The 132,816-nt window shown below is 37.2% G+C and overlaps 9 protein-coding genes and 1 long non-coding RNA gene across 16 annotated transcripts; 2 read left to right on the forward strand and 8 right to left on the reverse strand.

Annotated features, from left to right (window-relative positions):
* Positions 1 to 2,481: 2,481 nt before the first annotated feature.
* LOC117337872 lies at positions 2,482 to 7,874 on the reverse strand. The gene is made up of 2 exons (XM_033899007.1): positions 7,339 to 7,874; positions 2,482 to 2,982 (listed from the first exon to the last, which is right to left on the reverse strand). The coding sequence occupies exons 1-2, from the start codon at positions 7,769 to 7,771 to the stop codon at positions 2,582 to 2,584; spliced, it is 834 nt and encodes a 277-aa protein (XP_033754898.1). The 5' UTR covers positions 7,772 to 7,874; the 3' UTR covers positions 2,482 to 2,581.
* A 3,361-nt stretch (positions 7,875 to 11,235) lies between these two features.
* On the forward strand, positions 11,236 to 13,303 carry LOC117337873. Its single transcript, XM_033899009.1, has 2 exons — positions 11,236 to 11,778; positions 12,867 to 13,303. The coding sequence occupies exons 1-2, from the start codon at positions 11,349 to 11,351 to the stop codon at positions 13,265 to 13,267; spliced, it is 831 nt and encodes a 276-aa protein (XP_033754900.1). The 5' UTR covers positions 11,236 to 11,348; the 3' UTR covers positions 13,268 to 13,303.
* Positions 13,304 to 16,706: 3,403 nt separating this feature from the next.
* Positions 16,707 to 25,375, forward strand: LOC117338601 (ATP-dependent DNA helicase PIF1-like). Its single transcript, XM_033899959.1, has 4 exons — positions 16,707 to 17,700; positions 18,336 to 18,441; positions 19,165 to 19,362; positions 25,351 to 25,375. The coding sequence occupies exons 1-4, from the start codon at positions 16,707 to 16,709 to the stop codon at positions 25,373 to 25,375; spliced, it is 1,323 nt and encodes a 440-aa protein (XP_033755850.1).
* Positions 25,376 to 29,388: 4,013 nt separating this feature from the next.
* LOC117338232 (toll-like receptor 1) lies at positions 29,389 to 31,833 on the reverse strand. The gene has a single exon (XM_033899496.1). The coding sequence runs from the start codon at positions 31,601 to 31,603 to the stop codon at positions 29,612 to 29,614; it is 1,992 nt and encodes a 663-aa protein (XP_033755387.1). The 5' UTR covers positions 31,604 to 31,833; the 3' UTR covers positions 29,389 to 29,611.
* A 4,416-nt stretch (positions 31,834 to 36,249) lies between these two features.
* LOC117338602 (keratin-associated protein 16-1-like) lies at positions 36,250 to 36,780 on the reverse strand. Its single transcript, XM_033899960.1, has one exon. It carries the CDS (start codon positions 36,778 to 36,780, stop codon positions 36,250 to 36,252), a length of 531 nt encoding a protein of 176 aa, XP_033755851.1.
* A 13,121-nt stretch (positions 36,781 to 49,901) lies between these two features.
* Positions 49,902 to 61,716, reverse strand: LOC117337935. Of its 4 annotated transcripts, none has more exons than XM_033899086.1 (3): positions 61,444 to 61,716; positions 52,042 to 52,090; positions 49,902 to 50,704 (listed from the first exon to the last, which is right to left on the reverse strand). In XM_033899086.1, exons 2-3 carry the CDS (start codon positions 52,076 to 52,078, stop codon positions 50,241 to 50,243), a joined length of 501 nt encoding a protein of 166 aa, XP_033754977.1. In that variant the 5' UTR covers positions 52,079 to 52,090; positions 61,444 to 61,716; the 3' UTR covers positions 49,902 to 50,240. The 4 variants fall into 4 exon arrangements, with proteins under 4 accessions (XP_033754977.1, XP_033754974.1, XP_033754978.1 ...); XM_033899083.1 differs by lacking the exon at positions 61,444 to 61,716 and adding an exon at positions 57,479 to 58,293; XM_033899087.1 differs by lacking the exons at positions 52,042 to 52,090; positions 61,444 to 61,716 and adding an exon at positions 57,479 to 58,293.
* Positions 61,717 to 62,599: 883 nt separating this feature from the next.
* Positions 62,600 to 65,421, reverse strand: LOC117338194. The gene is made up of 2 exons (XR_004534986.1): positions 65,200 to 65,421; positions 62,600 to 64,685 (listed from the first exon to the last, which is right to left on the reverse strand). It is a non-coding gene; the product is annotated as an uncharacterized LOC117338194 (long non-coding RNA).
* Positions 65,422 to 76,876: 11,455 nt separating this feature from the next.
* On the reverse strand, positions 76,877 to 81,361 carry LOC117337974 (toll-like receptor 2). The gene has a single exon (XM_033899131.1). It carries the CDS (start codon positions 80,511 to 80,513, stop codon positions 79,227 to 79,229), a length of 1,287 nt encoding a protein of 428 aa, XP_033755022.1. The 5' UTR covers positions 80,514 to 81,361; the 3' UTR covers positions 76,877 to 79,226.
* A 15,282-nt stretch (positions 81,362 to 96,643) lies between these two features.
* Positions 96,644 to 109,318, reverse strand: LOC117337530. 4 transcript variants are annotated; one of them, XM_033898554.1, is made up of 9 exons: positions 109,249 to 109,318; positions 107,214 to 107,256; positions 104,829 to 105,869; positions 103,754 to 103,880; positions 102,832 to 102,997; positions 101,583 to 102,441; positions 100,824 to 100,941; positions 98,959 to 99,113; positions 96,644 to 97,215 (listed from the first exon to the last, which is right to left on the reverse strand). In XM_033898554.1, exons 3-9 carry the CDS (start codon positions 105,758 to 105,760, stop codon positions 97,101 to 97,103), a joined length of 2,472 nt encoding a protein of 823 aa, XP_033754445.1. In that variant the 5' UTR covers positions 105,761 to 105,869; positions 107,214 to 107,256; positions 109,249 to 109,318; the 3' UTR covers positions 96,644 to 97,100. The 4 variants fall into 4 exon arrangements, with proteins under 4 accessions (XP_033754445.1, XP_033754444.1, XP_033754443.1 ...); XM_033898553.1 differs by lacking the exon at positions 109,249 to 109,318 and adding an exon at positions 107,579 to 107,782; XM_033898552.1 differs by lacking the exon at positions 109,249 to 109,318 and adding an exon at positions 107,579 to 107,782 and having other exon boundaries at positions 107,169 to 107,256.
* A 10,463-nt stretch (positions 109,319 to 119,781) lies between these two features.
* On the reverse strand, positions 119,782 to 122,886 carry LOC117337531. The gene is made up of 2 exons (XM_033898556.1): positions 122,379 to 122,886; positions 119,782 to 121,146 (listed from the first exon to the last, which is right to left on the reverse strand). Exons 1-2 carry the CDS (start codon positions 122,588 to 122,590, stop codon positions 120,594 to 120,596), a joined length of 765 nt encoding a protein of 254 aa, XP_033754447.1. The 5' UTR covers positions 122,591 to 122,886; the 3' UTR covers positions 119,782 to 120,593.
* Between the last annotated feature and the right edge of the window lie 9,930 nt (positions 122,887 to 132,816).

Here is a 132,816-nt window from a genome sequence, read left to right on the forward strand (position 1 = left end):
GACCATAGAGATACAGGGTGATGAGGACCATAGAGATACAGGGTGATGAGGACCATAGAGATACAGGGTGATGAGGACCACAGAGATACAGGGTGATGAGGACTATAGAGATACAGGGTGACGAGGACCACAGAGATACAGGGTGATGAGGACCATAGAGATACAGGATGATGAGGACCACAGAGATACAGGGTGATGAGGACCACAGAGATACAGGGTGATGAGGACCACAGAGATACAGGGTAATGAGGACCACAGAGATACAGGGTAATGAGGACCACAGAGATACAGGGTGATGAGGACCATAGAGATACAGGGTGATGAGGACCATAGAGATACAGGGTAATGAGGACCACAGAGATACAGGGTGATGAGGACCACAGAGATACAGGGTGATGAGGACCACAGAGATACAGGGTGATGAGGACCACAGAGATACAGGGTGATGAGGACCATAGAGATACAGGGTGATGAGGACCACAGAGATACAGGGTGATGAGGACCATAGGTTTACAGAGATACAGGGTGATGAGGACCACAGAGATACAGGGTGATGAGGACCACAGAGATACAGGGTGATGAGGACCATAGAGATACAGGGTGATGAGGACCATAGAGATACAGGGTGATGAGGACCACAGAGATACAGGGTGATGAGGACCACAGAGATACAGGGTGATGAGGACCACAGAGATACAGGGTGATGAGGACCATAGAGATACAGGGTGATGAGGACCATAGAGATACAGGGTGATGAGGACCATAGAGATACAGGGTGATGAGGACCATAGAGATACAGGGTGATGAGGACCATAGAGATACAGGGTGATGAGGACCATAGGATACAGGGTGATGAGGACCATAGAGATACAGGGTGATGAGGACCATAGAGATACAGGGTGATGAGGACCATAGAGATACAGGGTGATGAGGACCATTGAGATACAGGGTGATGAGGACCACAGAGATACAGGGTGATGAGGACCACAGAGATACAGGGTGATGAGGACCATAGGTTTACAGAGATACAGGGTGATGAGGACCACAGAGATACAGGGTGATGAGGACCATAAAGATACAGGGTGATGAGGACCATAGAGATACAGGGTGATGAGGACCACAGAGATACAGGTTGATGAGGACCATAGGTTTACAGAGATACAGGATGATGAGGACCATGTCGAATTTTTATGGTTGACATGATGATGTTATATATCCTTCTGCAATAGAAAGTCAGAGGTGTTTGATATACATATGTATATTTTTCTACCACAATACGCCGTGTTATTCCACTCTCAAGCCATTGTATAAATGTGCCGACTGTTGGATAAATATGTCATATACCACTCGTTGTGTAACCTCTTTATATGCCGATTGGTTCCAATGTCACCCTACGTAACTCTCATTTGAGCCATTTAACCCAGATTTGACCCAGATTTGACCTAGATTTGACTTTGATTTGACCTAGATTAGATTTGTGGGTTTCGTTGTTGAAGTAACCGACGACTGTTCTGGAGCCCCTGGTCCTTTACTCCTTATACGTTTGAAGAAAATCGTATTTTCAATCAAATTTTGCCCTCGTTTGATTTATTTACAGCTTGAGTTATGGTTTCGTTATCATGTCGGTATTATTATTTTTTTTTTTATCACTGAAACCCTATATTTACTTTGTTTAACATCTAATTAGTTTAAACATATTTTATTGACATATAATAATGACAAAGGGATTAGTCAGCAAGTGTTTCCAACTTATAGACGACTTCTCCCATCTAATGGTGAAACTCGTTAGATATATTAGTGATATGTTATCTTTAATTACCAAGACATACAATATCGATTTGATTTATACACTCAAGAAGATAAAATTCTGAGACAGTCTCTTCCTCATCAATGCCTTGTCTTGATCTGTACTCACTCCATAGCTAACAGGGGATGTTTACCACTATAGCTGTATGAGTAGACCAGTGATATTATGCCCTGCAGGCCAATGTTCATTTACTATAATACCATCCTGCTTCCCCAACCGCCGGTGTTTACATGTCCCAAATGAATGGATTTTGAAAGAGAGGTTGTGGTCAATACAAATATTTCTGTGATAGATATCGACTCGAAAAAATCCTCATTTTGTTAGAAACGCAATTTGATGAAAGCTATGAAAATGTTTCTTTGTTAAGATTTAACTTGGAAAATTAATTTCTTTGTGCGATACGAAGTATGAAAATTTCGATGTAAATAAGCTCTGTTTTAACCATCGCACTTTTCACCTTGGAGTATGAAAATCACTTAATCTTCGAAATTTTTTGACTGGGAGGCGACACATTATTTCTATTTTTTTTTTATATTTCACAAGGTCGAACTACATTTCAGCTAGCTGTTAACTCTCCCATCAGTAATATTGTGGGAAGATACTGAGAATATCAAAGTTTACAACCGCCGGCCGACTGGAGGTTGTACAAAGTATCTCACTTCAATTAACACAGGTTTGTTGAAAAAATATATTCGAACGTGATACATATTAACTATTCATTCCGGTGTTGCTTTTAATTTCAGTTTTGTTAACAGGACAACATAAAGCAATACATCATGGAAGCCGGAACCCTGCGAACATAGTTAGGTTTGGCAGTACATCAGATCCAGGGGAAAGGGCGACGACTCTCACCCAAACCTCATCACCATACGCCAATGTTACCACCGCAGTGGACGACCCCGATATCGTGTATATAGTGTTACCAATTTCTTGTGATCCTACACTTTGACCGTTTTTAGCTAGTTCAGAAATTATATAGTTGGAGCCCTCCAGAAGTATCTGCCAGGAAAACACATAAACACCAGACTGATCACAGGTGAAGACGCCAGTGTTGTTGCTGATTTGAGCTCCAACTTTCGTGACGACCTTGTCGAAGATAATGGTTTGGTGTACACCGGGGTTTATCAGAGGGTCGGTAAGGATAGTATGGAACGCAACCGTGGCTTCAGACGAACCTAGGAAAACAGAAGATATATACACATTATGGTATATCTATCTTGTTTTAACTTTACATTGTATTCATTTTGAATTATATTACAAGATATACATGTACATGTATACACGGAAAACAACATACATATACAAGTTTTAATTACGCAAGATATTAAAACATTTTGATGACAATTAATTATATTTTTCTAAAAAGAATATATATATCATGAAGGTAGATTCTCTAAAAATGTTTATTATTTTCATGCTACAGCTGATAATTGAAAGAAAATACATAGGTGAGTTGGAACCATATAATCTGTGATGAGGTAAAATTGTTTTTAGTTACCTTTATTTCTTTAATCATTAGTTAAAATCAGAATTCTATTTGCTCTTAACTCAAATCTGATATAATTTTTTTTTAAATATCGAGGTTAAGATCTATTTCTAAATATTTACTTTTATATACAATGCATGTACTGTTTTATAGGTTATGGAATAAGGTTATTTAGATTAAAGTTATCGTGTTTCTATATAAATTCTTGTTTTTCAAATCTTCTTCTTTTGTTTTTAAGGCTGATACTTATATATACTTATTTATAGGATTTCAAATGTTTCATTCTGAGTCCCCATTCAATGTACCCCGGTCTGAAACATTATTTGGTGAAGGAAATCCAATGTATATATTATACTATATATATTATGTATCATTGTATACTACAAAAAGTGTGTGTGTGTGTGTGTGTGTGTGTGTGTGTGTGTGTGTGTGTGTGTGGGAGGGGGGGGGGGGGGAGGGGGGGGGGGGGATCGGAAACAGTGCCGTGCCCAAAGTGAGTAGCCACTTTCAACGTCAAAAACGACGTTTTTGCCGTTACATCGTATTTTAATAAAATCAAAGAAATATATTTTCAAGTAATATTGCTATATCATACATCATTTTAATCGTGATCATCGTGTCCATAATCCGGAACGCGGAATACGGTATTTGGTTTTTATTTTAAGCACCGTTGTCGGTGTAAACAATATGGCGCCACACGGTAGTGAAATGTCAGTGCCTGAAGCAGACGATCACAGCAATGCACGAAAGTGGAATTTCTGGACGAAAAATTGCTGAAATATTGAACATATCCCGTTTAACAATTCAGAAGTTTCTCCAACGTTTTCACGAGAGAGGAAGTTTAGGAAACAAGCCCCGAAGTGGTAGGAGCAAAATTACCACCGTCCGAAGTGACACTCGGCTTTCGCGGCTGATAAAACAGAACAGACGTCAAAGTTTTCCGGATTTATTGGCATCATTTAATGAGTTAAACCCCACTGAAGCATCTGAGAGAACTGAGAGAAGACTCAGTGATTTGGATTATAAAAGATGCGCTGTTAGGAAGCGTACTACCATTTCAAAGGTGAACCGTGAACGACGTGTAAAATGGTGTCGAGATCATCGGACATGGACAGTTGAACAAAATCGGAAAAATATCATTTTTACGGATGAAACAAAGATTGTCTTAGGTCAGGATAGAAAAGTATATGTCTGGAGAAAACGCGACGAGAAACCGGAATGCCTTGGTCAGTATAGTGCTCATTCGCCACGATCAAATATCTCGGTCATGTTTTGGGGTTGTATAACTTTTCAAGGAGTGGGGGTATTGACCCCAGTGGAGGGTAATATTAATTCTGAGAAATATATAAATGTGTTAGATACACATTTGTGGCCAGTTGTTGCGAAAATGTTTGGAAATTCTTATTTGATATTACAAGAGGACAACTGTCCCGTCCATATGTCAAGACAGACCTGCCGATGGAAAACGGAACATAGTACTATTGAAACAATTCCTTGGCCAGCAGAGTCCCCAGACATCAACATAATAGACAATCTATGGAGATTACTAAAAATTAAACTAACAAACAGACTGAATGACATTAGGTCGAAGGCAGATCTGGTGAGGGTCGTTTCTGAAATTTGGAAGCAGCTGGACCAGACAAGAATACAGGCATTATATGAATCAATTCCAAAGAGAATACAGGCAGTTATTAAAGCAAAAGGGTGTATTACCAAATATTAACAAGTAAGTTACATTATTTTTGCTATTTTATTGAAAAAAACGTCGAAAATACAAAGCCATCTACTTGACATTGCAAAATGACGTCGCGTAGAAGTGGCTACTCACTTATGGCACTGCACTGTATATTTTGATAAGTAGAACTGGTTTGTCATTCCACAAATAATTGTATAGCAAAGTATTTATTAAGGTATCATCATGATTAGGAAGAGAGATAAACAAATTATTGAACTGAGATATTTCTTTTAAGTATTCTTCTTTTCGATTTAGATATAAGAGACTTTAGCTTAAATTGTTCGACAAGTTTGGCAAGTTTAATGTTTCTATGAAGATCAACATCATATTCATTGCCTCACAAAGAGAATCTTGTACAACCTCAGTTTAAATTGAAATAAGTGGAGAAAGTATCGTCGCTGTATTTTTCTCTACCAATCCAAAGTACCTGAGTCTTGGAGAAGCTAATTTTTAGACTGGAAATGTTAGCAAAATATGTAAGTTTTTTCAGAATTTCATCTTCAGATTTTTTTCATATCTAAAATAACTGTTTTGTCATCTGCAAATTGTTAAAGTGGTATTTTGTTCTTTTTATAGTTTTAATTCTTGAATTCTGTTGTTAATTCTTGAAGTCATAGATAAAAATTCTGCGCAAAACCAATGTTAAAATGAGATAGAATCGCCCTGGCGGCAACAACGTTCAATTTTGAAGAAGTTTGAGAAATGTCCCCCTCCCCCCAATATTCTTATGCCTAAAGATATTTCAAAATCAATTAAAAGTGAAAGTCCTGGTAATCGTTATCTCGAGTATATTGCATAACGTCATTAATTAGTCGAGTGTTTTCTCCTTGGTATCGACCGGGGTGCTATTTTATCTATGTTAGTAAGAAGTTTGATTGGTCGCCATTAGTTACTTTATTACTTTGTTTATAACTTTTCTGAATACGTGTATTTATTCCTAGTTATTGTGTTATTGAAAGGTCTGAAGTATCAAAGCTATAGTTTAGTGATCTTGAAATGAAAGGGCCTGGCAATTTTCAATTTTTTTTTTTTTTTTATATTCAACAATGAGATCATCAGAACCAAGATTTTTAGAGTGTTTGTTTATTCATCTAGAGTATTCATCTAGAGTAATTTGGCCATCTATGCTTACTGATTCATTTGCTGTTCATTTAGATAGATGTTATTCTTATGAAAGTCTTTCAAGGTTTATATTTTAAAGATATTGTTTGTAAGATTTTTTCCCTTTCATTCTTTATATGGCATAATTATGAAATCGTTTTACCTCTTATTTCCATCATTAGTCTTTCTAAAAATTATTGATCGTTAATACCAAATGTTATACCTTTTTAGTGGGTATTTAGCAAATTATTAATGTTGTAAATTGGCACATAATATATTGTTATCATTTATTGTGGATTTTATAAGAGGTGTGTACATGTAGTAAGGAAATAATAGTAAAGAGTTGGTATATTTCCAAAGCCCCTTTTTCCTCTTAAAGTAAGTTTTATTATTGAGTGCGAGTGGTCTGATATATAGCCTGGTTCTATGAGCTGTCTGAGAGTTTTATGTAATCTAGTCGTGCTTGTCTGATATTTTTCTGTGCCATGTGTATCTTTTGGTGTCAGGGTGAAGTTCTCTAAAAGTATCTATTAGTCCATACTCCTTGTTTAATTCTAGGGCTTTTGTAACTGTAGCAATCTAGTGTGAAATTAAAAGTTAGCATGTGTATCTTGATGTTTTTATAACAATTGACATGTTACACCTATGTTAAACAGTATAGAGTATGCTTGTTTAATGTTTCGTTATACAAAATGTATTATTAGTGTTGTTATAGAGTATATTTGTTTGATAAAGTAAAAAAAAAAACTCAGACAAACACTGCGTTCTCTAGGTCATTTTTGTTTTACAATTTTACCCGCCAGTTTTTGGCCCTAATGACCTGTGAAAAGTTGATAGGCCGTTCAAATTTATAATCAAATAACTGTGTATTAGGTTACGTCTCTTGCAGACAAATCTCAAATAGATTTCTATGATACATCAATGTATAGATAATTGTAGAACTACTTTAAAACAAAAAATTCTTTTAATTTCAAAAGGTTGCAGAAAGTGTCCCCAAACAAACAAATACAGTTGATTCATCATAAATACATACTATATATTTATATGCATAGATGCCTATTTTCCAAGAATATTGTTATTCAAATATATATATTAAACTTATGACAAGGATCATATTAAATATTTGTCCAGCTTAACGGAGAAAAAATATGTACCTTGTTGGTTGTACAATTCATCTAATCATGTAAGGGCGTAAAGGATGAAGCGTACCTGATCGAAAGTTTGCAAACGTTGTCGGCAATCCTCTAGCAACTTCGGTTGTTATTAATCCCTTGTCTAGCTTTGCCTTTAACACAGTGTTTTCGGATCGCAGCGATCTTAGGGCATTTGTCAAGTTACGGATGACGTCACCATCCGCTTCACGTAAACGTTTGAGGTCTGTGATGCGTTTGTTAAACTCGTTCATATCTGATGCACGTTCACGTTCCAGTTCTGTCACACGCTGGTTCAGTTCTAGTTTTGCCTTTAGTCGCAAACTTTCTTTATATCGGATGTCATGTTTCAGTTTGATGAACTGATTTGCAAGATTCGCTGTTGTTGGAGACATACCAATTACGGGATTCGACATTTCCTCACCGCTTGCCATTTGGGACCACATCCCAACGATGACAAGAAATAAAAATAACATGATTTTTCGCTGCATGCAAGGACCGATCTATGCTACACAATGCTGTGGTCGTATGTTAACATAGCATGTTGAGTACAGGTATTTCTACACGCCCTTATCAAGAGGTGTGTCCATTGTGTCCGACATTTTCACACCATTGGCGAGCTACAGTCGGGAATATTCGTATTGTCAGCTGTTGGAATTAGAGCTATCTAAGGTTTCTATGTGTTGACACTTCTGACATATTGTAGGTGGGGTTATCATCTCGTCACTATTTCCTGTATCTATACAAGGAAAACCTAAGGAAATCATCTATATTTATGGCATTCATATCTATAGAACCTTCATTTCCCTAACATAAACCACCGAGTCAATAAAAATATTTGTATGAAAAAATCTTCCACAAAAGCAACACACAGCGACAACCTAAACCATAGCATCAACACATAAGGCCGATATCTGCCAAAACATCAAAACATAAGATCAATTATATCATAGTATCAAAACATAAGGCCGATATTTACCATAACATCAACACATAAGGTTAATATATACCATAACATCAACACATAACGCCAATATCTTCCATAACATTAACACATAAGGTCATTATATACCATAACATAAACACATAAGGTCAATATCTACCATAACATTTACACATAAGGCCTATATCTACCATACCATTAACACTTAAGGCCGATATCTACCATAACATTAACATATAAGGCCAATATCTACCATAACATAAACACATAAGGTCAATATCTACCATAACATAAACACATAATGCCGATATCTACCATAACATCAACACATAAGGCCTATATCTACCATAACATTAACACTTAAGGCCGATATCTACCATAACATTAACATATAAGGCCAATATCTACCATAACATGAACACATAAGGCCGATATCTACCATAACATCAACACATAAGGCCGATATCTACTATAACATCAACACATAAGGCCGATATCTACCATAACATCAACACATAAGACCGAAATCTACCACAACATTAACACACAAGGCCGATATCTACCATAACATTAACATATAAGGCCGATATCTACCATAACATCAACACATAAGGCCGATATCTACCATAACATTAACACATAAGGCCGATATCTACTATAACATCAACACATAAGGCCGATATCTACCATAACATCAACACATAAGACCAAAATCTACCACAACATTAACACACAAGGCCGATATCTACCATAACATTAACACATAAGGCCGATATCTACCATAACATCATCACATAAGGCCGATATCTACCATAACATCAACACATAAGGCCGATATCTACTATAACATCAACACATAAGGCCTATATCTACCATAACATCAACACATACGGCCGATATCTACCATAACATCAACACATAAGGCCGATATCTACCATAACATTAACACATACGGCCGATATCTACCATAACATCAACACATAAGGTCAATATCTACCATAACATCAACACATAAGACCGATATATACTATAACGTCATCACATTAGGCCGATATCTAGCATAACATCAACACATAACGCCAATATCTTCCATAACATTAACACATATGGTCAATAGATACCATAACATAAACACATAAGGTCAATAGATACCATAACATCAACACATAAGGCCGATATCTACCATAACATCAACACATAAGACCGATATCTACCATAACATTAACACATAATGCCGATATCTACCCTAACATTAACACATAAGGCCAATATCTACCATAACATCAACACATAAGGTCAATATCTACCATAACATCAACACATAAGGTCAATATCTACCATAACGTCATCACATAAGGCCGATATCTACCATAACGTCAACACATAAGGCCGATATCTACCATAACATTAACACATAAGACCGATATCTACCATAACATCAACACATAAGACCGATATCTACTATAACGTCATCACATTAGGCCGATATCTAGCATAACATCAACACATAAGGTCAATATCTACCATAACATAAACACATAAGGCCGATATCTACCATAACATCAACACATAAAGCCGATATCTACCAAAACATCAACACATTAGACCGATATCTACCATAACATCAACACATAAGGCCGATATCTACCATAACGTCAACACATAAAGCCGATATCTACCATAACATTAACACATAAAGCCGATATCTACCATAACATTAACACATACGGCCGATATCTACCATAACGTCATCACATAACGCCTTTAACTACCATAACATTAACACATAAGGCCGATATCTACCATAACATTAACACATACGGCCGGTATCTACCATAACATTAACACATACGGCCGGTATCTACCATAACATTAACACATACGGCCGGTATCTACCATAACATAAACACATAAGGTCAATATTTACCATAAAGTCAACATATAAAGCGGCGATATCTATCACAACCTTAACACAAAAGGTCAATTTCTACAAAAACGTCGTCACATTAGGCCGATATCAACCATAAAGTCAACACATAAGGCCAATATCTACCCTAAAGTCAACACATAAGGTCAATATATACCATAACATCAACACATAAGGCCGATATATACCATAACATCAACACATAATGCCGATATCTACCATAACATCAACACATAAGGCCGATATCTACCATAACATTAACACATACGGCCGATATCTACCATAACATTAACACATAAGGCCGATATCTACCATAACATTAACACATAAGGCCGATATCTACCATAACATCAACACATAAGGTCAATAACTACCATAACATTAACACATAAGGCCGACATCTACCATAACATTAACACACAAGGCCGATATCTACCATAACGTCATCACATAAGGCCGATATCTACCATAACATTAACACATAAGGCCGATATCTACCATAACATTAACACACAAGGCCGATATCTACCACAACATTAACACATAAGGCCGACATCTACCATAACATTAACACACAAGGCCGATATCTACCATAACGTCATCACTCAAGGCCGATATCTACCATAACATTAACACATAAGGCCGATATCTACTATAATGTCATCACCTAAGGCCGATATCTACCATAACGTCACCGTAAGGACAAATTATACCACAACGTCGACACACTAGGCTAAAATATAAAAATGAAGGGGGACACATTTCTCGTTTCTGATCTTTATTTATATTCCCAAAAGACCACAGGACAATATTTAGTATTGCTAAACTTGACATACGAACAATGAGAACAAAAAAAACACCGACTGATACAAGAAACAAAAAAAATCAATATGTTTCTTTACGCATTATTGTAATACATACGACATCTTCTCATCATTTTCTTATTCTAAACCGTATTATTGAAGTGAAGCTAATATTAGGAATATGCTCTTAAACCAACTACATCGACGTGCATTGCATCCCATCTCGCGATTTCGCACAAGGTATAGTAGGTTAGCACCTGTGTTCATACTCACGACACCGTCTGAACCATCAGTGGGTGTTTATTACAACTGTTCCTTGTTGTTATCAAGGCCAGTCAACAAGGTACTACCGAAAACGTTTGTCGTCATGTGAACACATTCAGTGTAGCACCAGCATGTGGACGAGCAGGGCTTTAACTTTTATAACGATAGGAGTAGTGTTTTCGGTGGCCACTTCTGAAGTGGAACAAGCACCGCTAGATCTCCTCCATACTGTCAACGATTTGGTCACATATGTCCGAGATATGGAAAACAAACTCGATGACGATTTACTCGATATTACACATCGTGTTGAAGAATTGGAGAATTTACGTGAAATGGACGCTCATAATTTTTCCGAAAGTATTTTAAAACTGAAAAACTTACACGAGATCGATGAACAGAGTGTCAGACAGTTAACTAGTGAAATAACGTCAGTTATCGCAGAAAACAAGCATCTCAATGCAGATTTGAATGACTGGAAACACTCTCTTTCGGAAAAGCCAAGATCACCGGATAAACTCCGAATTCCTCCGAGGTCGGTCTCGCACGAGATGACACGCTCGGGTAAGTCTGGATATTACGGATTTACTGTGGTAATACGTTACAGTCAATAGTCTAACAATACATGTCGGCACTCGAGAACGTTTTGTTAAAAAATTAAATGTGGATATTGTAAAACATCGTAAGCTCGCTTACTGCCACGTAGAAATATAAATATTATGAAATATGAAAGGACGGCATACACAATAACTAACAACTTATCTCAGATTTAGCAAACAAGTTTCCATGATAACGAAACAACTTATGACAGATTTAGTTAATAAGTATTTATAATAACATAACATCTTATCTCAGATTTAGTACACAATTGTCCACAATACCATAACAACTTATCTCAGATATAAAAAGCATCTACTATAACATAACGTAATTCAGATTTCTTAAACAGGCAATTACAATGACAAAATACCTTATCACAGATTTGGTAAACAAGGAACCACAATGACAAAATACCTTATCACAGATTTAGTAAATAAGCTATTACCATTACCTAACATCTTATCTCACATTTAATAAGCATCCATTCACAATAACATAACAACTCATCACAGATTTGGTAAACAAGGAACCACAATAACACAACTTATCACAGATTTGGTAAACAAGGAACCACAATAACATAACAACTTATCACAGATTTGGTAAACAAGGAACTACAATAACATAACAACTTATCACAGATTTGGTAAACAAGGAACCACAATAACACAACTTATCACAGATTTGGTAAACAAGGAACTACAATAACATAACAACTTATCACAGATTTGGTAAACAAGGAACTACAATAACATAACAACTTATCACAGATTTGGTAAACAAGGAACCACAATAACATAACTTATCACAGATTTGGTAAACAAGGAACCACAATAACACAACTTATCACAGATTTGGTAAACAAGGAACCACAATAACATAACAACTTATCACAGATTTGGTAAACAAGGAACTATAATAACATAACTGATCTCTCATCTTTTAGTGGAAGCGAAACGTAATTTGGTCCATCAGTCACCTCTTGTTCATTTTATTTCATTGTCAACGTGAGACACATTCTATATAAAGATTTCTAAATCTATATATTTCAGGATCATCTCCAGGTACCATTGCTTTCTACGCAATACTTACGCGACAACTGATGGATCCTGGGGTACACCAAAAAATCATTTTTGACAAGATCGTCACTAATGTGAATGCCCAGATAAGTCCCTATTCCGGTGTGTTCACGTGCATGCAATCCGGAGTTCACGTGTTCTCCTGGCAGACGCTGCTGACGGATACCCACTACGTCGTTACGGAGCTTGTACGGAACGGGGCCAACGTTGGATCGGAAGAAATTGGTAACTCCGGAACTCCTGTATCCGGGTCCTCTACTGCTGTTGTAGACCTGTCGGCGATGGATGAAGTCTGGGTCAGAGTCGCTGCGCATTCCGTTGGCGCGGACATCCAGCCTCATCTTACTACTTTGTCCGGCTTCAGACTTCCTTAACCCGAGCGAATAAAAAGAAATGTGTATCCATCATCAGTGGCCTTGTTTAGTTTGTTATTCGTGAACAACTTACACCGTACACTTGCAAATTTTACCAAACAGGTTGTTGGAGTTAATCATTTGCCGTTTCCTCCAAAATATCCCGAGAGACATTATCAGACGTCTCTATAGTAGGATACCGCAGGCCACAATTCCGTCAATAATCTTTTACTTAAAGAAAATTCCTAACTGAAAAGTATCTATATAAGGAAAGTAAATTTATTGGAAATAAAGTTTGGAAAACATTACATTATGAATAAGTCTAACCTAAGGTTCAATCCAAGTGACGTATCAAAAGAAACTCAACGTTTGCAGAAATAGCACAAGAAACATTAGGGGAGATGGAAGAAAGACCACCTAACTGTTGGATAAAATCTAGGTGATTCCTTATTAATACTCAATAAAATAAAAGTAAATAAATAAATAAACCAATCTACGGAGGAATGAGACCAAAAGGATTTATAAACATACTAACGACATAAACAATAGATGTATTTCGTGAATATACGCCTGGACAATATACATCAGCAATCGAGGTTTGTCCGAGGTTTCCAGAAAAAAAGTGGTCGAAAAACTTCATATGCAGTTGTTTTTTGCCCAGTGTCGGACCAATTTCATCGTTAGATTATGCTTTGTTTTTTGTTTATTTTGCCAACGCAGTGTTAGTCCATAACCGCCCTGGCACTTTTCGAGCTTTGCTCAGGTAATTAACATACCATTTGATAATTCCCGACTGCCTGAGGAAGCACAGGTGGCCCATTGAGACAGCTCACTTGACCTTGTAAGCTTAGGTGTAATGTGTGGGTAAAACCATAAGGTACAAAGGTTAAAGGGAGGAGACATGCATATAGCCGGAAACAAAGAATGAAAGGTTGGACATCCTTGATTGTCGACCACAAGAAAACAATACCTGCAGTCAAAATGGACGAAGAATTGAATGGTGCATCCATGATCTCAGTGGGGCACCCGTGCTTCATCAGGCTGTCGGGATTTATCAAATGGTACGTAGCAAAGCTCGAAAAGTGCCAAGGCGGTCACGGGCCAACACTGCGTTGTCAAAATAAACAAAACGCAAAGCAACATCTGACGATGAAATCGCTCCGACACTGGGCAAAAAACAACTGCATATGGAGTTTTTCAGCGACGCATTTTAGGAAACTGCGGACAAACATTTAGTGCTTATGCGTATTTTGAAGAGGCATATATGGGCCGTCGTAGATTCGTGCAAATATGAAAATAACGGTAAAAAAATACACCAGAATTGGGATAGCTTTGTAATGACAAACATAGTAGCAAGCATTTAAAGTAAATACCCAACTAATTAGCATCAGATAAACATTCCAATCGAAAGTCATTTAAAGAATATGGATACCTTTGTTGGTTGTTAAGACATGTAAGTGCCGTCAATATATAAAGACATTACCAATAGGCAGGGGAGTGTGATATCAAGTAGTATACTGTATCCTAAGGAATGTAACAATTAACCTGAGGCCATAATTACATATGGAAAGATAAATGATTAAATCATTATCGTAACATTTGTATAAAGAAGAATATATATGGGATACGTGTATTAAAAGTATTTACTCTGGCCCCTGTAAGAATCATAATGCTGATGTATTAACATATAGTATCTACTGGGGGTACCATTAAAGTGCGAAACGAAAGCAAAACGAAACGAAACGAAACGAAATCAAACGAAACGAAAAATGAAAACATTGAAAATTTGAAATATAAATAAATAAATAGAAAATATTAGACTTTACAAAGGCATAAGTGTCCCATTCTAATCGGTGTAAAAACAACACGCAGGAATAAATTCATCGCAATAGGAAGAAAGAAGCATGGCGAATGCTAGCCCTAATGTTTGAGGACATTTTTGTACCTGTATCTCTTTGAAAATAAAAATAAAATAAAAACTATTATCGCCTTGTTGCCTTTCAGCGGACGAGAATAGATAGAAAATTGAGTAGAATGGGAACAGTATAGAATGAAAAAAGAAATAGTGGGTGGAAGAGAGTCGCCTGTCTAATTGATGGTGTCATTAATTTTTGAAAGCGACCCCTAGATTCGAATGGGTCCTAACCTAGCACTATTAAGTAGCAGTTATGCTTACCCTAAGAAGGTAGAAGAGAGAAGACCCTACCCTGTGGATTTGGTTTATCAAGGTTTTTGACGTCCATCTAAACACCTAAAAAATAAGAAATATTAAATATTAGCCTAAAATATCCTATCCTCTGGGCCGGCGTTATAACACCAAAAGACCGCCGAGGGATCTTTATCGTGCAAGTTACACATTCTCACGGGACACCATTTCAAGTCCTATCAGACGGACCTGATGTCAGTCGTAAACGGTTCATTTAAGTACTAGTGCTTTATTTTTGTTTCCGGACTTGTAAGACTTCCTTCGATGTCTGATTCAGGATATTGTATATGATCAGTCCATTATGTATAGGCATACAAATCGCGCAGTGTATTGTGTATATCAAACATGTTATTCTACCAAAAGTAATCACAAATACTGGTAAAATATCTTCTTATCAATAAATTTATAGCCATAAACTATATACAGTATTCCTTACCCACCTGCTAATTAAAAATCACTGATAGCTTACTAGATTTACTTTCAGTTAACGTAGTTCAACTTGCTATTGATAGGCGTTATTTCAAATATCCAGATGAAAAGAACAAGTTGGTTTTACGAAAATCTCCGAGCAAAGCTGAAATAAAATAAAATATATTCCTTTTTCAACCATAGGATATCCACTTAACTAATCCAGTCACAGGTGCCTGACTCGTTTTTATAAAATAATAACATATAGAGTACATATAAATGAGAAAGGTTCTGAACTCCCCCAGGCTTGAAATCTGATGTATTTATTTCTAAGTACCTTAGCTTCGGTTGTATTGGGTGGATTTTTTCGAAGTAGGACTTAAATTGAAGAGAAATGGTCAATCTTTAAAATAAGCCATAACATGTTGTCGATTTCTCGATATTAGTTTACGAAATCGGGCGTGAAACTTCAAAATCCCCTCGATTTTGTTTAGTCGGACAAGTTGACGTATCGGGGTCACCACACTTTGACTCTATTGGACATAGCTTTAAATACGAAGTCCACGGGTTAATCAAGAAGTACGCTTCATCAGATCACCGAATGCAACTTTCATATACACTTACTTGGTGAATACAAGCACCCTGTCGACGGCCCCAGGACTTTTTATGCATACTGATAGCAGATTTTCCACCTGAGTAGCCATTTTGTGCCAGCCGAGGTAAGTTTTGAAACAAGCAATCTGATTGGTTAAACACATTTCTATCGATTTTCGTAGTCTCTCTAGATTTATCCGATCGTGAATAGACAAAAATTTGAAACTTTCCGAAAACAACAAAATGTAAACAATGGCGGCACATGTGCATTTGAATCGAAAACAAACAGAGGCTTACAATTTGGTATTAGATGGGCACAGTGTTTACATAGGGGGATTCGCCGGAACAGGGAAAACGTTCCTTTTAACAGGAATCGTTGATAAGTTGAGATCAAAGGGGAAGATTGTGAACCTGACATGCACGACGGGAATCGCTTGTTCAGCCTACCCTAGCTCACTCAACGCTACAACAGTGCACAGATTTTGTGGTATGGAGGATGGCAGGTATGCTACTGATGATTTAGTGTCCATGATTTTGCTAAATCCAAAATACAAACAGACACTTTCAAGAATTAAATGTACTGATGTTCTTATTATCGACGAGATATCGATGCTTAGTGCCAAATTGTTTGGACAGTTAGCTGAAATATGTTCTTTAAGAGATCCTCATCACATATTCGGCGGTATCCAACTGGTACTTTGTGGCGATTTTTACCAACTTCCACCTGTGCCAAACAGTTTGTATGAGGATGATGGTGAATTCTGCTTCCAATGTGACATATTTCAGAAGGTAATTTCGCATACAATTTTTCTGACTGATGTCATCAGACAGTCAGAGGCAAGACTGATTTCCGCAATAGATGAAATTTCCAAGGGATGTCCATCACAGCAAACCTGTGACCTTATGAGCATGCTGCAACGCCCATTAATGGATCAATCAACAACAAAGCTGTTCTCAACTAACCATCAAGTTGATGAATACAACAGACGGATGATGCTTTCAACTGCTGGGGATATCACAGAGTACCGTGCCAGCGACACCGGGGAAGAGCGAGTTCTTCACAAAATTTTAGCCATGAAAGTTCTCTGGCTGAAACCTGGTTGCCCAGTGATGCTGCTGAGGAACATAACGGATCGTCTCTGCAATGGACTTGTTGGAAGTGTCACATCAGTTCATAAAGATGGTCCAATTGTGAAGTTCCCCACTGTAAATATTGAGATGAAGATTCCCACTATGTCATTCTCAGGTAAATGGAGTACAATTTTTTTTTAAAACTTTAACTTGTGTAAACCTTAACATGGCTACATACTAGTACACACAATGCAGACATACATTATTTAGTCAACTTTAACGCAAAATAAGTATTGATGCAAATGTTTTTTTAAAAGTATTATATATATACGTAATGTTTTGAAAGAAAAATTGCCTAATGATATAACACTTAATTGTTTTACAAATAATTCATTCATTGCTGCATATAGTCAGTGATGCTTCATATAAATATATATATTTTTTTTTATCTTTTCTCAGTGTTAATTAACTTATAAATTGTTAAGAATTTGTGAGGGTATTGAGCTATTTATCTATAATATAAATGATTATAAAGGATCAGAGGTAAGTTTTGCTTCAGTGAGTCAATGTGTCATGTAACGGAAGTAGGTCACTGTCACCTACATTTTTGCATTTGACCTAAAACCATACCATTTTATCTATATACCAGGTTCTTGTCACTACTGCATATGCATGCATATCATAGTTTGGTCATAGCAGGTTCACTTTGGATTGTTCAGCTTTAATTTGCTGTGTAAAATCTAGTGTTGAAGCATACACAACATGACTTTGTCTTTTACATTGAACAAATTATTTTTTTTTCATTTTCAGTTTTCAACCCACGGGATCAGAGAAATATTGCAACTAGAGACCAGATACCACTGAAGTTGGCATATGCCATCACCATTCATAAAGCACAAGGCATGACCTTAGATAGGTAATGAATAAAGTTCAAGGCAGATGTACATGTTTGTCTGGTTAAGTGTGATTTCATGTGAATTATACATAGCATTTTACATAACAATACCTTCATGTAATTATATCTTGTATAAATAAAGTTGAAACTTGTTAAACTGAACTTGCATAACTTGAATACCCAATTTATTTCCAAATATTGTGTTATTCATGATCAAATTTACAATAACTCAAATAAATCACTCTCTTTGTATCCATAACATTACAACTTGGTCGTTGGCCCACAAAAATGGTATGTCATGACTCATGTACCATAAGAAAGTAACTGTGACCTACATTTTGACTGTTGACCTCCATCACAGAATTTCAATTAGGCTTGTCAGGGCCCAACTACCTTCACTGTTTCTGCCATCCTTGAGTCATAGTAAGGTTGTGTAAAGTGACAAAAATTAGGTCACTGTGACATATATTTATACATTTGATCAAAGAAAATCTCTTCATTCACAATATCTTAGGGGACTGTTAGTGGATTGATTAATCTTGTTTTCTAAAAAAGTTGTGTAGGAATACTGTGATAATTGACAATGACATGTAATAGTTTAAGGAAATTGAACACATCAACCATGACCGCATGCACATATGTTTTCATCTACAGTTGCTTTGCCAAATAATAGGTATTTTGAAGGTAAATTATGACACATGCACACAGACAAAATATTAATTGCTTGTGAATATGTGTATGCAGGGTCGAGGTTGACTGCAGTGGGGTATTCAAGCCAGGCCAAATTGCAGTGGCAATAGGAAGAGCAAAGACCACAATGGGACTTCGTGTCATCAACTTCTCTCCAAACCTGTGCATACCCCCACCATCTTCTATTCAAGATTGGATTGATCAGCCATCAACACCAATTTCAGAGGATCTTTCTTGTTGCAATCATAAAAGGTATAACACTACAGGAATGTTGGGTTTATAAATACAGATCCTTTTAATGTTACATCATCAAACCATCCTAAAGCAAGTACATTTGTGAAATGTGTAATAAGCTCTATAACACAATGTTGTTTAGATTTAATTCTGTTCACATTCACTAACAAGTTTTACTCCATCTGATTTTACACAAAATGTATTCGCTGTAGATTCTGTTTAATCTGAAGTACTTATAGAATAGTATTCGAATTAATAGGTATATACCATCTAGTTGTTACGGTAGGTCACAGTTAGTAGGCCTCTTAGATCAATTAAAATGTTTTAATGTCATGTCTTAATATTGGTAATCTGTGTTGTATGACCTACCTAAATTCTCAGTAATTTGACCTCTTTTATACCACACAATAATAATAATAATAATAGGTAAGAGGCCAAGGAACTTCATATTGGGCCTGTAGCATACTGGGATGAAGTGCTACCAAGTTTGTTCAAATAATTGACCTTGACCTTCATTCAAGGTCACATTGGTCAAATAGGCTATAATCTTCAAACGACTTCTTCTCAATAACCAAGAGGCCCGGGGACTTGATATTGGGCCTGTAGCATGCTGGGGTGAAGGGCTACAAAGTTTGTTCAAATAAATGACCTTGACCTTCATTCAAGGTCACATTGGTCAAATAGGCTATATTTTTCAAACAACTTCTTCTCAATAACCAAGAGGCCCGGGGACTTGATATTGGGCCTGTAGCATGCTGGGGTGATCAAGGGCTACAAAGTTTGTTCAAATAAATGACCTTGACCTTCATTCAAGGTCATATTGGTCAAATAGGCTATATTCTTCAAATGACTTCTTCTTAATAACCAAGAGGCCCAGGGACTTGATATTGGGCCTGTAGCATGCTGGGGTGAAGGGCTACAAAGTTTGTTCAAATGAATGACCCTTGACCTACATTTAAGGTCACAGGGGTGAAATCGGCTTAAATCTGTAAACAATAATTTTGCGATAGCCAAGAGCCTCCTAGACCAGATATTAGGCCAATAAAATGCTGGAATGGTGGACTAGAAAATTTATTAATATGAATAAACCTAGCTTACTATGATAATCAGCATAGTATCTGTAGAAATGACCTCAATCAACTTCAAAGTTGCTGTAGAGCCAGGTGAGCGATACAGGCCCATTGGGCCTCTTGTTCTTGGGGTACTTTGGATTTCCTCCACCTCCCAAACTTGGTATATCCTTATAAATAACCCAGCTGGTTGTTAATAGGATGTAAATTGAAATCAAACCAGAACTTGTTTGGGTTCATGACTATATAATGGTAACATGTTATGTTAAATGCCTTGTGTTTTTAAATGTTGTCTTGACAGTTTCAGATTGTATGAGGACTGTTACAGTGTGTTAAATTGTCAATTAGTTGAGGTTTTTATCATAAAGGAGGGGAACAAGGAGGAAAAGGTACAATTTGAAAAGCAATAGCTGTTAAAATTCCTATTCATTGTTAGTGGAAGAAAATTTAACTGTAGTATATTTGTTGTAGTCATATTCTTCATATAGTCTAAATAAACATTTCATGTTTTATTTGTACACTCAATAACCAAGAAGTCACAAGCTGGAATGAAGGGCTATCAACATTGTTATAATGGATACTCTTCCTCATCCTCCATTTTCTTAATAAACTATTAGGAAAGAGTGCATGTGCAGAAAAGTATATCTATATTAATTTATTTCTTGTTTTTTCTTATATATATAAAAAGGCAACAAATAACAGATAGTCATTATATTTGTTAATTATGGAGGATGTGTTCAAGTAGGATGGTTTTTTTTAAAGAAAAGAGTGTTAACGTTGCTAGTGGCTACTTTGGTAGGTATATAATACTAGTTAATGATTCTGGAAAGAATTTGTACTTAAAGAGATCTGTATGTGTTTGTTTTTGTTTGAATTTATGTGACCTCGAGCTCCATGGTCATACTGTCAGATTGTGTTAGATTGTGTTAATTTTTTTTCTGTGGGAATAGATATGTTGTAGTGTGTTATTTTGTACAGAAGTTTTAAACAATACAAGCTATCATGCATCTGTTTTCAGTAGAATCTTTGAAGTTCAATGACTTAAAGATGTTGATGGTGCTTGAAGACCCACTTTCAAACATATACATTGGTCAATTGTTTAAATCTCCAAAATCAACAGGCCAAGGATGATGATAGTTAACCTGTTCATACAAATGAATGACATTGAACTGCTTTCAGTTCACCTGGTGTGAAATTTAAAGACCTGTTAAATTGTTGACCAGCAATTTCTAGTTGAGGTTGATTGATATTGCCCATAATTGTCATATACTAATAAGTAGATATATAAATTATAAGTGAATGTAAAAGAATGTCCTGATATATATACATTTTCATCATTCCAATTCCAGACCTTCTTAGCCTAGTGACTCATTGGCCATTACTATTTCATTCTTGAACCAACCTAATGTTATTTGATGAATGCATTTCAAATATATTTGTCTCAAATTAAAGTTTAAGTCATGTCTTTTAAAAAACATTCCAATACCAGAACATTAAAAAAAGAATTGTTTATTTTGTTTTGAAGTTATTTATCAACATTTAAATCATCATCATCATCATCATCTAAGTGATTTTACATGTACTCAACTTATCAATAAAACATCATCAATATAATATTAATTAATTAAGTGTGTCAACTCACCATGTGATCACGGTCATTTTGAAGGACCTTTTGATGAATAACAGTCTTCAAATCAGACTGACACCACTTTTGTAATCAGTATAAAGTCTAATTTCATTATGTCACTTCGTTTAACGGGTTCGAAATTTCCCGCAATATTTTTCCTTTCGGATATTCACGATCGGATAAATCTAGAGAGACTACGAAAATCGATGGAAATGTGTTTAACCAATCAGATTGCTTGTTTCAAAACTTACCTCGGCTGGCACAAAATGGCTACTCAGGTGGAAAATCTGCTATCAGTATGCATAAAAAGTCCTGGGGCCGTCGACAGGGTGCTTGTATTCACCAAGTAAGTGTATATGAAAGTTGCATTCGGTGATCTGATGAAGCGTCCTTCTTGATTAACCCGTGGACTTCGTATTTAAAGCTATGTCCAATAGAGTCAAAGTGTGGTGACCCCGTTACGTCAACTTGTCCGACTAAACAAAATCGAGGGGATTTTGAAGTTTCACGCCCGATTTCGTAAACTAATATCGAGAAATCGACAACATGTTATGGCTTATTTTAAAGATTGACCATTTCTCTTCAATTTAAGTCCTACTTCGAAAAAATCCACCCAATACAACCGAAGCTAAGGTACTTAGAAATAAATACATCAGATTTCAAGCCTGGGGGAGTTCAGAACCTTTCTCATTTATATGTACTCTATATGTTATTATTTTATAAAAACGAGTCAGGCACCTGTGATCCAGTACTTAAATATTGTTTAACACATATCCAGAATTATTCAGAGTTCATCAAAGTTACAGAAATGGAGTCGTCCTCTGATGCTTCCGTTCTGTCTACACTCCCGACACCTTGAGCAATACGGGTATGCGAATCGCACCTTTCAAGTACAGCAATTTTCCCGGGACACTAAGTTTTCACGATCAGATACACACCCGGCTTTCCTACCATAAAAGGAGTGGCTTACAATCACCTTTGCCACTTGATTTTAGATCGAGCGTGCACCAATACACTACGCGATTTGCACGCATATAAATCGTGGACTAAACATATTATATGAATATAATGATGTTTTTTTATATTTAAAAATTGAGTGAATATTGTGATAAATTCATTCTTTCCTTTGTGTTGTTTTAACACCGATCAGAATGGGACACTTAGGCCTTTGTATAGTCTAAATTTTTATTCTTTTCGTTTGATTTCGTTTTGTTTCGTTTGATTTCTTTTCGCACATTACAGGTACCCATCTACTGGTAAGTGTATGTGATCGAATCGACTGCTGATGCTTATATTAAAAACAACATGTATAAAGTATATGTCATTATTTCCACGATACGATGCAAGGGGGATAATTCTCGTCAAACACGGGTTTCTTTTGTATTTCAAACCGATTGTGTAAATGTTAAACTGAAGTATACATTTTTTATACTTTTCTTATCGTGAGCCCTATCTATTTTTATTTTTACACTTTTTTTCAAAATAGATTGATGTAGAATATTAAAGATAGAAGGAAACAAAAATGAACTAACACTGTGAGTATTTACCATGGCTAAGTTTGTAAGCTCGGAGGATACTGATTGTTAAGTATAAGATTGTATATGAATACAGGGGGTCTGCAATGTTTACCTTTTTATCATTATTGACATCTTGGACATTTATTACTTATTTAAGGTAACAGTAAACTACTTCAATACTGCACAAGGATCTAACATTTTAAACACAGACATAATAACAACAAGTTTGTTTCTATATCATATCAATATATATATGAATATAAGGGCACTCTTGTCCACATTTTTCGCTGAAAACTATTTTGTTGGCTTAAAAGGAAAGAAAGGGATCAGTCACAAGTTATCACCACAACGGCCATGACCACTTTTCGATTAGCCCAATGCTCAAATACGTTTCCTTCTGTGTCGTTCTATTGAATGTATACATTGTAATTATTACGATAACTATGTCGGTACTCTGGTACAATCGTGAGAAACATATACAAACTGTATTAGTAATACAAGGGGAAAGTTTATGATCGGGCCTCTAACTCACAATCTGCGGCACCTAATCGCCTAGAGAGAAATATCTTAGTTTACACCACTACGCCAAAACCACGATTTAAATCCTCCCTGTATATAAGGTCTAACAAATAATAACGACGGTAAGGTCAAATATAGGTAAATTTCCTATCTACATTAATAATTACAATACAGATACTCATGTTGACAAGTTATTTGGTTCCTGTAAAAATGCAACAAACTACATAATGTATAATGGACCTGTCCTAGGTTATTGTATAGGTAGTTCTCGCTTAATTACGAGGTGTACATATCATATGTGCAGGTTTTTCACCAGATCGATCAGTCGTACATGTATTAACTGAAAATGACTGTATATATGTAGGCATAATCAGAATTAAACGACCATCAACTTCCTGGGATAGTTCCTATGTAGGGATGAACCAACCAATTGAAAAAAAAATATTTTTGAAACAGCCCCTGTGTATAGAAAGTTGAGACAAGGATAACATGTCTGGCAGCCACTGATTGGCCAGTATGTTATGAAATGAGAAAATAGATATGTAGCCTGATAGGTAACTATCAATAAGAAATGTTGATATAAATTTCGTAAGTCCGATTGAAATTTTCCCCAAAAGTTCAGGTGATAATAATAAACAGGTAAACATTTAAGATTTTTGAGAATTTTTATTTCGAAATTCACCTATTTTCAAAATGGCTACCCGTGGAGAAAATTTGAGCTGAAGGACTCAACTTTTTTTTTTGATTAGGTGTTATATCAGACCCTAAACTTTTGTTATAAACCATAATTGTCATATCGAATTCAAGAATTTGAATGAAATACTCCAAAACGTTAACACTAAAGTCTATTGGAAAACAATTGGTTAGTTGGTCTCTATAGAAACTCCTATCTTTTTAAATATTTTAATATATATGCAAGAGTTTTTTCATTGATACTTTTTTGAAGTGATGTTGTTTATCTATGTATATTTTTATCTACTCTCTCCAGAATAGTTTTTGGTTTGCTTTGTTTGTACTGTACACACATTTTTTTTAGGAATATTATATATATATCTATTTCACGATATAATATTGTATCAGACAGCAAAGAATCTCAAAACTCGTTGACGTGACAATGTTCTCAACAAAACATCAAGGCTATAGGGGGTGAAAAACAAACGAAAATATGTTTTCTCATCTTCAAAATCAAATCCTATTCATTGCATCCATGATAGCCGTTCTATATTCAGTGTTTGGAAAAGCATATAAGAACAGGATTTGACCTCTATTGTAGATCTGATGCGTCGAAATCTAGTTGAGTTAACATACTATCAAATAATAATGTCCAACCTAAATTAAGAAAACGATATGACTCTTAAGGTAAACCAGTAGGCATTATCATTGAAAGTAGAGGTAACACTCATAAAAATGTATCGACCAAACACACGCCCAACTTCAGTTATAATGAAATCGTGAAGGATGTCAATAATGTTTTGAAATGTAGTGACTTAAATTTAATTTTAGATTCACAGTGAGACAAACTAATTATAAACATATAGATAATACTATGGCTAGAGATAAAGCTAAAGAATGTATACAGAAGCCAGATATGATTCATCTTTATAGACAACAACACCCAGATACTAGGAGATATACACGGAGAAATCGTAGTCCCAGAAACCAAGCCAGGCTAGATAATGTGTCTTCTGTCAGAAACTTTAATTTCTACTGTGATTGAGTCCAATGCAGAACATACTTATAGGTCAAGTAATGCTATGACACTTACATGTACCAAGGTTAAATTATATTTAATTAATGCTAAAGGGGAAAGGAGTTGTGAAATTTTAAAAACCCTTTTAAAGATGGCATATATGGAATATGTTAAACTTATAAACAAACGCAATTATTAACACTAAAATTCTGTTCGCTATATCTTTATAAATACTAGTTAGTAAAAATGTTGTTCCAAACATAGTTATACAGTTTCTTTATAATAAATGTTCAATGTTGTTTTGAAGTCTCACTCATGGAAATAAAAATAAAAAATAAAAATAAAAAAAAATGTATATGTCTTATACAACAATGTTAAAGTTAGCTACATAATTTAGACTAATAAGCTAATCTAGAAGGACATAAAGATATTTTATAATCTAAAATACAAGAATCGGAAATATAAGAATATTGAAATTGCAAGGAAGCGGGAAAAGATCTAAGGCAACATGGATTAAAGGTAATGGAAAGCCGACCAACTACTTTAATTGGTTATTAAAAATAATTCCAAAAGTAGAAAAAAGATATTGGGATATAATATCAACACCGAATGAAATATCACTAAAGCACTGAAGATATGTATTTATCAAACTTCTATACTAGCTTTTGGTGACAGCAACAACAACAAAAACCAATTACATGTACTTGAATTAAATTAAATGCAGACAAATTCACTTGAGGCTATTGATAACAAATGCACCACGAGAAAAAAGATTAACCCATAAAAACAAGACGGCGGGGGTGTTTTAATAGCATTTAATGGCTCGTAAATGTAAAATATACAATTAGCGTTGAGATTTCAAATGTGTTACACTTGTTTAAATGAGGCCTAGCTTGACACAGAACTTCCTATTAGCGATGACGACGGACAGGGGAGAGCATCCGTATAATCTACAGATATCAACAAGCATACAGGTAAGTTTGTCCTACAAAAGTTTCATCGTGACAAAGCTGAGATGCTGACATGCCGTATTTTCTAATGTACCCTCTTGAGACTAAACTTATTATTCGCCGACGACAAAGTGTAAATCAGATTGTAAAGTAACTCGTGACTGTTTACGCAGTTAATACATTATTTTGTAATATCCACAGGTGTACAGTAACCGTGGTTGTTTACGTAGTTAATACATTATTAGGTAATGTCACACAGGTGTACAATAACTCGCGGTTGTTTACTTAGTTAATACATTATTATTTAATGTCACACAGGTGTACAGTAACCGTGGTTGTTTACGTAGTTAATACATTATTAGGTAATGTCACACAGGTGTACAATAACTCGCGGTTGTTTACTTAGTTAATACATTATTATTTAATGTCACACAGGTGTACAATAACCGTGGTTGTTAAGCTAATTAATACATTATTAGGTAATGTCACACAGGTGTACACTAACTCGTGGTTGTTAAGGTAGTAAATACATTATTAGGTAATATCACACAGGTGTACAGTAACCGTGGTTGTTTAGTTAGTTAATACATTATTAGGTAATGTCACAAAGGTTTACAGTAACCGTGGTTGTTTACGTAGTTAATACATTATTAGGTAATATCACACAGGTGTACAGTAACCGTGGTTGTTAAGTTAGTTAATACATTATTAGGTAATGTCACACAGGTGTACAATAACTCGTGGTTGTTTACGTAGTTAATACATTATTAGGTAATGTCACACAGGTGTACGGTAACCGTGGTTGTTTACGTAATTAATACATTATTAGGTAATGTCACACAGGTGAACAGTAACACTGGGTTGTTTACGTAGTTAATACATTATTAGGTAATGTCACACAGGTGTACAGTAACCGTGTTGTTAACGTAGTTAATACATTATTAGGTAATGTCACACAGGTGTACAGTAACCGTGGTTTTGAGGTAGTTAATACATTATTAGGTAATGTCACACAGGTGAACAGTAACCCGTGGTTGTTTACTTAGTAAATACATTATTAGGTAATGTCACACAGGTGAACAGTAACCCGTGGTTGTTTACTTAGTAAATACATTATTAGGTAATGTCACACAGGTGTACAGTAACCGTGGTTTTGAGGTAGTTAATACATTATTAGGTAATGTCACACAGGTGAACAGTAACCCGTGGTTGTTTACTTAGTAAATACATTATTAGGTAATGTCACACAGGTGTACAGTAACCGTGGTTGTTTACTTAGTAAATACATTATTAGGTAATGTTACACAGGTGTACAGTAACCGTGGTTGTTTACGTAATTAATACATTATTAGGTAATGTCACACAGGTGTACAGTAACCCGTGGCTGTTTACTTAGTAAATACATTATTAGGTAATGTTACACAGGTGTACGGTAACCGTGGTTGTTTACGTAATTAATACATTATTAGGTAATGTCACACAGGTGAACAGTAACACTGGGTTGTTTACGTAGTTAATACATTATTAGGTAATGTCACACAGGTGTACAGTAACCGTGGTTTTGAGGTAGCTAATACATTATTAGGTAATGTCACACAGGTGTACAGTAACCGTGGTTGTTTACTTAGTTAATACATTATTAGGTAATGTCACACAAGTGTACAGTAACCGTGGTTGTTTACTTAGTTAATACATTATTAGGTAATGTCACACAGGTGTACAGTAACACTGGGTTGTTTACGTAGTTAATACATTATTAGGTAATGTCACACAAGTGTACAGTAACCGTGGTTGTTTACTTAGTTAATACATTATTAGGTAATGTCACACAGGTGTACAGTAACCGTGGTTGTTTACTTAGTTAATACATTATTAGGTAATGTCACACAGGTGTACAGTAACACTGGGTTGTTTACTTAGTTAATGCATTATTAGGTAATGTCACACAAGTGTACCTCCTTGTTATACGGGTAACATTAATACTGGGACACAAAGCCGGACGAGGTGAGCATCTAGGACGTATTTTTCATTTCACGTGACTTCCTGCAAACTGTAATCGAAAACAACATCATATGATAAGCATTGTACATTTCTCAGTAGTACTGTGTTGATGTTTGTTTAATAGCTATTTCCTGTTATTCGTACAAGTCGAGTTTCGTTATATTTTGTGTCCTCTATAAAACTGTTTTTATGAACTTTTATGAATGTTTACATATATAAAACCTGTGTCTTATTTTTCAGAGTTGTGCATTTTTACTGTACACTACTACCTTATGTCTTGTGTATCTTTTGTACAATCGTTACATGAAATTAGTTATCTAATATGTATTTCCGTCATATCACGGGGTCATGGATTTCGATATTTTAAAGATTCCGTGGAATCAAGCAATGGCGTCAGCGTCTCCACATTATTGTAGCTACTACTACAACAGGAAATAAATAAAGGTTAATATAATGGTTACACTTCTCCCGTACTTTTTTCTCAGACTAAGGAAAATATTTCGTTGAAATTTTTGCAAGTTATTAAGAAAAGTTCAGTAGAATTATAATCATTTTAATTACAGTATATAACTCATGATATGAATGTTATCAACATTAACTTGTTACTTGTTAATATTATCTCCTGATTTTGTGTTTGTACAGAATGAAAATACTTACAAAAGCAAACAAAGATAGTACTTGTCCAAATTGGATTTATTTTCTATGCATATTTTAATACATTAAGCTATATATGGAAACACCTCTTGTTTGGATGTAACTTAATCTTAACACTGCTCAATAATATATTAATGTTGGTTGAATGATAATGAAAAAAAATATGTATATACAACGGAAAATAGTATTGTCAAGCCATTCCTTTAACAAAGAGTTTTTATGTTCTTAACTCATTTGTTTTAATTGATGGAGCTTAGTAATTCATTCCAAAACAGGTTACGCCCAGTCAGATCATTTGTCCACTCAATCGTAGACTTATGCTGAAGAAGGACACTAAGTGGTTCTGACATCTGATGTACAGAAACTCTCTCCAGCATTACCAGTATAAGAGTCGAAGGTCCTTCCTCAAGAAACCTACTCTGAGCCATCAACAACTCAAATTTACACCACTCATTGGAGGTAAACGAATTCGACAGAATCAAAATCAACTTCCTACTTTTTCGCATATTTTCAACAATATTGTCTGCAATTAATTTCCCGGGATCAAAATCCCTGTCGTGTAAACAAAGTCTGAATTTCTGTTGTTTTTCAAGGAATGGCATCAGTTTTGTCAACACCCATGTTCGATCGTCACTATTGTAAGCCACAAACGCATCAAAATGAAAATTATCCTCCTCTGATATTCTCTTGTATCCCCTTCGTACACAACACAGGTACACATAATACCTTATGTGCCATCTATATTTGTAGAGCAGAGCCCCTATAACTATGATCACAAGGAGACACACAGATAAAACAACAGCCATCACTACTAACGGATGTAGACATTCCATGGCACTAGGGTTATACTGATCCACCAGTCGACTTCTCATTTCCTGTGGCGATTCACAGTAGTACATGTCTGGGTATTGTCTTAGAATCGCCTTGTTTTCAGGGATCCATTTCCGTCTGAACCAGAACAACGAACAGGAACAGACAAATGGGTTGTGAGAGAGGTCCAGCATTAACAGATTGTTCCATATACGTGTCGGAAAGGAGTCGGCATTAATGTCTGTGATGTGATTCAAGCCAAAGTCGATATAACGCAGCGAATTTGAAGAGGGGAATATATTGTTATCCCATTTGCTAAAGAGATTTCCAATAAGAGTGAGGGATGTTAGGTTTGGAGCGTGTTCCAGAAATCTTTCAGGCAGATTGCTTATACCTGCAAACTTCAAGGTGAGATTCCGGAGATTTTTCAAAGGAGCGATAAAGTTTCTTAGATATTCAGTGTTGTAGTCTGGAATTTTGAGCTGAATAGTTGTGAGGTTTGTAAGGTTGGGTGTATTCTGAAATAAGTTCATCGAATCTTTGCCGAGTTGGAAACTCTGTGCACTTCCTACAAGTATCATTTCCAGTGATGGATGACTAAATGCCATTAGTTCTATACTCTGGAGACGACCGATAAAATCCATCGAGAGTTTCCTCAGTGATGTAAGATTTGCAAAGGTGAAATTTTGGATGTCTCGAAGTGGCAGGTAATCCAAAACCAATATACTTAAATTCGGAAAACAATGACCATTCGTGTGAAATTCTAATAAGTCGGTGAGGAAGTTCTTTGATACGTCCAACGATTCCAAAGCGTATTTCCCCCCAGACGGACAAGACAAATCTAGGTTCGTTAACTCGTTACCTCTGAGGGATAGTGTCTTTAATGTTTCAGATATGTTTTGAAACGATATCTTTCGAATCTGGTTGTCATCGGCGATGAGAGAACTCAACTTTGGAAACATATTCGAAACTTGTGCGATATAGTTTTCTTGAAAATTATTATCAGATATATCCAGGGTTGTAATGTTGAATAATGGTCTTGCCACGGAAAAATCGGACAAGCCTACACCTCTTATAACTAATCCAATTAAGTATTTTAATTCCGAGAAAGCGTCTTCACTGATATCATCTATGACACAGTAGCTTATATCGAGGTTGCGGATTTCCAGATGTTTAACGTTTTTAAATGTGTTCTTCGAGACAGTATTAAGTGTACTGTGAGTATACAGGATTGTTGTGATGTCCGAAGGCAATGCTGGAATGTAGGCACTGTGTATTCCGGAACAGTTGGCGATGTGGTTGGTACATGAACAACCGTCAGCACACAGTTGTATTTGTGATCGTTCAGGGTATGGTAGGGCCGTTACAATTACACACAATATGCTGGTACTCCATAGTGCAACATACAATAATATATCCATCTCGTTAGTGCACCTCGCGGATCTAGGCACTTACAACGACATACGCTCTTGTGCTGGCATATATTGTGAAAAACTAAATTATATATATGCGTTTATGTGTGTGTGTGTATAAGATAACATTGCAAGGAAGTAAAACTCGTCATGATGACGATTTACCAACTACGAATCCAAGATACCAGCGTATCTATCTTAGAAGGAAGTGTTTGTGTTCTCGGCCATGTCCTCTTCCTAAGGACACAGCACGCGGGAACACAGTTCAATTTCTTTGTCGACAGGAAGTAAATAACTCTTTACAAGTAATATTAACACCTATCTAAAACGGGAAAGTATTCAAACTAGATACTGTCAGTTTAATCGTTAGTTAGTATGTAGTGCATTATACCATAGTACAGGGCCGTGTCAGAGTAAACATAATATCAGGTGGGCTTTTATTGGTATCAATAAACAGCTATTCTGTGTAAACACTGTGTAATAACACGAGCGAAAATCAATTCCATGTTTATATTTCATTTTATCTTTCATTTTATACCTGGTGATCAAATGTTTTCGGCTTTGTCTCGAATACCCGATATAGTTTATCTCTGTGTATTAAAAATGGAGTCTATATTGTCCTGTGTTAATGCAATAGTACATATTGCTTCTCTTTATTTATCTTATGCTATACACTGGATTTGTCTTCCTCTGAAATGTATACCCTGTGTATAGACAGGTGTGACAATGTCACTTCCTTGTTCTGTATTACACTTTACATAACATGTTGGGTAATTGGGGAAGTGATGGCAGTAAACCGTCTTCCTGTATATTGTACCCTTTAGAATATGGTTTAATTTTCATTCATACAACTTTATCATCAATCAATAGTATAATTATTTGCTTTATCAACTGATACAATTAATTGTATCCGAATCAATATGTTGTGCAGTGCTGATGGATTTGGATAAAGGAAATTATCCTATTTATTTTTATACAAATTCATTGTAAACTTGTGTATTTATTTTACAATTGCGAACAAAAATAAAGTCAACTTTTAGTACCACTCTTGTTGGCCTGGATGGAAGCGTGCGAGGAGTCTTACTAAACACATGTGGTGGGGCAGATTACCCTATCCCTTTATACGTTAGAGATCGAACCCTGACCGCCTAGGTAAATGGCAAGTGTGTTACCATTGTGCCACCCGAGCATTCATTAAAGCCATGTGTTACTACTGTGCCACCCGAACATTCATTCAAACCATGTGTTACCACTGTGCCACCCAAACATTCATTAAAGCCATGTGTTACCACTGTGCCACCCAAACATTCATTAAAGCCATGTGTTACCACTGTGCCACCCGAACATTCATTAAAGCCATGTGTTACCACTGTGCCACCCGAACATTCATTAAAGCCATGTGTTACCATTGTGCCACACAAACATTCATTCAAGCCATGTGTTACCATTGTGCCACACAAACATTCATTCAAGCCATGTGTTACCATTGTGCCACACAAACATTCATTAAAGCCATGTGTTACTACTGTGCCACCCGAGCATTCACTCAAGCCCGTTGTATTAAACCTGTACATTCCTTTTAGATAGCATCATATTTCTTACAAATACTTCAAAGACGATTAGATAACTTGCTAACTTTTCTCAGTGTATATATATACATATTGATTGGAATTCTCACGTTTTGATAAAATCGTCTACATATCTTTTGTATGGATTATTTAAACGCTTAAATGAATTAAGATCGATGCTCTTGAAAAGATGGAGGGTTGTAGTTTATATAATTAAAGTTCTTAACAATCATGGAGTGTTGTAGATTAAGGTCCATAAAAAAGGATGGAGAGTTGTTCTTTAAAGTCTATACAAAAGGATGGAGGGTTGAAGTTTAAGGTCAATGCAAAAGGATGGAGGGTTGTAGTTTAGGGTACATGAAAAAGGATGGAGGGTTGTAGTTTAGGGTACATGCAAAAGGATGGAGGGTTGTAGTTTAGGATACATACAAAACGATGGAGGGTTGTAGATTAAGGTCCATACAAAAGGATGGAGGGTTGTAGTTTAGGGTACATGCAAAAGGATGGAGGGTTGTAGTTTAGGGTACATGCAAAAGGATGGAGGGTTGAAGTTTAAGGTACATGGAAAAGGATGGAGGGTTGTAGTTTAGGGTACATACAAAACGATGGAGGGTTGTAGTTTAGGGTTCATGCAAAACGATGGAGGGTTGTTGTTTAGGGTACATGCAAAAGGGTGGATGGTTGTAGTTTAGGGTTCATGCAAAACGATGGAGGGTTGTTGTTTAAGGTCAATACAAAAGGATGGAGGTTTGTAGTTTAGGGTACATACAAAACGATGGAGGGTTGTTGTTTAAGGTCAATACAGTAATAATCAAAATATGTTGTTTCTTCTTGGAATTGGAGATATATATATATATATATATATATATAAAAGCATCTCCAACCTACATGTATAATCATATACTTTATGTAAGACATTCCGAAATCCGCAATTATCCAAAGCAAACGGTCCGATAAATCTTCAGATCTCTGCGAGAATACATCAATCACAAATACTTGTATTCTCTCCTCCCATCTTTGAAAGACTGTTCAACAATTCCACGAAATCTTCCAAAATGAAATTGAAAGCTGACCTAAACAATTGTAATATATTCTGATGAGTTAGGCTGAAATATATCAGTCATGGTATCATTAAATACAAAAGAAACACATACATCACTGTAGTTAAGCTTCTGGTACTGTGTCATTGCCATAACTTGTAAAATATAATATTGGGAGGTACGTGCTCTTATGTATGAAGTAAAATTTAAATCTTGAATAGATGGCACTGTTTGGATGGTCAATGAATCGGTAACACAAGGTCCGAAGTCTGTCATGTTGAACGTTACAGCATACATACTGTAGTCTAAGCGGTACCTTGTAGCGTTCAAATTATGGCGTTCAAACACCACCGACGAATACCCTGATTCTTCCAAGGAGTTGTTCAAGCATATACAGTAACTAGGATAATCAAATGTGTAGTCACCTAGATAGTAAAGTTGCTGGGAATTTACAAGCACTAGTATCAACAGTGTCATTGTGAGTAGCTCTACCCCTCCGGTAGTATTGATTAGGACTGCCATTTCTTGATTAGTTTGAATTCAATGATGATGATTAGTATGACTGATCTTCATACACAGGTTTGAATTCCTAAGTAACGGATATTTTTAACAATTCCATCATTTCTTTGAGTTCGATTCATTAGCGCGAGAAAGCATTTTTATTCCTTCACTTGCTCTCATTCGTAAGTAATAGGAAAGGAATCCTTAATCTTAAGCGTTAAATCGCTTGGTACTGCCTTCACTTGTGTGAATTCTTTAGCGATAACACAATCGGTAATCCATCCACTTCTTTGATTTTTTTTAGCAATAAATCACTTGGTAATCTTTAGCGATAAATAGATCAGCAATTATTCACTTGTTTGAATTCTTTTGCCATAAGTCACGTTGCAATCCATTCACTTGTTTGATTTCTAAGCGTTAAAGCGATTTGTAATCCCTTCACTTGTGTGAATTCTTTAGCGATACATCGATTGGTAGTTATTCACTTGTTTGATTATTTTAGCGATAAATCGCTTGGCAATCCCTTCATTTGTTTGAATTCTTTACCGATAAATCGATCGGCAATTATTCACTTGTTTGAATTCTTTTGTGATCAATCACGTTGCAATCCATTCACTTGTTTGATTTCTTAACGTTAAAGCGATTTGTAATCCCTTCACTTGTTTGAATTCCTAGAGCTATAATCCTATAGGATTGTTGTTCCTTCGTCTGTAATTCTCTACATTAGTTTCACTCATCATATACATTGTACCCTGTCGGACGATACTAGCTATAGGTTGATCACGCGGTGTTGGATCCAACCCTGTATTTACATGTTACTAACACTGACAGTCGTTATTAACTCAATAGAATTAATACGTGATGTCTTCTATTGAGTAGACCTTGTTCGTCTATTAGTTTTTATCACAGCAGTAGTGTGTTAGTTTACATATCCCTGAGGAAAGTCAATAAAATATCGCGTCACTGTGGTTATAGACAATGACCCAGCCAGTCCAGGGAAGAACACAATGGCAACACGCTCATAGCAATACTCACTGATGCGTGTGTGTTTTGTTGTTTTGTATGATCCATATTCTCATCAAATTATGACAAATTACCCGTAATTATAGTTGTTAGTTATGTTTATCGGTGAAAAACCTATACAGTGTATTTCAAAACGGTATCAATTCTGTAAATATCAAGTGTACTTTCTTTTTTGTCAAGGTTGTATACTAATTCATGTACACGTGTTTATAATTTGTTTAAACACGCATGTGGAACCAAATCGATGATTTTTCATTTTTACAAATATTCCTGGTAAAAATACTTAGCTTATCGTACTTGGCATTCGTCTCCGCTAGAGAACACAGGTCTAGGCTTCTCTCTCTTCACAATAACTAACATCCATCCCACCAATAGTATAGAGTCGCATTAACCCCGTTCATCCTCATCAACAGTGCTTTATACAGACGCTGTACAGGTGGCACTATGTATTGCTCTTCTATATCAACATTCAATATTTAATATGCTATTGGATGGTGTTATGCCAACTGTATCCGACAGTTGGCTATTTATAGAGTGGATGGCAAAATGTGTACACAGTGCGTTCACAGTCCATGGCTGGCTGACACGAAGTGTTCACAATTCGAGGGCGTTCATAGTCTATGACTGGTTGACATGAAGTGTTCATATCACAAGGCCGTTCACAGTCCATGGCTGGTTGACATGAAGTGTTCACATCACAAGGCCGTTCATAGTCCATTCCTGGTTGACATGAAGTGTTCACATTACGAGGCTTTTCCCAGTCCGTTGCTGGTAGACATGAATTATTCGCATTACGAGGCTTTTCACAGTCCATGGCTGGTTGACACGAAGTGTTCACGTAACAAGGCCCTTCACAGTCCATGGCTTGTTGACATGAAGTGTTCACATTACGAGGCTTTTCACAGTCCATGGCTGGTAGACACGAATTGTTCACATTTCGAGGGCGTTCACAGTCCATGGCAGGTTGACAGTAAGTGTTTACATTTCGAGGGCGTTCACAGTTCAGGACTGGTTGACATGATGTTTTCACATCAGGAGGCGGTTCACATTTCATGGTTGGTTGACATTAACTGATTTGATATCAAACTCTTGTTCCCCCATCACGACTTTATTTGTCCAAATTCATTTGATATCTAAACCCTTGCTCTCACCATCACGACCTTACCTGTCCCAGCTGATTTTGTCGCAAACACCAACTTTCGAGAGATGCCAGTTAATGTTAAGTTAAAGTTTTATGGTCTGCATCATTTGTTTATATGTTATTTCCTGTTAAATGACGTGATTAATGCTTGTTGATCTGGTTCTTCTGTTGTCTCCGCCTAAACTCATGTTTAAGATTGTGATTCAGCCCAGATTAGTATGGCGAATGTCATCGTTATTTATTGGTGTTCTTTGTTGTTTTTACTGGTGTGAGAATAGAATTCAAATTAACACCAATTTCAGTGAATATCCAGATTTTTAATTATCTAATTTTTTTGTGCACCCCCTTAAGCCTCTTCATAGTTTTGTAAATAGTGTAGATATAAAACTTTGTCAAGATGAGTTTCATAATCCCCATATAGGTTTATCTTCCTTTAGTTTCCATTAGATATGCACAGCTACGTCACAGCTACGTCAACAATATATAATTAAATCATGTACTAAACATCTAAAACTGGAATATGAACAAACTCTGCTCGCGCCGAGTTACATCCCTGGATGATAACCAGAAAAAAAGACAGGGGCGTGTATTATTGTCTTACAGACACACGTAGACTCTGTAGGTTGTAACCCAGTTTGTGCATGCGTGTATGATATTTTATTGCGAGGCCCCTTTTACTTATAGAGTGGAGCACCGCATAAGAAATTCCCCGTAATCACATGGATGTTTTAATTGCAATTATGAAAATCTATTTATTGATTCTTACATGATATATTCATCAGGGAATACATACTCAAATTCAAGATATTTTTTATAATTTTGCCATTATTTATATATAAAGTGGTAGTTTATTGTATAGAAAACATCATTCATGACCAGCCCCGGTTACTGAGGTCTGTTATCGTATCAAGATTTTATTGCTTGACATTTGTGCGTTCCACTATTACATTGTTAAAAGCTAAGCATGTGTTATTTTGTACCATCATTAAGGGAATGCTTTTTAACGAAATCCATTCATTAGCAAATATAAGTAATTGATGTTTAGAACTACGTAACACTAAAGTGACATTGTATAGCGATTAGAGAATCCAAAGGCAATGGAAAACATTTATTTCATTGTTTCATCAATCAACTTAAATACTAGCGGATTCCTTCATCATTAATGAAATAAATCATATATATTCACAAACAGTAATACATGCTGTTTTTCTGTACCAGTAACACATGCCGCTGTTCTGTACCAGTAACACATGCCGCTGTTCTATACCAGTAACACATGACGCTGTTCTGTACTAGTAACACATGCCGCTGTTCTGTACCAGTAACACATGCCGCTGTTCTGTACTCAGTAACACGTGCCGCTGTTCTGTACCAGTAACACATGCCGCTGTTCTGTACTCAGTAACACGTGCCGCTGTTCTGTACCAGTAACGCATGCCGCTGTTCTGTACCAGTAACACGTGCCGCTGTTCTGTACCAGTAACACATGTCGCTGTTCTGTACCAGTAACACGTCACTGTTCTGTACCAGTAACACATGCCGCTGTTCTGTATCAGTAACACATGCCGCTGTTCTGTACCAGTAACACATGCCGCTGTTCTGTATCAGTAACACATGCCGCTGTTCTGTACCAGTAACACATTCCGCTGTTCTGTACCAGTAACACATCCCGCTGTTCTGTACCAGTAACACATTCCGCTGTTCTATACCAGTAACACATTCCGCTGTTCTATACCAGTAACACATGCCGCTGTTCTGTACCAGTAACACATTCCGCTGTTCTGTACCAGTAACACATGCCGCTGTTCTGTACTCAGTAACACATGCCGCTGTTCTATACCAGTAACACATCCCGCTTTTCTGTACCAGTAACACATGCCGCTGTTCTGTACTCAGTAACACGTGCCGCTGTTCTGTACCAGTAACACATGCCGCTGTTCTGTACTCAGTAACACGTGCCGCTGTTCTGTACCAGTAACGCATGCCGCTGTTCTGTACCAGTAACACGTGCCGCTGTTCTGTACCAGTAACACATGCCGCTGTTCTGTACCAGTAACACATGCCGCTGTTCTATTACCAGTAACACATCCCGATGTTCTGTACCAGTAACACATGTCGCTGTTCTATACCAGTAACACCTGCCCCTGTTCTGTACCAGTAACACATTCCGCTGTTCTGTACCAGTAACACATCCCGCTGTTCTGTACCAGTAACACATTCCGCTGTTCTATACCAGTAACACATTCCGCTGTTCTATACCAGTAACACATGCCGCTGTTCTGTACCAGTAACACATTCCGCTGTTCTGTACCAGTAACACATGCCGCTGTTCTGTACTCAGTAACACATGCCGCTGTTCTATACCAGTAACACATCCCGCTTTTCTGTACCAGTAACACATTCCGCTGTTCTATACCAGTAACACATGCCGCTGTTCTGTACCAGTAACACATTCCGCTGTTCTGTACTCAGTAACACGTGCCGCTGTTCTGTACCAGTAACACATGCCGCTGTTCTGGACCAGTAACACGTGCCGCTGTTCTGTACCAGTAACACATGCCGCTGTTCTATACCAGTAACACATGCCTCTGTTCTGTACTAGTAACACATGCCGCTGTTCTGTACCAGTAACATGCCGCTGTTCTGTACCAGTAACACATGCCGCTGTTCTGTACTAGTAACACATGCCGCTGTTCTGTACCAGTAACACATGCTGCTGTTCTGTACTCAGTAACACATTCCGCTGTTCTGTACCAGTAACACATCCCGCTGTTCAATACCAGTAACACATGCCGCTGTTCTATACCAGTAACACATGCCGCCATTCTGTACCAGTAACACATGCCGCTGTTCTATACCAGTAACACATGCCGCTGTTCTATACCAGTAACACATGTCGCTGTTCTGTACCAGTAACACATGCCGCTGTTCTATACCAGTAACACATGCCGCCATTCTGTACCAGTAACACGTGCCGCTGTTCTATACCAGTAACACATGCCGCTGTTCTGTACTCAGTAACACATGCCGCTGTTCTGTACCAGTAACACATGCCGCTGTTCTATACCAGTAACACATCCCGCTGTTCTGTACTAGTAACACATGCCGCTGTTCTGTACCAGTAACACATGCCGCCATTCTGTACCAGTAGCACATGCTGCTGTTCTGTACCAGTAACACATGTCGATATATCATCAATTAAGGCCGATTAAACAGTAACATAGGCCGCTTAATCAGTAACACATGTCGCTATATCAATAGCACAGGCCGCTATGTCAGTAACACAAACTGCTAGACACATAGGCCGGTATTTCAGTAACACACGATACTACATTTTATATCAGTCACGCCGACTGCTATATTGGTAAACCGGTCGTAATATCAGTTCAGAAGTATGTTTTTATCATTTGTAATTTGTTGATAAGTCGTTGATTTAAATAATTCCGGTCAAGTTATGGACGAGTGACTTATCAGGTTGATGTTGAATTAAGGACGTATGATACACATGCCTCGGTTAGAGATGACGCCTGCAAATGTAGAAATGCCAGCTGTTGAAGCATAGTCTGTTGTGTTTCCATTTCGGAACTGGATAAGTCCAAAATTGTCATCGCAGGGAAAGCTGTCGTCTGAATAGTGTCCGTAACACAGTAGCCTAATTGTTTATCAATGTTGAATATAACACTGTATAGATTATACTCTGCTTGGTCCTCCGTCGTGTTGAGGGTATCTCTTGTAAATACCGCAGATCCGCCATTTTCCTCTGAAGAAGAACTGCTGCTAGAATCCTGTTCGATACATATGCAGTAACTTGGAAGACTGAACCTACTGTCACCAAGATAGTATGTTGATGAATCTACTAGCAGGATTGATGAAAGTACCACGACGGTGACGGTATGAACGTCCAGCATCATTGCTCCAATCTCAGTGTCCGCAAGTATAGTCTTGTCCTATCGCTCCAGATATATCATCTGTACACTAGACAGAAGGTTGGTGTGAGCTTTATGTCATAACAGACAACCTATAATCTGCACTAGCCTGTCTATAGGTTTTATTAATGAAAGGAAATTAATCAATTTTGTATTCACTGAACCGAGGCCGACTAAACGAATGAATAAGTACTACACAAGAAAAGCTATATTCATGTAGTGTTATTATAGTTTTTGTTTGTTTAACTGTAATTACTCGCTCATAAATGTATGGCCGGTCGACAGCAATTATTTGCAACGTGTACATGATAAGTATTTCCTAAGAATTGTGTATTCTTCGGTCCAGTATTCATAATAAGCATTGTATAGGCTAGTCTCAACAGTTAAACATCGATTTCAATACTATTCAGAGATAGAAAAAGTTTAAAAGTCAAATATTTATACAAGACGTGAGGGTTAAGATTTACCTGTGTTATCGATTACCTGTGTTTGACTTCCCCCCAGGCCTGTCTTATCTGGTAGAGTCGGCAGTATGTCCTCATTTACACTATTATCTATCAGTAAAACAACCATAGGGAAGTTTATATCATATGTCCACACTTGTCTCTCGATGTTCTGTACTGGATAAGTTGACGATTGGACAGGAGTAAAGCCCTCCGTGGTTGTGTCACTGTTTTCTATATAACACATCACTAAAACATGAACGGTTTCGGTATAGTTTGTATACATTATACAGTCTAACTTTCATTACATCACTAAACATGAAAGGTTTAGGTATAATATACATTATACATTCTAACTTCCATTACATAAGTAAAACATTATAGTCAGAAACTCTGTTGTTGATCAGGCACTTGTCTCTCTCCTGCATAGTAAACGAGTTCTCATAAATATTTAACAATAATTTGAAAATTATTATAAAGAAAAAGAAAATACATAAGATTATCGTTATATATTATTCACAAATACTCTTTCTATATATATATTTTCTGTAATTTCCATTCTTGACTAATAACCAAATACTAATTATTTGAAATAAATGTAATAATTTATGGAGAGAACTTTAATATAGGCTTAGCCTGATGTTCAATCCATTTGATTGTCAATAAAATATGTTGAAATGAAAACATTAGTAAAACATGAAAGGTTTAGGTATAATATACATTATACAGTCTAACTTCCATTACATCACTAAACATGAAAGGTTTAGGTATAATATACATTATACAGTATAACTTCCATTACATCACTAAACATGAAAGGTTTAGGTATAATATACATTATACAGTCTAACTTCCATTACATCACTAAACATGAAAGGTTTAGGTATAATATACATTATACAGTCTAACTTCCATTACATTAGTAAAACATGAAAGGTTTAGACATAGTTTCTATATATTATACAGTCTAACATCCATTACATTAGTAAACAAGAAAGGTTTAGGTATAATATACATTATACAGTCTAACTTCCATTACATTAGTAAAACATGAAAGGTTTAGACATAGTCTCTATATATTATACAGTCTAACTTTCAACATTTTACGATGTATATAGCCTACCTTTTGGCATTTTTCGACCAGTGAATTGCCAATAATAATCATAATTGTTTATATGCAGTATGTTATAACGATATGATAGTTAAGATTGTTGAAGTAATAGCGCTCTGACGTTGTGATATATTGGTTATTGGTGGTGACACGGCTTACTCAGCAATGACTAAGTGATATCATGGAGACTAGATATTGTCATCAGTTCGAGAATTACACACTAGTGTAAATAAAGCTGCCGAAATATCACAAATAAGCTGACGGGAAGCACTGTTTGAAGCTACATGCGAATTAGATTTCATGTCGTATAGAATTTGAAGAGTATAGTATTAGGGTTAGATAAACATATAACCAATCAACTCTCGGCAGGTAATCTGGTGTACACCTGTGTATAATCACTACTGCACCAGCTATAATAATTATGTATATTACAAGTACATTTTGTATGAAAGTGGTGACACAAGCGTACGTCGGTTTTATCTAGACAGACTGATAGTATTTAACACTTCAGAGTTTCGGATTTTTAACTGTACTTGTATTATCTATTTTCACGTTACCACTATTTCAAATAGTATTAGATATTAAATATGATATCATTATATTACGATGGTGCAGGTTTACATGTAAGACAAAGTAGACGTTGTTTAACTGTTGTTAGATCTTGCCATGCACATAACAAGGATATTTAGATAAGGGCAGTTACAAGTAATAGAGTTTATCAAAATGTAAGCTGCTATTGGTCACAGCTGGCTGTACAATCGAGAATTACTACGATATTTCCTAAATCAATACGGTTTCTTTAATACTGAATGTGGCTTCCGTGTTGAAAAAAGGAAGTTTTATATTTGTATACGGATAGTTCTATATCTTATTCGAGTATTTCCATATTGAATTCAGATAAGTCTATATCCGATTCGAGTATTTCCATATTGAATACAGGTAAGTCTACATGCGACTCGAGTATTTCCATATTGAATACATACAGGTAATTCTACACCAGACTCGAGTATTTCCATATTGAATACAGGTAAGTCTACACCAGACTCGAGTATTTCCATATTGAATACAGGTAAGTCTATATCCGACTCGAGTATTTCCATATTGAATTCAGATAGTTCTGTATTTAATACGAGTATTCCCGTATTGTATACGGGTACTTCCATATTAAATCCTAGTATTCCCAATGATCGTTTTTAATCCTGAAGGTCAGTGTTTCAGTAATTCCAGGACATGCCCACAGAACGTTACACTTGAGTAGACGTATTGACAGCCGTGTATAGATGTGTTTGTCATTTTTTTCAAGTGCTATCTTTCGGGTTATTTATTTATTTATTTATTTATTCATTTATTTATTTTATTTATTCTATGGTTACAATTTTTCAAAATAGATAATATACACTTTATATTTCCCAGACCAAGATAGAAACAGCAATTAAGTAGCATATATACCTACAATGTCAATGTTTAATTAAGACAGGTACAGTATGTACAATGTTTATGTACGTAATACTGTTATAACAAGGGCAGGGTAGCGCACTTCTTTATTCCAAACGAGACTATACTTTACAAAGCACGTGTTTACCACAGTGGTTACAATATCGTACTCAAATTAGTACTCAGGTCAATAAGAATGTATACTAATGTTACAACATGTGTTCATACAGTGTTCATAACTTTACTACCAAAGTCATGAAATTAAAAACATCTTACTATAGAATTTTTCACAATTATCGAAAACTTATAAGTGTTTTTTTTTTTTTATTTACCAAAGTATTTAATATACGAATTCAGTAATGTTACAAGCTTGTGATTAAAATATACATAAGCATAAATGTATTAACATTTGAGAGGTGAAATGGATCATTAATACAATTATATTTAAGTAATAAATCGTCTATATAATCATACAAATAACAACTCACTGTAGAAATGGCAATACAGTAATAAAGAACGGTGATACTATATCAATAAAATATTAATGGAGCAATGGTAATAAAGTAATAAAATACTAATGGAACAATGAAAATATATTAATAAGATGTTAATGGAACGATGGTAATATAGTAATAAAATATTAATGGAATGATGAAAATACAGTAATGAAACATTGATTGAAAGAATAAATACTGATGGAACGAATGAAATATTATAATGATATATACGACAGTAATTAAATATTCATGGAATGATTATAATGAAAGTAATATAATACTAATGAAGTTGGGAAATATAAATGGAACGACGATTACATAACTATATGTATTTTAATTGCGAAACAAGTTATATCAACTTATATTAATCACCCTTATTGGTCCTGATGGAAGCGTGCGAGGGTTCTTACTGTGGGAAAAAACTGGAGCACCCAGAGGAATGCACACGAGACTGTGCATGTGGTCACAAAACCTTTCACGTCCAATCGGGGAATCGAACCCCGATTATTCAGAGTAAAATAGTACACGGACTATTATTACAGTAGCCAGTACGTGGTGGAATAATACAAATGTAAGGACGAGAAAGCACAAAGAAACAAGAATATGGTTGATGAGGATTAAAACAAGACGATGGACACAACGTGAGTCTTAATCAAACAAAGTCGAGGACTGTTACCACGGACTCCTAAATCCAATGGTCAACGTTTCCTATTTATCCATTCGTAAAGGAGCGGTCATAAATGTAGGTAGGTATTGTCTTCCACGCGATTTACACGCGATGTTGAGAATATACATTGTTTTTATGTTTTATTAGTGTATCTAATAAATGTATATTTCCTCATGTTTTACGCGTGTTGTTGCACATCAAGCATTCTAATGTTTCGCGTGTGTTGTTAACAAATGTTTATATACCATCCTTACGTTTTGAACCATCCCAGTTTTACACGTTTTTAGGTAAAATAAACACATTATCCCACTTTAACTGTTACATTAAACACGTGTAAGTAGGAAATACACACGTTTGTATAAGAGAGAGAGCGCAGTTGAGCCTCCGCCATAGCCTTCAGCATGCCGCCTATTGACGTTATGTTAATCTTCGTTATATCCACACTGTGGAGGGAAGGAAAGGATTCCAAGTCCAAGGCGTCCGCAACACAAAACCCTAACGCTGAGGAGACATTAGAGACCACACTGTACAATCGGTAGGCCGTCCCTGACGAAGTCGTGTTGAGTGTGTCCCGCTGAAACAATACCGAAGATGGTTGTCCAGGTTTATCATTCTTCAGACAAATACAGTAACTTGGGTAGCCAAGTCGTGGATCACCCAGAAAGAAATTTCCAGACGTTACAACCGCAAGAGAGAAGAGGCCGACCACCCAGGTAAGTGTTATAACCCTCTGCATCCTGTTGTTTCGGGAATCACGATGATATGTTATGGACACTTTTCGATTCTATGCTCTAAACAACACTCTGTCTCTCACCTGCATTCTTCTAACAATAGATCCACTGCTTTAAAACAAAATGGCGATTGTTCGAAACCTAGTGAAACCTTTCTAATAACGGGAATCTCTGATAAGAATGTTTGAGGTATCGATCTTTTTTATCCATCCCGACCTAGGGGATAGATCATACGTCATTTTCCGATATTGGGGAAAGATATTGCATGGTAATATTGACGTGTAGAATAATCTCATCAAATAAAATACCACAGGAAGTCTCAGTACATATGTTATACACACTCTGGTTTATAATCCAAAACTAAACAGAAATCTCGTAAAAATTGTCATCGCCATGAAGTGATTTAAACATTCAACTTGCAGAATGACATGCAATTTGAAACACTTACAAATATCCACAATACGTTGTGAAGCAGGTTAACCTTGCCATGAAAACGAGAACCTTCTTAAATGAAATAGTTTCTTGATATTTTATAAATCACCCAAAATAATTATATTTTTTTTTTGTAACAAAATTATCGATATCGTATCTCATACATTATAAATAAATCAATTTAATATCAATAATGCAAAATTAAGAAGCTTTGTATGGGTGTCAAGTTGACAAGACAGGTCCAGTGATGACTTTGATATATGGTCCTACAGTAAACAGTGGTCGGGGATATAGACAGGGGTCATTCTTGGTGTGGCCGGTTCAACTATAGATAAAAAAATATCATCAGTACTATGTCTAGTGCTAGTGTTGACTTTATATGAATTTGATGAGCTTTTGAAAAATCAAGGACAGGATATTCTTATATTTCTTAAAACGGACGTTGTATTGAATTCCTTTTCAGAGTAATTAAGATCAATCACGTTCATTAGATTTAAAAAATTCAAGCTTCAAATTCAAATGATAAAAATCATCAATTTTGAATCTCTTGATCCCGAAAATCGAGACCACATTTTAACTGTCTCCTTGATAGGTACGTGGCTATGCCTCCAAATGAAGCATCTCATTAATTGATACTTGTAATATTGCTTGATAACTCAGGAAAAGCTACCAACATATATTCCTTTTTTAGACAAAGTTAATTTTCTGTATTGTATATTTTCAGGTTACCGTTTAACTATTTAGGAGGAGCCTTTATCGTTTTATTTGAACCCTAAACATCACAAAATGCGTTTTTAGACAATGTGTTGTTACTGATTTGGCCTGGTAATCATTTCTTTCTACTACAAATCTCGGTTTATTTAAAATCAAGGTTGCGGTCGTGGTATTGTGTACTGAAGAAGTTTTAGTATCATAAAGTGGAGTTAAAGTCATTAAAGGGTACCATGAGGGAGTCCAATCTTGAACTAATCGCGTTATTTAGAGTTATATTTACTTACAATGTATAGCAAAACTTGTCTGTATTGTTACTGCATACCTTTAACGTTGAGGCATGATAACATTTAACCGGATTCTCAACGTCATCCTATTGATTACGTTATATATATCCGTTAGACGCTGGTTGTGGTACAATATGGATTAGTGGTACTTGTTCAGATTTAAACTGTAGCTCTATCAAGGCGAGCACTAATAAACATCCGAGACAAGTAGTATAATTCCGATAGGTGGCTAGCATTCGTCATTTAGGAAACAGGTTGTGAAAAATTACAGAGAAGGCGAAGAAAAAGAGAACTAGTCGGAAAAACACAAAATATGATTCTAGAAAAACATCATGAAGAAGGAAATATAGACAAATATAGCATAAAATTGGAAAGACGACAAATATATCATCAAATAGACAGAAATTATTAATATAAATTTATATTCTTACAAATAACCTCAGAAAAGAAAAGATACCTCAGTAATGTTTTTGGGGTAGCACATTTACCATAAACAGAACTCAAAATTCTTGATAATATTATTCAATATATATCTAAATAAAGATGTAGCTTTACTTAAAATCAGGAATCAAGTAGACACATGTAATTAATCTTGGATTCTGACAACAAATATCACAAAGAAGTACTAGACCATGTTATAAACTATACACTAATAGTTTTACATCAGGAAGACAGAGCAAAATACATGTATAATCTTGTATAAAATTGAACAAAACTGCTGGATTGAATAAATAAGTACCAAACCAGTAGTTTTACAAATAACCTAAAATACCAAGTAGAGTGAATTAAGTAGTATTAAAGCAATAGTTTCAGAAATGATAAGAAAGGGAACAAAAAGCAAATTTGAAAACGCACTGGCACATTTAACTTTAAGACCAAACACATTTATAGGTGATATTTTGTTTGTGTATTTATGAGGACTCACGCCAACGTTGTACTCGTTAATTACTTGTAAATAACCAACATCTCCCACACCACTTAAACATGTGACATGCTAATCGTGTGTTGTCGATATCAGACTTGTTAACAATTGGTATTTCGTCCACACAAAAAATCTTAGCCAAAGGGGGACAATCGCAAGTATGTTATCTTATGTGACTGATAATTGGATGCAGCATAAATGACGTAGCCAAATTTATGAATATTCTTCCAACTAATCCTTCCAAAACAGAATCTCCAGTTTTAATCTTGTGTCGGCGAGAAGCTGTCCTACAGGTTGGATGATGAGCACGACATGCGAAGTTTTAATGGACTTTGGTTTGTAACAGTTTTTGGGGGCGAAGGTTTCAATTATATTATTTTCCATACTTGTTTGTAAAATCAATACATGTATAGACCATTGTAGTTATCAATGAACCAAATTCGATATGATGTAACGATTGTCAATATGAACACATGGCTGGCATTGTTTGTTGTTCTGTGGTTTTCTTTGAAATGAATTAGGGTGAAAATGAAAAATACCAACCTTCTATGATTCTTTTTCAGAGTAATTCAAACTTTTGATAGTGTATTTAAGGCTGATTAAAAATTATGACTCGAGCCGTCTTTCTCTATCCAAACATATCAAGCTGCTACATATACAATGTAATAAAAATAATCTGTGTAATCTTGGAAAGTATTTAAAATGGTTCATCCCCTAGCTATTCGTATAAATTGTATAAATACTGTTGAATATTTATATTGTATATGAGGTTTATATCATGTATGAGGTTTATATTATGTATGATGTGTATATATGAGATTTTTATTAAATATGATGTTTATATTATATATGAGATTTATATTATGTACGAGGTTTATATTATTTATCAGGTTAATATTGTATATGAGGTTTATAGCATGTATGAGGTTTATATTGTGTATGAGGTGTATATTATATATGAGGTTTATATTAAGTATGAGGTTTACATTCTATAAAAAGTTTGTTTAATAACTTAATGCTGCTTTAGTCGATTGTATGGATGATGAATTGAGATGCTCTTGAGACAAATTAAATGAACTGCGAAGTAAGCAGCTCATTACTTGTGTTACTATTACATAATGCGTTTGCTTATTTTCTTGAACTATTACATAGCTAAAATGAACTATTGCACGGTCACTTGCCAACTTTTGAGCACTGCGTGACGTTTCAGAGTTTAGTTCATCGTTCAAGCGTATAAGTCACTCTGATGTCACGTCTAAGCCTACAGGAAAGAGTAGGCCTTCAGAATCGGACAGATGCTGGCGCCTCGTGCACTATAAATTGTTCATACACACAGATTGATGTTAATCTGGTCAAATTCATGGACAAATGAAACAGATCAACCATAGTAGTTTCAACGAGTTCATTTGAATGGAAATCGAAATATATTATGTATGAGGTTTACATTATGTATCAGGTTTATATTATGTATGAGGTTTACATTATGTATGAGGTTTACATTATGTATGAGGTTTACATTATGTATGAGGTTTACATTATGTATGAGGTTTACATTATGTATGAGGTTTACATTATGTATCCGGTTTACATTATGTATGAGGTTTACATTATGTATGAGGTTTACATTATGTATGAGGTTTACATTATGTATGAGGTTTACATTATGTATCCGGTTTACATTATGTATGAGGTTTACATTATGTATGAGGTTTACATTATGTATCCGGTTTATATTTTATGTGATTGTGATATATATGACGTTGATATATATGAGGTTTACATTATATATGAGGTGTATATCATATATGATTTTTTTTGGCAATATCTGTCTACTTGTTTTGCATTTTGGTCACCTAATAAATACAATCACACATATGGTCAACATTTATTTGGCCAATAAGCAGTGATATGTAAATAACAAATGTAGATAGTACAACCGAGGTATATAATCATATAGCACTATGACTACGATAGCTTAAGAACAGAACACTACATATATAACGATATAGCGAATTGTATAGTCACAGATGCAAGTGTGGTAGGCAAAGCAAATATAGTTATATTGCTTGTAAGTTAGGCAAGAATGTATTGCAGCTTGCTGTCACATTCGAAAACACAATCATTGTCATCAAATTTCCCATCGACAGGACTAATCAGTTGATTCCACTTGATAATCAGATAACTGCCACACACTAATGCTCTGAAGTCCACATTAGAATGGAACTAACAAGTAAGCTATACAGGCATCAGTGTAAGTTAACGAGGGGAAATGTAACAACGCCACAGCCCCGAACATGTCCTGTCGGGTCAGAATCGTCGTGTTATTGGTAGCCAGGGGTTTGAAGGACGGGAAATGTCCACGTTGTAAATATTCAGTGACACAGTAGCCCAGGTTAGAGTTGATACTAAATGCTATACTTAATATAGTATATGCTGTCTGAGGCACTGTTCGGTCCAAACTGTCACGCTCAAACACTATTGAAGTTGTATTTGATTTCCTGTTTGTCTCCTGACAGATACAGTAACTTGGGTACTTGGATGTTGTATCTCCTAGATGGTAGGTTATTGTCTCCACGCCAGGACTGACCATCAGGGTAACCCATAGGGAGACCATGGACATAGCCACGGTGTTCATTTTGGTCACTATACACAAATCTGGCCTAACTAGGAGGGCATCTGAAACAAAAAGAGTATATCATCATAATCACCCAGCTATCACCACCACCCTACCACCAACCCATCATAATCACCCAGCTATCACCGCCACCCTACCACCAACCCATCATAATCACCCAGCTATCACCACCACCCTACCACCAACCATCATAATCACCCAGCTATCACCACCACCACCACCCTACCACCAACCCATCATAATCACCCAGCTATCACCACCACCCTACCACCAACCCATCATAATCACCCAGCTATCACCGCCACCCTACCACCAACCCATCATAATCACCCAGCTATCACCACCACCACCACCCTACCACCAACCCATCATAATCACCCAGCTATCACCACCACCCTACCACCAACCCATCATAATCACCCAGCTATCACCGCCACCCTACCACCAACCCATCATAATCACCCAGCTATCACCACCACCACCACCCTACCACCAACCCATCATAATCACCCAGCTATCACCACCACCACCACCCTACCACCAACCATCATAATCACCCAGCTATCACCACCACCACCACCCTACCACCAACCATCATAATCACCCAGCTATCACCACCACCCTACCACCAACCCATCATAATCACCCAGCTATCACCACCACCACCACCCTACCACCAACCCATCATAAGCACCATCACCGTCGTCGTCGTCGTCGCCCTCGTCGTCGTCGTCGTTAGAAATGCTAACATGTAGAAGGATCATTGCCCTGATGACAAACTGAGTATAAACGTAACGTTGGAGTTGGTACTAAATATGTGTATGGACACTTGATATGCTGTGAGTAAATTTCGTCGTGGTTTTCACTACTAACCTTGTACCTACACATTTTACATTTCAGTCGTTTTCGATATTGCTACTAGGAAACTTTTGCAATGTGCTATGAAAAAAAGATGAAGAAAATTAAAGAAAAATAATAATAAATAAAAATTGAAGAGGAATGCTGTAATTTTCTGAATATATTACCAATAAAACATTTTTTACACGAAAACACATACATGAATGTATATCGGTATATCGGTGACTGTAATAATATGCTACTTATAAAGCTTTGCTATTGGATTGTTTTAGTATTTGTATTTAAGTCTTGGTTAAATAAACTATGAATTAAGCTGAAAGTTACCAACTCTTCCCCAACTGTAGGACGTACTTAATATATTTTGTACAGTATAACGAATACGTGTGTGTTCTCTAAAGATTAAAGTATCAATAACTGTTAGTTGTTATCGTTAATTGTGTTGAAATATAGAATTATATATAGATTCTATTTTATCCTTTGTATAAAAATCTGTAATAATGATAGTTTAAAACGAACTTACCTTCTGAAACATTCCGACTTTGTGAGGAACGCGTCATACGTTCACGTACCTGTAGTACAAATTGGTATGGATGAAGATAACATTGTGTGAGATTTCAACGCGTTTGATCTTTGAATGGCGGTTGCTGTGTTCACGATGTTACAAATTGGCTCGTGTCCACCTAACAACTTCTCTAGAACTACCCAAGTCACAAAGGACCTTTATGCATTATCTGTCACGTGTCCTTCCGCCACTATTTACGCTTATAACCAGGACTCCATTATTTTGTCTGCTCGAAGACATTAATCAGATGCAACGAATATGCTATAAATACAAAATGAAAGATACTGGAATTCGAGGCAGATTCCAGTTCTAATTGTGTTTTATCGATCTACAATGGACTGGAAATCTTGTCAAATTATAAACTAGAAAGATGGAAGGTCTTCTCCATAATCATTTAGATAATATTTGCATATTGATATTATCACATAACATGTCCTACCTCATAAATCGAGGAACATATATTACAAAAGCAGATTTTAAACTAGTTATGCAATGTATTGGTGTATAAACAACCATATATAGTCTGTGTGGTTGAAGTCCATATCGACTACTGTGTAAACAATTTGGATGGTAAATCCAGTCGCTAGGAACCTTAGTGTGTAAATAATAACAGTAAACGATACCGAGATATTTGATCTGTATTAAACACGGTGTATCAGTAATAACAGTTAACGACACTTAGATATCTGATCTGTATTAAACATGATGTATCAGTAATAACAGTTAACGACACTTAGATATCTGATATGTATTAAACATGATGTATCAGTAATAACAGTTAACGACACTTAGATATCTGATCTGTATTAAACATGATGTATCAGTAATAACAGTAAATGACACTTAGATATCTGATCTGTATTAAACACGGTGCATCAGTAATAACAGTTAACGACACTTAGATATCTGATCTGTATTAAACATGATGTATCAGTAATAACAGTTAACGACACTTAGATATCTGATCGGTATTAAACATGATGTATCAGTAATAACAGTTAACGACACTTAGATATCTGATCTGTATTAAACATGATGTATCAGTAACAACAGTTAACGACACTTAGATATCTGATCTGTATTAAACATGATGTATCAGTAATAACAGTAAATGACACTTAGATATCTGATCTGTATTAAACACGGTGTATCAGTAATAACAGTTAACGACACTTAGATATCTGATCTGTATTAAACATGATGTATCAGTAATAACAGTTAACGACACTTAGATATCTGATCTGTATTAAACATGATGTATCAGTAATAACAGTTAACGACACTTAGATATCTGACATGTATTAAACATGATGTATCAGTAATAACAATTAACGACACTTAGATATCTGATCTGTATTAAACATGATGTATCAGTAATAACAGTTAACGACACTTAGATATCTGATCTGTATTAAACATGATGTATCAGTAATAACAGTTAACGACACTTAGATATCTGATCTGTATTAAACATGATGTATCAGTAATAACAGTTAACGACACTTAGATATCTGATCTGTATTAAACATGATGTATCAGTAATAACAGTTAACGACACTTAGATATCTGATCTGTATTAAACATGATGTATCAGTAATAACAGTAAACGACACTTAGATATCTGATCTGTATTAAACATGATGTATCAGTAATAACAGTTAACGACACTTAGATATCTGATCTGTATTAAACATGATGTATCAGTTATAACAGTTAACGATACCGAGGTATCTGATCTGTATTAAACATGATGTATCAGTAATAACAGTAAACGACACTTAGATATCTGATCTGTATTAAACATGATGTATCAGTAATAACAGTTAACGACACTTAGATATCTGATCTGTATTAAACATGATGTATCAGTAATAACAGTTAACGACACTTAGATATCTGACATGTATTAAACATGATGTATCAGTAATAACAGTTAACGACACTTAGATATCTGATCTGTATTAAACATGATGTATCAGTAATAACAGTAAACGACACTTAGATATCTGATCTGTATTAAACATGATGTATCAGTAATAACAGTTAACGACACTTAGATATCTTATCTGTATTAAACACGGTGTATCAGTAATAACAGTAAACGACACTTAGATATCTGATCTGTATTAAACATGATGTATCAGTAATAACAGTTAACGACACTTAGATATCTGATCTGTATTAAACATGATGTATCAGTAATAACAGTTAACGACACTTAGATATCTGATCTGTATTAAACATGATGTATCAGTAATAACAGTAAACGACACTTAGATATCTGATCTGTATTAAACATGATGTATCAGTAATAACAGTTAACGACACTTAGATATCTGATCTGTATTTAACACGGTGTATCAGTAATAACAGTAAACGACACTTAGATATCTGATCTGTATCAAACATGATGTATCAGTAATAACAGTTAACGATACCGAGGTATCTGATCTGTATTAAACATGATGTATCAGTAATAACAGTTAACGACACTTAGATATCTGATCTGTATTAAACATGATGTATCAGTAATAACAGTTAACGGCACTTAGATATCTGATCTGTATTAAACATGATGTATCAGTAATAACAGTTAACGACACTTAGATATCTTATCTGTATTAAACATGATGTATCAGTAATAACAGTTAACGACACTTAGATATCTGATCTGTATTAAACATGATGTATCAGTAATAACAGTTAACGACACTTAGATATCTGATCTGTATTAAACATGATGTATCAGTAATAACAGTTAACGACACTTAGATATCTGATCTGTATTAAACATGATGTATCGGTAATAACAGTAAACGACACTTAGATATCTGATCTGTATTAAACATGATGTATCAGTAATAACAGTTAACGACACTTAGATATCTGATCCGTATTAAACATGATGTATCAGTAATAACAGTTAACGACACTTAGATATCTGATCTGTATTAAACATGATGTATCAGTAATAGCAGTTAACGACACTTAGATATCTGATCTGTATTAAACTTGATGTATCAGTAATAACAGTTAACGACACTTAGATATCTGATCTGTATTAAACATGATGTATCAGTAATAACAGTAAACGACACTTAGATATCTGATCTGTATTAAACATGATGTATCAGTTATAACAGTTAACGATACCGAGGTATCTGATCTGTATTAAACATGATGTATCAGTAATAACAGTAAACGACACTTAGATATCTGATCTGTATTAAACATGATGTATCAGTAATAACAGTTAACGACACTTAGATATCTGATCTGTATTAAACATGATGTATCAGTAATAACAGTTAACGACACTTAGATATCTGACATGTATTAAACATGATGTATCAGTAATAACAGTTAACGACACTTAGATATCTGATCTGTATTAAACATGATGTATCAGTAATAACAGTTAACGACACTTAGATATCTGATCTGTATTAAACATGATGTATCAGTAATAACAGTTAACGACACTTAGATATCTGATCTGTATTAAACATGATGTATCGGTAATAACAGTTAACGACACTTAGATATCTGATCTGTATTAAACATGATGTATCAGTAATAACAGTTAACGACACTTAGATATCTTATCTGTATTAAACACGGTGTATCAGTAATAACAGTAAACGACACTTAGATATCTGATCTGTATTAAACATGATGTATCAGTAATAACAGTTAACGACACTTAGATATCTGATCTGTATTAAACATGATGTATCAGTAATAACAGTTAACGACACTTAGATATCTGATCTGTATTAAACATGATGTATCAGTAATAACAGTAAACGACACTTAGATATCTGATCTGTATTAAACATGATGTATCAGTAATAACAGTTAACGACACTTAGATATCTGATCTGTATTTAACACGGTGTATCAGTAATAACAGTAAACGACACTTAGATATCTGATCTGTATCAAACATGATGTATCAGTAATAACAGTTAACGATACCGAGGTATCTGATCTGTATTAAACATGATGTATCAGTAATAACAGTTAACGACACTTAGATATCTGATCTGTATTAAACATGATGTATCAGTAATAACAGTTAACGGCACTTAGATATCTGATCTGTATTAAACATGATGTATCAGTAATAACAGTTAACGACACTTAGATATCTTATCTGTATTAAACATGATGTATCAGTAATAACAGTTAACGACACTTAGATATCTGATCTGTATTAAACATAATGTATCAGTAATAACAGTTAACGACACTTAGATATCTGATCTGTATTAAACATGATGTATCAGTAATAACAGTTAACGACACTTAGATATCTGATCTGTATTAAACATGATGTATCGGTAATAACAGTAAACGACACTTAGATATCTGATCTGTATTAAACATGATGTATCAGTAATAACAGTTAACGACACTTAGATATCTGATCCGTATTAAACATGATGTATCAGTAATAACAGTTAACGACACTTAGATATCTGATCTGTATTAAACATGATGTATCAGTAATAGCAGTTAACGACACTTAGATATCTGATCTGTATTAAACTTGATGTATCAGTAATAACAGTTAACGACACTTAGATATCTGATCTGTATTAAACATGATGTATCAGTAATAACAGTAAACGACACTTAGATATCTGATCTGTATTAAACATGATGTATCAGTTATAACAGTTAACGATACCGAGGTATCTGATCTGTATTAAACATGATGTATCAGTAATAACAGTAAACGACACTTAGATATCTGATCTGTATTAAACATGATGTATCAGTAATAACAGTTAACGACACTTAGATATCTGATCTGTATTAAACATGATGTATCAGTAATAACAGTTAACGACACTTAGATATCTGACATGTATTAAACATGATGTATCAGTAATAACAGTTAACGACACTTAGATATCTGATCTGTATTAAACATGATGTATCAGTAATAACAGTTAACGACACTTAGATATCTGATCTGTATTAAACATGATGTATCAGTAATAACAGTTAACGACACTTAGATATCTGATCTGTATTAAACATGATGTATCGGTAATAACAGTTAACGATACCGAGATATCTGATCTGTATTAAACATGATGTATCAGTAATAACAGTTAACGACACTTAGATATCTGATCTGTATTAAACATGATGTATCGGTAATAACAGTTAACGACACTTAGATATCTGATCTGTATTAAACATGATGTATCAGTAATAACAGTTAACGACACTTAGATATCTGATCTGTATTAAACATGATGTATCAGTAATAACAGTTAACGACACTTAGATATCTGATCTGTATTAAACATGATGTATCAGTAATAACAGTAAACGATACCGAGGTATCTGATGCATATTAAAGAAAACAAGATATTCGAACCTGCTCCAGAAGACATCCCTTATCAAACGTGGTTAAATTCCAATCGTAACTACAAGAACGTCTGATTGGTTCCCGAGTTGATGATTTAACTACATGTAGTTCTAGCCAAAGTGTCTGTTCAGGAGTTCGGTAAAGTGTCCGTTCATGTGAGCGGTAAAGTAAAGTTTGGTATCTATCCTAGACCAAATCAAACCTTGATGTATACTACAAGGATTGATATATGTGTTTCTCTAGCCTTTGTGACAACATGCTATACAACCACAGTTATAAAATTTTTGTTGACTTTCAGTGCGTCAATATTAACTGGACATTAGGCTAGGTAAGGAACGTGTTCTGTGATCTGGCCAATCTGACGTCTGTATGTTTAATAATTATAAATATCTTTGTTACAGCTGGCCAGTAAGTCCCTATAACGCAGCCTTTAATATACTCAACATAGAGGGCCATTCTACACCTTACTTTTCAATGTAAACCTATCCTACAACGTAAATAAACCATGAAGTCCTAGACACACCTATATCGAACACTGTTTATCATTCTGATTATAAAATGGTTTTTAATTTTATGTAAACAGAGATTTGCTTGCTGTTTATTTTCCTAGTGGTTCTATAAGGTTGAGAAAATTAATAGCGTTCTGAAAGGACGTGTGAAGTGAGGCCATCGACAGTATATCTTGAGACGTATTTCCTCGATTCAGTATATATTTAATCATTAGGTTTGTATTAACTTTGCGTTAAAAACAGTTAAGAAAACTTAAAATTTTGCATTGGGTACTTCTTCATAGAATAAAAAATAAACAACTGAATCGTTTAACTTTCTGAGGCAAATAGTGTGGAACTTGACAATCGGGCCGAGTAAAGGTGATTTATAACATGAAATTCGGGCCGAGTGTTATGTGCTCGTTGACATTCCAGTAAATTATAACGGATATACAACTAGTAAGAAGTAGTTCTCATTTAATTTACTTTTAGCTATAAATGTAACTTTGGTGCTCTATTTGCAGCGGCTCTATTTCTCAAAATGTTAGCCAGTATCGTGTTGGGGCCCGTATGTTAGCCAGTATCGTGTTGGGGCCCGTATGTTAGCCAGTATCGTGTTGGGGCCCGTATCGTGTTGGGGCCAGTATCGTGTTGGGGCCCGTATGTTAGCCAGTATCGTGTTGGGGCCAGTATCGTGTTGGGGCCCGTATGTTAGCCAGTATCGTGTTGGGGCCCGTATGTTAGCCAGTATCGTGTTGGGGCCCGTATGTTTTACAACGAATATTGTGCAATACCCCAGTTTGTTAAAGCGTCGGCCACTTAACCTCAAATGAAGATCCATAACCCTTGATCCCTATACAATACGTTAACACACGATTATAGATACATACCCCTACCCAATACGTTAACATTATAGATACTTACCCCTACCCAATACGTTAACACTATAGATGCATACCCCTACCCAATACGTTAACACACGACTATATAGATACATACCCCTACCCAATACGTTAACACACGACTATAGATACATACCCCTACCCAATACGTTAACACACGACTATAGATACATACCCCTACCCAATACGTTAACACAAGACTATATAGATACATACCCCTACCCAATACGTTAACACACGACTATAGATACATACCCCTACCCAATACGTTAACACTATAGATACATACCCCTACCCAATACGTTAACACTATAGATACATACCCCTACCCAATACGTTAACACACCACTAAAGATACATACCCCTACCCAATACGTTAACACTATAGATAGATACCCCTACCCAATACGTTAACACTATAGATACATACCCCTACCCAATACGTTAACACACGACTATATAGATACATACCCCTACCCAATACGTTAACACACGACTATAGATACATACCCCTACCCAATACGTTAACACTATAGATGCATACCCCTACCCAATACGTTAACACACGACTATAGATACATACCCCTACCCAATACGTTAACACACGACTATATATACATACCCCTACCCAATACGTTAACACACGACTATAGATACATACCCCAACCCAATACGTTAACACTATAGATACCTACCCCTACCCAATACGTTAACACTATAGATACATACCCCTACCCAATACGTTAACACACCACTAAAGATACATACCCCTACCCAATACGTTAACACTATAGATACATACCCCTACCCAATAGGTTAACACACGACTATAGATAGATACCCCTACCCAATACGTTAACACACGACTATAGATACATACCCCTACCCAATACGTTAACACACGACTATATAGATACATACCCCTACCCAATACGTTAACACTATAGATACTTACCCCTACCCAATACGTTAACACACGACTATAGATACATACCTCTAACCAATACGTTAACACACGACTATAGATGCATACCCCTACCCAATACGTTAACACACCACTAAAGATACATACCCCTACCCAATACGTTAACACTATACGTACATACCCCTACCCAATAGGTTAACACACGACTATAGATACATACCCCTACCCAATACGTTAACACTATACGTACATACCCCTACCCAATAGGTTAACACACGACTATAGATACATACCCCTACCCAATACGTTAACACTATAGATACATACCCCTACCCAATACGTTAACACACGACTATAGATACATACCCCTACCCAATACGTTAACACTATAGATACATACCCCTACCCAATACGTTAACACTATAGACACATACCCCTACCCAATACGTTAACACACGACTATAGATACATACCCCTACCCAATACGTTAACACTATAGATACATACCCCTACCCAATACGTTAACACTATAGACACATACCCCTACCCAATACGTTAACACACGACTATAGATACATACCCCTACCCAATACGTTAACCCATCACTATAGATACATACCCCTACCCAATACGTTAACACACGACTATAGATACATACCCCTACCCAATACGTTAACACTATAGATACAATTGTACATACCTACACAATACGTTAACACACGACTATATATACATACCCCTACCCAATACGTTAACACTATAGATACTTACCCCTACCCAATACGTTAACACACGACTATATATACATACCCCTACCCAATACAATGTACGTTAACACTATAGATGCAATTGTACATACCTACACAATACGTTAACACACGACTATAGATACATACCCCTACCCAATACGTTAACACACTACTATAGATACATACCCCTACCCAATACGCTAACGCTATATATACATACCCCTACCCAATACGTTAACACACGATTATAGATACATACCCCTACCCAATACGTTAACACACGACTATAGATACATACCCCTACCCAATACGTTAACACACGACTATAGATACAGACCCTTACCCAATACGTTAACACACGACTATAGATACATACCCCTACCCAATACGTTAACACTATAGATACATACCCCTACCCAATACGTTAACACTATAGATACATACCCCTACCCAATACGTTAACACACGACTATAGATACATACCCCTACCCAATACGTTAACACACTACTATAGATACATACCCCTACCCAATACGTTAACACTATAGATACATACCCCTACCCAATACGTTAACACTATAGATACATACCCCTACCCAATACGTTAACACACGACTATAGATACATACCCCTACCCAATACGTTAACACTATAGATACCTACCCCTACCCAATACGTTAACACTATAGATACATACCCCTACCCAATACGTTAACACTATAGATACGACCCCTACCCAATACGTTAACACTATAGATACATACCCCTACCCAATACGTTAACACTATAGATACATACCCCTACCCAATACGTTAACACACGACTGTAGATACATACCCCTACCCAATACGTTAACACTATAGATACAGACCCCTTCCCAATACGTTAACACACGACTATAGATACATACCTTGTGCGATGCAGCTTCATACTGTTACAGAGTATTTATCAGTTGCTTTATGTCTAACATGAATTGGAATAAACAGAAGTGTCAATATATGGTCGGCACCAGTACAATTAATCTGATGAATGGATAGACTCGCCAGTTTTAAACACTCTCATTCAGGTTGATAAAGCGCTATGAATGACTTTCCGACATTTTCCTTTCACGACGAAAATTACCATGTCTCTTCACTGGCCCCGAGCTGTGGTTATTTTGCTCTAGTCCAATTATAAAGATTTCCACAATATACACGGTGTTCTATGAAGAAAAAAAACTTCAAGTTAAAGAGTGGGGTCAGACTTAACTTAAGTACACGAGAGCGTTATATACGGCACGAATGGTCACAACAATCGTTAATTAAGTAAATTGATTTTCCCAGACAAGATCAATGGCTTGGCACAGAACACACACACCAATACGTCTATGATGTTTGTATTTGGGTAAAAGTATGCTCAAGAGGCAATTATACATCACATAGTACACTAGTCTGTTCTACCTGTATGGTTACCTCACTTTACCTGTATGTTTACCTCGCTTTACCTGTATGTTTACCTCGCTTTACCTGTATGGTTACCTCGCTTTACCTGTATGTTTACCTCGCTTTACCTGTATGTTTACCTCGCTTTACCTGTTTGTTCACCTCGCTTTACCTGCTTGTTGTGACCGTTTTAAATGGCTCGTCCTTGATCATATATTTCGCAGTATAGATTTCTACATCATATCGCTTTACATTGTATATTTCGCAGTATAGATTTAATTAATTCTAAAACAAAACAGAACAAAACGAAGAAAGTTCCCTGGTCCTTTGAATGTTATATTGACCTCTGCTAAAAACACATCTCGGCACAAATCACATAATTTCTAATTTTAGCAGATGTTTTTTTTTTTTTTTGACGACATCAGTATTTTTATCGATATACGATACATATTAAAGGGAATTGAACCTCACAATTTGTCATCATAACAAAAATCAAAACATAGAAAGAAATTCGTAGATGTTAATATAAGATTCTACGGACCTGACAAAACATTATATTAACTCCTCGGTGATACCATGGGGTATTTCCTAGGAAATGATTGATGCCATGTGATCTCATTAGGACCAATGAGTGACAGTGTTACATACCAATCATACGATAAATTTTATTATGATATAAGCAGCATTGCCACGTATATGCTTCATGACAAATATATCATGATCATAATCCCACATACCTAACATATGATGGACTATTTTTCTCACACCTTCTTCGTAAAATGCATCGGGAAATTGATCCAACATGGCGAAACCATATAGAAACTTGGCATATTTTCTCGGTGACCGACAATAAAACTAATTACATACTTGGAAAGATGAGAAAAAGTACGGTATACCATGAAAAATAAGTTGACTGTCAAAGTGTCAAGTTAACAACAAATATATATTAATGTCTGTCAGAGGTGATCGGCTTTCCGGAAACTGCCGACTGATGTTTGACATCACGTCATATTCCTTCGCCTACGCTTGCTTACACAACGAAAACTATCTAGTCTTCCGCTGTAAATAAAAATAAATTATCAACAAACAGTAACAATGTGACTGAATTTATAGGTCAATGATCACAATTTTTTTTCAAATCACATAGAAAAAAATGATACAGTGCATTTGTGAATGTTATTATACATAAAAACAAACAGAAGGGTTTTCGAAGTGACGTCACACAATTAAAAAGTAATGCCGAACCTGAGGTCACTCGGTGAACCTATGTGGAATAAATTCCATACAACATAGTTATGAGTGTAAGATAAATTCCAAACCGCATAGTTACGAGTGAAATATAAAGTTAATACTGCATAGTCATGAGTGTAAGATAAATTACATACAAATGTACTGCATAGTTACGAGTTAAAGATAAATTCCAAGCAACATAGTTACGAGTGAAAGAAAAAATTAATACAACAAAGTTACGAGTGTAAGATAAATTCAATACTGCATAGTTACGAGTGAAAGATGAATTTAATACTGCATAGTCATGAGTGTAAGATAAATTCCATACAACACAGTCAAGAGTGTAAGATAAATTCCATACAACACAGTCAAGAGTGTAAGATAAATTCCATACAACACAGTCAAGAGTGTAAGATACATTCCATACAACACAGTCAAGAGTGTAAGATAAATTCAATACTACATAGTCAAGAGTGTAAGATAAATTCAATATTACATAGTCAATAGTGTAAGAAAAATTCAATACTACATAGTCAAGAGTGTAAGATAAATTCCATACAACACAGTCAAGAGTGTAAGATAAATTAAATACAACACAGTCAAGAGTGTAAGATAAATTCAATACTACACAGTCAAGAGTGTAAGATAAATTCCATACAACACAGTCAAGAGTGTAAGATAAATTCCATACAACACAGTCAAGAGTGTAAGATAAATTCCATACAACACAGTCAAGAGTGTAAGATAAATTCCATACTACACAGTCAAGAGTGTAAGATAAACTCCGTGTTATAACCAGGCAGAAAGGTGATCAACTTTTAATAAATACACTAAATATATAACCATGAATGTTATATGTTGTATCGGTAATATGTGGTTACTGTAAACCAACTTATTTTCGCGTGCGATTAATCTTCGCGTGTATTGCGGATGATTAAATATTCGTGAAATTAATCACTGCGAAAAAGTCGTTAGTCATGAAAATGTGAAATTAAGACGCCGCAAAAATAAGTTGGTTTACAGTATATTGAACGCGTTCAGTACGGATAAAGTATGTACGCTATACATGCGTCTGTGTATGACAGAGTCGTAAACTGTATTGACGACACTGCCCGGAACAGGTCCTGGTGTGTTTCTAAATCTGTCGTATCTACGTCCTTAAATGATGGGAATCGTTCTCTTAATAATCTTTCCACCACACAGTATCCCAGGTCGGCGTCAATGCTGAACGTGACACTAAACATAGTGTATGACAAGGCGGGGGTCACTCCGCTTAATGTGTCGGTCTCGTGAACTATGGACGCCGTATTACCGGAAGTACTGGTCACCTGACAGATACAGTAGCTCGGGAACGGAAATTGCGTTGTTCCTAAGTATGTTGCGGGCTCCACTGTCGAACATAACACCACCACCGCTATAATAAGAAAGTTGACCATAATACCGTCATTCTAAAGCCCGGATGTTTTCTGTGAACTCATTAGTATGTCGGGTTACTGTACATCTGAAACGAAAATAATAAAATATCATATTGTGGCTCCATAAACAACGATGTTTAATTTCACATTTTATTATTGACATTATAATCAGAAGTATATACCCACTCTGATCAATTTCATCAATTTTGAAGAAAAAAATCATTCTGAGATTCAGCATGTCTTTTCCCCAATCGATTGAGTTAGTCGTGAAATAATGGTCGCCTTTGTGGTACACACCAGTAAATACATAGACAAATTGGCCAAGTGTGGCTAAATCTGTGTGATCCTATAGAGTATTAAAATCACATTGAACAGGAGACATTTTGTCAGTTATACTTTTGATTAGTCATTGAAGACAACACAATACATTTTTCAGATTAACCTCGAATTCTCATTCCACTATATTACGAAATTATTTACTACCACTTTCGATCACATCTTTACATATATACATGTTTTACTGTGATGTAGTCATCAATTCAAAAACAAAAAGTCATCAGTATGTTCTGTAAGATATTAAGAGTGTCGCTGACTTCTTACCGTTAGATATGATACCACCCCAGTGTTTCCTGTACGATCCTACACTCTGGTAGTAACCTGATGAGGTATGAGACACACCACCAGCCTGTTTTACTAGTATAAGACTGATGAGGTATGAGACACACCACCAGCCTGTTTTACTAGTATAAGACAGTTGTCCTTGACGTTCCCTTATTAACGTCCACATGTATTATGTATACGGACCAAATTAAACATAATGAGATCTCTAATAAAGAGACTGACTTTGGCCCATTACTTATATCAGCCGCCGTTTAAAACTCCTACATGGAAAGCTTGAGCGGATATCTTACTGGTAAATCTAGCATTCAATAGAATAAATTTAAATACATCGATCAAATAAGAAACCGTCTGTCAGCCCACTTTTAATAACTTGAAAGTTAGACGGAATATTAACATATTAACCTGTTGTTGAATACATCAACTTTAGGTAATATGAGTCTACACCGACATAAACCGTCAGAGTGACACTGCCCAAATATGTCCCAAACCGACATAAACCGTCAGAGTGACACTGCCCAAATATGTCCCAAACCGACGTACACCGTCAGAGTGACACTGCCCAAATATGTCACAAACCGACGTACACCGTCAGAGTGACACTGCCCTAATATGTCCCAAACCGACGTACACCGTCAGAGTGACTCTGCCCAAATATGTCACAAACCGACATAAAACCGTCAGAGTGACCCTGCCCTAATATGTCACAAACCGACATAAACCGTCATAGTGACACTGCCCAAATATGTCCCAAACCGACGTAAACCGTCAGAGTGACAATGTCCAAATATGTCCTAAACCGACGTACACCGTCAAAGTGACTCTGCCCAAATATGTCCCAAACCGACATAAACCGTCAGAGTGACACTGCCCAAATATGTCCCAAACCGACGTACACCGTCAAAGTGACACTGCCCTAATATGTCCCAAACCGACGTACACCGTCAGAGTGACCCTGCCCTAATATGTCCCAAACCGACGTACACCGTCAAAGTGACACTGCCCTAATATGTCACAAACCGACGTATACCGTCAAAGTGACACTGCCCTAATATGTCACAAACCGACGTACACCGTCAAAGTGACACTGCCCTAATATGTCCCAAACCGACGTACACCGTCAAAGTGACACTGCCCTAATATGTCACAAACCGACGTATACCGTCAGAGTGACACTGCCCTAATATGTCACAAATCGACGTATACCGTCAAAGTGACACTGCCCTAATATGTCACAAACCGACGTACAATGTATACCGTCAAAGTGGCACTGCCCAAATATGTCACAAACCGACGTACAATGTAAACCGTCAAAGTGACACTGCCCAAATATGTCCCAAACCGACGTATACCGTGAAAGTGACACTGCCCAAATATGTCCCAAACCGACGTACACCGTCAGAGTGACACTGCCCTAATATGTCCCAAACCGACGTACACCGTCAGAGTGACACTGCCCAAATATGTCACAAACCGACATAAACCGTCAGAGTGACCCTGCCCTAATATGTCACAAACCGACATAAACCGTCAGAGTGACACTGCCCAAATATGTCACAAACCGACGTACACCGTCAGAGTGACCCTGCCCAAATATGTCCCAAACCGACATAAACCGACATAAACCGACATAAAACCGTCAGAGTGACCCTGCCCAAATATGTCACAAACCGACGTACACCGTCAGAGTGACCCTGCCCAAATATGTCACAAACCGACGTAAACCGTCAGAGTGACAATGTCCAAATATGTCCCAAACCGACGTACACCGTCAAAGTGACTCTGCCCAAATATGTCCCAAACCGACATAAACCGTCAGAGTGACACTGCCCAAATATGTCCCAAACCGACGTACACCGTCAGAGTGACACTGCCCAAATATGTCACAAACCGACGTACACCGTCAGAGTGACACTGCCCAAATATGTCACAAACCGACGTACACCGTCAGAGTGACACTGCCCAAATATGTCACAAACCGACATACACCGTCAGAGTGACACTGCCCAAATATGTCACAAACCGACGTACACCGTCAGAGTGACACTGCCCAAATATGTCACAAACCGACGTACACCGTCAGAGTGACACTGCCCTAATATGTCCCAAACCGACGTACACCGTCAGAGTGACACTGCCCAAATATGTCACAAACCGACATAAAACCGTCAGAGTGACCCTGCCCTTATATGTCACAAACCGACATAAACCGTCAGAGTGACACTGCCCAAATATGTCACAAACCGACGTACACCGTCAGAGTGACCCTGCCCAAATATGTCCCAAACCGACATAAACCGACATAAACCGACATAAAACCGTCAGAGTGACCCTGCCCAAATATGTCACAAACCGACGTACACCGTCAGAGTGACCATGCCCAAATATGTCCCAAACCGACGTACACCGTCAGAGTGACACTGCCCAAATATGTCCCAAACCGACGTACACCGTCAGAGTGACACTGCCCAAATATGTCACAAACCGACGTACACCGTCAGAGTGACACTGCCCTAATATGTCCCAAACCGACGTACACCGTCAGAGTGACTCTGCCCAAATATGTCACAAACCGACATAAAACCGTCAGAGTGACCCTGCCCTAATATGTCACAAACCGACATAAACCGTCAGAGTGACACTGCCCAAATATGTCACAAACCGACGTACACCGTCAGAGTGACCCTGCCCAAATATGTCCCAAACCGACATAAACCGACATAAACCGACATAAAACCGTCAGAGTGACCCTGCCCAAATATGTCACAAACCGACGTACACCGTCAGAGTGACCATGCCCAAATATGTCCCAAACCGACGTACACCGTCAGAGTGACCCTGTCAAAATATGTCCCAAACCGACGTACACCGTCAGAGTGACACTGCCCTAATATGTCACAAACCGACGTATACTGTCAAAGTGACACTGCCCAAATATGTCACAAACCGACGTACAATGTATACCGTCAAAGTGGCACTGCCCAAATATGTCACAAACCGACGTATACTGTCAAAGTGACACTGTCCTAATATGTCCCAAATCGACGTATACCGTCAGAGTGACCCTGCCCTAATATGTCCCAAACCGACGTACATTGTATACCGTCAAAGTGGCACTGCCCAAATATGTCACAAACCGACGTACACCGTCAGAGTGACACTGCCCTAATATGTCACAAACCGACGTAAACCGTCAGAGTGACACTGCCCTAATATGTCACAAACCGACGTATACCGTCAGAGTGACACTGCCCAAATATGTCACAAACCGACGTATACTGTCAAAGTGACCCTGCCCAAATATGTCACAAACCGACGTACACCGTCAGAGTGACCCTGCCCTAATATGTCACAAACCGACGTATACCGTCAAAGTGGCACTGCCCAAATATGTCACAAAACCGACGTACACCGTCAGAGTGACAATGTCCAAATATGTCACAAACCGACGTAAACCGTCAGAGTGACACTGCCCTAATATGTCACAAACCGACGTACACCGTCAAAGTGACACTGCCCAAATATGTCCCAAACCGACGTACACCGTCATAAACCGACATAAAACCGTCAGAGTGACACTGCCCTAATATGTCACAAACCGACATAAACCGACATAAACCGACATAAAACCGTCAGAGTGACACTGCCCTAATATGTCACAAACCGACGTACACCGTCAGAGTGACACTGTCCAAATATGTCCCAAACCGACATAAACCGTCAGAGTGACACTGCCCAAATATGTCACAAACCGACGTACACCGTCAGAGTGACACTGCCCAAATATGTCCCAAACCGACGTACACCGTCAGAGTGACACTGCCCAAATATGTCCCAAACCGACGTACACCGTCAGAGTGACCCTGCCCTAATATGTCCCAAACCGACGTACAATGTATACCGTCAGAGTGACCCTGCCCAAATATGTCCCAAACCGACGTACACCGTCAGAGTGACACTGCCCAAATATGTCCCAAACCGACGTACACCGTCATAAACCGACATAAAACCGTCAGAGTGACACTGCCCTAATATGTCACAAACCGACATAAACCGACATAAACCGACATAAAACCGTCAGAGTGACACTGCCCTAATATGTCACAAACCGACGTACACCGTCAGAGTGACAATGTCCAAATATGTCCCAAACCGACATAAACCGTCAGAGTGACACTGCCCAAATATGTCACAAACCGACGTACACCGTCAGAGTGACACTGCCCAAATATGTCCCAAACCGACGTACACCGTCAGAGTGACACTGCCCAAATATGTCCCAAACCGACGTACACCGTCAGAGTGACCCTGCCCTAATATGTCCCAAACCGACGTACAATGTATACCGTCAGAGTGACCCTGCCCAAATATGTCCCAAACCGACGTACACCGTCAGAGTGACACTGCCCAAATATGTCCCAAACCGACGTACACCGTCAGAGTGACCATGCCCTAATATGTCCCAAACCGACGTACACCGTCAGAGTGACCCTGTCAAAATATGTACCAAACCGACGTACACCGTCAGAGTGACCCTGTCAAAATATGTACCAAACCGACGTACACCGTCAGAGTGACCCTGTCAAAATATGTACCAAACCGACGTACACCGTCAGAGTGACCCTGTCAAAATATGTACCAAACCGACGTACACCGTCAGAGTGACCATGCCCTAATATGTCCCAAACCGACGTACACCGTCAGAGTGACCCTGTCAAAATATGTACCAAACCGACATAAACCGTCAGAGTGACCATGCCCAAATATGTCACAAACCGACGTACACCGTCAGAGTGACCCTGCCCAAATATGTCACAAACCGACGTACACCGTCAGAGTGACAATGTCCAAATATGTCCCAAACCGACATAAACCGTCAGAGTGACACTGCCCAAATATGTCACAAACCGACGTACACCGTCAGAGTGACACTGCCCAAATATGTCCCAAACCGACGTACACCGTCATAAACCGACATAAAACCGTCAGAGTGACACTGCCCTAATATGTCACAAACCGACATAAACCGACATAAACCGACATAAAACCGTCAGAGTGACACTGCCCTAATATGTCACAAACCGACGTACACCGTCAGAGTGACAATGTCCAAATATGTCCCAAACCGACATAAACCGTCAGAGTGACACTGCCCAAATATGTCACAAACCGACGTACACCGTCAGAGTGACACTGCCCAAATATGTCCCAAACCGACGTACACCGTCAGAGTGACACTGCCCAAATATGTCCCAAACTGACGTACACCGTCAGAGTGGCCCTGCCCTAATATGTCCCAAACCGACGTACACCGTCAGAGTGACACTGCCCAAATATGTCCCAAACCGACGTACACCGTCAGAGTGACCCTGCCCTAATATGTCCCAAACCGACGTACAATGTATACCGTCAGAGTGACCCTGCCCAAATATGTCCCAAACCGACATAAACCGTCAGAGTGACACTGCCCTAATATGTACCAAACCGACACAAACCGTCAGAGTGACCCTGCCCAAATATGTCCCAAACCGACGTATACCGTCAAAGTGACACTGCCCAAATATGTCCCAAACCGACATAAACCGTCAAAGTGACACTGCCCAAATATGTCCCAAACCGACATAAACCGTCAAAGTGACACTGCCCAAATATGTCCCAAACCGACATAAACCGTCAAAGTGACACTGCCCAAATATGTCCCAAACCGACACAAACCGTCAGAGTGACCCTGCCCAAATATGTCACAAACCGACACAAACCGTCAGAGTGACACTGCCCAAATATGTCCCAAACCGACGTATACCGTCAAAGTGACACTGCCCAAATATGTCCCAAACCGACATAAACCGTCAAAGTGACACTGCCCAAATATGTCCCAAACCGACATAAACCGTCAGAGTGACACTGCCCTAATATGTCCCAAACCGACATAAACCGACATAAACCGTCAGAGTGACACTGCCCTAATATGTCCCAAACCGACGTACACCGTCAGAGTGACCCTGCCCAAATATGTCACAAACCGACGTACACCGTCAGAGTGACAATGTCCAAATATGTCCCAAACCGACGTACACCGTCAAAGTGACAATGTCCAAATATGTCCCAAACCGACGTATACCGTCAGAGTGACAATGTCCAAATATGTCCCAAACCGACGTACATTGTATACCGTCAGAGTGACACTGCCCAAATATGTCCCAGTTCAACGTTCTGTGTGTAGATCTTTCGCAGTTAATATATTAACCGATGTGGTTTTTAGAGATACCAGTCCTCCATTGGGACTTTTTTTTTAATCCGAAAGAAAAATTTGTAATACGATACAAAGATGATCACTCTTGAAAATAATGATTGAAATTAAACTGAATTCTTAAGAAACATGTTAATGTTTGATCAGGAGTCAATTTAACGGCAACACCGAGGGATAAAGATAACATGAAAAATCAAAATATCGTTTTTGGAATTTTGTTTACACTGAAAGAGTTATTTATCACGTAATGTAAGTTGTTAATTGTTTGATTGTTGCATTAAAGACAGTCTTTACTCAAAACGGTCAAATTAAACAGGATTATTAATTCCGTATGTAGCATACTAAAGGTAGCTATGATCGTCCATGTGTAGTATGCTGGAAGGTGCTATGATTGCCCATATGTAGCATGTTAGGAGAAGTTTTGATATTCCGTATGTAGCATTCTAGAAGGAGATTTGATATTCCGTATGTAGTATGCTGGAAGGAGTTATGATCGTCCGTGTAGTATGCTGGAAGGTGCTTTGGTCGTCCGTGTGTAGTATGCTGGAAGGTGCTATGATCGTCCGTGTGTAGTATGCTGGAAGGTGCTATGATCGTCCATATGTAGTATGCTGGAAGGTGCTTTGGTCGTCCGTGTGTAGTATGCTGGAAGGTGCTATGATCGTCCATATGTAGCATGCTGGAAGGACGAGCTACGTAGATGCGTTGTTTAGACGTGAGAAATGTTGAAATATTCAAGGAAATCTTCCCAATCATGCCGAGAGCGTGCATCATGTTTCAATTGGACGACCTTTAAACTTTAACTTTGAAAATACAGACAGAGCTTGTAAAGGCCCCAGAGGTGTGACAATAGGAAGTCCTATTTATACTGATAACTTACAATGTATTACAATATATGTACACTAAGGTTTAGTCTACTTTCAAGTTCAATTACCCTGAGCTGCCGTTCAGACTACGAAATCGAATTTTTTTTTTGTCTGGACTTTTAGTATTCGTGTAGAACATGCTAGGAATGTTCAAGACTGTTTAAATGTTTAAATGAACGAAAAGCACATACATTCAATGTCACTAGTATCAAATATGATAAAATATTTCATTTTTTAAAACTGATTTTTACAACGGAGATAAATTATGGCATTTATTATGTTTTAAGTTTGCTGGTAAATACTATCACTATAGTCGAATTGACATTATTTGTTCACTTGTGTGAACATTCGAAATGATCGATGTTTACCTTAACCTGTGGGTCACATTTTAATTCATGCACATGTACTGCTCTCGGCGTTCTTTCGGAACCCAATCTTGAAAATTATACAATTTTTTTTTCTCTATTGATATTTCTTTTCTGTCTAAAGAACTTTCCAAATGTCTCTCTTTGACACTGCGTTACTTTTTTTGTCTTCCTAATGTCTTCCTTGACACTGCCTCACTTTTTGTCTTCCTTATGTCTCCCCTGACATTGCCTCACTTTTGGTCTTCCTAATGTCTCCCTTGACACTGCCTCCCGTTTTGTCTTCCTAATGTCTCCCTTGACACTGCCCCAATTTTTGTCTTCCTTATGTCTCCCCTTACATTGCCTCCCTTTTGTCTTCCTAATGTCTCCCCTGGCATTGCCTCACTTTTGTCTTCCTAATGTTTCCCCTGACATTGCCTCACTTTTGTCTTCCTAATGTCTCCCTTGACACTGCCTCACTTTTTGTCTTCCTAATGTCTCCCTTGACATTGCCTCACTTTTTGTCTTCCTAATGTCTCCCTTGACATTGCCTCACTTTTTGTCTTCCTAATGTCTCCCCTGACATTGCCTCACTTTTGTCTTCCTAATGTCTCCCCTGACATTGCCTCACTTTTGTCTTCCTAATGTATCCCCTGACATTGCCTCACTTTTTGTCTTCCTAATGTCTCCCTTGACATTGCCTCACTTTTGTCTTCCTAATGTCTCCCTTGACATTGCCTCACTTTTTGTCTTCCTAATGTTTCCCCTGACATTGCCTCACTTTTGTCTTCCTTATGTCTCCCCTTACATTGCCTCACTTTTTGTCTTCCTAATGTCTCCCCTTACATTGCCTCACTTTTGTCTTCCTTATGTCTCCCCTTACATTGCCTCACTTTTGTCTTCCTAATGTCTCCCCTGACATTGCCTCACTTTTGTCTTCCTAATGTCTCCCCTGACATTGCCTCACTTTTGTCTTCCTAATGTCTCCCCTGACATTGCCTCACTTTTGTCTTCCTAATGTCTCCCCTGACATTGCCTCCCTTTTGTCTTCCTAATGTCTCCCCTGACATTGCCTCACTTTTGTCTTCCTAATGTCTCCCCTGACATTGCCTCACTTTTGTCTTCCTAATGTCTCCCTTGACACTGCCTCACTTTTGTCTTCCTAATGTCTCCCCTGACATTGCCTCACTTTTGTCTTCCTAATGTCTCCCTTGACACTGCCTCACTTTTGTCTTCCTAATGTCTCCCCTGACATTGCCTCACTTTTGTCTTCCTAATGTCTCCCTTGACACTGCCTCACTTTTGTCTTCCTAATGTCTCCCTTGACATTGCCTCACTTTTGTCTTCCTAATGTCTCCCCTTACATTGCCTCACGTTTTGTCTTCCTAATGTCTCCCCTGACATTGCCTCACTTTTGTCTTCCTAATGTCTCCCCTTACATTGCCTCACGTTTTGTCTTCCTAATGTCTCCCTTGACATTGCCTCACTTTTGTCTTCCTAATGTCTCCCCTGACATTGCCTCACTTTTGTCTTCCTAATGTATCCCCTGACATTGCCTCACTTTTGTCTTCCTAATGTCTCCCTTGACATTGCCTCACTTTTGTCTTCCTAATGTCTCCCCTGACATTGCCTCACTTTTGTCTTCCTAATGTCTCCCCTGACATTGCCTCACTTTTGTCTTCCTAATGTCTCCCTTCACACTGCGTCACTTTTTGTCTCCCTTATGTCTTCCTCGACACTGTATTATTTTTGGCGTTTCGTTGCGAGTTTTCACCAGTGAGTGAGGATTTGGGGTATGTCCCGTTGGCCGAGACATTCCAGAGTCTCTCTCTACTCCTGCTTATCGTTCAGAATTTAGGGAGTGGGAAACTGGTACACCCGTTGTAAGTATAATGTGACCGGGTATGGAGTCCCTCTAGGTGTGTTCGGCAGTATACTTCATTCAGGTAGCACTATATGGTCGACATCAGTTCTGTTCTATCACAATGACACAATCAAGAATATACTGCAACCTCCTAGAACACACATACTCACCACACGAATCTCGTACACAGAGTAGGCCGTCCTTAAATGACTGTCGCTGTTGATATGACCTTAAACATTTCTGAATGATTCCCATCACTTTCCTGCTTTTCGAGCAACTGGAACCACAAAGCTACTATAACCGCAAAGCTAATTGCTGTTTGATGTGGTGGCAATATTTGTGAATAATCTATAGAATTAAAATAAACACATTTACCTGTCAATCTGCTCCCCCATGTTATTAACTAGTGTGGCCATGTGAAGACGTCAGAATCAGTCCGGTGTAATGACTCACCTTTGGCATTTCGTTAATCCATATCCGGTAATATAAATAGAAAATACTTATGTCGACCTTTATTTTTATCGTAAAGCTCCTTTAATTATTTTCAGTAAATACTTTGTGTTCTCCGTGTCTATTGGCGGCCTTGCCCAAGGCTATGATAATTGATGAACAGGTGGCACAAGATGGTCCTCAAAGCGTGTGTAAACATTGTAAGTGATTGTGCTGTGGATATAACGTGTGGTCTGTGTATTTAAACTGATATAAACTGTAAAAATATATTCTAGATTGTGGTTCATGTTTTTGATATATTGTCTAGCATCAAATGTGTTCTATATTGAAATTAATGGTTTTGACATTTTGTCTGACAGGAAATATATATTGTTAATGTTTCTGATGTATTGTCTTCCACAAAATGTGATCTATATTGCCATTTATATTTCTGATATATTGTCTTTGTAACTATTCTGACATAACATTTGTTCTATATCGTTAACGTGTCTGACATACTTTCTATGTATCTACACTGTTCTCGTTCTGACATAAATGTGTTCGATATTGTTAATGTGTCCTTCTTCTGACATAAATGTGTTCTATATCGCTAACGTGTCTGACATACTTTCTATATATCTACACTGTCCTTGTTCTGACATAAATGTGTTCAATATTGTTAACGTGTCTGACATACTATTTATATACCATAATTAAGTTGATCGTCTTCGATGCTACTGTTTTAGTCGAAGGGTTAGGTGATACACGTATCATAACCACCTAAGTCTTGTTTTCTCAAAATGTCAAAACCATTAATTTCTATATAGAACACAAACGTATACTGATTTTTTATTCAAATTCAAATGTGCATTGCACAAATCTATTTATATAAGTAATTTGATGGTAATATATATACAGCACATAACGGTATATACTGGATGCAAGCCTACTCTACTCAGTTATAATGACTGCTCTATGAATGGTACAATTCTTCGTATAACCTCGGAGATAGTAATTGAGGTGGTAGAGTGGTTAAGGTGTCCCGACACGGGGCAGTTGTACTACGACTTTCCTCCACCTCCAAAACCCGGCACGTCTTTAAATGACCCTAACTGTTAATAGGACGTTCAACACAATAAACTAAAAAAGTTCCAAGTTATGATCAGAGTCTAAACTAAGTACTGTATGTCAAAATCGCTGTTAAAATTCTTTTTAAAAGTTCGTTAATGGTTATTGTCTTCGTTAAAGGTCGTCCAACTCCCACAAACGTCTAACGCACTTGATCATGTGCCAATGTATTAATGAAGGAGAGACAGTCAAACATATTTGTATACAGATAAGGAAGAGCTATGTATTTGTTTGTGATAAAGATTAACATCCGATATCGAGGTAGTTATCTTTCCCTTTGGATGTGTACACCCTCAATAGTAGCATTAGTAGAGTGTGGGAACGGCAGTTCCTAAGTCTATCCAGGTAAACACAGCTTATTTCTATGTGTTATATGACACTTAACTTATTTTTCATGCAGGTTATTCCATGACAATGTTCTGGTTTCGTTAAACAAGTACAGGTGTTGGGGTATTATAAACAAGACGCGTCTAAAATAACTTATCATAATGACAAAAACATAATGTTAATAAGGAAATCTGCTCTTTACACAACATTTAACCTGACACGTACCTCGGGTAATGGTGTAATACCCTAGCCAATCCCATTCAGTACAATAATATTTCCGCATAACTAAGAAGATATGATGTCTTTAGAATAGCACCTATTCAGACTGACACACGACGTCGGATATTTCGTTTACAGTACAATAAACATATAATCCTCCTCCGTGAATACAGTAGTGCACTGTATGGCAGGTACGTCAAAAAGTGGGAATAAAAACTGAATGACGATAAACAATTGAATTCAATTTATTTGAAAGCTGTACCTACAGTTTTTGATCATCTGTACACCAATAATCACAAAATATACGTGTGTGTATTTTAAACAAACTTGCCATAATTATGGTTAGGTTGACAAATCATTGTAGACTGAAAGCCTTTATTGTAACTCAATCTGATAGAATTACTTAAAACGTCACACAGCTCAAACAGGACGCAATTAGACATATCACTTTCAAGGCTGTTTATTCATATAACAAGCAGTAGTTATTGATAGTAATGGGAATGTTATCTTCAAGGTAGATCAGAACGGGGTATAGAAATCACTGTGTCATGACTTTGGTTTAATTGAACATCCATGTAGCAAAACTATGGTCGCTCATATGGCTATAAGATATAAGTTCTGTATATAAACATTACTGTTTAGTAATGTAAACAGGTATGTGAAAACCTCGACATTATGAACGACTGACAATATTGTAATTTTTGATTAACCTGGGGGTTCGTAATCACTGCCGCCATACTTAATGAGATACTGCCTGTTCCCCTGGATAACATCAGTGTTCAAAACAACAAACTTGAAACATCACCAAACTTTCATGATACAATTATAAACATAAATATATACACATTTAGTCAATAATTACAATTATAAACATCAATATATAAAAATTCATAGTCAATAATTACAATTATAAACATCCAAATAAAAAAGATATTGGGGATCGCTTGCTGTATGAATAAGGTTAGACCGTAGTTGTCAAAAGTGTATCCGAAAGTCGAACTCGTAGTATTTTACTCACTATGTACAACTATGAAGGTTGATCTTGGATGATGAATTGTTTTAGATTGATCCACTTACAGAACAAAAGCAATACACTTTGGATACTTCGGCCATATCACACGGCCTCCATCAGCTGAATGGCTGTCATTTAGTACTGACCTGTCAGTCTCATGTGACTGAAGGAGACAGCTGTACATGGATGGTAGATCCTCCATCTAGCTAGGTCAAATTCGGCTATATATTAATTCTGTAACAATACAACTTATAATATCTGACGACAACCATACAAAATGGAGAGTGTATCTGACGACAACCATACAAAATGGAGAGTGTATCTGACGACAACCATACAAAATTGAGAGTGATTAAAGCCAACTCTATTCTTCTACCCCGCCGTACCGATGATGGAGGCTGTGCAGTATGACGAAGTAAGCTAACTATGGATCGATTTAAAACAAGTCATTGTGAGGTGTGTTAGGTATATGTATAACTTGAGTTGTTTTAACATAACTCCATGACAGCACTTATATGATATATATGAACAACAAATTTTATATAATTGATAATCTTTTCTCCCCGTAGAATTTCCAGATGAATTTTTTTTCCGGATATGTAAGTGATTGAAACATAGCTTAATAATAAATGCAAATTCACTATTATATCATATTACTAGCTGTTATAGGCACAAGATAGGTATTTTATATACACAAGCATACAATTATATACATAAATCTGCTAAAGATTTCATATGACAATATACTAACATTGAAGGTACACCGTTAATATCAAAATATTCCGTCATACGAGTGAAATATATGTTATAGTCAACGTGAAACCATTCCAGTTTATTTTAATTGCATTTTATATTCTTAAAACCAAAATTTAAACCATCGAACAATTAAAAGTGTCAAAAAGAGCGGGAATTCATGACGTCATTTCTTTGTGACGTTACTGCTGTTATAAGAGAATCTGTGCATGGATTCCTTACGTCAAATTAGTATATTGTCAAAAACTAGTCAGAATGTTTCAGAAATACAGCAAAATAATCAATTTGCCCATCTTCGCTTCGATTTGAAAAATCGGCAAGATTCAATGAGTTGAATGCAAATGTTCGCTCTGATTGGTCAAAAACGAAAAACTTTTCACTGCAAAATCTTATATTTTCACTGCTCATTGCAACACTGAAAATATAAGTTTTATTAGTTGGATAAATTTCTATATTTTGCCGACAAAAATGCAATAAATGTATTTTATATGTATTCAAACACACAGCTTTGCTTGTGTAGATATTATAAAACAATGAGTCTTATTTATCTATATACTCGTATGTACACATTGTTGGGTCTTATGTGTTTCCAGTACAGATCTATCGCTTTGTTTAGAATGAATGCTACAGTAAGATACATTTCAGAGAGTCGAGTAATTTTTTCCAGAACACTTCCTTGGCAACAAGATCCTTTGTCCACTCTATATAAGTCACCGACTGAAGACTCACTTCAGAGAGTCGAGTAATTTTTTCCAGAACACTTCCTTGCCAACAGTATCTTTGGTCCACTCTATATAAGTCACCGACTGAAGACTCACTTCAGAGAGTCGAGTAACTTTTTCCAGAACACGTCCTTGCCAACAGTATCTTTGGTCCACTCTATATACGTCACGGACTGAAGAAGCATACTAAGAGGGCCGTTCAGGTGACGAGGGCTCAGGTTCTCCAGCATTAACAGCACAAGAGAAGACGCCCCCTGCTCGAAGAACCGGTTCTGTGCCATAAGCGTTTCAAACTGACACCATTGACTTTTTGCGAATTCATTTGTCAGAACGAGTATCACTTTTCTACTAAAATTGATGTTTTTTATTATGTTATCTACTATCAGCTTTCCAGCACTAAAGTCTCGTTCATGAAGACAGAGTTTCATACCATGCTTATTTTCAAGAAACTCTTTTAGTTCCGAGATTACCCAGACACGATCTGTTGAATTGTATGCTACGAATGCGTCATAGATGAACGAATTGTCTCCTGGAAGTGGTTCGTAATCTTTCTTTGAATGTAGTAAGTATATATAATATTTTATATGCCATCTGTTTCTGTAAAGGACGACCGCAATACCGACAAAAACTACTACAACACATGCAGTCACTATCAGGGCAATGGTCAATGTAGGTAAGGGATGGCACTCTCGATACGACGGATCATAAGTTACCAGTCGTCTGTCTTTGTATTTTGAAGGCGATTTACAATAGTAAACTTTGGGATATTTTTTTAGTTTATGGCCGTTAACATTTAGCCATTTCCTAAACCAATATAATTCACAGGAACAGTCGAATGGGTTAAAAGCAATGTCGAGTACTTCAATATCTTTCCAAAGAAAGTCTGGGAAAAAGGATTCATTAATATGGGTAATCTGATTGGAACTGAGAATTAATGTTTTTAATGAGCTTGCATTCTGGAACGTTTTTGATTGCCACGATGAAATAAAGTTCCCGGATAAATCTAGATAAACCAATTTCTGTAATCTTGGAAGGAATGACGTTGGAATAAGCGTAATTCCTGCCTTAACAAGCGCTAAACAAGTCAATTTTTTCAAAGGTAAAAACAATCTTTGCATCCTTACTTCCGTCCATTTCTGAAAAGAAATCCCCGAAAATCGTAGCATTTTGAGATTTTGACACAAATCGAACGATGTGTCACTTATCCTGATATCCTTCTGAACACTACCTAGAGTCAGGCGCTGTAGGGATTTAGAATTAAATGAATTGTTTTCGATGGTCAGCCTCTGTGAGTTAATCTTATCTATTGAGAGAATTCCTAGTTTTGGTAAACCAGAAAACGTATTTCCAGGAATTGTAAATACATGATTATTATCCATCACCAACGTTTCCAGATTTTGTAGACATGCTTTCGATTTATTGAGTCCTTTTAGGTCGGTGATAAGATTCGCGGAAAGTAACAATGTTTTTAGTCTGGGTAATGCTGATATACTTGTAGTCTTAGTTGTATTTGTCTTCACACAGAACGATATGAAATCCGACAAGATGTTATCGTTAATGTTCAATTCTCTTAGCTCCTCGTGTACGTCAGTAAATGATATCTGTTTTATCAAGTTTGCCGATAGGACTAATTTCCTGCAACATAGGGAGACTCTTTTTCAGACTGCCTTTCAAAATCTTTAAATTATTACCGTGGAGGTTTAATATACTCAAAGGTACTTTGGAGAGGGAATCCAACATGCTGAAATTCGAGAAGTGAAGAGTCGTGTTTGATAAGTTGAGGTGATACAACTTTGTTTCATTCAGTGCTCTCATCGCCCTGGTTAGACTCGACAACTGGTTGTTACTTATGTCCAAGACTACAAGGTCCCTGCTAACTGTTTTTTTGAATGTATCTATGGCAACATCCTGTATAAAGTTATTGCTTATGTTTAATGTTTCCAGGCTTTGCAGGTCACTGATATTGGCAAACGTTTTCCGACGAGAGATTTCCGAGGATGTTGTTGGAAAGGTCCAATATTCTAATCGCTTTTGGTAGTATCGGTATCCGTGTTAGCTGCAAGTTGGAACAGTTTGCAAAAGTGGAAGTACATTTACATGGGATAACAGGCGTTCATTGCTGAGGTCAACATCGGAACAACAAGACAGAGCACGAGAACGATCCATTCGTGTACAGTGACAAAGGAGAACATCCTGAATGTTTGTAAAGACAGGAAGTATTTACCTGAAATAGAAAAACACGTCTGTTAAGTTTCCTGTTTTTGTTAAATTACTATAAAGAATAACACACAGTTTGTAGGAACAAAAAAGGGAAACACTTCATTGTATTATCATTGTATTGTTTCGATCATTGTATGGTCTCGATCATTGTATGGTCTCGATCATTGTATTGTCTCGATCATTGTATGGTCTCGATCATTGTTTGGTCTCGATCATTGTACGGTCTCGATCATTGTATTGTCTCGATCATTGTATTGTCGCGATCATTATATTGTCTCGATCATTTTATTGTCTCGATCATTGTATGATATCGATAATTGTATGGTCTCGATCATTGTATGGTCTCGATCATTGTATGGTCTCGATCATTGTATGGTCTCGATCATTGTATTGTCTCGATCATTGTATGGTCTCGATCATTGTTTGGTCTCGATCATTGTATTGTCTCGATCATTGTATTGTCGCGATCATTGTATTGTCTCGATCATTGTATTGTCTCGATCATTGTATTGTCTCGATCATTGTATTGTCTCGATCATGGTATGGTCTCGATCATTGTATGGTCTCGATCATTGTATGGTCTCGATCATTGTTTGGTCTCGATCATTGTATTGTCTCGATCATTGTATTGTCGCGATCATTGTATTGTCTCGATCATTGTATTGTCTCGATCATTGTATGATATCGATCATTGTATGGTCTCGATCATTGTATGGTCTCGATCATTGTATCGTCTCGATCATTGTATGATATCGATCACTGTATGGTCTCGATCATGGTATGGTCTCGATCATTGTATAGTCTCGATCATTGTATTGTCTCGATCATTGTATTGTCGCGATCATTGTATTGTCTCGATCATTTTATGTCTCGATCATTGTATTGTCTCGATCATTGTATGGTCTCGATCATTGTATGGTCTCGATCATTGTTTGGTCTCGATCATTGTATGTTCTCGATCATTGTATTGTCTCTATCATTGTATTGTCGCGATCATTGTATTGTCTCGATCATTGTATTGTCTCGATCATTTTATGTCTCGATCATTGTATGATATCGATCATTGTGTGGTCTCGATCATTGTATGGTCTCGATCATTGTATGGTCTCGATCATTGTATGGTCTCGATCATTGTTTGGTCTCGATCATTGTATGTTCTCGATCATTGTATTGTCTCTATCATTGTATTGTCGCGATCATTGTATTGTCTCGATCATTGTATTGTCTCGATCATTGTATGATATCGATCATTGTATGGTCTCGATCATTGTATGGTCTCGATCATTGTATGGTCTCGATCATTGTATGATATCGATCATTGTATGGTCTCGATCATGGTATGGTCTCGATCATTGTATAGTCTCGATCATTGTATGTTACTCATTTTAGCTCTTCTGCTCGAAAGGCAAGTAAGCTCATGCCGTGGTGGGGCGTCTGTCGTCTGTCCAGTGACAACTGATTATCAAGAATCAGATGACAGAAACTTGATATTGAACATGTAGCATGCATCGATAAATGGCCTGCGGCATGATTGATTGAATGGCTACATGTACCAAGTTTGTTCAAATGAATGACTGTCAGCTACTTACTTTCGAATATTTTAAGATAAACTCTTTTAATAGAATAAACAAAGAATATCTTAAATATGATGAAACGATATTATTTCTCAAAGTCATCTCAGTAAAATTGAATACCAAATAAGAATTATCTTCATTAACTGCTAACAATTCAAAAGGAGCGAGATTCGTACCCATTGGGCCTATTGTTAATTGCTTCCATAAGATTGACTGCTGTCGGTATTATTGCCTTTCGAATGTGTCAAAATCAGTTTACAATTAAATCCTAGATGCAATAGGACATTGACAATTCAGGAGTTCCCCGTTGCGCTGTACACTGTACATTGTCTATTCTCTAAAGCGATATTGCATGATGGGATATGGTTATTTTAAATAATGTAAGTGAATATTGGTATTGCATGACCTGTTAACGGTAGGGATAAATGTAGCATGCATAACGCACAAAAAGAAAATATTCAGCTTTAATCATACTTCCTGAATGATAGCACTATATCAAAGATACGTGTTTTTTTCCGTTATCACTTGACATTAAACATACAACGAAGCCGCGTGTATACAAAGAGTTCATGTGCATAAAAAACACATGTAATGGGGTCACGTACATGTATATGTGTAAATTACACATACAACGGGATCAGGTGTATACATTACACATACAACGGGGTCAGGTGTATACATTACACATACAACGAGGTCACGTGTATGCATAACACATACACCGGGGTCACGTGTATACATTACACCATTACACATACACCGGGGTCACGTGTATACATTACACATACAACGGGGTCAAGTGTATACATAACACATACAACGGGGTCACGTGTATACATTACACATACAACGGGGTCACGTGTATACATTACACATACAACGGGGTCAAGTGTATACACTACACATACAATGAATATTGAAAACAATATTGCAATACAATTTCTACGTGTTGTGATTGAATTCGTCGTGACGTCATTGTTTGTCATTGCATTGTTGCAAGAACGTGCAATCTGTCATACTTTTGACTTGTGAAGACATGGAGTGACAACACAAACTCCGTAGTAGGGTTTTCATTATATTTCTGGTAAAAGAGCCTAGAAATATAAATATAACAAATATAAGTCCAATGGACATCATAAATATAAAAGTAGGTTCTTTATAAAATACGCATAAATTGTACATTATAATAGAAGCGCATTATATAATTATATATATTTATATGTTGTGCTGTCTTACCAGGTAGTTGGGAACCTTCAGTGGGGACTCATGTGTCCTGGTCCATGTCATAGCTACGAATGAACGTGCGAGGGGTTGGGGTATGTGAGGCGATGTGGCCGCGCATGCGCCTACGAGAATCCTCGAGATGCATGCACAGACACAGGGGCTTCATGATATACATTCCACTCTCATTCATATGACAACAATATGTACACGTGGACAGGCTAGGCCCTGATCATGCATAGGGAAACCAATGTATACACACTGTCTACATACTCCCCTGCCAAGTGAAATGACTCCAGGCATTTTCAATCCTAGTTTTAATTTCCGAGATACTTTAAAATATGTAAATGTATTGGAAAACTAGTTTAAATCAACATCGTTGCTCCAGCATATATGCATTTATATGTCGGTAGAAGATTATGCAAATACTATGTTGGCTCTAATTATGTTATGAAGAACTAGGAATTAACTTATCTTAGTTTTCACACTATTAGGCTTGATGAATCGGTGATCATTAATAAACAATAACATCCTTACAAATAATAAGTTATGAACACCTTAAGGGAATGGATCTGAATTGGACGTCCTATTACCAATATCCCTTTAAATTGCAAATCATGATGTGATTTTGCCTATTGAGACAATAGATATCACTACAACAATGTTCACTTGAGAACTGGACTGGTATAAACACAACAAAAATCTATACCACCAGGTTTAAAATATTAAACAACATAATTTAAAAACACACAATAATTGTATTTCTGATCTAATGGTGGAGAGGTTGGGGATACCCCTACCGGTCTCCTTAGACTAATATAACAATTATGAATATAAGTTAAAACAATAAATCAATTTAAAATAGTTATGACATGGATACTTACACATAGGAATTCAAAATCATGGTACTTGTTACACGAATACCTCATTACCATTGCCACACACAGCCTGTATGGGAAATATCCAGGTCCCATAGCGATCAGGCGGTTTACGGGTACGACTCGAACGCCGAACCTCTGGAGTTTCAAAACCAGAAGTAGTTTCCTCCTGAACACTGTTTTCAGTGATGTCGCTATGGGTGAGCTCATGGTTTGGGACTGATAAATCCATAATGCCGGGAGAATTGACAAGATCAGACTCATTTACAACCGGTATCATGTCCGATTCATCAGCAGCTACAGTAATGGTGTCAGAACCATTGTTTTGTTCATGAAAACTGTGCTGTGGAGCTACTGGAATTTCCTTTCGCTGTCTATTATACCTAAGTCGCCTCAAGGTAGAGGTGATCTCATCCTCAGACTCAGTCTCTGAGGATGATGATACTGGTACTGGTTCTACGCCAGGAGGGGGGACTGACTTTTTACTGCCTTCCTTGCGGTTTCGCAGTTTAGAGGGATCTTCCACAGGGATCGTGTTAAATGGGAGGAGTATATTTCTGTGCAGGGTCCTTCGAGGTCCCTTACCAGATTCTAGCTTTACCTCGTACATAGGAATGTCACTATTTGGTATATTAGAAACCAAATAGGGTTCCCGATCCCATCGAACTGCCAGTTTGTGTTTCCCTTTGAGGCCAACCTTCCTCGTCAGGACTCGGTCTCCGACCTCAAGCCTCGATACACGTATAGACCATTCATACCGGTGTTTATTCTGAGCAGCTTGCTTAGACGCCTCAGTCTGGGCTGCCTTATAAGCATACTCCATCCTGTTTCGCATATTGCTAATATAGGAGGAGTGGTCTGCTGCTCCCTGTTGACTAGGATCAGTACCAAAGTAGGCATCTACTGATAATCGAGGGTGTCAACCGAACATTAAATAATGGGGTGAAAAACCGGTGGCACTACTCTTAGTGGCGTTGTATGCCTGGACTAGTGGTGCTATGTAAGATTTCCAGTCTGTTTTTTTTCTCATCCTCTAGGGTAGCTAACATACCCATGAGAGTTCTGTTAAACCACTCAGCTGAGCCATTTCCCATAGGGTGATAAGGAGTAGTCCTGGTCTTCTTAACCCCTGCATAGTTCTGCTATAACTTTGGACTCAAAGTTACGACCCTGATCACTATGCAGCCTTTCCGGAAAGCTGTAAAACGCAATGGAGTGCTCATACAGTGTCTTAGCTGTAGTATGTGCTTTCTGGTTGCGACAAGGCACGGCCTGGGCATACCTTGTAAAGTGATCAGTTATGACTAACACATCCTCATAACCACCTTTGCACTTATCCATACCAAGGAAGTCTATGCAGACTAACTCCATCGGTCTGGTGGTCACTAAAGGGACTAGCTCGGCCATGGGTTTTACTGGTGTCTTACGAAGAACACAGCGCTCACAACCCTCATGACTTACTCCAAGTTCTCATCAGTTTCTGGACATATGGGGATTCACTTTTGCGTGTTTTCCCCCTGGGATGAAAACCGGTTCTCAAGAGCTCAGAAACTCTAGCTTTGTCTCTATCATCCTTCTGTTCTTTCTGCCAATCAATTGTGTATCATATAAAACAGCACACTCACTGGCCACATAAGGCACAGCTTCACCCACTACACAATCAATTAATGGGGCTACAGTGACAGCAGATTGGCAAACAGCCTTGATGACATCAGGATTCATGTGGAACATGCGTGAGAGACCATCCGCATCAGCGTTATTTTCCCAGGTCTATAATGTAAGGTAAAATTATAATTGGCTAATGTAGCTACCTAACGGTGACTGGTCGCGTCCAGTTTAGCCTTACCCAACACATAAGTTAGAGGATTATTGTCAGTGACAACTTGAAATGTGTTACCATGGTAATCATGGAATTTGTCAGTGACTGCCCACTTAAGAGCTAAAAACTCCAACTAATGAGCAGGACAGTTCCGTTCATTGGATCTTAAGCCGCGACTCGCATATGCAATAACTTTATCTACACCATATTGTTTCTGATAGAGCACAGCCCCTATACCGAGGCCACAAGCATCTGTATTGACAATAAATGGTTTCGAGAAATCAGCATAAGCTAGAACAGGAGGATTAACCAGTTTATCTTTTACAGTGTCAAAAGCTGTTTGCTGTGGTTCATCACACACCCATTCAGCAGCCTTCTTCTTAGGCTTTGACTTAGTCTTAGACTTGGACTTAGCCTTAGACTTCCTAGTCAAGTCATGACCCAGTAAGAGTTTGTTGAGGGTCTGTACGACCTTAGACAAGTCCTTAATAAAGCGTCTATAGTAGCCGCTAAACCAACAAAACTGACGTAACTCCTTAATGTTCTTAGGCGGAAGCCAATCTTTTACAGCAGACACCTTGTCAAAAGGACCGGCTGAAAAAAACATTTTTCCAGTTACCAGTGCCCTAAACAGTTGCTCGTCAGTAAGGTACTCATAGTCAATTACTCAGGAACAGACTTGACATTTTGTTTGGTGTCAGCTGGTAGGTCTGAAGCCAAATTATCCTCTACTTTTACTGGGTTAGCAGTGCAAACTATACTTTTTGGCTTAATAGCAACATATTTACCCGTTGCATTGTATACCTTTACAGGAATTTTCACACTTGACACATTGTTATGAACCTAATGACACGAGGACAAACTGTATATTTCAGGTCAGAGTTAATGGTATTTTCGGTAACAAGATACCCCTGTTCTCTGGTAGTGACCCTACACCTAAAGGTGAGGTGAATTACCAGGTATGGCGATATGAGATCCGTTGCTTGCACGGGGATGATGAAATCACCGAAAGTACTTTAGTGCAAGCAATACGTCGCTCATTAAGGGGAACTGCCAGGAGAATGCTAATTTCCCTGGAAGAGAGGCCTACCATTGCTGATATACTCCGCAAGTTGGATACCCTATTTGGGGATATATCAACCCATGGTATGTTTTTCAACTCGTCGCAAAGACAGGATGAGTCTGTAACTGATTTTGGTTGCAGATTAGAAACCCTGTTACAGACTGCAATTGACAATGGGTCTTTACAGCAATCATCTAAAAATGATATGCTGAGGCACAAATTCTGGACATCCCTACGTTCAGAAAAGCTAAAGAGACAACACTCGCTAGGGGTTGACAGAGATATCTTCGACAAGTAAAATAGGAGGGAAATCTTTGAACAGACATTTTTGTTCACATGAAATAAATCTAGGTAGTTTGATGGTATAGCATTCTTATTTCTAAAACCATAATTGCTCTGATTCACATACATTTATGACCATGATGCATACAAGCATGCGTACTTTTAATATTCTAAATATGTCAATAGACATTTGACTAGGGTGTTTTCAGAAAGGCTGTAGTTTTTATAATTTCTCTGAGAAATACTTACCAAGAATAGTAGGTCACGCGATAAATGGATGAAGTCCTCAGATAAGTTGTGCGGTAATAAGATAGGATGAATCACTTAATCATGTTCAATATAGAGTAATTCAAAAGACAAAAGAAATTTCGTGAATACTATGATAAGTGTTTGATGATAGAAAGGGTGATATAATTGAGAAACTTGATACTTTTATAACTATACAATTAACAAAAGTAGAATAGCACATGGATAATAGTACAGGGATAATACTACAGGAAAATTGTACAGGGATAATAGTATAGGTATAATTGTACAGTGACAATAGTATAGGTATAATTGTACAGGGATAATAGTATAGATATAATTGTACAGGGATAATAGTATAGGTATAATTGTACAGGGATAATAGTATAGGTATAATTGTACAGGGATAATAGTATAGATATAATTGTACAGGGATAATAGTATAGGTATAATTGTACAGGGATAATAGTATAGGTATAATTGTACAGGGATAATAGTATAGATATAATTGTACAGTGATAATAGTATAGGTATAATTGTACAGGGATAATAGTATAGATATAATTGTACAGGGATAATAGAATAGGTATAATTGTACAGGGATAATAGTATAGATATAATTGTACAGTGATAATAGTATAGGTATAATTGTACAGGGATAATAGTATAGATATAATTGTACAGGGATAATAGTATAGATATAATTGTACAGGGATAATAGTATAGATATAATTGTACAGTGATAATAGTATAGATATAATTGTACAGGGATAATAGTATAGATATAATTGTACAGGGATAATAGTATAGGTATAATTGTACAGGGATAATAGTATAGATATAATTGTACAGGGATAATAGTATAGATATAATTGTACAGGGATAATAGTATAGGTATAATTGTACAGGGATAATAGTATAGATATAATTGTACAGGGATAATAGTATAGGTATAATTGTACAGGGATAATAGTATAGGTATAATTGTACAGGGATAATAGTATAGGTATAATTGTACAGGGATAATAGTATAGATATAATTGTACAGTGATAATAGTATAGATATAATTGTACAGTGATAATAGTATAGATATAATTGTACAGGGATAATAGTATAGATATAATTGTACAGGGATAATAGTATAGGTATAATTGTACAGGGATAATAGTATAGATATAATTGTACAGGGATAATAGTATAGACATAATTGTACAGGGATAATAGTATAGATATAATTGTACAGGGATAATAGTATAGGTATAATTGTACAGGGATAATAGTATAGATATAATTGTACAGGGATAATAGTATAGGTATAATTGTACAGGGATAATAGTATAGGTATAATTGTACAGGGATAATAGTATAGGTATAATTGTACAGGGATAATAGTAAGGGAAAATAGAATAGATACATTTGTATAATATACAGGCAAAATAGTGCAAGTGTATAGGGAAAATAGTATAGGTATAATAGTACAGGGATAATATTACAGGAATATTAGTACATGGATAATAATTACAGGAAACTAGTATAGGCATAATTGCACAGAAATAATAGTACAGGTAAAATAGTACAGGTAAAATAGTACAGGAATAATGGTACAAGGATAATATTACAGAAAAATAGTATAGGTATAATTGTACAGGGATGATATTACAGGATCAATCAACAACTCCCGTCATGCAGAACCCTCACAATGATAACTAAGATGGGGACAAGGAAATGACGAATGACGTCATATCGCACAAGGAAGTAAACATTTCCAAATGAGATCATGATGTGGAAATTGTCATCGTTATCTGAGTTATCGAGACATCTCTGTCAGATCTTGTCAATATGCGATAAAAACCTGAAACCTATGATGACCTTTTTTAGACGTGAACATTTGGGCTATAAAGAGTAACTGGGAATTTCCCTGAACTTCAGTATTTTTAACAGAACCAAAAGAGGATTATCAAACATTACCATAATAAACCATGTGCAGACGACACTATCGCCGGATGTGATAAGAAGCACTTGAAACATGTTAAGTTTAACACTGAAAAAAACCCATTTAGACAGAATGGATGATGTTAACAAACACAGCTTAATCCCTTAAACCCCGTTTGGACAGCAGGGATGATTGTAAATAAACACCCCAAATCCCATAAATACTTCCTTTGATGACACTATAAAACAAATCCCATAAGTCCCTTGTCTGGTGACAATATCAAACTATTCCCATAAACCCCTTGTCTGGTGACAATATAAACAAATCACATAAATCCCTTGCCTGGTAACAATATATAGAGGATATTGGATAGTTTCCCGTTTAAAATAACATATATTTCACGAGTATGACAGAATATCGATATTTTCACGAGTGCGAAGCACGATTGAAAAATATCGAAATATTCTGTCATACGAGTGAAATATATGTTATATTTAACGGGAAACTATTAAATTTTCTTTTTATTGCATTTCATCAACTTAAAAACAAAATCAAAAACATCGACAAATTAATAGTGTCAGAAAGTGCGGGAATCAGTAATGACGTCATCTCTTTGTGACGTTACTACATGTCAACTTGACGGCGCCATTTTGAAAGGACTGATCAACGCAATATTTTTCTGCTGTTATAGGAGAATCTGTGTGAATGAATAACTAACATCAAGTGAGTATTTTGTCAAAAACTTGTCTAAAAATTATAGAAATACAGCTCTCCGCTTCGACTGGAAAATGTTTCAAAGAGTTGAATACAAAGGTCCGCTCTGATTGGTCAAAAACGGAAAACCTTATATTTTCACTGCAAAACTTATATTTTCACTGCAAAATCTTATATTTTCACTGCTCATCGCTACAGTGAAAATATAAGTTTTATTAGTTTGATAATTTTTCGATGTAAACACAAACTGACCTTGACTTGTGTCCATTAGTGATGCAGTCTGTTTCAGTGGCTGGGTAGCTACTGTTACCGTGTAATAGGTATATATAGTAAAATCACTGCGCGTGACCTTTCACCTCCATAACCCTGCGCCCTCACTCTGTTATGAAACCCTTTGATAGGGACTATAACAAGCATTTAATATATGCTACATAATTCAAGATGTATTTTAATTTACTCCTTAGCATGTATAAATGATATTAAAATTGCATTTTAATTGTTTAATATTTTACTGGCAAAAATGCAATAAAAACACATCTCATAAACCCCTTGTCTGGTGACAATATAAACAAATCTCATAAACCCCTTGTCTGGTGACAATATAAACAAATCTCATAAACCCCTTGTCTGGTGACAATATAAACAAATCTCATAAACCCCTTGTCTGGTGACAATATAAACAAATCTCATAAATCCCCTGTCTGGTAACAATATAAACAAATCTCATAATTCTGTTGCTTGGTGACAATATAAACAAATCCCAAAATTCCGTTGTTTGGTGACAATCTCATAAATCCCTTGTCTGGTGAAAATATAAACAAAAGTTATATGCCATGAAATGTGTCTGTCTCTAGTTGTTATGGGCGGTATGAAATAAATAATCTTCAAGTGATGTAGGTTATACTCAGAATGTAGTATCTGTTATAAATGACATCAATGTTTTTATGTGAACAATACTTCCATGATTAGTTTTGACACAAACAAATCCTATATCCCTCGTCAATATCGTAATACCAATATTATAGACAAATTCATCCTTATACTGATATTATCATGCAAACACATTTTTACAGAACTAACCAAATGTCTGATTCACGCTTATCTGACAGGTACACCAGGACAGCAAGATTAAATGTAATGTTTATGGAGAAATAAATAACACACCTACCCGCTCTGTAGTTGACGGAGCACTGACTAACGATACCGAGTATCACTTTGCTATAAAGTAGAATATTAAAACTTCCTTATCTGATTGTATTCATGACGATTGCTACATAAATGATAAGATCTTAAATATTATATAGACAAAAGATTTATTTCCTTATCAAATAACTAGCATACCAATGATTTACTGAAGACAGCCGTCTATCTGTAAGTTTGTTACATGCAGGCGTAAATTCTGTGTGAACCCATGGTGTACCGCAGAGGATTGATCTAATAGTACAATAAGAGAGAGCAATCTTACAATTAACCAAACCTATGTACGGATTTTAAATTTGTGATGAAAGTACATGTACCTGATACTGAACCGTCAGAAAAATTTAATTTATAATGAAAAATGACCATTTGAGATTCACACCAGTCTGGTAAAATCACACAAATATATTAACGAAGTTTTAAACGAATATTTTAACTGTTTCATATGTTTTCTATTTCATATTATATTTAATATGAGAAAGCCAAGATTTCCACCTAGAGACTTTGTAAAATGAGTTTACCTTCGTTGATAAAACTGATATTTAATGAAAAAGAATGTGAAATCAGCTTTTTATCTTGGAGTATTCTGATCTCGTGAGTTAGAGACTTTCTATGTTTACGCTATAACATGCACATGCAGTCCCAATATAGAACAATAGCATATCCTTGTGTATCCCCCAAGTGTCGACCTTCGATCTGATATAGATTGTCTTTGTGTATTCCCGCTGATGTCCTGTGTTCTGATACTATATTACTGAGTCTTTGTTATCTTGGGGTCCGTTGTATAATCTATGTGAATGCTAGTTTGGTGACAATATAAACAAATCCCATAAATCCTTTCTCTGTTGATAATATAAACAAATCCTATAAATCCCTTAACTTGTGATAATACAAATGTATCAACAAATCTCATTAATCCCTTGTCTGGTGACAATAAAAACGAATCTCATAATTCTGTTGCTTGGTGACAATGTAAATAAATCCCATAAATCCCCTGTCTGGTAACAATATAAACAAATCTCATAATTCTGTTGCTTGGTGACAATGTAAATAAATCCCATAAATCCATTGTCTGGTGGCAATAAAAACAAATCTCATAATTCTGTTGCTTGGTGACAATGTAAATAAATCCCATAAATCCCTTGTCTGGTAACAATGTAAACAAATCTCATAAATCCCTTGTCTGGTAACAATATAAACAAATCTCATAATTCTGTTGCTTGGTGACAATATAAACAAATCCCAAAATTCCGTTGTTTAGTGACAATCCCATAATCCCTTGTCTGGTGAAAATATAAACAAAAGTTATATGCCATGAAATGTGTCTGTCTCTAGTTGTTATGGGCGGTATGAAATAAATACAATCTTCAAGTGATGTAGGTTATACTCAGAATGTATTATCTGCCATAAATGACATCAATGTTTTTATGTGAACAACACTTCCATGATTTGTTTTGACACAAACAAATCCTATATCCCTCGTCAATATCGTAATACCAATATTATAAACAAATTCATCCTTATACTGATATTATCATGCAAACACATCTTTACAGAACTAACCAAATGTCTGATTCACGCTTATCTGACAGATACACCAGGACAGCAAGATTAAATGTAATGTTTATGGAGAAATAAATAACACACCTACCCGCTCTGTAGCTGACGGAGAAGTGACTAACGATACCGAGTATCACTTTGCTCTTAAGTAGAATATGAAAACTTCCTTATCTGATTGTATTCATGACGATTGCTACATAAATGATATGATCTTAAATATTATATAGACAAAAGATTTATTTCCTTATCAAATAACTAGCATAACAATGATTTACTGAAGACAGCCGTCTATCAGCTAGTTTGATACACGCAGCCGTAATATCTGCGTGAACTCATGGAGTACCGCAGAGGATTAATATAATAGTACAGTAAGAGAGAGAGAGTAAACTTACAATTAACCAAACCTATGTACGGATTTTAAATTTGTGATGAAAGTACATGTACCTGATACTGAACCCTCAGAAAGATTTAATTTATAATGGGAAAATGACCATTTGAGATTCACACCAGTCTGGAAAAATCACACAACTATATTATCGAAGTAATAAACGAATATTTTTAGCTGTTTCATAGGTTTTCAAGCCAAGATTTCCCCAAGAGACTTTGTAAAATGAGTATACCTTCGTTGATTAATCTGATATTTAATGAAAAAGAATGTGAAATCAGCTTTTTATCTTGGAGTATTCTGATCTCGTGAGTTAGAGACTTTCTATGTTTACGCTATAACATGCACATGCAGTCCCAATATAGAACAATAGCATATCCTTGTGTATCCCCCAAGTGTCGACCTTCGATCTGATATAGATTGTCTTTGTGTATTCCCGCTGATTTCCTGTGTGTTCTGATACTATAATACTGAGTCTTTGTTATCTTGGGGTCCGTTGTATAATCTATGTGAATGCTAGTTTGGTGACAATATAAACAAATCCCATAAATCCCTTAACTGGTGATAATACAAATGTATCAACAAATCTCATTAAACCCTTTTCTGGTGAGAATAAAAACGAATCTCATAATTCTGTTGCTTGGTGACAATGTAAATAAATCCCATTAATCCCTTCTCTGGTAACAATATAAACAAATCTCATAATTCTGTTGCTTGGTGACAATGTAAATACATCCCACAAATCCCTTGTCTGGTGACAATAAAAACAAATCTCATAATTCTGTTGCTTGGTGACAATGTAAAGAAATCCCATAAATCCCTTGTCTGGTAACAATGTAAACAAATCTCATAAATCCCTTGTCTGGTAACAATATAAACAAATCTCATAATTCTGTTGCTTGGTGACAATATAAACAAATCCCAAAATTCCGTTGTTTGGTGACAATCCCATAAATCCCTTGTCTGGTGAAAATATAAACAAAAGTTATATGCCATGAAATGTGTCTGTCTCTAGTTGTTATGGGCGGTATGAAATAAATACAATCTTCAAGTGATGTTAGTTATACTCAGAATGTAGTATCTGCCATAAATGACATCAATGTTTTTATGTGAACAATACTTCCATGATTAGTTTTGACACAAACAAATCCTATATCCCACGTCAATATTGTAATAACAATATTATAGACAAATTCATCCTTATACTGATATTATCATGCAAACACATTTTTACAGAACTAACCAAATGTCTGATTCACGCTTATCTGACAGATACACCAGGACAGCAAGATTAAATGTAATGTTTATGGAGAAATAAATAACACACCTACCCGCTCTGTAGCTGACGGAGAAGTGACTAACGATACCGAGTATCACTTTGCTCTTAAGTAGAATATGAAAACTTCCTTTTCTGATTGTATTCATGACGATTGCTAAATAAATGATAAGATCTTAAATATTATATAGACAAAAGATTTATTTCCTTATCAAATAACTAGCATACCAATGATTTACTGAAGACAGCCGTCTAAGTTTGTTACATGCAGGCGTAAATTCTGTGTGAACCCATGGTGTACCGCAGAGGATTGGTCTAATAGTACAATAAGAGAGAGCAATCTTACAATTAACCAAACCTATGTACGGATTTTAAATTTGTGGTGAAAGTACATGTACCTGATACTGAACCGTCAGAAAGATTTAATTTATAATGAAAAATGACCATTTGAGATTCACACCAGTCTGGTAAAATCACACAAATATATCAACGAAGTTCTAAACGAATATTTTAACTGTTTCATATGTTTTCTATTTCATATTATATTTAATATGAGAAAGCCAAGATTTCCACCTAGAGACTTTGTAAAATGAGTATACCTTCGTTGATTAAACTGATATTTAATGAAAAAGAATGTGAAATCAGCTTTTTATCTTGGAGTATTCTGATCTCGTGAGTTAGAGACGTTCTATGTTTACGCTATAACATGCACATGCAGTCCCACTATAGAACAATAGCATATCCTTGTGTATCCTCCAAGTATCGACCTTCGATCTGATATAGATTGTCTTTGTGTATTCCCGCTGATTTCCTGTGTGTTCTGATACTATAATACCGAGTCTGTGTTATCTTGGGGTTCGTTGTATAATCTATGTGAATGCTAGGAAATCATTTATAATTGTATGTTGAACGTGTTGTCAATTCCCTTACATTGACAAGGTAATTCAGTTTACTCAGATACTACACAAGATTGTTCTGGAAATAAAAGACATAACCCGTCGTACCTATCCCAATGTTTGGCTCGCAGGAATGCAACGACAGAGAAAGAGAAGGAAGAGCAAACACAAATGACACATTATTTCGCTAACGTAAGTAGTTTTTAAATAGCATTATTTAAAACAGTAAAAATACAAAAACACGTTTTTGTTACGGCAGTAAACACATTTATTGTTTTCCTTTGAAAAACAAATCAATAAAAGTACATCACGTGTATGTAAAATAAATAGGACATAGTTGTATATAGACACTGGATGATAGGAAGCCTACACGATGTAACATGAAGCGTAGCTCCATAGACACTGGACGATAGGAAGCATACACGATGTAACATGAAGCGTAGCTCCATAGACACTGGATGACAGGAAGCATACACGATGTAACATGAAGCGTAGCTCCATAGACACGGGACGATAGGAAGCCTACACGATGTAACATGAAGCGTAGCTCCATAGACACGGGACGATAGGAAGCCTACACGATGCAACATGAAGCGTAGCTCCATAGACACGGGGCGTTATATACATGTATCACGACGTCGTAGTAGTATATTGCTGATGAGTAGAAAAACAATAAACTAGAATTTTTCAGAGTTCACTTCCTAAACATTTTTCCAGGCGATGAGAAAGTTGATGGCATAGAAAGTGAGGACGAGCAAGAATGGATCCGGAATCAAAGACTGGCCAGAGGAGACACGGCAAGTGAGACTGTCAAACCTGAAACAAGCAAAAATAATAGCTGACAGATGGTGCAGTGTCCAATTATACAATATAGATATTCAATCTTATGTGGTGTCATAATATACAGCTACAGATTCAATCTTATGTGGTGTCATAATATACAGCTACAGATCTACATCATACTGTAAGCGACGGTGTGACGCAGTAACTCGGATAAAGTAACTTCCCGGGGATTCTAAGTCGTCTAATCTGGGCAACTGCAGAAAATTGATCAAAGATCGTGAAATATAAGTCGGTTTACAAAAACCTGTACATTCAAAGGCCTCATTGCTCAATCATTTAATTAGGATTGGTGTACGGACAAGCAGGAAAAGGAAGAGTGCGAACAAATTAATCTTAGAGAAGAAGAAAACCGCTGTTTTTAACATTATCTGAAAATAGAAATTGATCTATCCAGATAAAGCGTCCGTTTTGGTACTTGATATTGGTCTAACACATATTATATGACAAGTAATCTAAACATACCAGGAACAGAACACTCTCGATGAGCTGGAAATTGTGACGAAGAAGGCTAACTTACTGTCCCTGCTCCCACAGGTAATTGTAAAATAAAAAGGACATACCTCCAGCAAAATTAACGAAAGAAAAAATCACAAGAACACAGTTACCCTAAGGTATTGCCAAATATATCCTTTAAAAACACTTCCGTGTGTAGGACTAATTAATCCAAACAAACTTTATATAAAGATATATGTATAGCATAAAAGGACTCCTTGAGAAATTGCTGAAACTAAATACAAGAGGCCCAAAGGGCCTGTATCGCTCACCTGGTAGGATTTCATTAAACATCAAAATAATGATCATTCTCAATTCATTAATGGCTTTGTTGTTGATGTCAAACAAGGTTGTATATGGTTATGGGGTGGTGATCTCAAATACTGAAAAGGAATAACCCAGAAACGAGGTCCAGACTACCGAGGGGTGTGAAAAGACCCTAGGGATCGTTTTTACAACATGAATGTTTTTAGAGAACCTTTTGGGTGGGGGAAAGACCTCTGGGCCGATCAGTATTGTGTCTCTCGATGCCCAACAATGCAATATATGGTAATTGGGCGGGATCTCAACAATTTCAGAGTTACAAAATTTGCAAATCTGTTTCCCTTGGTTCAAATCCATTCAAAACTTTATTACTTTTACCAATTTAAAGGATTTGCCTCTATTTCCCCCAGTACGCCCCGCGAAATAGGCCCCAAGTTGGTCAGAGTCAAAATTTATGCAAAATGTCTTTCTCTTTCCCTAAGGATGTGTCTGACCAAATTGGGTTCAAATCAATCCAACACTTTATGACGTGTCGACGACACACGGACAGACGCACGACGGACGCCGCACCATGGCATAAGCTCACCGGACCTTCGGTCCAGGTGAGCTAATTAATCACAAACGTTATAGGTACTCTACCAAGTTACATAATAATTGTTTTGCAGTGTTAGGAAATTTCCTCCGGATACACTTCCGTCTGCAGAGCTGACGGACGCATACCTTGGATCCAGCAATGACTCATTTCATAGCAGACAATCCTGAATTAAATACTTCAACTGTCCTGTCTATATATTACAGTAGGTGATGTATTTTGAGGACTTACAATATCTGTGTAACCTAAAAACTTATCAGATTATAAAGCATGGCGGTATACATCAACATGGCTAAATCTATCGTTGTCACCTCTGATATAAATATTAAAACCATACGCATTTTTCTTCAGTAAAACCATACACATACCGACTAAACATTCCCTGTTGTTTTTTCTCATACTCCCGGTCCATTAAATACCCCTCGAACCATCTCTTCTGGTCCCTAAATGGATATTCGAACCCACGCCGACAGTCACAGCGATATGCTCCTCTTGTCATACCGTAGCCAATGAACGGCCGACACTGTCAATATGAATAAACAAACATGTAATACTCGACACGTGAGCACGTGAGGTTTCACGGGAAACTAGTGTGCATGATCTGAAGTCACTTTAAGAGGATATATATATTGCTTCAGGTGATCCAACAGGTGACTACCCAATTATCCGTTTCCGTTCCAACTGAAGATTAACTGATTACTTCTCCGACCACCCGTTAACGAAAATCACATGAATATTGATGGATTTTCTTGGATAAGATTAAGACACAACCCATTCATTACCATGAAGATTTTGGCGAAAAAATGTCACTTTACAATAACATTTATCTACAATATAATACTGATTACATATCCTCGCTATCAATTTACCTACAGTGTAATACTGATTATTCGTTAGCGGACAAAATAATGGAGTTTGATTACTTTTTATACTAGAGAGGCATTACGCAAGAAGTAACAGACAAATAATATGACAGAGTTAATCTACAAGTTCAAGAAAACAGATAAATTTCGATGATGATGTCACAGTGAGAGAGCACATTGATTCCGTCGACAATACTCGACAATTTGTTTTAGAGATGTGAAATCAGAATACGATAAGAATAACTGTGTCAGATCTGAAGAAATTGCCTACTTGGCTACAGACTAGAAACGAGGAAAGAGACATTAAAGAACATTAAAGAGTAGTTTACATTTGATACTGTTATAAATAATAAATGTTTATCACTTTGAATCAAGCATGTTTAAGTGTATGTTAAACAGATTAAAACATGGTAAAATCCATATCACATATTAGCTTTCAACCAATATCAGACCTCGAGCCCTCGGTCCGATATAGGGTCCTCGGGCTGATATGGCATGTGATATTGATTTTACCATGTAACATTCTCTTTATATATTATTCATCTACATTATGTCAATACATATTACTTCAATGCCTAGTGTATTCATTTTCTTACAGTATAATAATATCAACCTTTCTGACCTATATAAAACATTGTACAGACGGGAGGGTCGAGGTATCTCCCTCCAGCCATTAATTAGTACCTTTGTAGGCTGGACATTCTCTGTGTATAATATTCATCTACATTATGTCAATACATACATTGTATTACTTCAGCGCGTCATGTTGAAATATCTGTCAAAAAATGCCGTTCATACACCAGTGAACAACAAAAAATAACAATTATTTCTTATATTTACATTTCAAAACTATTTTTCAACGTAATCTTTGAAAAAAATCATAAGAAACAGTATTCTACGTTCGTTATACGTAGTGACGAAACAGCTGAATGAGCGATGTAACTGCGTAACAGATAGTTCCAATTTGGCGGGAAAGGTAATCAAGTACACAAAATATAGTTCCACACAAATTCATTATTTTAATCATCATGAAAGAAAAATATTGAAATGTTGTCTTCAATTTTACAATTATTAACAAGTTTTAAAGTTGATAAAACATTATTTCATGTGTAATCAAACGCGATTTTATATTCACACTTCTGCATTCTACGTGGCACCGTCAACAATGTACTGTATGTATTCATATGCGGCAGGTTAATTGTTCACCTAGGAATGAACGCTAATTTGTTAGTACCTTCATATAGAGAACACACAGTGGAAATGTAAATATTACCTAGTATCTTCATTTTCTTACAGTATAATAATATCAAACTTCCTGACCTATATAAAACATTGTACAGACAATACAGCTTACAGCCATTAATTAGTACCTTGGTAGACGGGACATGACACTTGGCCGTGTTCTTGAAGGCGTTGGCGACATAAAACGGCTGTGGACATTGGTTTATTTCCAGGAGATGTAACGGAACATCAATAGTCACAACTCCACTGTAAATTAGAAGAAATAATTCAGTATTAATTATAACATAAGTAAATGTCGTATTCTGCCTATCCTGACATAGGCCATGCAAAGCAATAGTCGTCTGAGCTAAAAATACAGGTAAAATATCACCTATTTTGATTCCAAAAGTACCAAAATAGATCGATGATGCAACTTTCAGGTGGTGTAATGAAATATCCATTACAATTAGCAAAGGCATAATTCTATCATGTAAGGAAAAGCTTTAGATTTTCCCATGTAAGAAAAATTTAAGTTTCTACCTCGTAAGGAAAGGTTTAGATTCGACCGGCCTGTCATGAAGAAGGTAGGTGAGGACAGGCCCCATTCTCAGTTTTATAACTACAAAGTGTTATCGAGAAGGTCTGACTTCCGTGACAAGTGTTTACATATGTTTTACAGAAGACATTACACGCTGACACAGTACACGTGTAATGGTTGATCTTGACATTGAATTTATCTGAATTATAGATTCTCGTACAAAGGGCGATAACTCTCAATCCTTTGAAATTTAATTTAAAACATTTTTTGTTTGTGCATTATCAACTTGACCATATGAGGATAAAGGATAAGGCATAAACATCTGACTCGGTAATACATTTTTTCCTCCGATATTTTGAATGTTACTTACGCAAACCGCAGCATTTGGAATGATCGTTCCATTCTAAAGAATGGTGATATGTATGTTAGGACCCAGGCATCAATGTTTCCATCGCATTTAAACGTAGGTCCGATCCAGATTCCGCCTGCGTAATCAGACGCTTGGTATGTAACAGGAAAATATTCAAATTTAACTGAACCGTTTCCTTGCGCATCCGTTCTTACCATTGGCCTCATCTTGTAGGATTTAAGTGACTCCATATTTGTGCTCCAGCGTTCGCGTGCGCGCCTGTACCATTGCTCGTACACATATGGCATATTCAAACCAGCGGTGTCGATTGCGTATGTCACCCCCTTCTTTTGATAGGCAAATGGTCCGAAAAATTTCCTCTTCGAACCGTCTATGTTTTCAAAAACGTAGGGTTCATAATACACACCACACGACAAAATCTTATGGTCAGCCATCACGTTTGCGATGACTTCGCCAAAAATATGTTCCTGGTGTAATCGTCCTCCGCCTCGAATCCATCCGAATCGTTCATATGGGTTTATATTTTGGTGAAAATTACTGAGAAAATGTGACAAACGCAATGCAGTGCGTCCCTGAGATTCAAATTGGGTATCTACCCCATAAGCGACATCTCCAGAAAGATGTAAAGTATTATCCGAGAGAGTCTTGCAGTTTGCTGATGAAACCATCTTTATATGCCGAAATATCCTCATCATTTTATCATAAGCTGATTGCTTAAACTGTAAAATGACAGATCGTTTCTTCCTGCTGTCTATCTGTTTTTCTGTACGACCTTCAGAAGATGTGTTTGAACTGCTGATTAAGGCAACTTCTGACACTAGGCGTCGAGACTGGCCTATAACCGGTAACACCCGAAGGTCTGCGAAATGTAAATTACAATAAATATCATATAGGTCAGGTACATCTAGTGATAATACTGTAATACTTTATCGTTTGACTAAATACATGCTGCAAGTATCTATTATAAATATAAAAACTAAAACAAAACAAAAAAGAAAACATAGATTCTACACAATGGCAGCTTTGGACCATTTTTGTTTTGATAAATGTATATTCTCCAATATGTAATGTATTACACCATTTAGAGTTGATACAACATTGAAATGGGAGCGTTTCTCATATTTTTTAAAGAGTTACATCAGATAATACATACATACTGTAAATAAACAAACTTCTGAAGCCTAAAATAGTTATTCGGTATATAAACTAATAATTTAGACAAACACCTCAACAGTAATCTTCCACTTACACTGGGTACGAATGCACTTGAAGCCGGCCATGTATTCGTCATAGGTAGCTTGTTCCACGTTATACCCTTTGTAGTTCCGCTCGAAGGAGAGAGGTAGGTAAAACCCAGACCTACAGGAACAGGTGTAACTGTCCCGCCGGAACCCCTGTCCGGACCTGTGTTTACACTGCACGGAAAAGCAGATTATTAAACAGTGACAAAAGCTATAATGTCTATGACATTGCCATTCTATAAAGTGTATTTTGTAATTAGATTGTCAAGACGCCCAGTGTAATTTGTATGCAAGCTCTTAATTTGCTCTTTAGATTCAATTACGACGGCTATCTTACGTTTCAAAGTCGAATAATGAGAAAAAAATTTGTTAGAGTTTCTCATCGTAACAACTTTCTATTTATACATATCAGTTTTGAACGAAATATACAACATTTTTGACACAGCAAAAACGTCTTCGATTTAACATCATTCAGCTTGGTAATATAACAAACGTGTATTTCATTTCAGTGTACGCAAACTATAACATATTCTAATGGAAATCCTGTGTCTGATGAGATTTGGTGATATTTTATCGGTTTTATCGAACTTTTCATTGCGACCTGCGTGCTTTTATTTTGATATAATGTAGATATATTGTAATTCATGATAGGTTTAATAAGTTTAAATCGAGGGTAATTAACTGGTCAGTGATCTCCCCGATAATCCCTACCGAATCTCTATACGTCCGTACCATATGGAGTGTATTGGCAATAGGTATCATGCATGGCATGCTTTTACAAGTAGACAATGCGGATTTAGACTAAACTCTTTGCCATATGAAAATAACATTTTTTATAATCTGTTGTTTTGCTTTTTTTCCTGGAGATACCAGAAGTAGTTATTTCATTCCTTAATAAAGTAATTAATTAGCTGTAATATAATTAGTTACCCTGGTTGTGTCCCTACACTTAGCTATCCCGGCCAGGTAGCTGGGCCCAGGGTTACCCATACCGACAGCGCATGGGTTGAAATCTATCTCCTTGAAATCAATGTCCATCACGATCACTCCGACAAACCTGAATGTGTAAACCGAAAATATTATACATGTTATACAATGTTTCATATATAATACAGATCACGTAAACTAAAACGAATATACAATGTCTTATATATAGATATATATCAACGTAAACTAAAACGAATATACAATGTCTTATATATAGATTTATATCAACGTAAACTAAAACGAATATACAATGTCTTATATATAAATTTATATCAACGTAAACTAAAACGAATATACAATGTATTATATATAAATTTATATCAACGTAAACTAAAACGATCACATAATGTCTTATATATAAAATATCATCTTAAACTTAAACGAACACATACAATGTCTTATATATAAAATATCATCTTAAACTCAAACGAACACATACAATGTCTTATATATAAAATATCATCTTAAACTCAAACGAACACATACAATGTCTTATATATAAAATATCATCTTAAACTCAAACGAACACATACAATGTCTTATATATAAAATATCATCTTAAACTCAAACGAACATGCAATGTCGTATATATAAAAATGAAGATATGATATTGGGGGCTGACTTACGGAGTTAAATACACAAATATCTACAGATATATGATAATGTTAGACACACAGAAAATACTATGAAACGTAAGTACAATACATGGTGTTGAAAATGATAGGTAAAGACAGAATGTATAGTATATGCATATAAGTGTATAATACATTTCTTTTGATGGCTTTCAAGACACATTTGTCGATTATATACAAACCATAAACCAAAATCACATGTATCAATCGTTAACTAAACAATCACATAATTCAGTACAAAATCACTATTTCTTCATTACATGTAATATAAAACGTTTCATTTTATTCAGAAGGGCAGTTTTGTTCCTGACAAAAATTATATAATGTTCACATAAAGACTTCGCTGTACAAAATGTAAGGAAACATAGAATTATGTTACTACGTACCTTGGTCGGCGCATGTGCGTCCAGTTGAGGTATCTTGGCATGTAGTCTACAATAGGAGATACTGCACTCGCTACCCACTTATTAGACCTGTTACAGTCGAAGTAAGGGCGCGTGAACCGAACCGGAAGTAGGGTGTCGTCTTCCACCTCCTGTCCAGGAGAATTTGGACCGAAGAAATTAAAGAGCTCAAATTCATTGTGTGTAAATTTCCCGGTCTCATTTGAGTACTTAATGCCGGTCCCGTAAGTAAACTTTTGTGCAGAATCTAATGAGGGATCGCTATCCGGAAGCCAAAATTTATACCATGGGTTCATCTTGAACGAATCACTTGTGTAGTTTTTGCTGTGTCCCGTGCCGACGTCGTCCACAAATGCAACTTTTCGTGTTGGCTCCCGGAGAAAGTTGTCCTGATCCTCCGTATCGTCCCAGCGCCAGGCCCGAGGACCAAATAATGGGATAGTCTCGTTAAAATCACGTTCTGTGAACCAGTTGGGATAGTAACAGTTTTGATCGAAGTATAAGGCACTTCCGTTTATACCGGAAGGATTTGCATTGATGTCAGCAGTAACCGACATGTAAAGATAATGAATGTTAGGTTGGATATGGAAGGATTCAGAGGTGTTAATCTTTTGTAGAATATAACTGAAGAAGAAGGCTCTGTTTAAGGCCATGTTATGTAGATGAAGTAAACTTGTTCGATTCTTGTAGAAAATACGATGCTTTAATTTATTGAATTTCGGGATTTGAGAAATTGTATCTGTTGGAAACAACATATCGGATTTGGCTTTGGACCGACAGTTGTCCTCGTGGACGGCTACCATTTTGTCGTCCAACTCATCAAATATATCCGGTTTTAGCCAATCAAACACTTGAGATGCCATGCACGTGACAATAAACATGGAGACGAGGATAGGAACGACATCGGATGTCATTCTTTGTGGTCGTATGTTCTCTGATAGAAGTAAGCAGATCTTCTAGGTGATATATGTTCAAAAAGCCATGTTGCCATCGACACTCCATGCATACGGTTGGTATAAAATTCTGAAAAGGAAAATGGTATAAAAAGCGTTATAATTCAGCAATACTGGAATGGGAGTTCACCCTTCCCCGAACAGCACACTCTAAGATTACCATAACACATTGTAAAAGGGGAAATATGAATTAGGAAGGAGCGTGAGCTCTTTGATTTATACATTTAAATGTTACCTCATCCCAGTGTTCCATCAAAGATTAGGCGTATGGAGTTAAAACTATTAAGGATGGACATTATGTCAACACGAAACAGACCTCTGTAACTTTGACTTGTAATGTAGTTTTTCTACATTATATTAGAGTCCCATAATATTAGAGGTAATGTTGCCTTTATATTATGAGAAATGTTGTATGTATGTGCAATCCAAATATTAACGATAACAAACATTATATTCGGTCCTTGTATGTTACAGACGCTGGTAGCTTGACACTCTCCCCCAGATGGTGAACAGTATTACAATATAGATTTCTTATTCTGTAAGAGAAGGGCTTTTTAATTTCCCCATTACGCTCCGCAAAGACCCAATGCTAATTGGAAATGGATTCGATATCACATATCACATAAATACAGCTTCATAACAACGGTAGTCAAGTCATGTATATGATATTCCCTGTTCAATAAAAGTGAATATTCAGACAAAATACATCTCAATAAAAACTCCCGTGGTTTACACTTCACATATAAAAAGTTTATAAAACAGGTCTCACGCCATTCATTAGCAGTTTGATACTTCCTTTTCTGTCCCTTTACCTACTTCTTTAAAACAAAGTTATAATATCATAAAACAGTATGATTAACTTATATTTTAGACAAAGACAAATAGGTCCATTGTTCCCTTTAGCACACCAACACAAAGACATTCCAGTTATGTCCAGTCGGTCATTGCCCAGTTCGTCCTTTATGAACAGGTCCTGTACATTACTTCCAAACATTCTAATAAATATTTCCAGGAATTCGCTATTTGTATCACTATAACGTGATATTTAAATATACATCGGGCTATTATTCTCAACATGTTAAAATTTAACTATTATATATCAAATGCAACATAAGGATATAATGCAAAGTATTGATATAAAACTCAGATATATTCCGAAAGGACTTCAGACACTCGGAACATTTTTCGTTGCATGCATCATACAACAAAGTTTATGTGTATCGGGATCACTCATCAACATTTTCCCTGAATAACTTTTCAGTTTTTTATTCAGCTTAATGGATTAGTGAAAAAAAAAAGTCCAATGGCTTATAAAGTCACATAACCCATAAAATGAGTAGATTTAGGCGGGAAACAGTTAGCGCCTTACCTGTGGGTGATTAATTACCAATGTTAAACAAATCTCTCGTCATACCTCTGTTTTCTGTCACGGCACCTCTACATCAGCCCCGTCAAATCTAAAATAAATGTTTGTGTCGGCAGTTAAGCAATTCGTACAATTGTCCGTGTCATATCTTCCTGACATAGGCCAACAGGTATATCATGTGCGATGCTGTTAATACAACATAAATATGAATCTTGTACGATTTATCATAATTTTGCATGATCACTTTTTATGAGTTATTACATGTAACCAGCATAAAACCTGTTAGAACCTTGTACAATGTGTAAATTCGCCTCTGCTGTTATACCATGCACGCAGGTAACTGGGAAAAAAACATTTGTCCACGCCCTCCACTAACCAGGTCACACAGACACACAGTAAACACCATCCCTTACCTCAGATTGCTGATGAAGTGATGCACATTTGAATTTGTCCATGAATGTAACATTCCAAACATAATCCTGAACGAATCGTGAGGCTCAGTTTCCCGTCCACTATGTTTTGTTATTATCTTGTACTAAATACGCATATTTCAATATTAACCGTTAATGACGCGACTCACCACCTGTAATTGCCTCGGGCATATTTACCTACGCTAGCTGTTTGTACTATACACAGGAAATCCACTAATGATAGAGGGCAGCCTCATCGATGATGCAATATATTTATACAGGTAAGTTGGCACATTTACTACCTTATCGTACACATATAATGGCCTATATTATGGTATGTACTGTACGATTAACACACAACATATAATTAAACCTCCTGTATCACGTTCTCATTAACAACCAAATGGTAAACATTCTGGGATAAACAAGTCTACGTATCTCACAAAGAACATGTCTAATAACGTGTAAAATTCTATAACATGACATATGAGGTAAAGTTCAACATTTCTAGATACAGAAATGTCAGCCAGATTTTATCATTTCTAGATACAGAAATATCAGGTAAATTGTATCATGTATAGATACAGAAATATCACGTAAATTTTAGCATTTCTACATACAAAAATTTCAGGTAAATTGTATCATGTAAAGATACAGAAATATCAGGTAAAATTTCAAATGTTTGATATGATAAGGTAATTAGGAAAACTTAAACATATCTGGATGCGTACCTTTATTTATGATAAAGCTTTTTGATTGCAAACACATCAGCTATTCTTTCTGTTTTAAGCCACTCATCAACAATTTAGAAGTAAAAACAGGATTAACGATTACTACAAAAACAGCAGTATTTATACTTAACGATTACTACAAAAACAGCAGTATTTATACTTAACGATTACTACAAAAACAGCAGTATTTATACTTAACGATACCTCAAAAACATCAGTGTTTCATACAGAACAATACCTCCAAAACATCAGTATTTCATACAGAACGATACCTCCAAAACATCAGTATTTCATACAGAACGATACCTCAAAAACATCAGTGTTTCATACAGAACAATACCTCCGAAACAGCAGTATTTCATACAGAACGATACCTCAAAAACAGCACTATTTCATACAGAACAATACCTCCAAAACATCAGTATTTCATACAGAACGATACCTCAAAAACATCAGTGTTTCATACAGAACAATACCTCCAAAACATCAGTGTTTCATACAGAAAAATACCTCCGAAACAGCAGTATTTCATACAGAACAATACCTCCGAAACAGCAGTATTTCATACAGAACAATACCTCCAACACAGCAGTATTTCATACAGAACGATACCTCAAAAACATCAGTGTTTCATACAGAACAATACCTCCAAAACATCAGTGTTTCATACAGAACAATACCTCCAAAAACGGGAAATTATCATACAGAACACTGTTCATGTACAGTAATTCATATCAAAAAATGAAGTTTGCAAATTGTGCAAAATTGTCGTTTATACATTGTTGAATTAACTAATTATCAAAACTTTAAAGTCAAAAGAAGCTCAGATTTTTCTTTTTCGTTGTTTATGTTTCCCGATATACAATACGAACCATAACGCCTCACGGGATGAATATATGCGAAGAATATGCACAACTCATTATAAATATGATGAAATATTACCTTCATAACGCAAAGTCCTGTCAAATTCCATCTGTCTTGTCGTGTAGGAGTATGGAGGATATGTACCGCTCGTATGTCCTCCTGTTGTTTATAGAAGTGTTATTAAAACTCACTCGCTGATGAACATTTTTTTCATCTGTCAAACCTTGACATGTACACAAGGCAAAAAAACAAAAATGCAAAACCACGATCTCCATCGAACAGGTAAAACCCCAACATGATCAAAGTTATCTTCAGTGAACACTCAATCAACAAATTAGATATCCATTAATTATCAAAACGTGATAAAAATTTCACATCTTAATTTAACAATAAATATATGCAGCGTTATAAATGAAATGCTATCCAGCCGGAAAAGGCGTACGAAACACTATTCAGAGCCAATGAATCAAATGTTCACACCCAACGTTAAAGTATTGTATCATCTTGTAAGATGTATGACTTCAAGACTAAAACAACAGCAAATTTCTGATTTAAAAGCTGTTGTTGATCCACACAAAGGTGAAGTGATTAGTATTGTTAAAGTACGTTTTGTTTTTCAGGCATGGATATGAGGAATGGTACAAGAGAGGATTTCACAGTATATATAGATAAAACTAATACCTGGAAACCAACACTTATAGTTTAGTCCTGACTCGCTCAAACATTTCAACTCTTCTAGTATGAAACATTCTTAATGTGTCAAGTCTCGATCAAACATTTCAAAGCTTCTAGTCAGAAACTTTAATGTGACAGGCTAAAATTCAATACTCTGTGCGATCATAAGTAATAAATTGGCTTAAAAGTAATTAGTTATGTAAATATACAATTGGCTGTATATGTAACAAACCAATTAAACAGATGTATCATTGTATGATTAATAAGTTATTGTATGATTCAATATTGTTAGCCTTGCAATTATTAAAAGCACAGCCAGAATAGCAATAGGTCTGTTGCCCTTTAGATACTCGGTTCACCTTCAGAAGTATACTTACATTAGTCAAGAATTCAACAGGGACATAACTGCAACAGAATTTAATGAAGATAATATGTCTATATTTTGCAATAGGCAATATTGCCTTTGAGCAGATACAAAACAATTACAATTTATGGTGGAAATTTGATGTACAATTGAATAGTGATACTTACATAAGTACACTAAGGAACAGTCATAATTTAGTTAGCCTATGCATATAACAAACCAACAACACCAATTTAGTAAGCGAAGGGTACTCGAACATTACAAAAAAAAAACCAGTTAAACAATCTTTCATAGCTCTGTAAATATATATAGCCAAATTTTGAACAATATTTGTATCTTCTGACGACATGAGATCAATGAACTTAAATACATTTGGTCTAGCATAGTATTTCCTTCTCAAAAACTTTGATCTTATCTCTGTGTATAATGGATATTCGAAAACAAAGTGATATTCATTTTCAATTACAATATGTATAGTAGTACACACAAAACAATATCGATTTACTAAAGGAATTGGGTTTGGACGATTCCACCTAGCCGCTTTTATGTTTAATGTATATGATGATACAGGCAAATTTGTGAAAGATTTCTGAAATTTCTTAATATTCACAATATCTAAATATTTCTTATAACCAAATTCATGTAAAAAAATAATATAACATCTAGCTCTTGGTGAATTAACAAGAGCAGTGTGCCAATCTTGTATGAATATGTCCCGAACTCTTGTTAGGAATAAATTCAAAAAAACATTGACATCTTCACTTCCCTGTTCCAGCCAAGCATAACCAAAGCCATTAGTACACAACAACACTTTAACTAGTTTTGCCCAATAGTAATGTGTAGGATACTGATGAGTCGGACCCCTCTGATCCATCAAGTCCAAGTGGTGGTGTCCCAAAAGGGAAACTTTTGTGAATTTCGCATTAAAACCCTTTTCCACCTTACCCATTGGGTGAACTCCCTCCAAATTTGGTGTGAAACATCATAGGGGAAGGGGAATATTTTATATGAATGAGGTTGGTCTGACTCCTGAGGTCCAAGTGGTGGGGCCCAAAAGGGAAACTTTAGTGAATTTTTGCTTTAAAATCCTACTCCTTCTTAATCCTTAAGTAGAATTACAACCAGATTCGGTATGAAACATCATTGGGAGAGGACGATCATATTTTATGTAAATGAGGATTGTCTGACCCCTGGGGCCTGAGTGGTGGGGCCCCAAAAGGGGAACTTTGGTGAAATTTTGTTATTTTATATAAATAAGGCCTCCAAAGGGGCGACTTTGCTGAAATTTTGCTTTAAATCTCTACTCTTTCTTAAACTTTGAGTGGATTACAACCAAATTTGGTGTGAAACATCATTGAGGAGATCAATCATATCTTACATAAATAAGGCTTGTGTGACCCATGGGGCCCCAATTGACGCGGCACCTAAAGGGGAACTTTTCTTTTATTTTGTTTTCTATATGATGATGATTAAGTTGTAAGTTGACCGATAAGGTCCCTCTTGTTTTTTAAATGTACGCCGCCAGAGAATCGCGTCTCTGTCTGAAATGAAAAAGATAAATTGATAGATGAGATGGACTCTGCTTACGCAAAGTGAACGACTTCGGTGGTAAAATGTTTTAGACAACTTCGTGTCCAGTGCAGGTTTTCAAAACTTTCCAATCTATAATTAGATGGGGGAAAATGCATTAGAAAGGAGATGAATCGCAGGAGCATTCCTGATGTTGCTCACCATCCTCTTGAGACTAAAAAACACTATATTATTATCTTCTTAAGATTTGGAGATCCACAGATTCTGTAATGCATTCATCCAGGATATTTACGATGATCCTAACTATAATATCTTTGAGAAAGTAATTTGTTTCTTGGAAACTCAATCCAATGTTCCATATCATTTCATCGGCCATCCCATCTCAGTATTCGATTCATTGAACATGCGAGCTCTGTAATCGAACATGCCAGTTAAGTTAGTTACTATAACAGCTCTGTAACTATGCCAGCTCAGTCATTGACCTTGTCAAGAGTTATTCCTCAGTTTTGTGATACATGTGTATCTACCCACATTGAGAATTGGTCTCATCCTTTTTTTTCTATATACAGTGATGTTGCTGTCAATTTGTTTTTTTCCAAAATGAGAACTAATTCACTCTTTATGCTGTATGGATTATTTCAACTAAAAGTTAATATTTTGTTGTAGTTTTCATGATTTTCAGGAAAAATAATGAACCAGTTATAGCATGTCGATCTATGATTAACTCCACGTACGAGCCATGATTTAGTTCACGTTCGAGTCATGATTTAGTCTGCAAGGAAGGCAACACGATTTCAGAAGTAAGTTTGTTTTCATTTCGAAACTTTTTTTTATGAAATGTTGATCATTAACATAAACGTTTACTATCAGAAACCTGTAGTATACACACAGTAAAAATGTCCTCTCGCTCCTGCTAAATATACCAATGACAAATCCATTAACGTAGTGTTCAGATTTCGCTAACTGGTAAAAAAAATCAGGAAAGTTATTCATCACAGATACAAGTAAGCTTATGCTGTTCTTTAGCAGGATTAGGGTGGAGTTCTGCACCAGCCTAAGATATATGAGCGTCCTTAAAAAGTACGGTGATAAAAATTTGATTTGTTGCGCTGACTTACTTTATATATTATTAATTGCACTATAATGTTGCATAATCAGTTTACTGTTAAAAGTACAAAGAGTGTAATTGAGTGTCAAGAAGAGTAATAAAATCGTCATAAAACTTATCAAAATGGTAATATTTTAGACGTTAATGCCATATTAGAGTCTGCAATTGACTGATAAATGTTGAACGGAGTGCAGGTGAGGACAGGGAGGTCTGTAATTGACGGATGCATGTTGAGAGGTGTGTAGGTGAGGACAGGGAGGTCTGTAATTGACGGATCCATGTTGAGAGGTGTGTAGGTGAGGACAGGGAGGTAGGAAATTGACGGATGAGAGGTCTGTAATTGGCGATTGAACGTTAAGATGAGTTATGAAAGGAAATATAAATTATGTTAATTTCGTGCGCAATTTAGCTACATATAAAAATGTCATGTATCATCCTACAATGAAACACGACAGCTATACCTCATAGGGAGAGATGACCAGATCACAGCTATACATGGTCAGGAGGGATACACAGACCAAAGCTATACATGGTAAGGTGGGATACACAGACCACAGCTATACATGGTAAGGTGGGATACACAGACCAAAGCTATACATGGTAAGGAGGGATACACAGACCACACCACAGCTATACATGGTAAGGGGGGATACACAGACCAAAGCTATACATGGTAAGGAGAGATACACAGACCACAGCTATACATGGTAAGGTGGGATACACAGACCACAGCTATACATGGTAAGGTGGGATACACAGACCACAGCTATACATGGTAAGGTGGGATACACAGACCACAGCTATACATGGTAAGGAGGGATACACAGACCACAGCTATACATGGTAAGGGGAGATACACAGACCACAGCTATACATGGTAAGGAGGGATACACAGACCACAGCTATACATGGTAAGGGGGGATACACAGACCACAGCTATACATGGTGAGGAGGGATACACAGACCACAGCTATACATGGTAAGGGGGGATACACAGACCACAGCTATACATGGTGAGGAGGGATACACAGACCACAGCTATACATGGTAAGGAGGGATACACAGACCACAGCTATACATGGTAAGGAGGGATACACAGACCACAACAATACATGGTAAGGAGGGATACACAGACCACAGCTATACATGGTAAGGAGGGGTCCACAGACCACAGCTATACATGGTAAGGAGGGATACACAGACCACAGCTATATATGGTAAGGAGGGATACACAGACCACAGTAAAACATGGTAAGGTGGGATACACAGACCAAAGCTATACATGGTAAGGAGGGATACACAGACCACAGCTATACATGGTAAGGTGGGATACACAGACCACAGTAATACATGGTAAGGAGGGATACACAGACCACAGCTATACATGGTAAGGTGGGATACACAGACCACAGCTATACATGGTAAGGTGGGATACACAGACCACAGCTATACATGGTAAGGAGGGATACACAGACCACAGCTATACATGGTGAGGAGGGATACACAGACCACAGCTATACATGGTAAGGAGAGATACACAGACCACAGCTATACATGGTAAGGAGGGAATACACAGACCACAGCTATACATGGTAAGGTGGGATACACAGACCACAGCTATACATGGTAAGGGGGGATACACAGACCACAGCTATACATGGTAAGGTGGGATACACAGACCACAGTAATACATGGTAAGGAGGGATACACAGACCACAGCTATACATGGTGAGGAGGGATACACAGACCACAGCTATACATGGTAAGGAGGGATACACAGACCACAGCTATACATGGTAAGGAGGGATACACAGACCACAGCTATACATGGTAAGGAGGGATACACAGACCACAGCTATACATGGTAAGGAGGGATACACAGACCACAGCTATACATGGTAAGGAGGGATACACAGACCACAGCTATACATGGTAAGGGAGGGATACACAGACCACAGCTATACATGGTAAGGAGGGATACACAGACCACAGCTATACATGGTAAGGAGGGATACACAGACCACAGCTATACATGGTAAGGAGGGATACACAGACCACAGCTATACATGGTAAGGAGGGATACACAGACCACAGCTATACATGGTAAGGAGGGATACACAGACCACAGCTATACATGGTAAGGAGGGATACACAGACCACAGCTATACATGGTAAGGAGGGATACACAGACCACAGCTATACATGGTAAGGAGGGATACACAGACCACAGCTATACATGGTAAGGTGGGATACACAGACCACAGCTATACATGGTAAGGAGGGATACACAGACCACAGCTATACATGGTAAGGTGGGATACACAGACCACAGCTATACATGGTAAGGGGGGATACACAGACAATAACAGAAAGATGAAACCCAGCAGCTAAGTTTAAAGACAACTTAATGTAATATACAAAACTGTGCAAGTTACAGAGATAATTCACTATTACAATTAAAGTGGTGTCAAAGGTGGTGTATTAAGTCAATAATTAAATGTATTACTAACCTTATAACGGTTTTCCTGAAGTCTGTTTCTCCAAAATGAAGAATGTTTATAAATCAGTTCACAGTTCCAGGCAATTAATAATCCAACAAAATTCACAAAGCTCTACTTGACAATTGTAAACCAGTTTTGAATAACAATTTGTCTCCCGTGGTATTTATACTATATTGCCAAATCTTCCAAGTATCATCTCCAACCATCACTTTTCTAGAACTCTCTAACACACTTCTTGTACACAACCACTTGTCAATAAATACTTGTTAACGAAATATTATGACACATCTCTCTTCCAGAACTTTCAAGAAAAGTCATTTACATATACGGTTGGAAGAGTTATATATTTCGCTAAGGGTTGTCTAACTTTAGTCAATAGTATATATAACAGTGGGAAAAAAATGCAAGACTAGGGTTCGAACCCGGGACCTCCGAACACTATATCCGGATGCTATAGATTGACCCGGTCCAGTTCCACCTCACATGTACCTTCAAAATCACATTGATTATAAGACCTAGAAATACCTTCTGCTCGCAATCAGGCGGAGTTTTACCAAGATTACGTATTGTAATTAAAGGGATAATAAGCTAAATAATCATGAAACCAGAGGATGCATTCCTGGCGAACTTGATGACACGTGACCCCATTTCAAGATAAACAACAAATATTGTTACCTTTGTCATGTTTTTAACATCAGTCAACAGTTTGACTGATACGGCACGGAAATGATAGTTAGATCACATCTGTTAAAATACGGCACGCAACAGCTGTATACTATTTACCCTAGAAAATTATTGTTAGAAGACATCTGTTAAAATACAACGGGACCAGGTGGTTTCTGTACCTTTGGTGATTATTTTCGTCAGTCTGAAAAAAAATCATATATAATGGTCTAGATTATCGTAAGTTTGCTGGAAAAATAACGATAATTCATCATCAAGTATAACTGTTTTTATATTGACCCTGTCGAACATCTGTTAAAACTGTCTATGGACAACACGCAACACGATGATTATCTCGATATACTTGTCTGTTTATGATAAATATAAGTGACACCAGCTCGAAATGGTGAAACTACGGTTCCCGTCTTAAATGAAACATCGGTCCGAATTCTAGCTAGGACCTTCTTTGAACTTTCTCGATAAAGCTCAAAGTCTTTCAGATAAACATGGTGGTCTTATTAACTTTTGTAGAGGTCTGAACGTCAGTTAGAAATATCTGTGTACCATGCACAATAGTGAGTTATCAAGATAGCCATATCAGCCATACTAACTGTCATGTTGGTCCGAACTCGTCCGTTTTATATAACAATTATGTAAACTGGACGTCGTGTGTTTGTGCCTTAGAGGCGATTTAAGACGGAAACAGATCAGTCACAATGACATGTTCTAGCCTGCTAACAACTGGTATTTTGAATTAATTGTGTTATAACGGTGAATTATTTATATCTAATACTGAGTTATGGGATTATATTTGCTATACACGTTACACGTTAATAGTACCTTACTATCGGTGTATACAGCGTTATATAATATCATTTATATAGGACTATTTAACCGGGATAAATCATTAAAAACATAGACATCAATAAGAAGTATAAAGACGGTCATAGTGTGTTACGTTACGAAATGTTATACTCATAGTGCAGATGAGACGGACAGTCCCTATTCTGGGTTTTGTTCGGAATTGAGAGTAAAATGACCTATTAGATGAGTACATCAGATATTTTATGGTATAATCAGGCACGTAGCTACTACGTATGCAAATATGCAGTTGCCCTGCGCATTAAAAATCCAATTACACTATTTTTTGCAGGGAATAATAAGCGAATGAGCGTGCTTCAAAGCAAACAAAAAAAATAATGGGTGTATCAAAAACGATAAAATAATATTCAAATGAACTGTTTTACCAACAATTAGTACGTTTTCGGATCCATGGGTACCTTTGTCGAAAACCACAGACGTCTTCAAACCAGGTGCTTCCTCACAGGACGAGACAGCATCACGGAAGTCTTGCGAATATCAAATGGTCATCAGCGAGTGGCAGTTCCAGCGATCGATCTCATTTGAAAAGGGCCCACGAATTAAAATTCCCTACAAAGTGAGACTTCGTAACCATCATGCCGATCCTCCTTATAATAAATTATATAAAAACACATTAACCTCTTGTTGTGACGAAATATAACTAAGGCATCAAAGGCGGGTGTTTTTCCGGGTTGGGTGAATTATGTATCATTTTTTTAACAATTGGAGGTAATAATAATCCAAAGAAAAAACTAGTTGTGTATTGCTTTGAAACTGTCATAAATAATTGTATGCCTATATCTTCTGTGCCAATACATCAATCATTTAATTTATCACGAAATATCTCCAATTTGTTACACACATAAACACACTCCCTGGTATTCACCCCTGCACCCTCTTACTGTGGCTTGATATATTGATTGTATTTACCTTTGTACATCTAACATTAATATAGATCTGACAGAAATACTTCGATTTGCTACAGTTTCTATAGCTATATATAACTATTATAGTAGAATACCACTATAATAGTCAGGACTTCTCTCCAACCTTAAAGTTACACAAGCCTGAGCTTGTAAGGTTTGTACTAACCACCGTAGTGGTCTGCTTGTGGTTAGTATTTTATAGAAACATTGTCCCTACTCTTCTTGTTGGTAGAAGTAGTAGGGGCTAATATTTTTCGGCATAGCTGTATAATTTATTTTTGACCCGGATATGACGCGACAGGTGGCGTTACTGGTCAAGATGAAGTATGTGATTGGTCAATGTAGCGGTAAATGCAAAATGCAGATATGCAGTTAAAAACGAAACAAAGTTAAGATTGAATGCAAGCTGAATAAGTGGATGAATCTTTTCAAATGACACATTAATAACATTATATTCCTGATTCAAATGCAGTCTTATTATCACCAAAAATGATTCAAACTGATATAATTTTGTTATCCGTGCTGAAACGCATTAGATCGTAATTTTTTTTCACCAGCAGTTTTACATTATAACCACTAGCATTAAAACTATGCCGTTTATCTTTTTTAAAGATATTTCTTGTTTATATTAATACTAACCAGAAGCTGACGCCTATATGTACATGTAACCACCGACAAACTCCGTCATACACAGGCAATATTCCTTCACGTGAAATTCACGTGAATTTCACGTGAAAAGGGCAAAAAAAGTGAATTTCACATGAAAAGTTTCACGTTAAATTCACGTGAAGAAATATCGCCTGTGTACCAGCTATGAATATCATGTCACGATCTTCAAAACCACGTCACATCAGTTACCATTGAATAAATCTATACACGTTACGCTAATTTAAATTGATAATTTCAGCGTCTAACTTTCTCTATGTTTCAATTAATTTATCTCTATGCACCTGGAATCCACACGCTTGATGTTGAGCGAATAAAAGAAAACATGTCAAAGGGGACTGCGTATTGAGTAGAGCTGACAGACGAAGAGGACTCCATAGTGAATCATGATGACAGACAGAGGGGACTCCGTATTGAGTCACGCTGACCGACAAAGGGGACTTAATTGTGAGTCACGCTGACCTACGATGGGAACTCGGCAGTTAGTCACGCTGACCAACTCGACAGTGAGTCACGCTGACCTACAATGGGAAATCGGCAGTGAGTCACGCTGACCTACGTTCGGAACTCGGCAGAGAGCCACGCTGACCTACAATGGGAACTCGGCAATGAGCCACGCTGACTTACGATGGGAACTCGGCAGTGAGTCACGCTGACCTACAATAAGAACTCGGCAGTGAGCCACGCTGACTTACGATGGGAACTCGACAGTGAGTCACGCTGACCTACAATGGGAACTCGGCAATGAGCCACGCTGACTTACGATGGGAACTCGACAGTGAGTCACGCTGACCTACAATGGGAACTCGGCAATGAGCCTCGCTGACTTACGATGGGAACTCGGCAGTGAGTCACGCTGACCAACTCGACAGTGAGTCACGCTGACAGACGAAGGTGACTCCGTAGTGAGCTACAATGAAAGGATATGTTCTCGGTGATCTGGTCAGTGTAGTGTAAGGTAGCATATAAAACAATGAAATACGCTCTCTACCAGAGCCATATAATTACATAGACATTGTCGAACAATATCGAACAGGATAACACGCGACAAATCTATTCTCCTTCATAATACACTGTAGTTCTCTTCTTCTGACAGAAATTGTATAGGGTTGCAATTCCGTATTTCTTTCTGTAAATAAAACACAATGTTGTTTCCCTTTATCTATATATTATAACTGTAAATAAATTACCAGATAGATATGTACATTAATGTGTATGTATGTCATCATACTAGTATAATACACCATATTAGCCCATCTGGATGTATTCCGCTGATCTAAGGGAAAAAACTCGTGTGATGTAAAACTCAAAATTGCATTGTGCGTACCGTAGAGAATTACTTCTAAATTTTATTCCATTTTTATTTTTAATTCTGCAACAATCAAAAGCATCTATAAGAAACATTGGATTTTCACCGTTCTTATTTTTCTGTTTTCGTTTTCCTCGTATTGCTTAGACTGACAATATCCTGACATGGTAGATGTGGTCCTCCAGCGGAGATTCCAAGTTACCGGCCTTTAGACATAAAATGTTCGATTAATCAAAACGAGCATTACAGATGTACTTCATCGGTGATGTTTAAAAACATACATGGTAACTGGTGTCATTTTGACGAGATATGTTATCCATAACTTCTATCAATTAATCTAGCACTCCAAATTTTCCCCAAATATTGTACGTCTCTGTTTTTAGGTGAAATGCCATTACATAGTCGACAAGGTAGCTCTGTACTGGGCGCCACCTGTTTTGTTTACTGCGAAACCAAGCCTGAATGTAAGACATGATTTGATTGGTTGCCATTGTATTGCAGGGCGCGCTTGAACACGACTACATCTGCTAAAGGTTTTGGCTAACAAAGATACTGTCCCTGCACTAAAAGTATAAAATAATATTTTTTCTCGTGTCAGGCCACACATTTGCGAACAGAATGAAACACACCCACTATCTATGGTCCCATAGCACTCAGACGAAAATTCTGGCTAAATGAGTACATCCTTGATTTACTAACTATGGACAATCGTTTTTGGTTTAAATTACTTTTTTTGAGAATTGTTTAAGCTAATGGGTTCATAAAGTCATATTGATTTGTCTGAATCTCTCTGATGGTATATATGCGACATTAATTAGAATCACACAATTCCACTATCCGGAACTTCGGATGAAGAATTAACTATATTTAATGTGATGACTTTACTCCAGGGCCCCTCAGAGCGCATGTCTTGGTCCTTACTGACACCTCTTATCCTTAATCTCCACGTGCAATGTCCTTCGGAAAAACTCCTTCGTTCACCGTCCAGGATAAACCTTGTTTCTGTTGTGTATACTCTAACTATAGGTATCCCGCGTTCTGACAAGTTTATCCAGTCACTATCATTTTCCTTCTGGAGTTGAATTTCGTATACAAGATTAGGTATTACATTCGAGTTTAAGGGGGGTGTCCATGAAATGTTAATCTGTGTAGAAGAGTTCTCGGATATGTCGTAGGTAGTTTCCTTCAGTGCTATATCACCTGGTGTTTCCGTTATGCTGTGTAATAACTTTGATGGCAAGGTTTGGCGTCGTGTGAAGGGCGGCGGACGGGGCTTAACCGGAACTGTGTTTCCATTGCTTATCCCAGTACTGCTCGTCAAGTTTGTCGGAGTTGACATCTGGCGTCTGGTTAATTTTCTCCTGTTCCCGCCTCTGTACAAAAGACATATCATTGATTATTTAGGCCCTATTCAGTAATGTGGACTGATAAATCAAACCATAGTGTACCGATATCTTAGTTACAACACAAGGACCCATAAACTGTACGCTCTAGCCTTACTCGTGTCGTTTTACAGGGTTGATAACGTTTTTAGATCTGTGAGGTTCGGGCATTACATAACATACAGTACACACTTTAGCTAAATCAACATGATCAAAGCTACATAAATACACTAATGCATGGCTATACAGATGATACACGCAGTTCACACATATCATCATACAGGTAAAAATAGGTCGTACGGGTAAATACTGTTCTCATGTTATACAGGTAAATAATATTAACACGTCATACAGGTAAACATAAGTCATACAAATAAACAGTTCTCTTATAGGTAAACATAGGTCATACAAACAAAGCGTTCATACGTCGTACAAGTAAAAATATGTTCTACAGGTAAATACTGTTCACACATCATACAAGTAAACATAGGTAATACAAATAAGTACAGTTCACACGTCATACAGGTAAACATATGTCATGCAGGTAAACATATGTCATGCAGGTAAACATAGGTCATTCAGGTAGACATATGTCATACAGGTAAACATGTCATACAGGTAAATATCTATTTATAGCATTAGTTACAAATTTAATATTTAGCTCTGACTTACACTATACAACCTGTACATCAGTAATATTTGTAAACAGACAAGATAAATGTAACTTTTTGGTTAATATTTAAAGTGGAAACAGCATAACAACAGGTAAGATACAGGTAAAACAAAGGTAAAACACGGGTAAAACACAAACACAGGTAAAACACAAACACAGGTAAAACACAGGTAAAGTTAGCGTCATTAGCAAGAGTCATCGATGTTTAAAGTCATGACTTCTAACAGCACAGCATTACTGTAGCCTTACTCACGCAACTTAGTGACATGTCTGTCAGCGACAGGGCGTGCGGGACTTACGGACATACATATTTTATATAACGCTTCGGAAAGGGAAGAAAGAGTTCAACGTTTAAGTACTATGTTAGGAAGCTAACCTTGACCTCAAAATGTCTTCAGTGTGTAGTTTGTCTACTATGACTCACCCTCGTGGAGATGTACATATTAAACACGGTGTTATCAAGAATTACTTTGATTAGTTATGTTAATGAGATGAATTTAAGCTGGCTAATTCGTAGTCACAACAGAATGAACCTAATGTGTAAACAAACCTTTGTACCGTCACGTGGCCGGAGGACGGAGCTCCATTTGAGGGACCGCCATTGCAGTTTAGTAGTAGCGGCTGATTTTCTGGGAAATCGTCCGACTCGTCGTCATCGTCGTCATCGTCGTCATCGTCGCAAGGAAGATGTATTTGTAGTTTAATACCGCCAATGTCACAGCCAATAACTTCACCAGTGTACATCTCCTGTACTGTACTCATAGCCGTACTTAGGTGTTCAATAAACAACTCCGAATTGTTACAGGAATACTAAACGAGAGTCCCCACCACCGCACTGTAACTTCCTGGACCGATTGGTTACACGGCAGACATGCACACAGGTGAAAGCCGTCCTTATCAAAAACATACCTGTCTGACATGTATTTATAAATGGCCAACCTCCATAGTCACATAGATATGTGTCTTTATTCCCCGACAGCTAATCGTTCGTGCAGGTGAATATTTCGTCTGTCGCAAAGCATCGCCCAGCACGACAGAGATTTACTGAACACGCATACATAGCTGGGGTCTACATAAACATATCATAAAGAGGTTATCATAGTGTTATACAAATATAAGTTGTTTTGTTGAATTTTTAAAAACACACAAAAACAGTCAAGACTGTCAATTTGTCACCTTTCAAGGGAAGCAATGAAAAGGTCACATATAACAAGGGGTTTCTTGATCCAGGTTCAAATAACTACATGTAGTAAAGTTAATAACATTGGGACAAAATGCAGTCATATATGACAGGTGGTCTCTTAATCAAGGTAGCTAGTAAATTAAATAGTATTGAGAGGAGAAAGCTACGGTCACATATGACAGGTGGTCGTTTAATCCAGGTGGTCACTTAGGCAGGTTTGGTGCGTGGTTAACATATGTTTACTGCGGTAAATATTGGCTACATAGTTTTCTTAAAAACTCTTATAAAGTAATTACTGATGAGATGTATAGACTCTTAAAACATTTATCAAATAAATAAGTTAAAGTTATTGTAACAACTTCATCAAAAGAACCGTTACTATAATTAGAGTTTCCTATAGAAAATTAGTTTGAACTGATTGCCATGTGCTATTCTAGTTTAACATTTACCTGGCCCGCGGGAGCGGAAGTGGTCACCGGAACCGATATCGGTTACGGATTTGTAGGGATTTCTCGCCACTCGCCGCGGTAAGTTTGAGTCTACGCTGGATATCTAGATTGTCTTGTGGGTGCATATAATGAACAGCGTTAGATTTAAGGGAGACCCGATTTTATAACGAAGGAACTCGCCTTAATTTCTCCAAACAGTTCATTATAGTTGAACTTATCTTCACTAGTACTATAGACCGACCAGCCCCCGAACACACGCATACGTCTCTCACACACGGGAGGCCATCGTTAGATGACCTCTCACATACGGGAGGCCATCGTTAGATGACCATATCTGTTGATAGGACGTTAAACCTTGGGTTTTCACTGAGATAGGACAAATTTAACCATCTTTTTATCACTTTTTCGTAAATATTACGATTTCGGTTATACGCTGGAATTCTTTTGTTGTCATAGCTTTCATGGTTTAAAACAATCCGCCGAATCAGCTTATTTTGTCATCCTATGATAATTATCACGATACTTGGCCCATTATTACATTTTCCCACATAAGGAGTGGATGGTGAAATATTCAATGACAAATTAGCATTAATTATGAGGACATCGTCAGTCCTTATGCTGCGGCGCTGTCTCAAGTGGCGAAGATCATGTGGCGGAACACTAAGGGTCATACACAATTGTACAATGACGATATGAAGGCGATGACCCGGTAGAAATACCAAAACAATAGCAAATTAACCTAACAGTGCCGCTGTATGTCAACAAAACTTTATCTAATGTCAGAGAGCCGCTATCTGTCGACATAACTTTATCTAATGTCAGAGTACCGCTATCTATCGAGATAACTTTATCTAATGTCAGAGTGCCGCTATCTGTCGAGATAACTTTATCTAATGTCAGAGCACCGCTATCTGTCGAGATAACTTTATCTAATGTCAGAGTACCGCTATCTGTCGAGATAACTTTATCTAATGTCAGAGTGCCGCTATCTGTCGTGATAACGTTATCTAATGTCAGAGTGCCACTGTCTGTCGAGGTAACTTATCCAATGTCAGAGTGCCGCTATCTGTTGAGATAACTGTATCCAATGTCAGAGAGCCGCTATCTGTTGAGATAAGTTTATCTAATGTCAGAGTGCCGCTATCTGTCGAGATAACTTTATCTAATGTCAGAGTACCGCTATCTGTCGAGATAACTTTATCCAATGTCAGAGAGCCGCTATCTGTCGAGATAACTGTATCTAATGTCAGAGTGCCGCTATCTGTCGAGATAACTTTATCCAATGTCAGAGAGCCGCTATCTGTCGAGATAACTGTATCTAATGTCAGAGTGCCGCTATCTGTCGAGATAACTTTATCCAATGTCAGAGAGCCGCTATCTGTCGAGATAACTGTATCTAATGTCAGAGTGCCGCTATCTGTTGAGATAACTTTATCCAATGTCAGAGAGCCGCTATCTGTCGAGATAACTGTATCTAATGTCAGAGAGCCGCTATCTGTCGAGATAACTTTATCTAATGTCAGAGTACCGCTATCTGTCGAGATAACTTTATCTAATGCCAGAGTACCGCTATCTGTCGAGATAACTTTATCTAATGTCAGAGTGCCGCTATCTGTTGAGAAAACTTGAGTAAACCATGGCGTGTCGCCACTGTCGAGATAAAATGATTTTTATGTTTCTTTCATTTAAAATCTTGAATTCTTTTGATGTCATTCGCGTCAAGTTAACAAGTAAAAGTTTGTTAAATAGGGAAACAATCACTTTTATCCTGCGGATAGAAAATCTAGAGCAATGTTAAGCAGCACTGTAACTTTAAGTATGATATCTTTATTTTGTCTCGTGTCAAGTACATAATAACATGGGCTATCATAACTTTTCCGGAAGACGTGATAAACTATTTGTTTACATTTCCCTATGTGACAGAGGAAGAGACAAATAACAATACCAACATCATAATGATAGCTTGATTTACAGTTATTGTGATGAGTGAGGGTGGTACTGTCTTCGTTAGAAAATACCACGTATTGGTACATATAGTCTTAGATACATAAATAATTTCTCTTCATTATACTGATAACATACATCGGAAGAATTAAGACATTGAAGACAAGGGAGAATTTCAGCATCAACATCAATTGCTATCGTTATTCTAGTTTAAAATCTGCACATTTTCAATTTTTGATTAATTATGAAAAGAAACCAATAATAATCTAATTTCAATATCATTTATTATATGCATTTTTTTTCTTTTAAAATGATGTGTTAAAGCTACAACGTTACTTCTCAAGGACAAATACAATAAGTAATTATTTCACATTTCCTGCCTAACAGTCGGAAAATACTGTAACGGAAAAGGGACAGAAGATTATCATTTTTCATTTTATATGAACATCAATATCTAAAATACATTTTCCGGGTTTTACTTTCTTAAATACTTCCCGTTGAAAGATATTGATAAAATCAAACGTAATTTTCGTAGTGTAAAGATTTTATGATATCTTGATATCATATTACTATCAAAGGGAATTTCATAATGTCATCTTCCTTAAAGGTAAATATAATATAGATAATGATATCTTTGAATTATAGCCATCCTGTGTGAGGAAAGCTTATATCCTACAAGCTGGCACGTCAGCTCTTCAACCCTGATAGTCCATTATCCTAGAGGCCGTCAATATTGCTCTCCGACCCTGACAGACCATTGTCCTAGAGACTGTCAATATTGCTCCCCAACCCTGACAGACCATTATCCTAGAGGCTGTCAATATTTCTCTCAGACCCTGACAGTCCATTATCCTAGAGGCTGTCAATATTGCTGTCCAACCATGACAGTTCATTGTCCTAAAGGCTGCTCCCCAACCCTGGCAATCCATTGTCCTATATGCTGTCAATATTGCTGTCCAACCCTGACAGTTCATTATCCTAGAGGCCGTCAATATTGCTGTCCAACCCTGACAGTCCATTGTCCTATATGCCGTCAATATTGCTGTCCAACCCTGACAGTTCATTATCCTAGAGGCTGTCAATATTGCTGTCCAACCCTGACAGTCCATTGTCCTACAGGCTGTCAATATTGCTGTCCAACCCTGACAGTTCATTATCCTTGAGGCTGTCAATATTGCTCCCCAACCCTGACAGACCATTATCCTAGAGGTCGTCAATATTGCTGTCCAACCCTGACAGACCATTATCCTAGAGGCCGTCAATATTGCTCCCCAACCCTGACAGTTCATTATCCTAGAGGCTGTCAATATTGCTGTCCAACCCTGACAGTCCATTGTCCTACAGGCTGTCAATATTGCTGTCCAACCCTGACAGTTCATTATCCTTGAGGCTGTCAATATTGCTCCCCAACCCTGACAGACCATTATCCTAGAGGTCGTCAATATTGCTGTCCAACCCTGACAGTCCATTATCCTAGAGGCTGTCAATATTTCTCTCAGACCCTGACAGTCCATTATCCTAGAGGCTGTCAATATTGCTGTCCAACCATGACAGTTCATTGTCCTAAAGGCTGCCCCCAACCCTGGCAATCCATTGTCCTATATGCTGTCAATATTGCTGTCCAACCCTGACAGTCCATTGCCCTATATGCCGTCAATATTGCTGTCCAACCCTGACAGTTCATTATCCTAGAGGCTGTCAATATTGCTCCCCAACCCTGACAGACCATTATCCTAGAGGCCGTCAATATTGCTGTCCAACCCTGACAGTTCATTATCCTAGAGGCTGTCAATATTGCTGTCCAACCCTGACAGTCCATTGTCCTACAGGCTGTCAATATTGCTCCCCAACCATGACAATCCATTGTCCTAGAGGCCGTCAATATTGCTGTCCAACCCTGACAGTTCATTATCCTAGAGGCTGTCAATATTTCTCTCAGACCCTGACAGTTCATTATCCTAGAGGCCGTCAATATTGCTCTTCAACCCTGACAGTCCATTATCCTAGAGGTCGTCAATATTGCTCTTCAACCATGACAATCCGTTGTCCTAGAGGCCGTCAATATTGCTGTCCAACCCTGACAGTTCATTATCCTAGAGGCTGTCAATATTTCTCTCAGACCCTGACAGTTCATTATCCTAGAGGCCGTCAATATTGCTCTTCAACCCTGACAGTCCATTATCCTAGAGGTCGTCAATATTGCTCTTCAACCATGACAATCCATTGTCCTAGAGGCCGTCAATATTGCTGTCCAACCCTGACAGTTCATTATCCTAGAGGCCGTCAATATTGCTGTCCAACCCTGACAGTTCATTATCCTAGAGGCCGTCAATATTGCTGTCCAACCCTGACAGTCCATTATCCTAGAGGCCGTCAATATTGCTGTCCAACCCTGATAGACCATTGTCCTATATGCTGTCAATATTGCTGTCCAACCCTGACAGTCCATTATCCTAGAGACTGTCAATATTGCCGTCCAACCATGACAGACCATTATCCTAGAGGCCGTCAATATTGCTGTCCAACCCTGACAGTTCATTATCCTAGAGGCCGTCAATATTGCTGTCCAACCCTGACAGTTCATTATCCTAGAGGCCGTCAATATTGCTCCCCAACCCTGATAGTCCATTGTCCTAAAGGCTGCTCTCCAACCCTGACAGTCCATTGTCCTAGAGGCTGTCAATATTGCTGTCCAACCCTGACAGTCCATTATCCTAGAGGCCGTCAATATTGCTGTCCAACCCTGACAGACCATTATCCTAGAGACTGTCAATATTTCTCTCCAACCCTGACAGTCCATTATCCTAGAGGCCGTCAATATTGCTGTCCAACCCTGACAGACCATTATCCTAGAGGCTGGCCCACTGTCCTGTAACCCTGACAGTCCATTTCCTTATAGGCTGGCCCACTGTCCTGTAACCCTGACAGTCCATTTCCTTATAGGCTGGCCCACTGTCCTGTAACCCTGACAGTCCATTTCCTTATAGGCTGGCCCACTGTCCTGTAACCCTGACAGTCCATTTCCTTATAGGCTGGCCCACTGTCCTGTAACCCTGACAGTCCATTTCCTTATAGGCTGGCCCACTGTCCTGTAACCCTGACAGTCCATTTCCTTATAGGCTGGCCCACTGTCCTGTAACCCTGACAGTCCATTTCCTTATAGGCTGGCCCACTGTCCTGTAACCATGACAGTCCATTTTCCTTATAGGCTGGCCCACTGTCCTGTAACCCTGACAGTCCATTTCCTTATAGGCTGGCCCACTGTCCTGTAACCCTGACAGTCCATTTCCTTATAGGCTGGCCCACTGTCCTGTAACCCTGACAGTCCATTTCCTTATAGGCTGGCCCACTGTCCTGTAACCCTGACAGTCCATTATCCTAGAGGCTGCTCTCCAACCCTGACAGTTCATTATCCTAGAGGCTGTCAATATTGCTCTCAGACCCTGACAGTCCATTATCCTAGAGGCCGTCAATATTGCTGTCCAACCCTGACAGACCATTATCCTAGAGGCCGTCAATATTGCTGTCCAACCCTGACAGACCATTATCCTAGAGGCCGTCAATATTGCTGTCCAACCCTGACAGTTCATTATCCTAGAGGCCGTCAATATTGCTGTCCAACCCTGACAGACCATTATCCTAGAGGCCGTCAATATTGCTGTCCAACCCTGACAGTTCATTATCCTAGAGGCCGTCAATATTGCTCCCCAACCCTGACAATCCATTGTCCTAGAGGCCGTCAATATTGCTCCCCAACCCTGACAGACCATTATCCTAGAGGCTGTCAATATTGCTCTCCAACCCTGACAGTCCATTGTCCTAAAGGCTGCTCTCCAACCCTGACAGTCCATTGTCCTAAAGGCTGCTCTCAAACCCTGACAGTCCATTATCCTAGAGGCTGCTCTCCAACCCTGACAATCCATTGTCCTAAAGGCTGCTCTCAAACCCTGACAGTCCATTGTCCTAGAGGCCGTCAATATTGCTCTCAGACCCTGACAGTCCATTTCCTTATAGGCTGGCCCACTGTCCTGTAACCCTGACAGTCCATTTCCTTATAGGCTGGCCCACTGTCCTGTAACCCTGACAGTCCATTTCCTTATAGGCTGGCCCACTGTCCTGTAACCCTGACAGTCCATTTCCTTATAGGCTGGCCCACTGTCCTGTAACTCTGACAGTCCATTTCCTTATAGGCTGACCCACTGTCCTGTAACCCTGACAGTCCATTATCCTAGAGACTGTCAATATTGCTGTCCAACCCTGACAGACCATTATCCTAGAGACTGTCAATATTTCTCTCCAACCCTGACAGTTCATTATCCTAGAGGCTGTCAATATTGCTGTCCAACCCTGACAGTTCATTATCCTAGAGGCTGTCAATATTGCTCTCCAACCCTGACAGTCCATTGTCCTAGAGGCTGCTCTCCAACCCTGACAGTCCATTGTCCTAGAGGCTGCTCTCCAACCCTGACAGTCCATTATCCTAGAGGCTGCTCTCCAACCCTGACAGTTCATTATCCTAGAGGCTGTCAATATTGCTCTCAGACCCTGACAGTCCATTATCCTAGAGGCCGTCAATATTGCTGTCCAACCCTGACAGACCATTATCCTAGAGGCCGTCAATATTGCTGTCCAACCCTGACAGACCATTATCCTAGAGGCCGTCAATATTGCTGTCCAACCCTGACAGTTCATTATCCCAGAGGGCCCTCAATATTGCTGGTCCAACCCTGACAGACCATTATCCTAGGCCGTCAATATTGCTGTCCAACCCGGGCAGTTCATTATCCTAGAGGCCGTCAATATTGCTCCCCAACCCTGACAATCCATTGTCCTAAGGCCGTCAAAATTGCTCCCCAACCCGACAAGTCCATTATCCTATAGGCTGGCCCACTGTCCTGTAACCCTGACAGTCCATTTCCTTATAGGCTGCCCACTGTCCTGTAACCCTGACAGTCCATTGTCCTTATAGACTGGCCCTGTCCTTAACCCTGACAGTCCATTATCCTTATAGGCTGGCCACTGTCCTGTAACCCTGACAGTCCATTGTCCTTATAGGCTGGCCCCTGTCCTGTAACCCTGACAGTCCATTTTCCTTATAGGCTGGCCCACTGTCCTTAGACCCTGACAGTCCATTTCCTTATAGGCTGGCCCACTGTCCTGTAACCCTGACAGTCCATTTCCTTATAGGCTGGCCCACTGTCCTGTAACCCTGACAGTCCATTTCCTTATAGGCTGGCCCACTGTCCTGTAACCCTGACAGTCCATTTCCTTATAGGCTGGCCCACTGTCCTGTAACCCTGACAGTCCATTTCCTTATAGGCTGACCCACTGTCCTGTAACCCTGACAGTCCATTTCCTTATAGGCTGGCCCACTGTCCTGTAACCCTGACAGTCCATTTCCTTATAGGCTGACCCACTGTCCTGTAACCCTGACAGTCCATTTCCTTATAGGCTGGCCCACTGTCCTGTAACCCTGACAGTCCATTTCCTTATAGGCTGGACCCACTGTCCTGTAACCCTGACAGTCCATTTCCTTATAGGCTGGCCCACTGTCCTGTAACCCTGACAGTCCATTTCCTTATAGGCTGGCCCACTGTCCTGTAACCCTGACAGTCCATTTCCTTATAGGCTGGCCCACTGTCCTGTAACCCTGACAGTCCATTTCCTTATAGGCTGGCCCACTGTCCTGTAACCCTGACAGTCCATTTCCTTATAGGCTGGCCCACTGTCCTGTAACCCTGACAGTCCATTTCCTTATAGGCTGGCCCACTGTCCTGTAACCCTGACAGTCCATTTCCTTATAGGCTGGCCCACTGTCCTGTAACCCTGACAGTCCATTTCCTTATAGGCTGGCCCACTGTCCTGTAACCCTGACAGTCCATTTCCTTATAGGCTGGACCCACTGTCCTGTAACCCTGACAGTCCATTTCCTTATAGGCTGACCCACTGTCCTGTAACCCTGACAGTCCATTTCCTTATAGGCTGACCCACTGTCCTGTAACCCTGACAGTCCATTTCCTTATAGGCTGACCCACTGTCCTGTAACCCTGACAGTCCATTTCCTTATAGGCTGGCCCACTGTCCTGTAACCCTGACAGTCCATTTCCTTATAGGCTGGCCCACTGTCCTGTAACCCTGACAGTCCATTTCCTTATAGGCTGGCCCACTGTCCTGTAACCCTGACAGTCCATTTCCTTATAGGCTGGCCCACTGTCCTGTAACCCTGACAGTCCATTTCCTTATAGGCTGGCCCACTGTCCTGTAACCCTGACAGTCCATTTCCTTATAGGCTGACCCACTGTCCTGTAACCCTGACAGTCCATTTCCTTATAGGCTGGCCCACTGTCCTGTAACCCTGACAGTCCATTTCCTTATAGGCTGGCCCACTGTCCTGTAACCCTGACAGTCCATTTATCGTTGCTGGGACATTTTGATATTTCATGGATGAGTATGAAATGATGCTTTAATTTTTTTAATGATGCTTTTCATTAAATATAATCATACATATTAAGCATGATCAGACACTAACGTTGAACCATATTGGGATAACAAGAAGTTTTATTTGTCATTTTCTAAAAATATCAGATTTCTTTCTGACATCTTGCTGTCTGACGCTTGAATACTGCATGTAAGCAAGACTTATTTCAATGAGGACTATCTGTTACCAAATTATATCACATGTTATATCGAATTTAATTTACAAAAATACGACAAATCGAGTCTTGATGTAATAACAACGCTTAATGTAATGATTATGTCATTAAGCGAAACGACTGCATACATAACATTACATTAAGCGTTACGACTACATACATAACATTACATTAAGCGTTACGACTACATACATAACATTACATTAAGCGTTACGACTACATACATAACATTACATTAAGCGTTACGACTGCATACATAACATAATCATTACAATAAGCGTTGCGACTACATACATAACATTATTATTACATTAAGCGAAACGACTACATACATAACATTACATTAAGCGTTACGACTACATACATAACATTACATTAAGCGTTACGACTACATACATAACATAATCATTACATTAGGCGAAACGACTACATACATAACTTTGTCATTACATTAAGTGTACGACTACATAAATAACATATTCATTACATTAAGCGTTTATTACACTAAGAATTAATACTTATTACATTAAGCGTTTTTATTACAAAAGAATACAACAACATGCAAGGAGTATCGGTGTGTGGCGAGGAGACGATGGGCGTTATACATACAGGACAACGTGTGATAGTTCCGGGAAAGAGTGTGGGAAACGACTATCACAGATTTGTTGTGCCCCGATATCAAGTGTTTAGGTATTGTTTAAAGTGATATCGGATACGGTCAATTGTGCAGAGCTGGTATAACAGAGAACAGGAACAGGA

Source organism: Pecten maximus, chromosome 11 (genome assembly GCF_902652985.1).
Source record: "Pecten maximus chromosome 11, xPecMax1.1, whole genome shotgun sequence".
Taxonomy (NCBI): domain Eukaryota; kingdom Metazoa; phylum Mollusca; class Bivalvia; order Pectinida; family Pectinidae; genus Pecten; species Pecten maximus.

Coding starts and splice junctions, on each gene's coding strand:
- LOC117337872 (XM_033899007.1), bottom strand. CDS start 7,771: ATGCAGCGAAAAATCATGTTATTTTTATTTCTTGTCATCGTTGGGATG. Junction 2,983..7,338: donor GTTTGCAAACTTTCGATCAG/GTACGCTTCATC, acceptor CTGTTTTCCTAG/GTTCGTCTGAAGCCACGGTT.
- LOC117337873 (XM_033899009.1), top strand. CDS start 11,349: ATGTGGACGAGCAGGGCTTTAACTTTTATAACGATAGGAGTAGTGTTT. Junction 11,779..12,866: donor GCACGAGATGACACGCTCGG/GTAAGTCTGGAT, acceptor TATATATTTCAG/GATCATCTCCAGGTACCATT.
- LOC117338601 (XM_033899959.1), top strand. CDS start 16,707: ATGGCGGCACATGTGCATTTGAATCGAAAACAAACAGAGGCTTACAAT. Junction 17,701..18,335: donor TCCCACTATGTCATTCTCAG/GTAAATGGAGTA, acceptor TTTCATTTTCAG/TTTTCAACCCACGGGATCAG. Junction 18,442..19,164: donor CAAGGCATGACCTTAGATAG/GTAATGAATAAA, acceptor ATGTGTATGCAG/GGTCGAGGTTGACTGCAGTG.
- LOC117338232 (XM_033899496.1), bottom strand. CDS start 31,603: ATGGATATATTATTGTATGTTGCACTATGGAGTACCAGCATATTGTGT.
- LOC117338602 (XM_033899960.1), bottom strand. CDS start 36,780: ATGAAATGTGAACCGCCTCCTGATGTGAAAACATCATGTCAACCAGTC.
- LOC117337935 (XM_033899086.1), bottom strand. CDS start 52,078: ATGACGCGTTCCTCACAAAGTCGGAATGTTTCAGAAG. Junction 50,705..52,041: donor AAGTCGGAATGTTTCAGAAG/GTAAGTTCGTTT, acceptor TTTTTGTTTCAG/ATGCCCTCCTAGTTAGGCCA.
- LOC117337974 (XM_033899131.1), bottom strand. CDS start 80,513: ATGGATAATAATCATGTATTTACAATTCCTGGAAATACGTTTTCTGGT.
- LOC117337530 (XM_033898554.1), bottom strand. CDS start 105,760: ATGACATCCGATGTCGTTCCTATCCTCGTCTCCATGTTTATTGTCACG. Junction 103,881..104,828: donor ACGCACATGCGCCGACCAAG/GTACGTAGTAAC, acceptor TTACACATTCAG/GTTTGTCGGAGTGATCGTGA. Junction 97,216..98,958: donor CAACAGGGAATGTTTAGTCG/GTATGTGTATGG, acceptor TGCTTGTTTCAG/GTTTGACAGTCTCACTTGCC.
- LOC117337531 (XM_033898556.1), bottom strand. CDS start 122,590: ATGAGTACAGTACAGGAGATGTACACTGGTGAAGTTATTGGCTGTGAC. Junction 121,147..122,378: donor GGCCACGTGACGGTACAAAG/GTTTGTTTACAC, acceptor TCTTTTGTACAG/AGGCGGGAACAGGAGAAAAT.